The sequence below is a fragment of the Malaclemys terrapin genome, chromosome 23, assembly GCF_027887155.1.
Source record: "Malaclemys terrapin pileata isolate rMalTer1 chromosome 23, rMalTer1.hap1, whole genome shotgun sequence".
Classification (NCBI taxonomy): domain Eukaryota; kingdom Metazoa; phylum Chordata; order Testudines; family Emydidae; genus Malaclemys; species Malaclemys terrapin.
This window is the reverse complement of record NC_071527.1, coordinates 5,652,963-5,771,784: the sequence shown is the minus strand read 5'-3', so window position 1 is coordinate 5,771,784 and position 118,822 is coordinate 5,652,963. Positions and strand designations below refer to the sequence as shown.

Sequence of the window (118,822 nt, the reverse complement as noted above, 5' to 3'; positions counted from 1 at the left end):
GAGGGGAGGAACGTTTTGTTTGTGCTCATTGTTTTTGTTCCCTCGTGGGACAAAGAGAGAGACCAAGCAGCTAACCCAGCTCCTACTGAAATGATACATCTAAAATTACAGAAATTGTAAGTAATAGCAAGGAAATGCATTAGCTTATCTTTTGTTTTAGCTTGTGTATTTTCTCTATGCTAAGAGGGAGGTTTATTCCTGTTTTGTAATTTTGAAGTTGAGCCTAGAGGGGAATCCTCTGTGTTTTAAATCTTTTTATTGCCCTGTAAAATTACCTTCCATCCTGATTTTACAGAGGTGCTTCTTTACTTTTTTCTTTATAAAAAAGTTCTGCTTTTAAGAACCTGATTGGTTTTTAGTGCCCTAAAAACCCAAGGGTCTGGTCTGTGCTTACCTTGTTAACCTATTTGGTTGGTATATTATTCTCAAGCCTCCCCAGGAAAGGGGGTGAAGGGGTTTGGGGGGATATTTTTTTTGGGGGGGAGGGATAGGGCTCCAAGTGGCCCCTCTCTGAATGTTTGTTTAAATCACTTGGTGGTGGCAGCAACACCGTCCAAGGACAAGGGAAGGAATTTGTGCTTAGGGGAAGTTTTTAACCTAAGCTGGTGGAATATAAGCTTAGGGGGTCTTTCATGCAGGTCCCCACATCTGTACCCCAGAGTTCAGAGTGGGGAGGGAACCCTGACACCACCTGTTGTTTTTTTTTTTTTTAAATCTGGGATGGTAGGAATTCTCTCACATGCAACTGCGAGGGGTCCCCAAGATTTGGGCTCAGCATCTTCGGATCCCCAGAACAAACCCCATGGGCCAGACACACACCTTGCCAGTGGTTTACACAGCTCTCCACTAGGTAGCATTAGAATGTGAGGTCTCATCCCTGCCTCTAGGAGGGGAGTGTGGGTTAGTGGTTACAGACAAGTCCGCTGCAGAAATTTGGCCTGTCTCTTCGCAAAGGCAGCGTGGCTCTCTTGTATTAGAGACCAGAGTTCTATTTAAGTAAGCTTGGTTAACAGATCTGTAGCAAAGAGCATGTAGAATTGAATTATACTTGCTTTGGCCTGATGTTGGGGGGTCTGAGATCTTGCTTTGTGGGAAGGGCTTTGGGGCACACAGATATAGACAGCACTGAGTGGAAGCCGAGAGTTTAGACTTCATCAGCACCGGGTTCCCAGCTCAGTGCACATTCCCTACGCTACAGGGTAACGCAGGAGGTGGGGCTGGTCTCTGCTCAGTAAAAGTCCCCCCTGGCATTGCAATGCTGTGCACAGTTTGGGAAGGGGGACGGTCTGCTGAGTGGCTTCCTCCCCTCCTCCCGCTCAACCTGCTTTAATCCCTGCCTGTCCAGCGTTGCAGCAATGAGACAGTGATGCTGAGGGGTGTGAGCTCCTTGGGAAGGGGGGCAGGGTGTGGGGCTGAGTCAATTAGGGCTACATCCTGCTCTCAATGCTCAGGGGTGGGGAATTCTTCCCCCTAACGCTGCGTGGAACCAGCAGAGACACTGCGGGTACTGCCCTCCAAGCCACAGTAGCCCTGGGGGCTCCCCTTCTGCGGCAAAGAACAGCTGGCGATCTTGCAACTGATCCTCTCGCACTGTGCCACCCTGAACCCAGCCAGGGGACAGTGAGCCCCCACAGAGATGTGATCCTTGGCACATGAGGACAAAGTGGGGGTGTCCCCAAAATGCAGATCCTTCCCCCTACACTGTGGAACCCCCTGAATCCCATCACAGCACAGGGGCTAAGGGGGGTCCCCACAATCCAGATCTCTGTCCCCCTACATAGTGGAACCCCCTGAACCCTGGCCAGGGCACAGGAGGGAGGCAACTGGGGGATTCCCCAGCTCCAGAACTCTCCCAGGTCAGTCGAGAGAAATTTGGGGCACCAGTACGTCTTGTTCACTGGGGCCCCACCCATTTCGCCTCAGTCACAGACATTATGGGAGACCCCATGAGCTCAGGGCCCCCAGAGCCCCCTTCTCATCAGCCCTGTCCCTGCCCCCCCCACGCAGCAGAACCCCCCCAGCTGCCCGAGCCACAGATCCATCGAGTATTGTTAAAGATCAGTATCAAATATACATGACCCGGGCAACAGATGGGTGCCTGGTGCCCCCCCCCCCCTTCCCAGGGAGGTGAGGGGGTCACCCGGCAGGTGGTGATAGGATCCATCCTGGGAGATCCATCTCTAATCATCCTTGGCAGCCCACGCTGACCCAGATTCCAGCCCCGATCTGTTACACCGCAGGCTGCCTGCCTTCTCCCTGCAGGTGAGTGGGAGATGTGGGGGTAGCACACGGGGCCCTTCTCTCCAAGGTCAGGTCCATGCTCCCCCCTTTCCCACCCCACCCCGCATGGAGGCCCCAGCACAGGACTGAACTGCACTTTGGGGGCTCAGCATCGCACAGGGGGGCCCGGTTCACCCTCCGTCGCTGCCCGAATCGACCTCCCGCGCCCTTAGGAGTGTCACGTGAAGCGCGCCGGAGCCCCAGCTGCCTGGCCTCCTCGTGGGATCGCCCGGCCCAGCGACAGGAGCTGGGCGCCAGCTGTTCCGGCCCCTCGGGACAACCCCGGCCCCCGCTAATTCCTTGAGGCCCTGGCACGGTTCTGTGAGGCGAAGATTAATGCGATTAAGGCATGTGCGGAGGGGGAGGGGCACAGCGTGACTTGCTGGTAGCACATGGGCCGGGACAATGTGAGCATAGCTCACCCCAGATAAGGGGGGGCAGGGGTGTCGCTGGGGATAAGTGGGGTAGATGGGATGGGGGGGATCCCCCAACGATGCCCCCCCCCCCATGGAGTTCCTGAGTCACACACACACAGCCCAGCCTAGTGGGACGCATGAGGGGTGAAACACGCGGCCCAGCCATAAAGCACCCCCAAGACCAGATCTAGCAGAGCCTGCTGGGACATCCTGCAGTGCGGGGGAAGAGAGGGCCGGGGTGGGGGGGGGATGAGCTAATCCGGGGACCTCACCGCAGTTCAGCCGTCCATGTTCCCACACTCCCCCGAGCCATATCACTACTTCAGTGCAAAAGCTTAACGCTGACAGATGCTGGTCGTCAGGATCGAACCGGGGACCTCTGAGACTTAGTGCAAGAGCCTCTACTCCATGAGCTAAAAGCCACGTGGCTCTTAGCCAACGCTGTAGCAGACTCCTCAATCGCTGGCTGGTCGAAGTGCCACTACAGCCAGACAGAGCGCCACACCAAGCAGGCATGGGTTACATAAGCCCCTGTGCAAGTTGCCCCTCTTCTTGTGCGACTACCCCAGCCCCCATGTAACTACCCCTGGGCTCATGCAATTGACCTAGCCTTTGTGCAACTACCCCTGCGCTTGTGCAAATGCCCCAGCCCACATGCAGCTACCCCTGTGGTCATGCAAATACCCCTCCACTTGTGCAAATACCCCTGTGCATCTGCAGATACCCCTGTGCTCAAGAATGTGCCTATTCGTCCAGGCAAATACCCCATCCATGTGTGCAAATACCCCACCCCATGCAACCACCCCGGTGCTCAAGAATATGCCTCTGTCCCTGTGCAACTACCCATGCAACTACCCCTGTGCTTGTGCAAATACCCAGCACCCGTGCAAATATCCCTGTGCTCATGCAAATACCTCTGCCACTATGCTGGTCTGCCGCCTCAGGCAAGTGCCATGGCCTATTGGGATTATGTCTGTCTCTGCACAAACGGCATGCTCCCCTTACCTCCTGCAGGACTCTGTCTCAGGGGCTACTCCGCCGTCCTCTGAGTGCCCCTGGAGCGGTCGGGTTATCACCCCACCCCCAGAGAGCCAGGGGAGCCAATGCCCAGAGTCTCGCCTCGTCCCTGCTTCCTGGGAGTCAGCCCCAGCCACATACACGCTGCGCCCCCGGCCCTGATTCGGCTCCCTGCTCCCGGTCCTGCCTCCTTTGCTGTCGTGCCGGCATCCTCGGGGCAGCACAAAATTTCTGACCTTAAGTAACCTAAAGCTCCTGTTTGGGAGGCTTTAGCAGCAAGCCGGGGCCCTAGGTCCTTACTCCAGCACTTAGCGGCTCTGGGTGTCTGCGTGACGGGGGCTGGGACCCCTGGGCTCAGTTCCCACAATGTCCCCTGTACCATCGGAATACGGATGCTGGTCCAGCATACAAGGGCTGGGTGATGGGGCCAAGCTGGGAAAAGAGTCCAGAACTGGACACCCAGGTCTGTGCTCTGACCACTAGACTTTACCACTCTCCTCATTCAAGAGGCAGCTAGGGGATATAGCTGCTACTGAAGCCTTGGGAACCACCTGGAACTCCCCGGGTTGTGTCAGGCTGACAGCAATGCCCCAGTGCGGCACTGCTGCTGGGAAGCTCACAACATTGGCATATTGGCTGAACACTGCTGTGGGGAAGCTCACAGCACTGGCATCCTGGTCGGACACTGCTGCAGGGAAGCTCACTGCACTGGGGTCCATGGCTGGGCACTGCTGCAGGGAAGCTCACAGCACTGGGGTCCATGGCTGGGCACTGCTGCAGGGAAGCTCACAGCACTGGGGTCCATGGCTGGGCACTGCTTCAGGGAAGCTCACAGCGCTGGTGTCCTGGCTGGGCATTACTGTGGGGAAGCTCACAGCACTGGTGTCCTGGTTGGACACTGCTGTGGGGAAGCTCACAGCACTGGGGTTCATGACTGGCACTGCTTCGGGGAAGCTCACAGCCCAGGTGTCCTGGCTGGGCATTGCTGCGGGGAAGCTCACAGCATTGGCTACTAGTACGGCAAATGGACCCCATTGCAGAGCTCCGGGGATTTCTGGGGACACAGCTCCCTCGCTTGCCCTTGTCCCTGGTCTTGGCATGAGCCACTGTGGTCTCCGACCCTCCAGGGGAATGTTCCCCAGCTCCGTGGGCGCATCAGCTGGTGGGAGCAGGGCGAGAGGCCAGCCAGGCTGCAGGGACGTGTCCAAGGTGCTGGTGTCCTGGCCTGCACGGTCCCTTCGGCCCTGACCATGGCAGGTAAGTCACGGTGCGGGGGGGACCCCGGTAACTTACCGCAGCAGAGCCGCGGTTGCAGCAGAGATGGGGCGACCCCCCCGGGCCTGCGGATCCAGCAGCATCTGAGGAGACCCGAGCGCTGGTCACTTGGTGGTGAGCCGTGTTCCAGGCCTCCGACAAGCGGAGCAGGAAGGGGGGTGGCACCCGTGGCAGGGAGGGGGGCAACAGGCCAGGCACCCGCAGGGGGGGCGAGGGTGGCAGCAGGGGGGGTGGGGAGGGTGGCAACAGCCCACACAACAGGGGGCGTGGCAGCAGGCGGGGCAGGGAGAGGGGCAGCAGGGGCGGCAGCAGGCGGGGCAGCAAGGGGGTGGGTAACAGGTGGGGCAGCGGTAACAGGCGGGGCAATACATAGGGCAGGGAGGGGGGCAGCAGGCAGAGCTGCACATGGGGGCAGGGGGGGCACAGGAGGGCAGGGGGAATTGCAGGGGAGGAAGGCAGCAGAGAGCCTGGGGAAGACGCTCCCGGGCTGCCCAGCGGCTCTCTGCAGCCGGATAGCTGCACCCAGCAAGAAAGCCCCGTGGCTCGCGGGCCCTGCCCCCTCTCACCATATTCCAGGTCACGGGTCCCGCCGCAAAGTGGCCTTGGCTGTATTTATAGCTCCATAAGGCCAAGCACGCTTGGCTCCTAAAGCCGGCTGAGCCCTGCACGGGGCCTGTGCTCACCAGGCTGCTCTGTGCCCACACTCAGCCTCCCAGGGACGCAGCTGCCGGGCAGGGGAAAGCCCCCCGCCCCCTGCCAGGCAGACCACGGCCCGAGGGAGCGGCACGTAGACACCCGGCCCCCAGGGGAGCTTGGGACTTGATTTCCAGGAGCAGGACTGCAGCCTCCGGAGCTGGGCACTTTGAAAGGCCCTAGGTCAGCCTGGTGCCGGAAAGGGAGTTTGGGCCAGTGGTTAGAGCAGGGGGGTGGAGAAGACAGTATTCTTCTATTGCCAGCTCTGGGAAGAGGGTGGGGTAGTGGGTTACATTACAGGGACAAGGAGATAGACAGGACTCCTGGGTTCGATGACATTTCTGTTACAGACTTGCTGGGTGACCCTGAGCAAGTCAGGGCCCTGCTCCGTGCCTCAGTTTCCCCTTCCGTAAGATGAGGACGGTGGTACCCACTTCCATTTACAGTGTGCTTTGAGGTCCCTGGAGGCAGTGCAATTTCTGTGCTTGGAGCCCACTTGCGCCAGGCAATTTTCCAGTCACGGCTCTGAGCAGGGCGGGTGGAAACCTCTGGGATCCACAGAGCCCCCACAGCATGGGAAAGGTCCCAGCATGCACTGCTCTATCAAGTCCTAGTCAGGTCCCGGCACTCACTGCTCCATCGGCTCAGAATGCAGAGCTGTGAGGGCCCCAGGGGACTGGGAATTAAATGGGGGGGGGCCCTTAGTCCCATCGCTAGTGAGGCATGGTACCCCCAGGCAGCAGCTCAGGCATACCGATCCGGGGCTGGGGTGTTATTGGAGAGGGGATGGGGGGGGCTGAATGAGAGAGAGAGAGGCTATGGTGCTTGTGTGTGTGGCATATGGAATGGGGGGGGGGGTATTGGATGGGGTGTGTGTGTGTGTGCACATGTGCATACGTGCCATCGCTGCCCCCTATTTGATGGAATTGATAAGACCTGCTTTTCCGTGTCATAGCCCCCATGCTACTAATAGCCAGTGGCGATTCTCCTTTAGCTCAGCGGGAGGGGCTTGTGGACTGGGAGGAGCTGAGTTATAGTGCGAGATCCATTATAAAGACTAGGTCTACACTAGGAGGGGTTCTCCGGCATAGCGATCCCAGCAAGCCCTCCTAGTGTGGACACAGCTTATACCGGCTTCCCAAGTGGAATAAGTTACCCCAGCAAGAGTACTGCTTTGCCGGCGTAGCCGCGTCTACACTAGAGCTTTGGCCAGCATAGAGATGCCCCAGAAATAATCATCCCCTAACTGCTCCACAGGCAAACGGGACTAGGGCAGACCCGGCCTGAGATTCCTGCTGGCACCCTCCGTAGGTGAGCTGCAAAGGTTGGCACGCCCAGAGAGCTCTGCACAGAGTCCACCGGGCCAATCTGCCCCCACAATGCCCCGCTCAAGAGGGCCCCAGCGAGCAGACCCCACAAACCTAGAATCAAACGTCACAGGGGGTCACACACACACACACACACACACACACACACCCACCCACCCACCCCCCTTGGGCACGGCTCTGAAGCACCATAAAATCAATGCTGACGGGGATTTGTTCCGGTTCCTGGGGTGTCAGCATTTTCCAGCGTGTTATCATAGAAGGTTAGGATTGGAAGAGACCTCAGGAGGTATCTAGTACAACCCCCTGCTCAAAGCAGGACCAACCCCCACTAAATATGGCCAGGCTGGGGACTGCGGGGATGCCAAGAACTCTGGCCATGACTGTGGATTCGTTTTTTAAAAGTCATCACTGTTCCACATGTCTACCAACCCTGCCCCCTGTGAATGGCAGCTCAGCTGTGTGTCATGGCCCCTCTACTGCCGAAAGCTGTTGGAGGTTTAGCTCAAGTGGGTGGCGGTGCTGGGCTTTTGGAGCCGAAAGATCTGAAGTCCAGCCCTGCGGCTGCCCTCACTGTTAATCATGGGTGGCTGAGCCAGAGCCTAGGCGAACTCCTGCAGTGACTTTGCCTGTCTCTAGAACCTGCCATCCAAGGATCTCAAAGCACTTTACAAACTTGAATGAATTAAACCCTCACCCCTCCCAAGGAAACTGAGGCAAGGAGAAACCAATGTGCCCAAGGTCACAGGGCGAGTGTGCAACAGGGCTAGGAATAGAACCCAGACGTTCTAGCTCCCCAGCCTCCTGCTCTAACCACTAGACCCCACTCCCCTCTCAGAAATGAGAATAGAACCCAGGAGTCCTGACACCGCAGCCCCCTGCTCTAGCCCATTTTCTCACCCTCTCTAGCAGGAATTGCAGCCCGTGGGGTAAAAGCCTGCTGAGAGCAGCCCCTAGGACAAGCCTGACCTATGAGACGGTCTTCAAATGTAGCTTTCCGCTCTGGGTGAGATGCTAAGGGCCTTGTGCATGGGGAGGGGGGAGGACCAAGGACAGGTGATTCGCACCCACCAATCAAGGCTGCAGGACAGAGCAGCTCTCAGGCTCCGGTGATGGGGAGGGGAAGGGGGAGGATTCTCTGGGCTGGCGTGCAAACACATTGCACTAGTGCAAAACGGGGCTTGCACCATTGTGACTCACCCAGGCGGGCTGCCCCCGGCACCTCCCCGTATTATACCATCGCACGCCCTGCATTGCACCAGCTGGGTGCATCTCCACTTTGTGCCAGTAGGGCTTCATCCGCACCCTCCCCCCCCCCCGGGACTCAGCACAGAGCTGGTGGCGTGTGGGGGACTCCTGCCGAGGGCACCGTGGGAGCCTGGGCTTTGGCACGTGCATCACGTCGCCGCACTCCACTGGAGGAGTCTAAATATATCTGGGGCAGAGCATGAATCTGGGTCAGGCAGGAGCAGCAAAGGCGGCTGCAAAGCAGGCTGTGGTGGGAACCAACCCCTTCCTGCCTTGTCTGACATGAGCTGCGCCTCGAGGGACCCAGCCAGCCGCCAGCCAGCTCTGGAAGCAATGCCGCCCGGGCCCACCTGCCCCCTGCCAGCGTGTCCAGTCCTGCTCTGGCGGGGGCAGAGAGGAGCGCACAGCCTGTCTGCCGAGTGCTGACACGGGGTGGAAGCTTTGTAAACAACCCCAACCCCTAGGACATGGGTTGAGACCCAACAGGCTGCAGAGACCGGCCTGTCTGCTCCCCTGGGCCCGGTTCTGGGCAAAAGCAGGAGATGCTGTCCCCCTTCTCTCCCCGCCCCCGTGCCCCTTAACTTTGTGTGGCACAGGATTCCTCGTGGGGGCAGGCTCCTGGATCCCTCCCACACCGCACAGCACTCAGCCCCATCTTCATTAGTATCTGTGTCAGAGCAGCAGCTCCATCACTCCGGGCGCTCCCCAGACACACAGGGATAGCCAGCCTCTGCCCTGAAAAGCACACAAAGGGTAGGAGGGGAAACTGAGGCACATTGGGATCAGGGGACTGACTTGCCCAAGGTCGCACAGCTGGGCCAGGCACAGAACCCAGGAATCCTGATGCCCAGGCCAGCGCGCTAGCCGCTAGACCACACAGCCCTAGCTCCTGCTTTCCAGAGGCTCTCCTGCAGGGTGGGGGAGCATTCAGGGCCAGGCACTGGGAGTGGATGAGGTGGAATCTCCGGTGTCCGGAGAACGTGCCTTCCCCCAAACCCTGCCAGAGGAGCTGCCAGGCGAGGGGTTCCCGTCCAGGAGGAGAGAGCGCTGCTGGGGAGGGAGGGGGGCTGGGCACTGCAGGGGAGCAGGTGGGAGCCCATTGTTCATTGATGGGGTCTGAGCTAATCCCACCTTCTAGGGCACCCGTGGGCGCAGGGCTGGGTTAAGAAGATGCACTGGAGGGCCTGAGCCGGTGGCTTCCTGCTGCCACCTAGTGCTGAGAAGTGAGCTGGCATCTTCAGACCCATTCGGCGCCACGCTCACTGGGGGCTGCCCGCGAGCCGAGGCCCAGCCAACTCATTGCTCACCAGCGAGATGCCAACAGCTTCCAGCCAAGGCTCTATCGCCCAGGATCAAGTCCCGGCGCCAGCACATGCCCGGTCCCACCGTGTTCTCTTACCCAGCTCCGCTGTGAAAAGCTCATCCTTAAACAGGGCTGGGAGAGAAAGGAGCTGCCTTTCCCTGCTCCTTTCCCCCGGCTATGGGCTGGGATTGGCCACTTGGCAATGAGACACCCACCTCCCCTTGCTGCAGCCCCTTGGTCCCTTTGCAAAGCCAGCGGGCGTTTCTGGGGGGGTTTCTGGTCGGCTCTGGTGGGGGTTAAAACGATGCGCCCAGGTACAAAGTCCGCGCAGTAGTTGTATTGCTGTCACAGGCGTGGCCCAGGCCCCCACTGTGCCGGGCGCTGTACAAACACAGACCAAACAGGCAGCTCTGGCCCCCAGGAGCTCACAGAAACGTTCGGCGTTTGCTCTCCCGGCAGGACAAATACAGAATTTCACAGAGGGCTGGATGCGAGCGACGGATGCTGTGATGGGCACAGGGCCAGCGCACCCAACGCTCGGAGACAGCCACTGATTCTGGCTACCCCACCTGCCCGGTTGAGCGAGCCCTAAGGCCCTGCAGTTCCTGCTGACTCCAGCTGGGGGCACTCAGCGCCTCTGAAACTGGAGGCCTTGGGGGTTTTGCAAATACCAGGCCCTGGGGTGACAAACTGAGCACCTTAAATCCAGGGCTACTCTCACCTGTATCAACGGCCAATTCCCTTGGGATGCGGCATGAGGGGGAGCTGTGTATTCATGCCCTGTGGTTTAAATAGAAGGAACAGGGGGGGAATCCTCAGCACCAGGTGGGGTGGAGTGAAGGATAGATATGGCCCCCTCCTTTACTTGCCGTAATGTTAGGAGATCAGCAATCACCATGCCTGCTCCAGCCTGGGATTGCCAGCAGGGGGCACTCCTCCCCTTTCCAACCGGCTCTGGGCAGCCATGGGGATAGATATGGCATGATTTGCTCATTGTAGGAGCTGGTAGCCCATGAGCTGCCAGCTGTGGGGCAGGAGATCTGACCTGTCCCCCAGCATCAACCCCCCGGCAGTCGAGTCTCCAGGTCTGGCATGGCTTGTATCTCTGGCCCCCCGAGAGATGCCGTGGCTGGGCACTCGAGGTAGGGTGGATCCCAACATCGCTCACCCCCTCTGCTGTCACCTCCTCCTCCATCAAAGAGAGCCCATGCAGTTGGGGATGACCATTCGCCATCAGGGGTCAAAGGTGGGCCCCTATCAAGCCAAGAAGAGCCATCTGGATATTGGACCATTAACCGCTCATGGCTAAAGCACATGAACCATATTGCCATTAAAGGAAAGGGCCCTGGGACTGAGCCCTATAAGCTGGCACCAGGCGGGCTAGAACCCAGAACCACCTGCTTTGTAGCCCCCGGAGCCAAAAGAGAATCCCCGGTAGCATCATAGGTGAGAGGCGCTGTGGTCTAGTCTAGCAGAGCCGTTTGCTTGGCCAATACACTGTGGCGGCGAGTTCCGCAGGTTAACGCTACATTTGAGACACGTCGCCATTCGGCATGCCCCAGGCCTGGATCGGATTCATGCTGAGGCCCCTGTGCACCACTCTAACAGTGCAAAGGGGTCTTAAGGTGATATTCGCCCCCCACGTCGATGGCCCTAGGTACAGCTAGGTGATGCCGTATTGCCCTGAGAATCAGGCACCCCTGCCTTTTCGTGTCACGGGGTGCCCTTTGCCATTGTACTATAGGATGGCAGGGATTTGACCTAATGTCCTAACCCTTCATATGCTCATTGAAAGTGCTTGCCAGTGCCTGGCTGAGAAACTGAGTGATACAGGAAGTGTACAGCGGGTAAAGCTCCGGAGTGTGGGGAACACTGGGAAAGGGCCAGGGCTGGAGCAGCTGGTGGGGTGGGTGTCTTGGCAGTACGGGAGGTGGCTGCGAGAAATGGGCCATCATTTCTGGGAAAGGTTTATGTTGAGAGAGTGGGATCTAGTGGTTAGTGCAGGGAAAGGCTGGGAGTCAGGACTCCTGGGTCGTATTCCTGGCTCTGGGAGGGGAGTGAGTCCTAGGACTCCTGGGTTGTATTATGGACTCTGTGTCTATGCCCCTCTTCGTGCCTCAGTTTCCCTGCCTGTAAAATGGGGATCATGTCCGGGTGTGTGTGGCAGTCAGGGGAGGAAAGCTGACATGGCTTATGGGAGAAATGGGCCACACTGCACTGGGATCTGGGCCCACATTTGGCTCAGGCCCCTCTCTCCTCTAGAACCAGCAGCCCTGTCAGTGCCTCCCCGAGCCACACAGGCCCAGGCCAGGGGCTCTGCTCCCAGTGCCAGCCCCCAGCTGTCTCTGCCAGAAGAGTGGCAGGGGGAGGAGATGGAGCAGGGCAGAGCCCCCGAGGCCCCCTCCCCCACTCTGGCAATGGCTGCCCTGGCGTGGGCCATCCTCTCTGGGGGGCAGCGGGGGAGGGACAGCGCTGCGGGGCTTGTGTAGCTTTTTGGCGCCGCGGCCGCTGGCTGCATCATCCCTGGTGAATTACATCAGTGCAGGGTTCGTCACACGCCGGGGGTTGCTGTGGCAACTAGGGGCACATTGAAAATATAGACACACACAGAGACATGCAGAGACAGGCAGACATAGACACGCAGAGACATGCCGATGTAGACACAGAGACAGGCAGACATGGACATACAGACACACAGAGAGACAGGCAGACAGAGATACAAACACACAGACACACAGAGACAGGCAGACATGGACACACAGACACACACAGAGACAGGCAGACAGAGATACAAACACACAGACACACAGAGACAGGCAGACATGGACATACAGACACACAGAGAGACAGGCAGACAGAGATACAAACACACAGACACACAGAGACAGGCAGACATGAACACACAGACACACACAGAGACTGGCAGACATGGACTCACACACACAGACATGCAGAGATGCAGTGACACGCACAGACACAGATAGAGATAGGCAGTCATAGACAAATGTAGACATGCAGACACACAAAGACATACAGAGACAATCAGACACAGAGACAGGCAGACACATGCACACACACACAGATATGCATACGCACACAGACACACGCAGACACACATAGGCAGTGATACACACACACACACACACACACACACACACACACACACACACCCTGACACCTGCCCAGTGACAGAATGAGGCACAGCCACACAGGGGGACACAGCCCACATAGCAACAGACATATAGACACGCCCCTGATCACAAGGACCCAAACAGACTCGCAGAGACAGACACATGGACAGGCCAAGCGCTGCCCCGGGGCCAGGTGGGGAGATGGGCAGGGCTGGTTCTCACTCTAAAGGGTGCCAGCTCCCTAAGTGTCTCCCTGAGGTGGTGCCTAGAGCCCATGGGTCTTTGCCCCCTGTGGGGAGGGCGATGCGAACATGGGGTCACCTTCAGGTTGGTGCTTAGCGAGACCCCTCCTGGTGACAGCAGGCCGTGCAGGCTGGGAGCTGGCAAACCCCACAGTCCTGTCTGTGCCCAGCACCCTCAATAGAGTCCCCTGGCTACCCATCATGACCTGATTCTTCTCTGCCCCCGAGGGGGTGCTGTGGGCAGGAGGGGCGCCATGGCTCACTCCAAACCCAACCGCCCCTGAGTTCAGCTTCAAGCACAGAAGGGACACATGGGAAACACCTTCGGTGCTGCCACCATCCCCCGCCCCCCACCCCGTTAAGGCCATTCCCCTCCCCCGCATGCTGGCATCAGGCCTGGAGACACCCCCGGTGGGTTACCCAGGGGGCTGAAAAGCACCACAAGGGAGGGACCCAGCTCAGCTCAATGTACTCCCGACCCGAGAGCTGGGGCTCACCTGAGAGCCCTGGGGACTCACCGACCACGGGGTGGGGTGGGGGGCATGAGATGCCATCACTGCCCCCATTGTGGCCAGGGCTGAAAGTTGTGGGGCAGGTCAAGGGGAGACAGACTGAGCGAGGGTTCATGGGTGTGTGCCCTGTCCATCCGTCTGTCCATCCATCTGTCCGTCTATCCATCCATCCGTCTGTCCATCCATCCATCCGTCTATCCGTCCGTCCGTCCATCTGTCCATCCATCCATCCATCTCCCCTTTCCATCTAATCTTATCTCTCTATCCCCAGACATATCACATCTATCTATCTATCTATCTATCTATCTATCTATCTATCTATCCTCATACGCCCCTCCCCATCCCCATACACATCCCTCTTCTATCTGCTACACTTGCTTTCTCTCTTCGCCCCCCAGCCCATCTCTCTTTCCTCCACCCGTAGCCCGCACCCATCCAGCGTTTGGCAGGGAGGCCAGGGGGCTTTGCCCTGGAGCGGGGCTGAAGGGCCTTTGACCCCCAGAGGCTGAATGAAACAGAGGGTGTTGAGGTTGGCTCTGCCATGGCCTCTGCCCTGCTGTGTGTGTGTGGGTCTCTTGGTTCTGGAGGGGGGAGTTATCTACAGTCCCCAGCCCCATGCTTGGAGGTTCCTCTGCATCCCAGAAGGACCTAGGGCAATGCCCCCCCGCTCCGCCCTGCTGACTGGGAGGCGCCATCTTGTTGCTCCCTCCCTGATGGCCTAGTTGGGACCCATTTCAGTGCCTTGGCTGGAGGGGCTGCTGCTGAGCAAGGTGGGGGGCTTCCTTCTGTCCCCAGCGGGGGTGCTGCTGGATCCCCTTCCCCTGCCGCCGCCCAGCGCCCGGCCCCAGCTGCCGCTACCTCGAGAGGGCGAGAGGCAGCTGCTGGCAGGAAACGCTGTTGCTGGGGCGAGGGTATTTTAAGCCGTCGGAAGCTTGCTGGTCTGCGGCTGCCATCCCCGAGGCCTAGAGACAGGAAATCTCTGCTCCCCACACGTAAGGTGCTTGCAGCATCCCCGTGCACCGAGCCTGCAGAAACACTGGCCTCCCTCCTACCACACGGGGTGGCTGGACACGGGCTCTCAGCGCTCTGCCCACAGGAAAGCCGGAGCTCAAGGGGCCATCCATGCATCTCTGAGCATTTGCCAAATTTGGCCTTTGTCCTCTTTTTGCAAATGGGAAAACCGAGGCAGAGGCACAGGCTGTGACTTGCCGAACATCAAACAGGGTGTCAGCAGAACCCAGGAGCCCCGAGCCCCAGTCCCTGTGCTAACCCCCAAGCCGCACTCCTGACTAGATCAGGGAGTAGAACCTAGGAGTCCTGACTCCCAGACACTTGCTCAAGGCTAGAAGTCAGATCCCAATTGCTCCAAAAGCCCCAGGCTGCTGTGTCTCTCATAAAGAAATTGAGCTGGTTTCACCCAGCACTGAAGAGCAGCCACCTCTGGTGCGGAACACAGCAGTGCTTTAACAGCTGCACAGCTGGGAGACGACTTGAAGCATAAAGTCCCTTGGTTGGCAGAATGCAGCCACCGAAATGACTAGTTATGCTGCAACTGTGCCGAGAGGCACCGTTGGAGGTCAGGGCCCCATTGGGTCAGGAACTGCTAAGACACAGAGCAAGAAAGCCCAATTGGAATAGGCCAGGGGCAGGAGGGGAAACTGAGGCCCGGAGACGGGAAGTGACATGTCCAAGGTCACCCAGCCAGGATGGCAGTAGAACCCTGGTGTCCTGAGTATCGGCCATACCCAGTAGAGGACACTACCTCTCCAAGACACACACAGCTGAGAGCTCCGAGCGGTGGTAGCGCTGCTGTTTACCCTAAGCTCCATTAGAAACTGCCCCATGTCTCCATAAGAAACTGCGGTTTCACGCCAGTCCCTGGAGCTCTTCATTGGGGAAGGTGGGGCTGGATCCCATGGCCTCCTGCTTCTCTGGGGCTGGGGAGTTGCCGGGAGCAGCGCTGGCCACTCAGGCCCTCTCCGCTTGCCTGTGCGGGGGGTGCGCTGCCTTGCAGCTAGGTGCAGTCACTGGGGCTTGGGGCTCCAGGAGAACCTTGGGCCCTTCTCTAGCTCTGTCCTCCAGGGACCTCCAAGGGCAGTCAGGATGGAGCCTCCCCCCCTGCAGGCCCCTGTCATCCCTGTGGTACAGACGGGGGAAACTGAGGCACAAAGAGGGGAAGTGACTTGCCCAACGTCCTGGGGTGCAGAGTTCCTGAACCCAGGCGTCCTGATTCCCTGCTCTAACTGCTGGCCAGCATCCCCCTCTCAGAGTTAGGAACAGAACCCAAGAGTCTTGATTCCCAGCCCACCAGCTTTAACCCACCAGACCCCACTCCCGCCCCGAGCCAGGGACAGAACCCAGGTGTCCTGACTCCCACATCCTGCTCAAACCACTAGTAGTGCTGAATTACACTAGGCTACACATAGGTGGCAAGAGAACCCCGGGGTCCTGACTACTAATCTTCCTGCTCTAATGTCCGGATCACTGTCTTGGGGCTAGACAGAGAACCCAGGAGTCCTGATCCCCAGTCCTCTCTCCCTTTTCAGTGCTTCAGCCCAGATCCAAGCCACTGGCCTGGGGACTCCCCCCCCCACCCGGTTGGTAACACTTGGCTGAGAGTCTGCTGCAGAGATGTGAGTGGGGGAACAACAGAGCTGGGGCGGGAAGGGGAGAAGGGAGGCAGGAGCTGGTGATAAACAACCCCATGCTGGAGCTGAACAGTGAAGGGGGGCTGTTGGGACCCCTCAGGCAGAAGAAGCCTTTTGTATCCTCATGAGCCAGGGCAGGAGGGAGAGACACTCCCCAGCCTCACTCGCTTTATGCCGCACAAGAATGGAGGCACCGGTTCGCACAGGCAGACCAGCTGGCCCAGGGCGCCTGGCTCCAGTCAACCCCTGAGTAGCGCAGGTCAACCAGGGTGGGGGACTGATGGCCCATCTGGGCTTCTCAGGCTTACTTGCTAAAGGAGCCCGTGCCGAACGGGCGGCTAGTGAACATCCGCGGGGGCTGGCCCGGGGAGGATCCGCGGGGAAGGAAGGTCTTGTGGAGATGGAGATTTGCAGGCCTGGGCTACCCAGGAGGTCAGACGAGATGATCACAACGGTCCCTTGGCCTTGGAATCTACACAAGAAGATTCTGTGTTAACTCAGGGCCGGGAGCAGCCTAGAGGCTGGAGAGAAAGAACCTGCTGGTGAACACAGGGGTCGCTCTCTGTCTACAGCGCCACGACTCACCACAAGGGGCCGGTAGTGAGCGGGGGGTGTGTGTGTGTGCAAACTCCATTACGCCATCCCTTCGGCTGGAAGGTCGTGGGGAGGGGGAAACGCAGGGCTGCCCCCTCTCTGCACAGCGCCCCGGGTGGGGGCAGTGTGGGGGACAAGCCAGCATGAGGTCAGAGCACCCCTCGCAAATTTCCCAAGAGAGGGCGTCCTGGTGGGCACGGCAGACTAGCTCCGGTTCATTCCAGCCCCGGCCTCCTCTACCAGCTGCCATCGCACCCTGCAGGGCTCTGTGTCAGCCCCCCCTCCCCCCAAATCTCTATATTGGGAGAGCTTGCCGGGAAACAGCCTGGGGGAACCACCTCTCCCCTCAATGCCCCCCTTGTTCCCGCGCCGCCTGGAGTGGCGGCCGCGGCCCCTCAGACCTGTGTGCGCCTTTCCATCCCCTGCCACCAACGGCAACAAATCAGCCCTGGTGTTTGACTTGAGCCGTGGCCAAGAAAGCAGCACAAGGCCCGGATTGTAGTCGGCTCCGGAGTAGGTAGCCAAGCGCTGCTGTTTGGGGAGCAGTGATCTCCAGAGGGAGGGGCGCCGGGTGGAGGCAGGAGATGCTTTTCCCCTTGATGCTGGACTTGGGGCCCCCCCCAGCCACCTGACCCCATTCCCCAGCTGTCCCCTTGCTACTTGAAAGAGGGAGCTTGTGCTTAGAGAGGGCGGGGGCTGGGAATCAGGGGTGTGGCGTCTAGTGCTTAAAGCGGGGGGGGGGGGGGGGGGGGCTGGGAATCAGGGCTCCTGGGCTCTATTCCCAGCTCGGGGAGGGATGTGGGAGGCTAGTGGTTAGAGCAGGGAGGTAGGGTTGGGAGTCAGGACTCCTGGGTTCCGTGCCCAGCTCTGTGGGTTAGAGTGTGTGTGTGTGTGTGTGTATGTTGTGTGTCGCAACACATTGCAAAGCAGCGCTGCCCACTAGCTCTGTGCAAGAAACTCCCTCTGCATTGAACCAACTGGGAGGATCGGATCTTCCCCCCACGAACCAGCCCAGCGGGAACGAGGCTTTCCCCCGGTTCCTCTCTGAACCTGCCCTAAACAGACAAACCCACAGCCACGCACCGTGCGACATGCCGACTTTCGGTGGGCGTGAAGCTGCTGCAGTGGCTGGACCTATGGGGAAGTGGCAACAGCCCCATGGCTTCCAGACCCAGGCAGGGGCAGGCAGGGCCGCTGAGAGCAGGTTCGGGCCCCAGTGAAAACATTTTTTTCTGGTCCTCCAGCAAGGGCGGACTGGCTAAACAGGGCCGACGAGGGGGGGAAGCTGGGGAAGCCAGGCCTCCTTCCGGACCATTGGGCCCCGGTAATTTGTACTGGCTTCCCCGCACCTCTCGTTGGCCCTGGGGGCAGGTGTCTCTGGAGCTAGAGGATGCGGGTTCTAGTCCTGCTTCTCCACGTTGGCACATGCCTGCAGGATCTGGCACAGACAACTGGGGCGGCAGAATCCTGCGGGGTCAGTTTCACCCTGGCACGTGTCCCTGGGCATCTGGAGCATGGGGTTCTCTGCATCCTATTCCCATGGGATGGGGGGATCTCAAACAGCAATCAGGTAGGCCCTACGTCCATCACAGCTTCTCTAGAGGGTACCTGCTGCCAGGGAATGAAGGAGAGACTCCTGGGGAGCAGGGGGGATCTGGGGGAGACCCCCCCAAATTGGTTGGTAAATGTCCCCCTTATCCAAAACTCCCCTCTGTGCCTCACTGGGAGATAGGGTGACCAGACGTCCCGATAAAATTGGGACTGTCCCGATTTTGAGCAGTTTGTCCCGCGTCCCGACTGGAGTACGGTCGGGACGCCATTTGTCCCGATATTTTGTTTCCTGGTCTTCGGCAGCAATTCAGCAGAGAGTCCTTCAGTCGCGGACAGTCTTCGGCGGCATTTCGGCGGCGGGTGCTTCTGTCTTTGGCGGAAAGGTTTATTACCCGCCGCCGAAGACTGTCCACAACTGAAGGGCTCTCCGCCGAATTGCCGCTGAAGACCTGGATGGGTGAGTGTAAAAAAAAAAACCAAAACGCCCCCCCTGCAGTGGTCCCGATATTTTCCGCTTACCATCTGGTCACCCTACTGGGGGAGGATGGGGCAGGGGGGTGGCCCTGGGTCTCAGAGCTTTGGTCCCATGCCTGGACCTACTGGCTGTTTGCCCAGGTCATGAAACCTGAATAGTTGGTGGGGAGGGGGAGCCCAGGGCTAGGATAGCAGGTTGGAACTGAGGGGCACACTGGCAGAGCTGTGCTGGGGGGACGTAGCCACACGCACTAGGCCAGAATGCACAGAATCATGAACCCCTGGGGCTGCCGGCCCAGCCAGCATTTGGGGTGCATGGCCCAAGCGGGGTTTGCCCTGGGCACGTGGGAGCTCTTGCTCTAAAAAGAGCCCAGACAATTTTCTTGCAAGGTGCAGACTGGGCCCCCCCACTCCATTGCACCCCCCCAGGGCCTCCTGCTGGCATGGTCCTGTGTCAATAGAGCAACATCTCTGGGCTAGGGCTGCTTCAAACCAACTCGCTCCACGGGGAGCTGCGGAAAGTTGAGTTGGTTCCTCTGTGTGTGTGTGTGTGTGTGTGTGTGTGTGCACGCACGCACGCACATGCATCGGTGTGTGTATCTGCATGCAGGTATTTGTGTGTGCATACGGGTGGACATGTATGTGGTTTGTGTGTGTGTGAATGCGTGTGCATTTGTGCAGATTCATGTGCATTCCCGCGTCCGTGCGCATGCCCTCCTGTCCTTCCATGTGGGCATGTGCACCATTGCCCTCTCCAGGCCTGAATGAGAAGTGCTCATCTGTGTGTCCTAGTCTCCACACGGCTAACAGCTAATGGAGATTCCCTGGCTAATGCCGGTTCAATTCACAGGTCTGACTCCTCAGCCATCAGCTACCCCGGGCTCAGGGCTCTGTGCCAGACGCCCCCCCACACCTCCTTGTGGGGGGCACCAATCTGACTTTACTACCCTCCCCCCATCCTCCCAGAGCTGGGCTGGCAGTGGGGGAGGGGGTCCCTATGCTACCACAGGAGGAGGCGCTCACGCTTTAAAAGAGAAGTTAATTAAAATGGAAAGTCCCAGGGAATGCTGAGTTTTAACCCCTGCCTGCCCAGGGCCTGCTCTGCCCCGGACGGGGGTAAGGGTGGGGGGGTTGTGGAGGCGCCATTGGACCGCCCCCTCTCCCCCCGCCGGTGAGACTGCGATAGGGGAGCTGGGCTGGTGGGTGGGGCCTCACCTGTCCTGCCCTCATACGCGCCCCTTTACCACACCTAGTCTCGCACGGCTGTTCGTGCACACACACCTCACACTGTCATGTGCACCTCCCCCCTCTCCTTGCACTCTTCTGCACCTGGTCTGCACATACAGCCAACCCCAACCCCCTCGCTCACAACCGTGTCTGGGCACCCCCAACCGCCTCATAGCCATGCTGCCTCCCTCCAACACAGACATACACACATACATGATACAAACACAGACACACACAGATACTGACACATGCACAGACACACACACAGATATACACAGGTGCAGAGACGAACACACACATGCACAGACACACACATACACGTGCACAGACACACAGAGATACAAACAGACACAAACACATACAGACACACATGTGCACAGACACACACATGTGCACGGACACACACACATGCACAGACACACACATGTGCACAGACATTGGACAGGGGCTGGACTCTGCTCTCCCCAGTGTAAATCAGGACCCTCCCCCCAGCTCAGTGGAGTGAATCCAGATTGACACCAGTGTGAGTGCAGACTCCACTCCCCAAGCTCTGACCCCCACCCCCCAGCGCCATCCTGCTGACCGTCACAGGTCTGCCCTTCTGCACGCTCACCCCCCCACACACACACACTAGTGCACACATTCTCTCCCCCCCTCCCCCAACCCCACCCCCCACATGTGGCCCAAACATGCAGCGGCCCCCTCCCCCGCGTGGTTTGCTGTAATTAGCCCCCAGCCGTGGCTGGGCATGCCAGGCCCAGCCCTCAGAAAGGGCAGCTCAAAGCCTGGGTTTCATTCCATGGACCCCCCCACACCCCCCAGCCACCGCGCTCTGAAGTGGTTATTTCAGCCCAGAGGCAGCTGGGCTGGGCTCCAGGGCTGGGGGCGGGGGGAGGCAGAGAAAATATTGATTCACTCCTAGCAAAGGGGAGACATTAATGGGGCTGTTTGTTTCCTCCCCACTCATCCTAGAGAGACCCCAGCCCCCGTCTCCCCCGGGCTAGCAGGAGCTGGGATGGCAGTACCCCTCCTTCTATCCCTCCATCAGCTCCGCTTTCACCATCCCTCTCTCCGTCCCCTCCGTCGGCTCCCCCCTCCTTCTGCCCCTCCGTTGGCTCCGCTTTCACCATCCCTCTCTCCGTCCCCTCCGTCGGCTCCCCCCTCCTTCTGCCCCTCCATCGGCTCCGCTTTCACCATCCCTCTCTCCATCCCCTCCGCTTTCACCGTCCCTCTCTCTGTCCCCTCATCGGCTTCGCTTTCACCGTCCCTCTCTCCGTCCCCTCCATCGGCTCCCCCCTCCTTCTGCCCCTCCATCGGCTCCGTTTTCACCATCCCTCTCTCCATCCCCTCCGCTTTCACCGTCCCTCTCTCTGTCCCCTCATCGGCTTCGCTTTCACCGTCCCTCTCTCCGTCCCCTCCATCGGCTCCCCCCTCCTTCTGCCCCTCCATCGGCTCCACTTTCACCATCCCTCTCTCCGTCCCCTCTGTCGGCTCCCCCCTCCTTCTGCCCCTCCATCGGCTCCGCCTTCACCGTCCCTCTCTCCGTCCCCTCCGTCGGCTCCCCCCTCCTTCTGCCCCTCCATCGGCTCCGCTTTCACCAACCCTTTCTCCATCCCCTCCGCTTTCACCGTCCCTCTCTCTGTCCCCTCATCGGCTTCGCTTTCACTGTCCCTCTCTCCTGCCGTGCACCCAGCTGGGGGCGCTGTGCCAGGGAGGGATGAGCTGGGCTTTGGAGTCTGCGGCTCCCTAGGCCTCCTCCCAGCCCCGTGGTTCGCTGGCCTTTGGGACATTAGCCCCGGCGGTGGGGCGACCAGGAGCAGAGTAGGGAGCCCGTGAGCTCTAGGGGGCCCCCCAGTGGAGTGGCCCGAAGTTCCCTTCTCAGGGGCGTGGAAAGAGTTGGCAGGTCTCGGCCTGTTCCCTAGCAAGAAGGGATTTCCCCCTCCCCTGCAATTGAATGCCCCTCTCTCTGCCTCAGATGGCAGCTGCCCAGGGCAGGGCTGGGGCACGGGGAGCTTGTGGTGCTTGCCTCCCTGCCCTTGGGTGTGAGCTCCCCGAGAACTCCACTTCTGCACCCCATAAACCACATCCCCTGGGAAGAATGGGGCATGTCTCCCCATCCGGCCCCAAAGGGCATCTGGGACCTAGATGTCCAGATGGGGCAACTGAGGCAGGGAGTGGGGGAGGGGACTTATCCATGGTCAGCGTCAGAGCTGGGGTAAGAACCCAGGAGTCCTGACACCCTGGCTGCCTGCTCTAACCACCAGAGCCCACTCCCCTCCCCATGCTGGACATGGAACCCAGGCGTCCGGCCTGTGGCACACAGAGAGGATGGAAATCGAGACCTTGCTCTCTGCAGCCAGCAATCCCCAGGCTTTCCTTGGCTCCCGAAACACAGGCCTCCCTAAGGACGCTGAGTGGCGTAATTACCCAGGGCTACCACCAGGGGCGCCCAATGCCCCATGTCAGCGCCTGAGCCCATTGGCGCTCTAGCCCCAGTTGCTCTCCGTCCCCCTCTAGTGGCTGCACCGTGTCTGAGCCGGCTATAGCCTCTGAACTAACCAGTTAGGGGTTCGATCCCAGCTACCCCCACACCCTCCCCAGGGCTCTCCCCCCAGCCTGCCGACAGGAAACAGAAACCACCTGGAAGCGGAGCCGGGAGAGGGGACCTGGCCGGGCCGGAGGGAGGTGGGGATCTACTACAAAGCTCTGAGCGGGGTCCTCTCCCGGGCTGCTTCACCCCTCGCGTGGTGGGGCAGAGCCCAGGGGTCCCTGCCCGGGTGCAGCTAAGGACAACAACTAAAGAAGCCCAGCCCTCCCCCAGCATCTGGGCGCTCAGGGGAGAGACTCTGGCTGCCCTGGCAATGGGAGGAGCCGAGGTGTGGGAATCCCGGCGCCCTGGGGTGCAGATCCCGGTGAGCACGGGAGGGCTGGGCCCGTAGCTGGGGCCAGCGTCCTGGCGTCTGGTCCACACCAGGTTCCCGGGCTGGGGGTCTGGCCGAGGCCTGGGGGTATTTTCCAGAGGGGGTGTGTGACATCACTGCGCAGCTTGGCGCCCGGGCATGGTGTCTGTGCCACCTGTGTGCCATGGCTGTGCCACATGGGGCCTGGGCTAAGCGTGCCTGCCATGAATCAAAGCGCCGGGCGCTTGGCCAGCCAGGAGGAAGCCCCTGTGCGGGGAATGTGCCCGGGTCGCTCCCTCCCCCGCCCGGGCGCTGACAGGGAGAACCAGGCCGCGGGACACGGACCCAGCTTCCCCCGGAGAACTCTGTTTGCTTAACTTCTTGGAAGCCCCTGGCTGTGGATGGGAAGGGGGGGGCCCGGAGGGGAAGGGGGGAGCCTGCATGCCAGGGCCGCACAGATCCTCTTTTCACTCTAAACCGATTGCAGATGTGCCGGGGAGCTCAGCGTCTGCTGCGGCTGGATGGCGACGGGGCAGGGAGCCAACCGGAGCGGGGCCCCCCTTACGTTGAGCAGGAAACCGACCCCCCTTCTCCTCCTTCCCTGGCCTGTAGCCCCCTCCCACTATCGCAGCCTTGGGCTTCCTCCCCATCGTACACAGACACAGCTCTGTTGGTGCCCCTCACTCCCGACCACAGCCCCCTGCTCTCCCAGTAGTTCGCTCTTAGGGGTCTGTGCAGCCAGGGCTGGCGCAACCCATTAGGCGACCGGGGCGCTAACATTTGAGGGGCAGTGACCGGATCTTCGTCATCGGCCTTATTTCGGGGGCGGGACCTTCCGCCGCCTAAGGCGGCAAAAAAGCTGGCAGCACTCCTGCGTGCAGCGCCTGGCACAACGGGGCCCCGCTCTCAGTGCTACCACCATATAAAGAGTGAAGTGTGTACTCGACTGTTCCAGTTCCTCTTTGCGGGGGACCCCCTCCTCGGGGTGACAGCCAGGGAGATCGGCGTCAGACCCCTAATCCGCACAGCTGCAGTCCCTGGTGCAGAGAGCTTCTCTTGGCACTTGCCCCAATTCCAGGGTTCTGGTCTCTTGCCCAACCTGGGTCCTGGCCAGCTAAAATCCACTGAAAAGCATTACCCTGCATCTACACTGGGGAAAGGTGGCAGGACTCCTGGGTTCTCTCCCCAGCTCTGGGAGGGGAGTGGGGGCTGGTGGGTTAGAGCAGGGGGCACTGGGAGCCAGGACTCTGAGGTTCTATCCCTGCTCCTTCGCTGACAAGCAGGCGTGCTTCAGCTGAGACGCTTGCCTTCTCTGTGCCTCAGTTTCCCCAGAGGCCAATCAGGGATAAGGCTCCGCACGGCTCCCAGGGGGTCAATGGGCACATGCCAGCAAAGCGCTGAGAGGGGGAGCCTCCTCCTTGAGGGTGGGGCTGAGGAGGCCACATTCCTGGCGCTGGCTCATCTCATCTCCCCATCCCATGACACGGCAGCTGACTGTGCCAGACAGAGCCCTGTCACAGCTTGCGGGGCTGCCGCCGGGCAGCCAAGGCCAGAGAGAGATGGGCCCCCCCGGGGGGGGGGGTGCGAGGTGACAGGGGACGGGGCTTCCCAGGGGCATATCGCCTCTCCACGGCTAGGGAGGATGGGACAGACAGACAGACCTGGCTAGATCTAAGCCCCGGGATCCGGAGATCTGTAAGGAGAAAATTGGACCCAGCTTCTTCCCTTTCTTGGGGTGAGTCAACCCTGTGCCCCCAGGGCCTCCTTGATCATGGCACCGCTGAGCTGGGGATGGGACCCAGGAGTCCTGGCAGCCTGACCTCACTTTAGCTATAAGAATACATGACCCAGCCGACCCAGACATAGAACACAGGGGCCCTAGTGCCCCGGCCCACCTGCCCTAACCACTAGACCCTGCTTCTCCCCCTAAGCTGGGACGAGAAGCCAGGAGTCCTGACTCCCCGTCATAACCACTACACCCCAGGGCTGCAAATGGAACCCAGAAGTCCCTCCTTGACCACTAGACCACTCTCCCCCTGCCCAGTTTTTCCCACCTGCCAGCCCCTCTGCCCTGCCCACGCGTGCCTAGCCTGGCTGCCTAGTTATTGGGGTGCAGAGTTTTTGCCATGGACCAGATCTTTCCAGGCATGTTTCCCCCCGTCGTGCCAGCCCTTACCCGCAGGGATGCCACCTCCTTGGGGCAGATGCTGAGCGCAGCAATGCAGCCGCCTGAGGGACTTTAGGGCCCTGACAAGACATGGGCCATACCCAGATAAATGGGGACTAGGCAGAGGCAGCATTGTCTCACAGGTACAACATTGGGCTGGGCAGCAGGACACCTGGGTTCTATTCCTGCCTTGGCTGCTGGGTGACCTCAGGAGAGTCCCTTGGCCTCTTCCTGCCTCAGTTTCCCCTCCTACTTGCTGTCTAACTTGGGGGACACAATGGATGCAGCCAGCATGGTGCGGGCAGGGGGTTGCTCCTACACCCTTGAAGTGGGCATGGTGGCACTGCCAACTGGGGGTAGGATCAGGCCCTGGGTGACAAGATTCCAGCCACCCTGCTCTGCGGCCAGGCCCGGGCACTGCAGACAAAGATGCTCCGAGCTTCCTTCCCCACCCCAGAGAACCCCCCACCCCCCATTTAGCAGCCTGTCGGAGGATTTATACGCTAATCCGTCAGGCGCGCCGAGGCTGCGAGGCGATTGTCCCGTCCGTAATGTGTCTGCCGGGAACCAGCCTGGCTAGTTCTCGCGCCCAATATTGGCCTATAGATCTCCATCCAGCCGACAGCCCCAGCCGCCCCGCGGGCCATGGGGCCGGCTAATGAAATCAGGAGGCGGCCCAATGACTTCACACGCGCCTGAAATAAATTCAATTGGGAGAAATGAAGAAAGTCGGAAGGAAGCTCTTCCTGGCGGTGGAGAGGCTGGCTGGCTTCTGGGAAGGGGGGGGCAGCCAGTTACCGATGGGGTGGGGGTGTTAGCCTGAGCAGTGTCTCCAATTCCTCTCGCGCACCCTGGGGTAAAGCCACAGTAACGCCCTTAGAGTCACTGGGGGCCAAACCCCTCTCCAGACTTCAGCCAGATTAGGAGCTGGGCCAGCCCAGGAGAACCTCAGGCTCCTCTCACCCAACACCCCAGCTAAATACCTCCCCTTTAGCTGCACCATGCCCAGGTGCTGCTCCTACTCCACCAGGGGGGCGCTGTGCGGGGATGTGTTTGGGATCCCTTTGGCAAAGGGACCCTGCTGGTTATAAAAGGCCAAACCCCAGGCCATCCCCCATGACGCTGCTGCTCGTGTCCAGCTCAGGGGCATCAGCAGGGGGCGCTCAGGACCCTGGCAGGGATTCAGACTCATGCAGCCACTGCACCAAAAGCCCAGCTGCTCCTGCCTCCACAGCTAGAGGAGAATCCCCCTTAGTGCTCAGCGGTAGAGGGGATAGGACACATGCCACTCTGATTCTCAGACAGCAGCAGGCCAGTCCCCCACAATCCTCCCCACCTTGCCAGCACAGCTCACCCCTGATCCCCTTTGCCCTTCCATGACCCACCCCACTTCTGTCAGCTTGGGGGTGTGTGTCTGCCTTTGTGGGGGGACCAGGCCAAGAATTATAAAGCCCTAGACACAATTCCCTCCCACCTGAATCAGGCAGGGACTGTGATACCCCTTTCACCTACAGAGAGCGGCTGACTCCCCCCCAGCCCGCTCCCTGCCGGAGAGGCCTTCCCCGCTGAAGCGCTGCGTTGATTGGGTTAGGCTTGGGCCCGTGACCCCAGCACGACCCGAACGCTGACTGAATGGGGGAGCTAATGGAGATCAATAGGCAGGTGCCTCCCCCAGGAGCTGCCAGGTAATCCTATTACCCATTACCTGGGAGGGCTCGGGGCCTCACACAATGTGGGCAGCAGCCAGGCGATCAATCGCTTCCTGCCACAGACACCATACAGCAGCGGGGGGCAGGCAGCACCCCAACACAGGGCTGGCTGTGGGGGGCTTCCCCAGACATTAACCCAGTCGTGCTTTAAGGAGACATCACCAGGCATCGGGGTCCCCTCCCAGCACCCCAGGAAACCTCCCAGCAGCCCAGCCTCCCCCCCAGCCACAAGGGGTGCACAGGTGCTAATACAGCGCTTCAGGGGCAGCTCGGCCAGAGGTTCTGGGCCTATGACGGGATGGGCGCAGCGGCTCGGTGGCCTGCCACGCAGAACATCAGACTGGACGATCGTGATGGTCCCAACCAGCCTTCAAGTCTCCAAGCAGGTGTCCGGGTGCCAACCTGAGCAAAAACTGCCAGGAACACAACAGGTGGGGGTGGGGAGCACTTGTGACCCATGCAAAGCACCCCTCCCTTTTTCTAGTCACCCATCCCTGCCCCTCCTCAATTTCTTGCCCCACTGTGTCTCCTGAAAAACCCCTCACCGAGCCGGGCTCAAATCAGCCCTCTTCTCTCACTAAACCTGCCCAGCACAATCTGTCTCCTGAAAGCAGCTTCACAAAAAGCCTTTCCCCCCCCCCCCCCAGGAACACGCCCTGCACCCCCAGCCACAGCAACTAATCACCTCCTCCTCTCACCCTACCTGCAGGCAAAAAGGTGAGCCAATGCGGAGTGGGTCTTTTTATACCGTCTCTCCAGGAGTGGGCAGGATCTGAGGGGTGCCCAAGCTCCGCCTCCCTCCATATAAACCAGCGGTCACCTACTCCTAAGGAGAAAGGGGTTGTGCAGAATTTGGAAGCTGTAGCTTGGTACCCTAACAAGCGTCTCTTTGGTGAGGTAAGCATGGGGATTTGGGCGGGTCCTACTGTAATAGTATCAGCAACGCTGGCTGGTCAGAAGTTATGGGTCCCTCCAAAAATCTGTGAGGGTTAAAAAAAAAAACCCCACTGTTGGGTTCTGTTATCTTTCTCTTCTGGTTTGGGAGCTGGTAGGGTGCATCTGGCTCATGGTTTTTCCAGTTCTCTGCAGACACAATAGATGCTGAGTTTCTCGGAGAGTCCCATGGCCCCCGGGGCACTTTCTGGGCAAACACTGAGCATCCCCTGACTGATGTTGCTGCTTGATGCAATGGTTAGTGAGTTTGTGTCCTAGTTCTCAGCGATCGCCTGGCGTGGGTAAGAGTGACGCTGGATTGGCCCCAGAGCAGTGTGGGTGTGATGTCGGGGGACAGGGAGGTGGATTGATACAGGCTGGATTTTCCATATTGCTCAGCCCGTGGGGTCTGTGACTACTTTAGCCTCATATCTGGGGTCTTTCTCCTCCCTAACCTCCCTCTATAAACTAGCTTTGCTTTCCCTGCACATCCTGGTCCTGCTAATGCAATGACCCCCAGTCCCCTCTGCAGCAGGATTGGGACCGGGGGCATTCAGCCCCGCAGCACACATCTCTACCACTTCCAGCTAAAGGAGCAGCTCCACCAGCTGGTAGCTATAGTAGAGTGTTTTCCATTAGTGAACCAGTTGCTAGATTGGGGGGGGGGGGCGGAGGGAGCGGCATGTGTTTTATGGTTGGAGGACTCCGTGATAGTACACTAGACAGTGCAGCATTGGGACAGACCCCAGCGGGGGGCTAATTCTGGATGCCAGAGTAGTGGGAGAGGGGTTGTTAGATCGAAGCCTCCTGCTTAACCCCTTCTCCCCCTTGGGTGGCTGGGTCTCTCCCCCACCCCATGTCTAGGGTTAACTGGCCCATGGGGCCAGCTATTGTGGTAGTCATGGGGCTGAAGGGGACGCTCTGGGCTGCAAGTGAGGAGCATTAACGCACGTGTCAATGTCCCAGCACAGAGCTCTTGTGCAATGTGTGGGGTGGGGGTGTCCTGTCCCGGTGTGCAGACCCCACCCTAGCAGCAGGGAGCAGCTGCAGTGAATACCAAGGGGGTTCTGTGCTGGTGCACACAGGGGACCCCAGGGTGGTTCCCTCTGGCTCCCTAGCTCCCCCTGCTGGGCTGCCTGGTGTCATTGCATAGAGTCTCCCGAAGTCCACACACATGGAAGGGGGTGCCCTGCAGGGACTGGAGGACTGCCTCCGGGGTGGGGTTTCAGGGTCTCAAAGCTTTCCTAGGAGGCAGCTGCCTACCACTGTACAGACCCTGGGGGAAACTGAGGCATGCAGCAGGGCACGGAGTCAGCGGCAAAGCCCGGAGCTGCCAGCTCCGAGTCCCATGCTCTCACCGCCAGAGCCTCTGCCCTTCCTTGCATTGCCGCAGACCAGCGTGCTCAGGTCAGCTGCTGGGCCGTGGCTAATCAGGAATCGCGCCCGAGGCCAGGGAGCCCTGAGTCCCATGTCTGAGGCAGCGCGGGCTAGTGGGGCAAGCATGAGGGGCCCTCCAATCCCAGCCGGCCGCCTGGCCCTTGCAGATCACTCAGGTCTGGGGGTTAGCAGGGGCCCAGCCGCTCCATTGCTCTTAGGCACTGCAGCAGGTAGGATACCGGGCTAGATGGGCCCACTGGGCCAATCCAGACTGGCCGTTCGCTGTGTGTCACCCCCCTCTCAGCCCATCCAAGGCCCCCAGCACATCCAGCATCCCCCTTCCCACAGGCTCTGGGCTCCCCAGGGCTTTCCTGGTCGCCAGCCCCGCGCAGGGCGAGACAGCGGCCCTGCCGGTGAGATGGAGTGTCAAGGGTTAAAGGTGGCGGCAGTGTTTGTCTTTCCATGGGGGGCGGCCGTGTGCCTGTGACAGCCCTGCGATTTATGACGCCCCATTAAAGGCAGGGAGATCCTAGGCCTGATGGAGATGGATGGCTGGTTAAAAGGCCTGGCCTTTGGGGAAGGGTCTCGCTCCCCGGCCCCTCTCAGGAGCGCTCTGTTCCCCCCGCCCCTCTCCACGCCACCTTCAGTGGCCATTTGTGTTTCCATGGCAACCCCACTTCACAGACTCTCAGGCTCAGCAGAAGAGTCATCTCTCCGGGCTGAGATGCAGCCACCTCTGGGGTGGGGCAGGGGGATGGTTGTACAGGGATCCCTCGGTTGGTGCTGAGATGCAGCTACCTCTGGGGTGGGGTGCAGGAGTCATTTATACAGGGATCCTTCACATAGTAGCGAGATGCAGCTGTCTCTGGGGTGGGGGCTGTTTATACAGGGATTCTTCACCCAGCACAGCTGCGTTCTCAAATTCTGTATCAGACCTGCAGCCAGCTGGGAGCTTCGTCGCTATCACGGCAGCAGCTGGTCTAAAACTGTGATCCTCCTGCCCCTCCCAAGTGAGCTAACAGACTCCTCTTTTGCTCTTAGCAGTGCAGGGTCTAGTGCACACAGCTGAGCCATTCTGAGTGCCTCCAGCAGAGGGCAGTGACATACCCACCCTCACCCCAACAGCCTCATGCACCTGCTGCTAGCATCTTTCCTCCCAGCTTCGTTGACATTCAGCCTCGCCCCCTGCTCAGTGCTTTGATCTCTCATGGTACAGAGGAGGCAACTGAGGCACAGAGGTGGTGGGGGAGGAAGTGGCTGCCCGGAGGGCTCCTGGGCTCGCCCTTCTGTGCTGCAACCGAGGGACCGCGCCCGTCCCTCGTAACATCCGTGAGAGGAGGGGGTGGGGGGTGGTGGTTTGCGTGTTGCACAATCTCACCCTGCAGTCTTCCCATCTGCTTTTATTTGGTGCAGCTGGGCCTCCCCCTCCATCTTGACTACAAAGCACAGCCTGTGTGGGTGGGGGGAACCCACACCCCACTACTCCCCCCCCCCTCCCAGGTGTGCACTGAGCAACCACCCAGCTGTTTCCTGTTACTGTGGGGAGAGCCTGGCATGCAGGGCCCCTGCTTAGCATGGAGCACCCAAATGTGCTGCCTATTATGGGGGGAGGGGGGAATTTTACCATGCCTGGATCCCTCCCCCCCCACCCACCACCACACACACACACGCCAGCCATGTTGGAGGAATCTGTGCTGTGAGCTAAGTTGGGAGGGGGTGACAGAGGTCAGCTCCCGGGGGCCTAGGGGAGCAGGTCCTATCTGGGCTAAGAATCCGCTTCAATCACTGATCCAGCACTGGAGGGGGGTGAGGGAGGGGTAAATGAGAAACACCCCCTCCGCAGGAAATTAACCGATCGCACAGTGAAACTGACGTCAGTGGGTATCCTCCGACCTGTTTCAGGGACACCCCTTGGTGCTGGAGCACTTCCCGGGTTGAAGTGGTTTCCATCCTATCCAGGGTTTACAGTTTGGTTCAATGGCGCGCAGCCCCCCCACTCTACAAATTGTTCCAGCCCCCCTGGGGACACCCCCTCCCTGCAAAGGCCGTGCTGAGACCAAGGGCAGAACTGGGACTAGAACCCAGGCGTCCTGGTGCCCGGGCCCCATCTGCTAGGCCATGCTGCCCCTCAGGGGGCTGCTGACAGTCCCACATGCTCCCCATTCCTCTGAGGGACCAGCTCAAAGGTTTCATTTAGGAACCACAGGGACTCGGTCTCCTGTCCCTGCAAAGCAGATCAAGGGCCATCTCCTCTGCAGCTCCTGCCACCCGAGTAGCCTCCGCGCGTCTCTCGTGAGCTCTTGGCCAAACCTTGGTCTCCGTGTCTCCGTTCGAGTTGCGTGCTCTGTTATCTAACTCTGGGGTTTGGGGGGAGATTGAAACAGCAGGGACTAGAACCCAGGAGTCCTGACTTCATCCCCTAGCCTGCTACAGCTACCAGACAAGACAGGCCCAAGGTCACGCTGGGAATCTAGGACTAGACTCCAGGAGTCCTGACTCCCAGCCACCCCTGGAAATCCTCTAGCAGGTTGCTCTGAAGTGTGCCTGTCTGGTCTCCCCCTGGTGGAGGGGCAGGGGAAAAGGGGCGGTGTGCTTGTGGAAGAGAAGCGATCACACCTTTGCCCAAGTGTCGGTGGGGCCGGGAGGGCCGTGGTGAGGTGTGAACCTGGGACCTGAGCAACCTGGGTGCCATTTCCAGCGCAGGCTCCGCCTGTGACCTCAAGCCAGTCGGGGCTCGCCCCGTGCCTCGGTTTCTCCACGTCCCACCGAGCGGCAGCGGTTTGGGGCAGGGGCTGCGTGTTTGCGCAGGGGCTGGGCGAAGGCTGTGGTGACGGGCAGGGAGCCGCAGCGCTGATGCGACGGGGACGCTCCGGGCGGCGTTGGGCTGCAGAAAGGAGAACTTCTCCAGGCCGGGAGGGGAGAGATAGCGGAGGGCGTGGGAGAGACCCGCCCTGGCGTGGGCGAGGGGCTCTTCAGCTGCGCACCGGAGGAGAACCCTGCTAGACTGTGGTTTTGGTGGGCTGGGCGAGTGGTTGGGGAGATGCACAGAGATGCTCTGCAGGCACGTTTGAGCTTCTCTAGTAAGAAAAGCCCCCCCCTCCCCCATGCCACCCTTTGCTCACTATATGGGGTGGGGTAGCTTTTCACGGCTCCCCCTGCAGCCCCCCCATGCTGTGCAGTGCTAGCTAGCTGGGATCTTCAGCTGGCTCCTGGTACCATCGCATTGGGGAGCATCCCGCTTCACCCAGTGGCTCGTTCCCTGTTTCAATAGGATTCACCACCCCCAGACTGGAGCCTGGGGCGGGTGGGGGTCAAATCGGACTGAGAACTTTGCAGCTCAGCTCATCTGTAACTGGAGCTGGTCAGTCCCATCCCTCTAGGCTCAGATCCCGGTAGATTGGAGGGTCTCCCTTTCCCTCCTGTGGTTCCCATGGATTCCCTGTTGGCATAGGGTCCTTCCCAGGCAGAGATACCGGGGTACTGGGAGCCATGTGGACGGACAGCTGTCCTGCTCTCCTCCCATGTGGCACCGGGGAGATCTTGGCACGTGCCAGGGGATTGGCTCTGTCCAGCCGGACGCTCCACTTGTCCCCACGGCTGGGCTGCGCCAGGGCTGTGGCTTGTGCCCTGATGGGGGATGCCCAGTGCCCGCTGAGCAGTGGAAGCCCCTTCCCATCCCCCTTCACTGGACCAGCCCAGGCCATCTGCACAGCTGCTAAGCTTCAGAACCGAACCGGGAAGATGGCACCAGTTTCCCAAGAGCTTTTGTCACCCTCCTTTCCAGCCAATCCCAGAAGCTCCAGCATGGGTAGGAAGTCGGGATGGGGTGGGGGGGGGGGGAGATGGGGCTGAATGGGGCAGCCCTGATTTCCCCTCCCCCACTCTCCATGGGCCCGTGCTGGGATGACAGAGTCCCACGCATGCCACTTACACCAAGACAGTGCAATGTTTGCCCATGGGGCTGACGTGCGTGACACAGGGACCGTCACGTGGAAGAGAGCCAGGGAAGGGGCTTGGGGAAGAGAGGGGGACGCTGCGGAAGCCGACCCCAGTGGCGAGCCCATCCACCATGGCACCGAGCAGGGAGGGGCAGCCGATGCCCAGAATAGTGTACCGAGGTGGGGAGGAAACTCTCGCATGCAGCATTTCGCTTTCAGGGCAAACCACAACTGTGGCTTGTCTGAGTCACCAGGTCACGTGGCTGCCTGGTCCGCTGGGTAATTTTTTTTTTTAGCCTGACCTGGATGGAGAAATCAGTTCAGGGGGCCCATGGGTCTGAACTGAGCTGGATCAAAGAGCAGCAAGGTGTGAAAGCCGGTTCCCTCCCTGCCCCACCGCGTGCCCTGCTCAAGAGTGAAACGTTGCAGGGGGGTTGTGGTTTGTGACACCTAAACCTCCTGGACGTTTTTCAAGTGTAGTTTCATTCTGATGCCCTTGATCTTGTAAGGCGTCCACGTTCCCTGGTAACAGTTGGAATCAGAACCTCTTGTCCATGTGTCATGAGCCCTATATTGCTCTCAGCTCATGGAGATTCCCCTCTTTCGCTCAGGCTTGCCACATGGGGCAGGGGCCCCAACCTGATCCCGTTCCGGTGGGCCTGATTCTGCACCGCTTTCAGCAGCAGTGCAAAAGAGGCGTAGGGTGCGGCACAATGGGGAATTGGGTCAGAGGGAGCAGGAGCCAGCCCTGAGGAGGGGCGGGTGTGGGAAGCCCTGCTAGAGGCTGGCAGAGGGGCAAGTCTGTCCATGTGTGTGGGGGTTTCACAGCCACTTTGACAGTCCTGTGGTCCCCCTCTCTGGGGCCCCATGACTCCCCTGAGGGGGAAACAGGGCTCTGTGACCCCCTGGATCCTCACTGCCCTGCAGAGACAGCCTGCAAAAAGGGGGTGCAATGGGCAAGGCCCCCCAACCCCCCTTCTCCCCTACCCTGGCTAACGGGGCTGGATTCAGCCTGGCAGCAGAAGCTCCTTTAGCGAGTCCCGTAGGAGGAGGCCAGGCTGGGCCCCCGAATGGCACCTTCCATAAAGGATGGGGGGGGGCCCGAGCCACACTGCAACATAAACAAGCCATGGCGAGTTCCCACCCCCGGAACGAATTGCCTCCCGGCTGTGTCATTTCTTGCTCGCGGGCGTAACAGACTCGGTTCCCAGGCCCTCGGCCTCACCACTTCCTCCCACCTCATGCCAGCCTGCCACCCGCCCGGAGCCTGGCGTGCTACAGTAATGACGGGGCCTGGCCTACTGAGACAGATCAGCCAGGGGCTTGGTAATAGTGAGACTGGGCCTCTGGTTTTCTCTGTATGACACATTCCCCCCCGAAACCACTTGGCAGAGATGGGGTGGGAGGATGCACCAGAAGAGAGAGATGGAGGGGATGGGAAAGGGTCAAGCTGGAAAGACAGCCAGCAGCTGCACTACCCAGAGAAGAGAGGGAGAAAGGAACAGAGCCGGCAGGAGGGAAACTGAGTCAAGGAGCCGTCAGGCGGGAGGGGGGTGTCCCCCTCAGTTGTGTGATGAGCTGTGGTGGTCATGAGCAGGCGGGGGCAAGGCTGGAAAAAGGGGGTGTCTCCCACTCCCCTGCCCCACATCTGGCTGCTCCCGCAATACCCGGCCCAGCAGGGCTCTAGGGGAGGCTGTGAGGAGCAGCGTGTGGGGAGAGGCCCTCAGCCGTGGTGTTGCCATGCAAGTGAGGTGGAGTAGGGGTTGGCAGCTGGTACCAGACCAGGGGGGTGAGGTGGGGCAGCCTGAGGCAGTTGGCAGCAGGGCCTTGGCTCGCTCACTGTGGCGGATGGAGGCCGGTTATGTGCTGTGATGTGACCTGCCAGACCCTGCCCCCGGCATGGGCCACGCCAGCGACCCTCAGTCAGGCAGAGAGAGCGAGATGGGTACTGCCCTGGTCAGTGCCCCACCCTGGCCCCACAACACCACCTGCAGCTCCCCCGCCCACATAGCCCCACAGGGAGCACATGGTCCCACACAGAGCAGACAACCCCCCACGCAGCCCCCCTCAACACACAGCACAGGTTCCCCCCACACACACACAGACCATCCCATGTCTTCAGCCCACAGTGACACACCCCCAACCCCACCCAAGGACTGTGTCTCACACACCCACCTCACTCCCTTGTGCCCTTAGAGCCCTTGACAAATCACGCTATCTCTTTAAACTAACATTGTCCATCATCATTATGTCCCGCACCATCCCCCTGCGCAGCTTAAGGGTGATTTATCTGGTTGCTCCTGGCTTTGCTGCCCCCGAATCTCACTGTCCTGTTGCTGACCCACCCACCTCACTACCAGGGACTCAGCAACATTAACCCCATTGCACGGGGGGGGAGGGGGGGGACGGGAAACTGAGGCACAGAATGTGTGTGTGGGGGACGGGACCGTGGGGGACTTGCCTGGGATGACACAGCAAAGCACTAGCAGAGCTGGGTAGAGAACCGAGGTGTCCTGACTCCCAGCAAGCCCCCTGCTCCCTTAGCAGCTCAGAGGCCTAACTAAACTGGGCGTGTTAGGGCCTTCCCCAAGGTGTGCTGGGGGCTGGCCTTGCCAGCAGGGCCTCGCTGGTACTACGGGGCACCCACTAGCTGCTCCCCCGGGGGCGGTGGAGAGGACATATCTAGGACGACGGTTCCAGCTGCAATGGCTGCTCTGCCCACGGGGGCCGCTCGCCCCGGACTGCCCTTACGCTCTGACCCTGTCGCCGGGGGGGTGCAGAGCCAAACTCCCACGTGGGATGGGGGCCTCCGCGCTGCAGCCTGGCTCGCTCAAGGGAGTCTTCACGCCGCAGGGGCAGGTCCCAGCCTGCACCGGGGCGTGGCCCACTAGCCTGGTAAGGCGAGCCTGGCTCGGCCCCGCAGGAGGTGCCCCCTGGCCCAGCCCGGCACCACCAGGAGGCAGGCTCCTACCGCAGGCCAGGTTGCCTGAAATGCCCCACAGCGGCTGGTGGCTGGTGGCCAGCACATCAGCCCCTGCTATAATAAGCCACTGGCTGTGACTGACGTCCCACTACCACCTGTGGGCAGGCTGGGATCAGCGGCCGAAGGACCCTAGGCAGGTGAATGCTGCTGTTTCCGTGGTGGGGGGAGCAGCCAAGGGGAGACACCCCCCCCTTGTTAATCATGGATGCAGCGTTCAGGGGCTGGCAGCTGCTTGCTGGGAGGTCTGAGCCCGGCCTTTGAAATTGCATCTGGCCGTGACTGCACCAGCAGCTGCATGGGGCGTGGCTGGGAGGGGACACGTTTGTTCTCTGCACTGGGGGGAGTTTGGGCTTGTTTAAAACATTTTTTTTAACCCCCGCCGCCCCCATCTCCCCTTCCACGACGCCTCCAGGCAGGTGAGGCTGCAAACTCCCCCGTGACTACAGGGAGCGAACCCAGATCTTGTCCCTGGGCCCAGGGGGCTCCCCAGAGAGGGGATGGGCCAGCACAAGGGTGCTGAGGTCACCGTGAGTTGATAACCTGAAGGATCCTACTGGTATCTTGGGGCTGAAAGTGGATGTGTGTGTGGGGGAGACTGGGGGGCCATGTCCCGGACTGATCCAGGTGAACATGAGGGGGTCACCGTTACTGGCAGCCCTGGATTGTCCCCGGGGCTGACCCACTGGGCAATCTGACCATTTTGATGCCCTCCTCCCAAACCTGATCAAAATCTTTATTGTGTTGGGCATTCGTTCGTTTGTGCCTTGGCCCCTCCAGGTCTGACCGGCTGCCTTGGTCACGGTAGTTTGGAGCTTTCCCCAGCAAGGAGGGAAGAATGTACAGTATTTCTAGGTGTATTTGAAATTCACCGTTCTTTATCAGAAAAAGGACAAGTTTGGGGGATTTTTTGGGGGTGAGGGGCGGAAGAGAGTGAAAAACCCTGTGATTCCCACCAGTGTTTTGTTACCAGCTGTGCCGCTCTCAGTACAGCTCATCAGCCATGCTGGGCTAGGGGGGCCGGAGGATTATTCGTGAGTAGAGATCAACTCGTGCTGTGAGTTCTGATTCCCCCTCAACACCGATCTCTGCCGGTGCCCCTCACTCCCGACCCGCAGCCCCTGCTATCCCAGCCCTGGGCTCCCCCAGTTCTGCCAGTGCCCCTCGATCCTGACCCGCAGCCCCACCTCCTATCCCAGTCCTGGGCTCCTCCCACAGCTCTGCCAGTGCCCCTCAATCCTGACCCATAGCTCCTGTTATCCCAGCCCTGGGATCCCCCCAGCTCTCCCGATGCCCCTCGATCCCAACCCACAGTCCCACTCAAGCTCCCCAGGGCACTCGGTTCTGCCAGTCCCAGGCCGCAGCCCTCTGCCCTGTCCCACTTGCTCTTCCCCTCCCAGACTCCCACACAGCTGGGGTTGCCAGTCACCCAGGGAGGCGGTGGTTTCACAATGAATGAGGATGCAGCGAGCTCATGCAGTTATGATTCAGACGGGCTGGGGAGCCAGCAACCTCCCAGCCAGGCCTCGGCTTGCTCCTGCTGCAAGGCCCGTCCTTTCGACGGGGTGCCTAGCTCCGGGTTTTACCATGGCCCGAGCAATCCAACCCCGGGTTTTACACCCCCCCGTCCTTTTACATGTGCAAATCTCCCCCTTGGGAAATGCATCACCAGGTTTTTGCACCAGAAGGTGGATTGGTGCCAACACCCCTGAAGCAAATATCCCGGGGACCCCCAGCTCCCCCCCACTCCAGGAGATGTGGCACCCCCAGCTCTGGGTTCCTCTGCTCCCTCACCCCATGGTGTGTTTTTCTCAGCAGAGCTGTTCCTCGCGGCCACTCCCTGGGCCGGGCCCAGTTATTTCGTGCCAGTTAAACCTGTTTGCAATTAGGGCCTCTCCCAGCACTTACCAGTCCCCGCGCAAACGCCAGGGAGCGGGGAGAGGGAGAAACGGACCCGCTCCCCCCCGATTCTGGTCTGACCCCCGCGGCGTCAGACGGGAAGTCAAGGGAGCGTTCCAACTGGGTACAAACCCCTCTGATCTCCCTGCCAGCGGCCCTGGAGTTATTCCTGACTTACGCCGGAGTGAGGGGGAGCAGAATCCGGCCCCTTGGCTCTGCCCCCCTCCTGATTCCACGGCCTGCCCTGGAGTTACCCATGGTTTACACCGCTGGCGGGACGCATCCGGGCGGGGGCATGCTGCTAGTCACTGTGGGTCTCCCCAGTTGATTATTTTTCTAAATGACTTTTGACACCATCCTTTTGGTGAGGAGGCCAAGAACCGCCTGCGTGCCACCTCCCCACCGCCCCCTGGCGCTGCTCCCCCAGGCCGCCTCCCTGTGGCCCCGGGGGCTACCCCCACCTGGGGTTTAGCAACAAACAGCTGGCGAGGGAGGGGGAATTGCAGTGGGCAGGAGAGTGGTGAGTGGGCACCCGCGAGGATCCAGTCCTGGTTTTTATTGAGTGCTCTCTTGTTATCCAGTTGGGTGCCCGTGGGCACGGTAATGGGTGTGGCATCAGAGCCTAAATAGGATGGGATCAGACCTACTGAGGAGGGGTAGCAGTGGGGCAGGCTGATACACACACGCCCTGTCCTGGATTGGGGTGATCTGTAGATCTAGATTACATCCTGGGGGGGGGGAAGGAGGGGGCCGAAGGTCCCTGCGCCTCTCACCTTCTCTATCCACATGATCTGGGAACGGAGTCTCTCCTCGCCCTCCTGTTCTGAACCCCCTGGATTTTGGAAGCGGGGTGTGTGTGTGGGGGGGTTTCTGAACACAGAGCCCCAACTTGGCGGCTGGGGCCTGATCTCTCTAACAGCCCCCCACCCCCTTCCCCTCCAGCCTTTGGCTGTGTCTCTCCCGGTGCCCGCCCGCCCGCCAGCCCTGGGAGCTGTGGGAAATTTCGCCGCTTGCTGCCCGGCAATGAACTAATCTCGCCTCATTGGGAAACTATGTCATTTAAGAGAGCCTGGCCCGCCATGTCGTGGGGAGGGGGGGAGGGTGGTAAATTAGGGAGCGCGTTTCCCAGCCCAGAATCCCATCGCTTGGGTTAAATATCTTGGCTGAGTCCCGGCCTGCGGCTTCGCCTTGCTGATTTTAACTGAAAACATGTGTCTCTGCCGAGGATTTCCTCTGCCTCCTTGCTCAGCGCCTGCAACAGAACCAGCCCCACATGGGCCCCGCGCTGAGTGGGGCCGGGCCCGGCCAGGAGCCCCAGGAGGGGAAGATGCAAAGCGATGGAAGGGGACAGGAGGAGGCGCTCTCCCCTCTGAGTCTGCGCAGAAGCTAGTGTGGTGCTGGGAGCTGCTGTGGTGCTGGGAGCGGGATGGGAGGGCTCGGGAGGGAGCATTCTGTCCCAGCAGTCAGAGCTTGCCCCACCACTAGGGGGCGCTGTGCTGCACAGAGTGGGATGGGGGGGGGTCTGGAAGGGTCGCTTCCCCTCCCAGTCGGTGCTTGACCCAGCGCTAGGGGGTGCTGTGCTGCTGCTGCCCAGAGGAAAGCCAGGCGGGCGGGTGGAGTTCTGTGCTCTGACCCTGCTCCCCGACAGGAGCACCGGGGGAAGGCGGGGACTGCAGGCAGAAAGGGTGGGGAGGGGCCCCCTCTTGCTCTGACCCAGGGCCCCACAAAACCCTAATCCGCCCCTGGCACTAAGGGGTCACTCAGCTGCAGAGAATGGGGTGGGTGCTGCTCCCCCACGTTGTGTTATGGGGGCTGCCTTTCAGATGAGACCTAAACCCTGCAGTGCTTCTCCACGTCAAGCCCCGATCCTGGCCCAGCCCTCTCAGGGGAAGCGGCATATTGCCTACCTGAACTGCCCCAGGAGTTACTGCCGCATCTCCGCCACCCCTCACAGTAACGCCACTGCCACCCTCCACCCCAGAGCTGGCTGCAGCGCAGGGCCGGGTGGAGCTGAATAGGGCCCAGCGGTTGTGCCTGATCCATCGTCCTGAAAATGGGTCCAGAACCAGTGATTCCAGCTGGGACCTTTTCTGGCATTTCTGCTGCCCGCGGGACCTGAGAAACGTGGCGGAAGCAGAAATGTGATGGGTCCGAGCTGCTCCCAGGCCAGGCAGGAATAGAAGCCACGTGTCCTGGCTCCCCACTCCCTGCTCTCACCCACTGTCCTCCCAGAGCTGAGGATAGAACCCAGGAGTCCTGGCTTCCAGCCCCCACTAGATCCCATTGCCCTCCAAGGTGGGGGATAGAACCCAGGAGTCCTGGCTCTCTGCTCCTCCTGGTCTAGCCGTTAAGCCACAACTAGGCCTAGTGAGATGTTTTGGGGACTGACCCCCCAGCTCAGGCTCCCAGCTCACCTTCCCTGTGTCAGGAGGCCTGGAGCGGCGTGGCTTTGGGGGCGGGGGGGTGCTTGGCCGGGTACCAGGCTGGGCGCCCGGCTGCCAGGCGGCTGATTTGCTGCGTCAATGCCCCTTTTGTTGCAGTTGCGCTTGGCCTGGGGGGCCCGGCCGATCTCAGCATGGGCTCATGTGGGGTCCCATTGTCAGGCCCTCCTCTGACGCACAGGGGCTCCCGGAAGGCAGGATCAGCTTTAACCCTTTGCTGGGTCGGGGTGGGACACACGCTGCCTCCCCCCGTGGAGCTGTCCCCTCCATGCCAGTGCACCAAGGGCCCTGGCTCTTCCGACGGCCCCCAGCCCCGGATGCAAAGCCAGCCAGGGTCTAATAAACACGCTGGCTGAGCCAGCCGGGCCATCTAGCCCAGTGTCCCGGCCCAGCTGCTGCAGAGGAAGGTGTGACAGTCCTACAGGGGGCAGCGATGGGCCCCCGGGAAAGTTGCCCCCTCTGCACCCCCCCAAGTGTGAGGTTGGCTCATGCTGAAGCAGGAGGGTTCGATCCCTACCCAGACTCCTCGGTATCTGGCCCAAATCCCCCCCTCTGCCTTGTGCTGGCTCTCTCCTCCCTTCGTCCCCCTCCCTGCGCCTGTCGTCCTGTCCGCGGTCCCATGCCCATCTGTCTTAGATCCTAACCTCTGCAGGCTGGAAAATAAATCTGCTAGTCACTGGGGTCCTGCCAGCTCCAGACAGGGCGTGGCACCAATCGAGCTCAGGCAGTAGGAAGGGGCTCATGGAAACTGATGGGGGGGGGGGGTGGCACCAAGCAGATCCCAGCTCCCTCTCCCCTTGCACCCTGCGAGCCGTTTTCTTAGTGGTAGATGGTCCTTCGACCCAACCTGGCAGTTTCACGTGGGTCCAAATTTTTCAGTGTCCTTCTGTCCCATGCTCAAGGAGAAAGGCTAACGCCAATGGGACGTGTCCCATCCAAGCCCAGGTTCCATGTCTTCTCTCTGCTGGGGCACCCCCCATTGCTCCCCCCGGCGAGCCCTTGAGCTGCCGAGGGACCTCCATTCTGGAGAGGCCTAGCCCGTGGTTCGGTGAGCATCAAACCCCCTCCCTGTGGTGTTGTCTTGTAGCTCAAGGTGTCGTGGCTCCTGTTCTTAGCGCTGGATAGCTAGGGTTCGATCCCTGCCGAGGGTAGTTAGAGCCGCATGATAGAACTTTGGAGGAGAATGGCTGGGTGTGAGGGACTGAGTGGGGGCTAGGCACCCCCCTGGGGTACCTGCTCAGTGCTCCCAAGGAGAGGGGGGGTTAGCTCCCCAGCCCCAGAGGGGATGTGTCCAGTAGAAGCTGGGTGAAGAGCAGTGCCCCTGGTGGAGGGAGAGTGGGTTAGTCACAGCAGTGGTGGGGCCGCCCTGGCTGTGTGGCCATGTGGGTGAGGGCTCAAGAAAGGCAGGCATGGCACCAAGGGCTGTTGCCAGTCCGTGACATGTGGGTAGTGGTGCTGCCCTCCAAGGAGCACTGCAGCCCTGAAAGTAGCATGGAGTGCCCCCCAGAGGAGGGGCAGGGTTGCCCGAGCTGGCCTGCTTGGATCTGTGGGGGAGCAGGTCTCCTGGGTTCTATTCCCATCTCTCAGGCTGACTCGCCCTGTGAGCATGGGGGTGTCGCTGGGGAAGGGGGCTTGGCGCAAACTCGGTGTCATGATCAGCAACTGCAGCACCAGCTCCTCTCCACAGGAGCAAGGCACTGCTGTGGGCCCGGGGAGCTCCCAATGGCTGGGCACTTCCCTTGCCTCTTTCTTTCTCCCCTTGCGTTACGTTCGTTCTTCTTTGCCTCGTCCCTTCTCTCTCCTTCATTCCTTCCTTCTCCGTGTTCTTGCTCTCCCTCCTCCCTTGTGGTTCATTCAGTCTTTTCTTTTCCTGCTCTTGCTCCTTCCTTCTTTCTCGGGAAAGAAAAGGGGCCAAGGAAGGACATCCCCCCCCACCCCCGCCATCCCCGATCCAAACAAACCATTTCCAAATGGCTCCCTAGGAGAGACTGGCGCCCACAAAGCCAGCGAGTTCAAAGTGAAGCCGGCACGTTCCGGCACAGCTGGAGGTACAGCTGCAGGTCATTAGTCTGCAGCCGCGGGGACAGGCGCTCTCCCCAGGCACCCGCACCCTGGAAGGGCTCAGCATGGCCAGGGGCACCTCCCTTGTGGCCTCCAGCACGCACAGGGCACACAAGGAAGGGCTGTCTGCCCACGCTGCTCGAACGTGCTCCTTGTGCTCACCGCCAGCCCCGTTCCCAGCGGGGCCTTGCGGGAAGGGAGAGCACAGGCCTGCACTGTTGCCCATAGGCACCCTGCGGGCCCCATAGCCTTGGTTACCAGTAGGAGGTGCTCTCCCCTCTAACTTCAATGCAGCACCCAGGGGCCCTGTACTGCAGGGAGTGGGGCAGAGGGCGCTCTCCCCTCACAGTCAATGCTGGCCCCAATGCCCCAGTGCAGCGCTTGGGGGCGCTGTGCTGCAGGGAGCAGCTCAGTAGGGGGCGCTCTCCCATCCCAGTCAATGCTGGCCCCAATGCCCCGGTTGGGTGCTGTGGGAGGGAGTGTTGTCTGGGCGACAGGATTCCTGGGCCCATGGAGGGAGTGTGACCTGGAGGGTGGAGGAGGGGTGGGGACCAGGACTCCTGGGTTCGATGCCAGGATCTGGGAGGGGACGAGGCTGATGCAGGGGAGCTGCTACAATCCCGAAAAGCCCTCTGGAGGGGGAGTCATGGTTGTACTGGGTGAGTGAAAGTCAGACTCACTCCGTGCCTACGCCGGACGCCTCTGAGGCCAGGGGCAGCAGGGTCAGGCTCTGCGACTGGCTGCGTGCAGGTTAACCCGCTGGAAGTAGAGGCGGGCGTTTGAACTGCTTTCGTTAATCCAGAGCGAGGGACGTTCATGCGCGGACGCACCTGCTCCAGTTCAAATCAGGCTGGCGTGGGTTTCGTTCCAGTCGATCAGGAGCAGGGGGACGCGAAAGTGAAACCTGTCAGATTTAAGCTGGAATCAGAGGGTCCTGGCGAGGGGTTAAACGAATCCGGTTTAGCCACTCTGGTGCAGGGTCGTGTGTACGTGGGATCTGGGCTCAGCCAAGCCCCCTGAATAACCAGGAAAGGGACCGAGCAGGACTCAGCCCAGTGGCCTGTGAGGGCTGAGTTTTCAAGATGTCAGTTCAGTTCCAGGGCAAGGGGCGGCCTGGAGGTGCTGGCAGGCACTGCTAGCTCTGGGGTGGCCTAGATTTGACCAGGGAAGCGTGAAATTCACAGCCTGCGCCATGTGCCCTGCTTCCTGGTGGAAAGGCTCCCACTGGGGACCAAGGGCTTGGGAGGAAGGAGCTCTGCTGGCCGCCGGGGGCCTGCGGGTCCGGGCTCAGACCCAGGCATTCCTTCCCCCAGTCTCCAGAGGAGACAGCTCCTGGAGAGGGCTTGATCGGCCAGCTCAGTGCTTTGGCATCATTATCAGCTCTGGCTGGCGGTGTCTTGGGTTGTCCGTCTCAAAGCCTGGCATGATGCTCTGTGGCTGGGCATGCTTTGCATTGGCACAAATGGTGGTTGCATAAAGCCATAGCTGGCAGTTCTGTGGTTGGTGTATTCAGGGGCTCCATGGTTTTCAGGACCTGGCATTCTCTGCAGCTGGCACGACCGGTAGTTGCATAAGCAATAGCTGACAGCCGCATGGTTGGCACAGTCTGTGGTTGGCACAACCCTCATTTTCATGTTCAGGGGCTGGCATGTTCTGGAGACATTTTGCTCTGCGCTGGGCATGAACTTTAGCGTGGTACTTGGTACGACCCAGTGCCTGGCGTGATCACTGGCTCTGGAGTTACCACGGTCAGTGGCTGGCATGCGCCGCGGTTGGCAGACCTGCATTTTTCAGTGGCCAGCAGGAGTCCCGGCTCTGGGGTGTGTCAGGATCTCACATGCTCCTGCAACTGACGCAATCAGTCCTTGGCCTGAACAGCGGCTGTCGCTGGCCCGGGGGAGGCTTAGTGCGAGCGATAGCTCTGCAGTCACCACGATCCGCGGGTAGCGTGCCCACCATTTGCACAATCAACGCTGGGCACAAGTGGCAGTGGTGCGGTTCGCACTAGCCATGACTGTCAGATGCGCCCCCCCCCCCGGCTTGCCGTTCTTCTGCATCCGGCTCATGGACAGCGGCTGGGTCTGAGAAGCCAGACGTCCCAGCCAATAACCCGCGGGCAGGGAGGATGGTGGCGCCTCCCTTTGAGGGGGGGTGTGTGCTGTGGCTGCCCCCACTCAGGGACCCAGCGCCAGGAGGAGCGGGAATAACTCCCCGGTTCCCAATCCGAATCCTCCCGGGGCCCTGAACAATGATAGTAAAACCTCAGTGAGTGTGAGATATTAGCTCTGGGATGTGTGTCAGTCATATTAGACCTGTGTGTGTGTGTGTGTGTGTGTGTGCAATATTAGATCTGTGTGTGTGTGATATTAGATCTGGGGTGTGTCTGTGTCAGTCATATTAGATCTGTATGTGTGTGTGCGCGTGATATTAGATTGGGGTGTGTGTCAGTCATTAGATTGGGGGGTGCAATATTAGCTTTGGGGGGTGTCTGTCAGTCATATTAGATCTCTGTGTGTGCGATATTAGATCAGGGAGGTGTCAGTTATATTAGATTGTGTGTGTGCACGATATTAGATTTGGGGTGTGTGGGTGTTTGTGATATTAGATCTGGGGGTGTGTGTCAGTCAGATTGGGGTGTGCGTGTGATATTAGATTGAGGTGTGGCGGGTGTCAATATTAGGAGTGTGTGTGTTAGAGTCATGCGATCGTGTGTGTGTGTGTGTGTGTATCAGTCAGAATAGCTCTGGGCCATGAGCGTGTGCAATGTTAGATTGGGGGGATGTCGGATCTGGGACATGTGTGAAAGAGAGATTAGGTCTGGGGAGTGTGTGTGTGTGTCGTTGGAACTGGGGTGTGAGTGTGTGTGTGAGAGATTGGATTGGGGGAGGTTCATGCATCCATCAGTCATTAGATCTGCTGTGTGTGAGATTAAATCTGGTGTGTGGGTGTGTCAGTCATTAGATCTGGGATGTGTACGATATTGGATTGGGGGGTGTGTGATTGTGTGTGGATCAGTCATTAGATCCGGGGTGTGTGTGATTGTGATTGTGTGTGTGTGTGTGTGTGTCACACTGAACACAGTGTGTGCCTGTCCGAGTGTGAGCGCGTGTGCACAGCCCAGGGAGCGGTGCCGCTGGCAGGGCAGTGCAGCGGCAGCAGGAGAAGGAGGGGGAACGCAGTGAAAATATTTTCCGTGTCTTTGCCTGAAGTCATTCTGTGGTTTCTGAAAAAATGTGCTGTATATTTTCAGGGCTGCGTCACATGACCGGCCGGGGTTATGAATAGCCGAGGATAATGATTTCTTAGTGAATGTTAGAAAACACACACACACACACACACACACACATACACACACGCACGCACAACCGAGGCGAAGGGAGAGACGGAGCCACATGCGCCCGGGGACGGACGGACGGACGCAGCCAGTTTGGAAAGTTTCCTCCGCTCCAGGTGTGACGCCCCCCACCCGTGGCTCCCAGGTGCGACTGACTCAGGCGTTGGGGCTTGGGGCTCGCAGCCGGGCGGGGGGAAGGCTGGGAGCTGTGATTTGTGGCTGGTGGGTGGCGTCCCCGTCCCTGCCGGAGTGCGTGGGCTCTTTGGGGCGTCTGTGCCCGGCTCGGGGAAGGACTTTGGTGGGGTGGGCGGGAGGGGGAGGCAGAGTGGGGCCAAGTGACGGAGTGTCCGCAGGCGTGTTTGGAGTGTGGGGCTGGGGATGGGAGTGGGGGAGGGTGTCTGGGGGGGGGGGCAGTGTGGATGTGTGTGGGATCAGGACACACGTGTCTCACCCCAGACGGGCTCAGGCAGAATCTCACAGCTGCTCTCCGCCATCACAGCCAGTCCCCCAGCCCCAATCCTCACCCAGACCCCATTGCGACTCCAGGTCCCCACCCAGCTTCCTTTCCCTGTCAATGACCATGTTTTGGGGGGTGCTGCCTCCTCGCCATGAAAGCTGCAGCCCCCCGGCCCTGGGGAGGTGCCAGCTCTTTGTGCCAGCCCTGCCCCCCCAACCCCACTGCCTGCTGCTCAGGGGGCTCCTTGCAGAGCTGATGGGGAGAGCGGGGGAGTCTGAACTGGTTTTGTGCCCCCTGAAGGTCTGTGCTACTGGATGGAACAGGGGGCTGCTGGACAAGTGTGTGTGTGTGGGGGGGGGGTTGTTCCTTGACCCCGCTCTGCTAGATCAGAGCTGGGGGGGCCGGGTGGAGGGGTTGGGGGTGGGGAGGTGCTATGGGAGGGGAAGAAGGGGATTTTCCATCCATCCTATGTTGGGAGGGAGGGGGAGATTTGCTGGGTGCTTTTGAGGAGGGTCCCTCTTTATGGACCCGCCCCCTGGCCTATTCCCGCAGGGCCCTCACAGGGGGTGCGCCATGGGGCTCGGTTGCAGCGCCTCAGAGCAGAGGGGTTTGGGTCGGGGCGCGTGGGTGGCACATGGCTCCCGCGGGGGAGGGGGAACAGGGCCGCGGGGGTAGGGCCGATTCGGGGAAGGCCTCCTTTCTTCCCCAGTCCCACTCCAACCTCCGGGGCTCTAGGCGACTCCGTCTGGTGCAGGGGGCTGGGAGCGTTGGGCCTTCTGTGAGGGAGACGGGTGGGGGCTCTCACTCCACTGGCCTAGAAGCAGCAGGGAGGGGGCGCTGTGGAGCAGGGCCTGCCCCCCTTACTGTGCCCTTGGCGCTGCTCATCTCACCCTTAGCCCCCCAGGGAATGGGGGTGCTGAGGGTGGGCTGTGCCCCATTAACCCCCAATATCCAGGGTAAGAAGGGGGTCTGTCTATCTGTCCATCCATCCCCCTACACACCTCTCTCTTGGTGCATTTCTTTCTATCTACTCTCCCGTGTATTACGGTAGCAGGCTGAGGCCCTAGTCTGGACGGGCTCCCGGCTGTGCAAGGCGCTGTACGTGCGTCTCTGCTCTCTGCCTCGCCTGTCCCTCCGCTCTCCCACGCCCGCCTGGCCTTTGGGCCCTAGGAACCTCTCGCAATCTCGGGCCGATTTCCAGCGAATACCAATGGGCGTCGCCCTGCTGAACCCAGCCAGGGATCAGCGGGGGCAAGGCTGAGTTACAGCGGCTGTGGGGCTGGCCCGGGGAGGGGGCCCGGCGGAGGTGTGGTGCACGTAAAGGCACAGACTGGAGCTCATCTGCCTTGGCTCACCCTCCGGTGATGCTGTGCCGGAGATACAGGCCAAGACCCTGCAGGTGGGTCCCGCTCGGCAAGCTGCCTTAGGGGCGTAGCTGTGGGAGCAGAGCCAGCCGCCTTGGGGAGCCAGCTGAGCTTGCCAGGCTGACTAGGGGATTTAGACACTCTGCTCCAGTTAGCTTTCGGTCCCTCCCGTTGGCCTGGAAACTCTCAGCCCCAGATGCCTCCGCTTCTCTAGAGCGCAGGGCAAGCCCATGGCCACGCCACCCCCCCATCCTATGTGCGTTGGGGGGCACCCTCTGGAGGAGGAGGGGCGCCCGACTCTGTGGCCAACCTACTCCTTTGTCTATTGGCATAGCCACAGTGAGAGCCTTTTGCAAAGCGGGCACCTCGCAGCTGAGACGAATGGGCTGGAGAGCGACTTGTGCTCTCTTCATGGCCTTGGGCTAGAATCGAGTTGGTGGCTCGGAGGAGCGGGCAGAGTCCGGAGCCCCTGGTCTCTGCTGGGCGGTCCAATGTTCAAGGGGCTGGCATCGTCCAGCAGAACCCGGCGTTGCCCTAGGGGGTAGAGCACGTGGGGCCTGGCACCAGGGCGCCTGGGTTCTCTCCCCAGCTATGGCAGCATGTGTGGTCAGAGCACAGATATGGGCATCCGGACGCCTGGGTTCCATTCTCAGTGAGGGGAGGGTGCGTGGGCAGAGCAGAGGTGTGGGTGTCAGGATGCCTGGGTTCTATCCCCAGCTCTGGGAGGGAGCGTAATCCTAGAGGTTGGACTGGGAGGCAGGACATCTGGCTCTGCCTCCGACCGTGGGCCAAGGCCCTGCATGCCTCAGTTTCCCCATTTGTACTGTAGCTCCCAAGGGAGGGCATGAGGCTCAATCCAGCCATTTGCAAAGTTGCTTTGGTGTTTGTGGATGATGTTTTGGGTGGGGGAGAGAAGAAATTCCTAGTTCCAGGCTGCCCCCCAATGGCCCCAACGGTGGCTGCTACCAAGTCCAGGCAGTAGCTCCCCACTTTCCATCCACTCCCCTGAACTCTGGCCTCTAACCTGGGCTCCCAAGGGCTGGTTCTGCTCCGGAAGGGGTTGTGTCTCCATGGGCTCTGGGTTGCTCCGGGACCCTATCCCCAGCATACCTGCTTCCTTGCTGGCTAGGATCCATTTGGAGAAATCTTTCCTCCAGCTAGCTCTGAGCTGGAGTCCAGCCTGGATCCTGCGTCGGCAGCAGATCCTGGAGCCTAGTCCCCTTGCAGCATCTTCCTTGCTGGGGCTGGGGCACAAGCAGGAAATACCCAGCTTGACTCTCAGATCCCAAGGCAGAGTCTGAGGCGCTGGTAGTCACAGGCCGAGCTGAGCAGCGTCCCAGAGAACACTGAACACCATGGGGCTGTTTCTGCAGAGTCCCCTTCTGCGAAAGGATCTGTACCCCACTTCCCCACTCCCCCCTGAAACAAACAGCAGGTGTTTTCTCTTCGGTTTGCTCGCATCAGGGCAACATTTGGTATCACTGGGACATTCGGCAGAGGGGCTGGAACATAGATAGCTCAAACCCCGCTGCATTTCTCGGGTTGTGGGTATTTATTAAAGGCAAAGTGTTTTAGGAAGAGGGTGTGGAATTGTGGTTAGAACAAGGGGAAACTGGACTCCTGGGTTCTATCCCCGGCTCGGGGGGGGGGGTTGCCTAGTGGTTAGAGCAGGGGAGCCTAGCTATGGGAGGGGAGTGGGGTCTGGTGGATTGGAACTGGGAGGCAGGTTCTGTTCCCAGCTCTGGGAGTAGTTAGAGCTGGAGGATCAGGACTCAGGACACCTGGCTTCTGTCCCCAGCTCCACCACTGACCTGCTGGATGATCTTATCCCTCTGTGCCTCAGTTTCCCCCCTCTGTAAAATGGGGGTGATAGCGTGTACCCAGCTGGGAGGCAAAGGGGCTGCTTGGGAAGCTCCCTGCCAGGCTGTAGAAGCAACAAACTGTTATTACTGGGGACAGCATGGGATCCAGTGCCAATTATCTAAAACATGCCCCCCCTCCCCCTGGCTCACTGCATAAGATCCCTGCAGTCAGGGTGAGCCCCATCCCCCGGCTGGAGCAGCTGTTCAGTGATAGAGCGCTTGATCTAACCCAAGCCTGCTAGACTCTGCGTGGGCCCTGCTCCTTCTGCGCCCCGATGCCCTTCCTGGTTTTTTTCACCATTCAGTGAGCCTAGCTCATTGATGTGGAATGCCCCAGGGGATCCCAACTGGCTTGCAGGAGCTGGAATAGCACCAGGCATGGAGATGCAGCCACCTCTGGGGTGGGGCATGGCAGCAGGAGGATTTAGGAGAGGGAGTGAAGGAGACTCCTGAATCTGACTGAAATGACAAGGGAAATTTAGGGAGGCAGAACGGACTCACTCAAGGGGAATTTGGCCAGGGGGCTGGAATGGGCCAAAGGACCAGCTTTATTTCTTAGCCGAGAGACCCAGGTATACCAGTGAAAGTACACAGAAAGGAGGGTGTGGCCATGAGTTGTATGTGTGAGCATGAGCACACTCACCATTGCCCTCTACTGGCTGAAATCACAGTGGACCGACTATGTGTCAGAGTCCCTATACTATTAAGAGCTGAGGGGGATTCCTCCTTAACTCAGGTGGCCGTGGGAGCAGAAGGCTGTGCGTTCGAGCCCGGCTGTCGCTAGCAGGGTCAGAGCAGCCCCTGGGAAGGGAGGTCCCTATGAACAGATCACAGCACGGTTAGGCACACGTGCTAGCATCCAGCGTTGTGGGTCTTATCGGTTCCGTGGTGCCCAAATCAAGACGCTGCTGGGGTGCCAGCGGTTTGGAGCAGGACATTGGGGAAAGGCAGCTTGTGGGCGGGGGACCGTGGCCTGAGGTCCCGTCTCCCCCAACATCCAGAGCCCAGAACAGTTGGCTAACACACCGTTCCAGCTGCAGGATCTCTCATGCTGGTGATGGCGTTTGAGCAGGCAGACCCAGCCCAGCTCTCAGCCCCCAGGGCAGAGTCTGAGGTGCTGGCACTAAAGACCGTGCCAGGGCTACATGGGCATCGTTCAGTTTACCAGTGGGTGAACTCCTGACTCACATCCTCAATACACATATTGTCCTCTCACTAGACTGCCCCCTGAAGGGCCTGAGTAGCATTCAGAGGCAGTGTGCTCTAGTGGGTAGAACACTGCCCAAGCACTCAGGAGACACTGTCTCAGCTCTGCTCCTGAGGGACTTCCCCTTCCCCTCGTCTGTCTGGATTGTGAGGGATGGGGGCTGTCTCTGACTCTGTGTCTGGGCAGCACCCGGCACAATGGGACCCTGCTCTCAGGTAGGGCCTCGAAGCGATCGGCACTGTAGCTCCTCGCCATGGCTCAGGGCCTGGCGGGTTTCAAGCTGCGCCCGAGGATTTGGAGCATCGTCTGAGCTGAAGGGGAGCAAGTTGCCTCTTTTGGAGGCCTTCACTGCTCCTTTCTGCTCTATCCCAGCTATCACCAGGGCACCTGCATGCCCTGCAATGCCCCCCCGGCAGGCAGGACTATCCCCATTCTATAGTGAGGCACAGAGCGGCTAAGTGACATGACCAAGGGCATGCAGGAGTCCACGGGAAAGCAAGACTTGAACCTGACTCTCTTAAGAGCCAGGTTAGTGGTGTCAGCACTGGGCCATCCCTGCCAGCCGGGGCTTGGGCCCTGGGCTGTGGTAGGCCTGGTCTACAGGGGAAAGGTTTTGTTTGGTGTACGCCAAGGTGTGAATGGAAACTGACCTAGATCTCCTGGTCCCACTTCCCCCTGTGGGGACATTCTCCTCCCAGCATAACTCCACCTGCATAGTTCCCCCCTTCCCCCCCCCCCGGGGCACCAAGGCCAATAGCCCTGCATCATCTCCCGCGCTGTTATGACCCACCCCAGGGCAGATCCGCCTCCCTTGCTCCCCACCCTTTATCCTCCAGCCCTGTTCACATCGGCTTCGCTTTCCCAGAGATGCCAGGCGCTGCACGGGCGCCCCGCGAGAGCCGCTTCCTGCCCCAGGGAACCCACAGTCCAAACAGACGCGGAAGGGATGGGACGCAGCAGCAAAGCGAGGGGAAGGGGCTCGCCCCAGGCCACCAGCAGAGCTGGGAATAGACCCCAGGAGTCCTGGGCACCAGTGCCCTCGTTGCTAGCCCATACGGCTGCTCAACCCACTCACCGGGTGCTCTAACAGGGAGGGGCACTGGCCTAGCAGCCAGGACACCTGGGTTCTATTCCTGACTCTGCTGCTGACTCACTGACCTTGGGCGAGCCGCCCACTTCCCCTTCTTCATGCCTCAGTTTCCCTGTCTGTAACCCTGGGATAATGACACCTTGAGGGAAGAGCCTGTTCTTCCCAATGCCAGGTGTTCTTGTTGTAGAGGGCGGTTGCGACCCCACCTCTCTCTGGCTGCCCACGCCCAGGGAGCTGCTGCCCCATTCCCACGCCAACTCACAGTTCCCGCCCTGCCCGGCTAATCTCTCGCCATACCGGGCCCTCTGGCTGGCTACAGGCGAGAGGTGTGGGCATGCCCAGTGAGGGTGTTAAACCCCAGCCCGATGGTGGCTCTGCAGGGACCTGGAGACCAAGATCAGAGAGGCTGTGACCCCGGCAGGGGCAGAGAGAGCCCCCCTCCCCTGCCCGTTTACGTTCCATTTCTAGCTCAGAAAGGGGAGTGGTGGTGGGGGAGCTGGGAGCCAGGACTCCTGGGTTCTTTTCCCAGCTCTGCTCTGATTCGCTGTGGGAATGGCTTCCCTTCTGTGTGCCTCAGTTTCCCACTGACCCCTTCTGAGGAGGGCTTTGAGCCTCTATAAGTGTCGAGCAGGTGCTTTGAGATCTCAGGGCCGGCACTGCAACAGGAGCCCAGCACTGTGGCGTCACTGTCCCAGAGAGCCCAGGGCAAGGAGGTGCTGGGAGCTCTGGGGTTCCCTGGTGCTTGGAGGCCTGTGGCTGGGTCCTTCCCTGGGGCGTGGTGCGGCCCGGCCCTGCTCGCAGCACCTTGGGAAGTGCCCTGGGCACCAGCACTGCTGGGGGGGCCGGGAGGCAGGGGATGCGTCTCTCCCGTCCGCCACTGCAGCGCCCTCCTGACTCAGCCACCTCTGGTCTTGGCCGAGCTCCCTGGGCAGTGGCTGAGTCACACCCGAAACTGCGGCACTGCGGGCAACAGGCTGGGAGCTGCCAAGGCCGGGCAGTAGCCTCCCCTCAGAGCCTGGTATCGGCCCAGGATCCATTCCCCAAGCAGAACCGCCAGAGCCAGGGTTCACGCTTCCAGCCCCTGATAGCAGCTGGATCTGCCCGCTGGGCCACCAGCACCAGCCCCTCACCTGCCCCCGCATGCCAGGAACAAGCCCAGTCGAGCCCCCCTTGCCCGCCCACCGGGGCTGCCGAAGCCAGATGGCGGTGCTAAAATTACTCCCGGCCCGGGCGGGGAGCTGGGGGTGGGGAGCTGCGCTTAGCCGTCCCTGCCCGGCTGGCTGGGAGACAGGCCCCGGCTTGCTGGCTGGGTTATATTTTTTTTTTATTATTATTTTTTTTTTAAAGGAGCTAATTCGGTCATGGAAAAAGGTTTGGGTGGAAATACCTTCCCCAGACGTGTGAGCGGAGGCAGTAAATGGGAGCTTTGTTCGGCGGCTGGGCTGGGAGGCCCAGCCCAGCGCGGCAGGGAGAGGAGCTCGGAGGCCAATCCCAGCCCCCCTCGTTCTTAAAGCCCCTCCAGTCAGAACCCCCACCATGGAGCCAGAGCCCTTGGGGAGCTGAATCTCCCCCCCCGCTCCCCCCCGCTGGCAGGCGCAGAAGTCCGGCTGGCTCCACAGAGCCGGGCGGCAGTGGGTACTTGTGTGGCGTCAGGCTCCGGGCGGCTTGGCGCTCAGGGCTGGCCTAGCTTGAGGCAGCGAGGTCTAGTGGCTAGAGCACCGGGTTGGGACTCAGCAGACCTGGGCTTGGCTCTGCCGCTGGCCTTGGGCCCGTCCTTTCTCCTCTCTCTCTAGTTAGGTACTGAGCTGTCTGGGGCAGGGACCGGGTCTCACTCTGTGGCCGTGCAGCATCTGACACCAAGGGCCCTGAGCTCGGGTGGGGGTCTCTGCTACCTGATAATCATCTGGGTTTGGGGTCAGCCCCTCTACCGCCTTGGCTGGGGTCAGTTACCCTGGGCAGCGTCTGCTGGTCCTGGATCACCTAGGGTATGTCTACACTACGAAATTAGTTCGAATTTATAGAAGCCGGTTTTATTGAAATCGGTTGTATACAGCCGATTGTGTATGTCCACACAATAAAATGCTCTAGGTGCTCTAGTCGGCAGACCGCGTCCACAGTACGAGGCTAGCGTCGACTTCCGGAGCATTGCACTATGGGTAGCTATCCCACAGCTATCCCACAGTTCCCGCAGTCTCCGCCGCCCCTTGGAATTCTGGGTTGAGATCCCAATGCCCGGATGATGCAAAACAGTGTCGCGGGCGGTTCTGGGTACATGTCGTCAGGCCCCTCCCTCCCCCGTCACAGCAACGGCAGACAATAGATTCGCGCCCTTTTATCTGGGTTAGTTACCTGGGTTACCTGTGCAGACAACATGGAGCCCGCTCAGCACAGCTGAGCTCACCGTCACCATATATCCTCTTGGTGCCGGCAGACGTGGGACTGCATTGCTACACAGCAGCAGCTGCTAACTGCCTTTTGGCGGTAGACGGTGCAGTAGACTGGTAGCCTTCATCGGCGATCTGGGTGCTGGCAGCCGTGGGGCTTGCCTTTTGGCAGTAAATGGTGTATTATGACTGTTAGCCGGCCTATTACAAGTCGGGTCATCGCACATTAGCAGAGTCTTCCCTGAGCAGCAGCTCGTGCAATAGGCCTGAAGACCATCGTCATACACCGCCCCGTATTTGCTGCCAAGCACCCAGAAAGATGCCGAGGGCTATCAGTCACGCTGCACCGTCGTCTTAAGATGTAAAAAATAGATTTTCTCTGTATTCATTTGCTTCCCCCTCCCTCCGTCAAATCAACGGCCTGCTAAACCCAGGGTTTTCAGTTTAATCTTTGGGGGGGACCAGTCTGTGACAGTTGTTTGTGTCTCTCCCTGATGCACAGCCACCGTTCTTTATTTTAATTCCCTGTGCCTGTACGCCATGTCGTCACTCGGCCCCCCTCCCTCCTTCCCCTAGGCCGTCAGATACTACGTTTGCGCCACAGCTCGAGCCGCGAAGCGGTTCACGCCTTTTCTTTGAATTCTGGGTTGAGATCCCAATGCCCGGATGATGCAAAACAGTGTCGCGGGCGGTTCTGGGTACATGTCGTCAGGCCCCTCCCTCCCCCGTCACAGCAACGGCAGACAATAGATTCGCGCCTTTTTACCTGGGTTACCTGGGTTACCTGTGCAGACAACATGGAGCCCGCTCAGCACAGCTGAGCTCACCGTCACCATATGTCCTCTGGGTGCCGGCAGACGTGGGACTGCATTGCTACACAGCAGCAGCTGCTAACTGCCTTTTGGCAGTAGACGGTGTAGCATGAGTGATAGCCGTGGGGCTGGCAGCCGTAGGGCTGCATTGCACCAGCCCCTTCCAGGCGATGGTATATTATGACTGGTACCCGTCGTCGTCGTACTGGAGTGGCTGTCAATCATGGCCACCTGGGCAGACATGCTACTGTCTCGATGATGACGGTTACCAGTCATAATGTACTATTTTCTGCCAATTGCCCAATATTGTCTGCTAAGCACCCAGAAGAGGCCGAGGGCGATGCTGGGTGCTGGCGGACGTGGGGCTGGCAGACATGGGGCTGCATTGCTACACAGCAGCAGCCCCTTGCCTTTTGGCAGATGATGGTATATTATGATTGGTACCCATCATCATCATACTGGTATGGCTGTCACTCATGCTGCAGCGTCGGCTGCCACCTTAAGATGTAAAAAATAGATTTATTCTGTGTTCATTTGCTTCCCCTTCCTCCGTGAAATCAACGGCCTGCTAAGCCCAGGGTTTCCAGTTTAATCTTTGGGGGGACCATTCTGTGTGACAGTTGTTTGTGTTTCTCCCTGTTCCTGTACCTGTACGCCATGTCGTCACTTGGCCCTCCCTCCCTCCCTCCCTCCCTCCCGCCCTCCTTCTCCTGGTCCATCAGATACTACTTTCGCGCCTTTTTTCTGACCAGGCGCCATAGCTAGCACTGGGATCATGGAGCCCGCTCAGATCACCGCGGCAATTATGAGCACTATGAACACCACGCGCATTGTCCTGGAGTATATGCAGAGCCAGAACATGCCAAGGCGAAACCCGGACCAGGCGAGGAGGCGATTGCAGCACGGCGACGAGAGTGATGAGGAAATTGACATGGCCATAGACCTCTCACAAGGCACAGGCCCCAGCAATGTGGAAATCATGGTGTCACTGGGGCAGGTTGATACCGTGGAACGCCGATTCTGGGCCCGGGAAACAAGCACAGACTGGTGGGATCGCATCGTGCTGCAGGTATGGGACGATTCCCAGTGGCTGCGAAACTTTCGCATGCGTAAGGCCACTTTCATGGAACTTTGTGACTTGCTTTCCCCTGCCCTGAAGCGCCAGAATACCAAGATGAGAGCAGCCCTCACAGTTGAGAAGCGAGTGGCGATAGCCCTGTGGAAGCTTGCAACGCCAGACAGCTACCGGTCAGTCGGGAATCAATTTGGAGTGGGCAAATCTACGGTGGGGGCTGCTGTGATCCAATTTGCCAGGGCAATGAAAGACCTGGTGATAGCAAGGGTAGTGACTCTGGGCAACGTGCAGTCAATAGTGGATGGTTTTGCTGAAATGGGATTCCCAAACTGTGGCGGGGCCATAGACGGAACCCATATCCCTATCTTGTCACCGGAGCACCAAGCCACCGACTACGTAAACCGCAAGGGGTACTTTTCAATGCTGCTGCAAGCCCTGGTGGATCACAAGGGACGTTTCACCAACATCAACGTGGGATGGCCGGGAAAGGTACATGATGCTCGCGTCTTCAGGAACTCTGCTCTGTTTCGAAAGCTGGAGGAAGGGACTTTCTTCCCGGACCAGAAAGTGACCATTGGGGATGTTGAAATGCCTATCGTGATCCTTGGGGACCCAGCCTACCCCTTAATGCCATGGCTCATGAAGCCGTACACAGGCAGCCTGGACAGGAGTCAGGACCTGTTCAACTACAGGCTGAGCAAGTGCCGAATGGTGGTGGAATGTGCATTTGGACGTTTAAAAGCGCGCTGGCGCAGCTTACTGACTCGCTCAGACCTCAGCGAAAAGAATATCCCTATTGTTATTGCTGCTTGCTGTGCGCTCCACAATATCTGTGAGAGTAAGGGGGAGACCTTTATGGCGGGGTGGGAGGTTGAGGCAACTCGCCTGGCCGCTGATTACGCGCAGCCAGACACCAGGGCGGTTAGAGGAGCACAGCAGGGCGCGGTGCGCATCAGAGAAGCTTTGAAAACGAGTTTTGTGACTGGCCAGGCTACTGTGTGAAACTTCTGTTTGTTTCTCCTTGATGAACCCTCCAACCCCCCCCCCCGACCCGGTTCACTCTACTTCCCTGTAAACCAACCACCCCACCCCACCCTCCCCTCCCCCTTGCAGAGGCAATAAAGTCATTGTTTTTTCACATTCATGCATTCTTTATTAGTTCCTTACAGAGGTAGGGGGATAATTGCCAAGGTAGCCTGGGATGGGTGGGGGAGGAGGGATGGAAAAGGACACACTGCATTTTAAAACTTTAACTCTTATTGAAGGCCAGCCTTCTGATGCTTTGGCGATCATCTGGGGTGGAGTGACTGGGTGGACGGAGGCCCCCCCACCGTGTTCTTGGGCGTCTGGGTGAGGAGGCTATGGAACTTGGGGAGGAGGGCTGTTGGTTACACAGGGGCTGTAGCGGCGGTCTCTGCTCCTGCTGCCTTTCCTGCAACTCAACCATACGCTCGAGCATATCACTTTGATGCTCCAGCAGACGGAGCATTGCCTCTTGCCGTCTGTCTGCAAGCTGACGCCACCTATCGTCTTCAGCCCGCCACTTGCTCTGTTCTTCCCGCGATTCAGCCCGCCACCTCTCCTCTCGTTCATATTGGGCTTTTCTCATCTCCGTCATTGACTGCCTCCACGCATTCTGCTGTGCTCTATCAGCCTGGGCGGACATCTGCAGCTCCGTGAACATCTCGTCCCTCGTCTTACGTTTTCTCTTTCTAATGTTCACGAGCCTCTGCGAAGGAGAAACATTTGCAGCTGGTGGAGGAGAAGGGAGAGGTGGTTAAAAAGGACACATTTTAGGGAACAATGGGTACACTCTTTCATTACAAGGTCGCATATTTCGGCTTGCAGGCAGCCATCGTAGGCCACAGTGTTTTGGCTTTTTTAACCTTCTTAACATGCGGGAAAGGTTGCAAACAGCAGCGCATTTCCCATATCAAGGATGAATTGGGTTGTCCATTTAAAATGGGGTTTCAATGTAAAAGGAGGGGGCTGCGGTTTCCCGGTTAACATGCGGCACAAACACAAGTAAACCACCCCCCCCCACACACACACACACGATTCTCTGGGATGATCACTTCACCCCTCCCCCCCACCGCGTGGTTAACAGCGGGGAACATTTCTGGTCAGAAGAGCAGGAACGGGCGCCTCTGAATGTCCCCCTTAATAAAATCACCCCATTTCAACCAGGAGAGCTTTCTGGAGATGTCCCTGGAGGATTTCCGCCCCATCCCCATACACGTTAACAGACTTGCTTGCTTTTTTTTTGTAATGTTTACAAATATTTACAAAGTTACACTCACCAGAGGTCTCCTGTGTGCCCTGAGGGTCTTGGGTGAGTTCGGGGGTTACTGGTTCCAGGTCCAGGGTCACAAACATATCCTGGCTGTTGGGGAAACCGGTTTCTCCGCTTCCTTGCTGCTGTGAGCTACCTACAGTACCTCCATCGTCATCTTCCTCGTTCCCCGAACCGTCTTCCCTGTGTGTTTCTCCAGTGAGAGAGTCATAGCACACGGTTGGGGTAGTGGTGGCTGCACCCCCTAGGATCGCATGCAGCTCCGCGTAGTAGCGGCAAGTTTGCGGCTCTGCCCCGGACCTTCCGTTTGCTTCTCTGGCTTTGTGGTAGGCTTGCCTTAGCTCCTTAATTTTCACGCGGCACTGCTGTGTGTCCCTGTTATGGCCTCGGTCCTTCATGGCCTTGGAGATCTTTTCTAATACTTTTCCATTTCTTTTACTGCTACGGAGTTCAGCTATCACTGCTTCATCTCCCCATATGGCGAGCAGATCTCGTACCTCCCGTTCGGTCCATGCTGGAGCTCTTTTGCGATCCTGGGAGGACTCCATGACGGTTACCTGTGCTGATGAGCTCTGCGTGGTCACCTGTGCTCTCCACGCTGGGCAAACAGGAAATGAAATTCAAACCTTCGCGGGTCTTTTCCTGTCTACCTGGTCAGTGCATCTGAGTTGAGAGCGCTGTCCAGAGCGGTCACAATGAAGCACTGTGGGATAGCTCCCGGAGGCCAATAACATCGAATTCCGTCCACACTACCCCAATTCCGACCCGCAAAGGCCGGTTTTATCGCTAATCCCCTCGTCGGAGGTGGTGTAAAGAAACCGGTTTAAAGGGCCCTTTAATTCGAAAGAAAGGGCCTCGTTGTGTGGACGTGTCCAGGCTTAATTCGGTTTAACGCTGCTAAAGTCGACCTAAACCCGTAGTGTAGACCAGGCCCTAGTGAGTTTGGGGAGGGGTGTTCAGCCCGGGGGGCTCTGCAAATGCGAACAACATGTTTAGCCGAGTCTAGCACCTTCCGTCTGGGGGCATCTCTGACCCTCTCTCATTTCCCCAAATGTCCCTCCAGGGTGAACATTATCCTTGTTTTCCAGACAGGGAGAAAGAGGCAACGGGAGTGGGGTCTAGTGGTGAGAGCAGAGGAGTTCTGTGCTCCTGGGGTTCTGTGCTCAGTGTGGGGAGGGGAGTGTTCTCTAGTGGTTAGAGCACGGGGGGCAGGGGAGACTGAGACTCCTGGGTTCTATGCTTGGGGAGGGGACTGTGGTCTAGTGGTTAGAGTGGTGCCATCCGGAAGCCAGGACTCCTGGGCTCTGTTGGCTCTATTTCCAGCTTCCTACTGACTCACTCTGTGACCTTGGATAAATCACTTCCTTTCTCTCTCTCTGACTCAGTTTCCCCACCCATAGCCCAGGAATGACTCTCACTCATCACCCACAGCTGTGGGATTTAGGCCGCATACTGCTTTAACGACCGCATTTTAGAAATCAGTGCAGTGAAAGTGGGCCCATCCCTTTGTGTGGATGCAGGTCTAAGCACCTTTATACTGGTATAACTGGGTCCCACCCCTTCACCTGTCCTGGTATGGCTAAGTTGGTCCCCAAACTGTAGCGCAGGCCTTAATAAACGCCTGCAAAGAGCTTGAGATCCTCCAGGTTTCAGAGGCAGGGGGAAGGGCAAATGACTTACTAACAACCATTTGTGGTACGTCCACACTGCATTGTAAACTTGGGTCTGGGGGATCTGGGCTTGCGCACTCGCTGTTTCCAACCTCCCACTTGAGCGTCCGCACTGTGCACCAAACCTGTGTTCACAATCGTGGGACCCAGCTCTCTCAGCCGTGTTAACCATAGAATCTCAGGGTTGGAAGGGACCTCAGGAGGTCATCTAGTCCAACCCCCTGCTCAAAGCAGGACCAATCCCCAGACAGATTTTTGCCCCAATCCCTAAATGGCCTCCTCAAAGACTGAACTCATAACCCTGGGTTTAGCAGGCCAATGCTCAAACCACTGAATTATCCCTCCCCATGCCATGCAGACCCTCCGCCTTGGGGCTGCAGCTTGACCTCCATCCGCACCGCCGAATGACTTGTCTCCTGGCTTCTGGTTCGAGCCCTTGGAGCTTGGCTTGGGCCTGTGTGGACGGTGGGGGATCGGTCTTCTGTGGGGATGGGCAGGAAAAGGAACAGCCCCTGCTTCCCTCCCCAGCTTGGTCAGTGCCACAGCTCTGCCCCAGGGCGTTATCGCTGCCCCATGGTGGCTGATCACGCCCAGTGCCCCTGCAGCCCCGGGAAAGGGCATTAAAGATGGCCAAGGAGCTCCAGCCCAGGCCCAGAAATGCTGGCAGTTGCCAGGGGCTGGCTGCTACCTTCTCTGGCTGGGTTTCCCATCAGCCCGGCCAGCTGAGGGTTCAAGCCCTGGGTCCTTCCAGAGGCGGCAGTTCAGGCCCCACTGTCCCAGACCCCCACTGGATTTCGGGCTGGGCTGACTGGCTCTAACTCGGTGTGAGGGCCGGGCCGGGCCTGTTCCCGGTGTAGCCGGGATCCCTGGTGGGGTGGAAGGGGTTAGTACTGTGGCTGCACTCAGGAATGCGGTGCTGCGAGTCGGGGAAGAACCTGCATGCGCCCAGGTGCTCGGCCCAGGAAACTCCACGGGGCTGGGTTTGTTTTTGTTGCCTAAGCCTGTGGGTTTGGTTCCCACTGGGCCCGGGAGAGCAGGTTCTGGCTCTTGCCCCCCCCGTGTGTTCGGGACCAGCCACACCCACTGGAATAAGGGCCTGGCATGGCAGATGCGGGCATGGAGAAAAGCGATATAGCCCCCCTCCCCCCAGCTCCACACACACAGCTCCACACAGACACACTCCAACACCCCCAGCAAACACACACACACAGCTCAACACAGACCCACTCCAACTCCCCCAGCAAACACACACACACACACACACACACACAGCTCAACACAGACCCACTCCAACTCCCCCAGCAAACACACATGCATGTAACTGTGTGGGTTACACGTTTGCATACACACACACACAGCTCAACACAGACCCACTCCAACTCCCCCAGCAAACACACACACACACACACACACACGCAGTTCAACACAGACACACTCCAACATCCCAGCAAACAGAAACGTGTGCACACGCGCACACACACCCAGCTCAACATAGACACACGCCAACACCCCCCAATCAACACAACACTCCAGCACACATACCAGTCCAACAGACACACACCAATATTTACACTGACATATCCCAACACACACACACATCACACACACACACACCAACCTCAGCACAGACTCATCAACAAACACACCAACCCCAACAAAACCACACAGATCGACACACACGCACACACCAGCCCCACAGACATACACAGTGATTCATCTACACCCCCCCCAACCCCAACACACCCTCACCGACATACACACTCCCGACAACCCTGCCCCTTGCAGAATCAGGCACCGAACCCAGGAGTCCAGGCTCCCAGCCCCCCACCCCCTCTCTAAGGGCCCCAATGGTGCTAAGAGCTCCCCGCCACTTTTCTGAAAATCCAGCTTCTCACCGGTGCCTAACCGGGAGCTGAGCCTCTCTGGAAATCCAGCTTCTACAGTGCCAGAGCTAAGAGAGCAGACTTCCCTGGGTGGCAATTCCCATCTCTCCCTTACAAATACCTTTCCCCGCAGCCCTAACCTGCTGCCTCCCCCACCGCCACCCACCGCCCCCATTACAGTCTAATTATTGTCTCCCTTGCCAGGAACAGTTTGTTGGGAAAGCGGAAAATCTGTATTTATTTTCCCACCTTCAAGTAGTTTTTAAAAAAACAAAACAAAAAACACAAACCCACAAACCCAAAGTAGGCCCAGCTCGGTGGATTCCACCCGGCCTCCCCTCCCTACCTCCCGAAAATCCCCCACCCCACCCCGCCCTGCAAGCTGGAACGGCTTGCAAACCCCAGAGGGGAAATATTTCTGGAGGACGCCGTGGCAAGGGGGTTAGGCAGGAATGTGCCGCACTCCACCTCTGCTAGCGGCGCTGCCAGCGTCCTGACGGGAAGGGTGTGGAGCGGGCGGCGGTGGGTCACAGGGGCAAATTGAAATCGCTGTCAGCGATTGTGTTGTGTGGGGTTCAACAGGGTCAGGAGCTGGCCTAGAGCAGAGAGGAAAGACGGATGCTACTAGCCTGAGGCCTGGCTTCAAGGTATTTAGGCACCACTGCATCATAGCTGCTCTGAGCCTCAGTTTTCCCATCTGCACAATGGGAGCCCTGCCCTGCCTCACAGGGGGGGTTGGGAGGAGAAATCCTTTAAAGACTGAGAGGTATTCGGACACCACAGTATTGGGGGGGGGGGTTTGTCCTAGACAGACTGGAGACCCAAAATCAGCTGCATGGCCTAGCGGCTGGGGCCTTAGATTAGGATGCAGAGACATGGGTTCTGTTCCTGGCCTGTGTGTGTGTGTGGCACCCTGAGCTCCATTAGGGTCTGGAGGGAGGCCAGTGGAATGGCACCTTCCAATGCCAGGCCCTGGCCCCGGTGGAGAGTGGCTGTGTCCGGCGCTCAGTGGGAAATACACCTGCCTCCACGCACGGCTCGGCCCCAGTCTTTGTGTCTGTCAGCCGCTCCCCAGCTGCATTAGCCCCATGGCTTAAGTAGCAGCACAGTCAATGTGTGGAACTCCTTGCCTGAGGAGGTTGTGAAGGCTAGGACTATAACAGCGTTTAAAAGAGAACTGGATAAATTCATGGAGGTTAAGTCCATTAATGGCTATTAGCCAAGATGGGTAAGGAATGGTGTCTCTAGCCTCTGTTTGTCAGAGGGTGGAGATGGATGGCAGGAGAGAGATCACTTGATCAGTGCCTGTTAGATTCATACCCTCTGGGGCACCTGGTATTGGTCACTATTGGCAGACAGGATACTGGGCTAGATGGACCTTTGGTCTGATCCAGTACGGCCGTTCTTATGTTCTTAGCATGGAGTGACAGTCCGTGCTGAGCCCGGCTGTTCCAGGGTGCACTGGGACCTCGCCGGACTCCGCTGCCCAGAGCCCCCCGTTCACATGCATGGGGCTCAGAGCGAGCAGCTTGTCTGCTCCAGAGAAACGTCCCTTCCAAGGGCTCTGGGTTCCCAGGTGTGCTTTCTGCTGGGTTCAGAGCTGTTCCCCTGGGCCAGCACGGAGCCCCCTGGAAACGTCTGACTGTTTTCCTGCCCCCCAGCCCAAAGTCCCGCCAGATCTCCCGGCCTCCCCGGCGTCAGGTACCCAGAGGGCATTGCCAGTCAAACGGGTCAGAAAGGGGGCAAAAGGGCACTGGCTCTTAAGCCCCATTGCAGTGGAGGATCTGAGCACTTGGGCCCAGTTCCTCGGCGGCGCGGAGGTGCCTAACTCCCAGAGTTCGGTGCACGAATACCTCTGAGGAGCTGGCCTGGGGTGCTCACACTGGTTCGTTTCGCTAGCGCAGAAGCAGCGCGGAAAGCGCTGGCACTGTTATCCCAGGCACCACGCGCAGCAGCAGCCCCATGGCGGGTGGGGCTGGAGGGGGGACGTTTGCGTCCAATCCCTTGGGAGTGAGACGGGCGGAAAATCCACATCTCTCTTTTTCCGTTACCAAAAAAATGCATCCCTGGGTTTGAGCAGGACTCTGGCCGCAGGCTGCTCGGCCTCCCCAGATGAACATCACAGCCCAGGCTGCTCTGACGGACCAGACCCCGAAGGCCGAACTGGGCAGATCGGGCCAGGGCAGACCTGGGTTTTACCTGCTCTGGAGAGCCACTTCCCCATCCGCCCGCGCTTGGTTCCTCAGATCGTCTCCTCTCCGCTCTCTGGATGGGAAGCACCTGGCATAGTTTTGATCTGGTCTGGGTGAGGGCCTCTGGGCACTCCCGCAATACAGAAAGGGGTCATAGCAGATATGAGGCTCCCTCCAGTCTGGGCTGAGCATGGGCGATGGCCACGTCAAGGAGGTTAGCGTCAAAGGCCGGGTCGGCCCTACAACGTGAAGAGGTGGGATCCCTGGCTGGCGTCGCTGCGTTGGCAGAAGCCCCTGGTGCAGCGGATGCTGGAGGCTAGAATAAGCGACACCAGTGCACGGTGCGGCTTTGCCAGTCAACACTACGTCCACCCTTGGGGTCCTTTGCTGGGACAGCTGTACTGGCAAGCACGTGTTGTGAGGCCTACCCGAACAGCCTGGGTTTGCTGCAAGCATCCACTCCACTCAGACACACGGAGCGAAACCTCCTCTGGGCTTTTCCAAGGCTGGGGCAAGGACCTTGTCTGCACCATACCGAGGGTGGGAGAAGCCAGCGCCGTTGACTGTGACCTCGCTGTGTTCCGGCTGAGAACGGCAAACTCGTGACGCTTTGGAGGCCGCCTCTGCCTGGATGTAACCTGTCATCTCCAAAGTGGTTGGAAAGCAGCACCACAGCTGACCCCCCACCCCCTCCACCCCGGCAGCTCAGCTTAGGGTCTGGAGAGAAAGCAGGGGGCCCTCTCTCTGCAGAGGGGTATCTGTGAGCTGGTTCTCTCGCTGGTTTCCATGGGCTGGACACCTCGGCCTGACAGCACGTTTATTTTTGGAACACGGGCTCCGAGAGGCCCTCACATATGGAAAAGCTTACGGAAACGAAGCCCTTACGTGAGCGGCTCACTTGAAATCTCATGGCTTTCACTGCACAGGCCGCTTGGCAGGGTCCTCTGAGCTGTGGGCCAGCGAGTTCTGGGATTTTTAAAGGCACCCAACACCATCCTCCCGCCCCAGTAGGATGTGTGCACAGGCCAATTCGGAGAGACGACTGGCTCTAGGGACGTGTGTGCAGCTGGGCTGTTCCCTGGAGCTGCTGTGCTGCGTGCCTGCCAGAGTCATGTCAGGGCACTGCTGCGGGGAAGCTTGCAGCGCTGGCGTCCCGGCTGGGCACTGCTGCGGGGAAGCTCGCAGCGCTGGCGCCCTGGCTGGGCACTGCTGTGGGGAAGCTCACACATGAAGCTCGTAGGTAGCGGGTGCTTTCCGCATGTCAGTGCCCCCAGAGGGGGGAATCCCAGCCGGTGTGCAACCATCGTCCCCGCCGTATTGCGCCAGCATGACGCACATTAGCATCCTTCTCAGGGGACGCTAGTTTCCTCCTCTTTATATCCTCCAGTCTCCTGACTGGCTCAACACTCCAGCTTCCCACGCTCACCAGTCGGGGGCACCACATGGCAGGTCATCCCTAGGGACAGCTTGGATCTCCGTGCCCTGGGCCTGTAGGACAGAGGTGCGGGGTGCAGCTCCCTGCCTGCTCCGTGGGGATCCGCAGGGGGATGGGGCCACATTTACTCCCTGGCTGCCCTGTGGGCCTGGGTCTGACCCGGGGGGCTCAAAGCAAGGAAGCCCCCGGCAAACTGTGACCCCAGATCAGAAGGGGAAGAAGCAGCTTTCCCTACTGGGTGACTACCGTCCCCCACCACTGGGATGAGCATCAGGGCCTCTCTTCTCTGCAGCGAGATGAGGTAGACCCCCCCACAATTCAAGCACAGCCTCTCCCCCCACCCCCCCCGAGACCGAGCACCTGGGCCTCTCCCTCGTCTGTGGCCTTTTCTCCTCTGCCAGTCATTCCTCTGCCATTCGCTATCTCTTTCTGCTATTCCCCATCCTTGTGCCAGTTGCTGTTACGGGGCTGGGCAGCACTATCTCCATGGCACTCCCCACCAGCATGCCAACCCCTCTGCCACGTCCCTTCCTTGTGCCAGCCCGGCTCTATTGTTCACCGTGATTGTGCCAGCCACTGCCCCTCCGCTCCCCCCCAGGCAAGATGCCAGCAATCCCCTTTCACCCATTTCCCACGGCTGCCACGCTATCCGCCACCTCCCTGCCCTCGCCTCCCGGCCGAGGAGCTGTACAAAAGGGCTTCAAACTAGGGTGAGGCAAGATCACCCCGGGGAGCGAGTGCGGGAGCCCGAACAAAGGGGTGGGGTGGGGTGGGGGGACAGAAAACAAGCAGCAGAGGCGGGGGGGGGGGGGAAGCGGGAGCCGCAGAGGCGGCTGTTGTGAATTAGGGCTGTGGTGTAGTGTTCCATGTGGAAGATGTGACGAGCTTGCATTCTGCCCCCGGGGTGGTACAGGCCGCGCCGATGCAGGGCGAGCCAAGCCCAGACGAGCGCTGGCATCGAGAACATAAGCTCCATTTATCTGGGAACCTGAAATGACTCTTGATTTAAATCATATGGTAAAAGCACAAAAAATCGCCTGCCTTTGGCCCTGGTTCAAAAGGAAAAACACACAGACACACGCGCACCCTTGTGCGGAGCCGCTTAAAGGGCCAGCACGGTGCGGGGACAAATCAGGGCCTTGTCCAGAGGCGGCGGGAGGGGGCCTGGGTTGGGGTCCTATGGCGCCGTTTGGTAGCCTGGGGCTGGACCCGAGGTTTCTCCACTGGGATGTGGGGGCTGCCATCAAATTATAGATCTGGATGGGAATTTTAAATGCACACCCTGGGTCAGGGGTGTGTGTGTGTGAGTGAGAGAGTTGGTGTTCGTGTGTATGAGTCAGGGTGTGTGTGTGGTATGTTTGTGCATGTGAGTTGCTGTTCATGTGCATGTGAGTTGGTACGTGTGTGTGTTTTTGTGTGTTTGTGAGTGGGGGCGGGGGGTGTCTTTTGGACCCTGTGTTTAGGTCTGATCTGCTTGCCAGTCTAGGTCTCTCTTGTTCATGCATTTCTGAGCCAGGGGGTATTCAAACCCACTTGGCTGCAATAAACCTCCTCGGCTCCCAGAGCAGCAGTGTAGGGTTGCCAATGTTGCTTGGATGTATTCCTGGAGGTTTCATCACATGACATAATCTTTAATGCCTGGAGACTCCAGGACAATCCTGGAGGGCTGGCAACCCTACTTGAGCCGTGAGTTAGGGCACAGGATTGTCAGGGCAGGAGGCAGGACTCCTGGGTCCTTTTCTCAGCTCTGCTGGGTGACCTCAGGTGAGTCCCTCCCCCTTGCTGGGCCTCAATCTCCCCATCTGTTGCAAAGCGCTTGAGACCTATGGACTGAGGTGGGGGGCCAGGCACATACTAATGAACCTATCAAAGCCAGTTTGAACCTTCACCAACCCAATCCCAGTCCTCTGGGGTGCATGCCCCTCCCCTCAGGTGGGGCTGGATATTTGGGGCTATGGCCTCTGCACCGTGGGTCACAGGCTACTGGTTGAGCTGGCCTCCAGATCACCCTTCCCATGGGCCTGCAGAGCCATCCAGCCCTCCGTAATCGGGGCGGGACTGGCTTCCATGGGTACCTGAAGCCCTGCGCGCCACACACCCCGGCAGAGAGCATGCTGGGACAGCTGTGTTCCCAGCATGCTCTCTGCTCTGCACATTTGGAAGTGCCCCCTCCAGCTGAACCCCTCTGCTCTCCCATGATGCACTAGGGGCTCACAGGGAGGCCCATGGGGGTAGTGCTGTCTCTGCTCTCCCATGATGCACTAGGGGCTCACAGGGAGGCCCATGGGGGTAGTGCTGTCTCTGGTCTCCCATGATGCACTGGGGACTCACAGGCTGGCCCATGGAGGCGGGGGAGGGGGCTGGACAGCTTTTGCCAAGGGAGTGGGTTTGCTGGGTCTCTGCTCCATCCCCAGCCAGCTGTCAGCCCCCACTGGCTTAGGCGATGCCCTTTTACCCTGGGGAGCCTGGCCGTCCAGGGGCATGAGGCTTGGCCCAGGCCTATTGTGGGGGGGCGACACTCGGCGGCAGTGCCAAGCCAGATCCCTGGTGTATTAACGGCGCTTCCCGTCCTCACTGCACCCTGGAAACTCCAGGACAATCCTGGAGGGTTGGCAACTCTACCCCCCTCCCCCACCCTCCAGCAGGGGCCGGGCTGGGATCAGGGCTGCTACACATGGGGTGGGGTTGGGAGCTGAGAGACACAGAGCCTGTGTGGGAGGGAGGGGGAAGGCTGCTTTCCCTGTGCCCGTGCTGCGTGCACAGGCCTGTGTGAGTGTGTACATGCCTGTACTGGGTGTGTGCGTGTTTATGTGTGTGCTCTGAGCTCCTGGGCTATCCCCACCTCCCTCGCAGGGTCAGGAGTGCCCTGACCAAGCTGGCGCTGTCCCAGAGCCCTGGGCTTCCTAGGGCCAGCGTCCTGGGTGCAAATCTAGCTTGCAAGGCCCAGCGGGAGCTGCTGGGTGCAGGGCCCTGTGGAAAACTCGGCCCTGGAGCCCTGCCGTGCCTGGACCTGGAGCGGCTCGGAGGGTTGCAGCTGCTCTTCTTCCGTCAGGGCAGCCTGGCAGGATGCCACCGATCCTCCAGGCCAGGCCCTGCCCCCTGCCCCCAGTTTCCTGCCCACCCTCTCCCCCATTGCAGGGTTTTGGGAGTCTGGGCTCTGGCAGTGCCCGTGCAGTGCAGCCAGGCTCCAGGGGGCCGAGGCCCCTGGCTGGCCCATCGGCTCTCGCTCGCCCTGCCCTGGCATCTGTGCCAAGCGGCAGCATGGGGCTGAGCTCTGCCACCGGGCAGGGAGGGGCTGGCTGGCAGTTTCACCGGCACCGTCTCATTCTGTCCTTCTTCTCCCGCAGTCAGGAAGGCCCAGCGGATGCCCCAGATTCTCCGAAGGCAGGAGGAAGGAACGCCGGTGGCGTGGGGGGATAAATCCTGGTGGAGGACACCCCAACCCCACTACCTCCTGCGTCTTTCAAGGGAGATGCCCGGGGGCCATGGCGGGCTCACCGTGGGGGGCGACTGATGCCACCAGGATCTTCGGACGGTGCTGAAAACGGGTCGGTGCCAGGTGTCGCTCCATAGCAGACTGACGACCCCCCCACTGGCCCTCCCCGGCCATGGCAGCGAACAAGGAGAGGGTCTGCCCCAGCGGGACCCCGCTGGGCCACATGAATGGTTTCCCCCCCACCGTTTACCCCTTCGCCTTCTCCAGCAGCATCCGGGGCTCACCCCCTTTCGAGGTGCTCACCAGTGCAGGCTACTTCCGGGGCTTCCACACTGACCTGCCCAAGGAGATGGCGTCGCTGTGTAAGTACCCGGGGCTCGGCGGGGCTGGGGGGGGCTGTGCTGAGGGAGGGGGGTTCATCATTGTTTAGGGGCACCACGAGAAGCTGTGAGGCTGTGATGTTGCATGGTGGCAGGGCTGGCAATAGCCCACAGAGAGCTGATGGTGGGTTGGCATGGGATGGAGCCTGAGATGGGATTGATGCTGGGACTTGTGGTGCCAGGTTGCAGTGAGTGGGGCTCGCTCCAGATGCGAAGGGGCTAATGGCGGGGCGCCGTGGGGCTGGCCCCGGATGCGAAGGGGCTAATGGCGGGGTGCAGGGGGCAGGCTCCGGATGCGAAGGGGCTAATGGCGGGGTGCAGGGGGGCTGGCCCCGGATGCGAAGGGGCTAATGGCGGGGTGCCGTGGGGCTGGCCCCGGATGTGAAGGGGCTAATGGCGGGGTGCCGTGGGGCTGGCCCCGGATGCGAAGGGGTTAAGGTGGGCTGCAGTGGGGCTGGCCCCGGATGTGAAGGGGCTAATGGCGGGGTGCAGTGGGGCTGGCTCCGGATGCGAAGGGGCTAATGGCGGGGTGCAGTGGGGCTGGCTCCGGATGCGAAGGGGCTAATGGCGGGGTGCAGTGGGGCAGGCTCCGGATGCGAAGGGGCTAATGGCGGGGTGCAGTGGGCTGGCCCCGGATGCGAAGGGGTTAAGGTGGGCTGCAGGGGGCTGGCCCCGGATACGAAGGGGCTAATGGTGGGGTGCAGTGGGGCTGGCTCCGGATGCGAAGGAGCTAATGGTGGGGTGCAGTGGGGCTGGCTCCGGATGCGAAGGGGCTAATGGTGGGGTGCAGTGGGGCTGGCTCCGGATGTGAAGGGGTTAATGGTGGGGTGCAGGGGGCTGGCTCCGGATGTGAAGGGGTTAATGGTGGGGTGCAGTGGGGCTGGCCCCGGATGCGAAGGGGCTAATTGCGGGGTGCAGTGGGGCTGGCTCCGGATGTGAAGGGGTTAATGGTGGGGTGCAGGGGGCTGGCTCCGGATGCGAAGGGGCTAATTGCGGGGTGCAGTGGGGCTGGCTCCGGATGTGAAGGGGTTAATGGTGGGGTGCAGGGGGCTGGCTCCGGATGCGAAGGGGCTAATGGTGGGCTCCAGTCTCTTTATTCCGGGAGCAGATGGAGTTCCCATCCCCGATCAGGGCCCCATTGTGCTGGCTGCTGCAGGAGGGGGTTGCTGCGGGCCGTAGCGGTGTGGGCGCCAGGATGTGGTAGGACAATTTTGGGTTTGTCATCGGGGCATGGCAGGATTGGTGCCTGTAGATGGCCGGGCTGCTGCCAGGATGGGGCCGCGTCAGTGCCAGGGCGTGGCAGGGTCCATGCTGGGAAGTGGCGGGATTGGTGCCTTCACATGGCGTGGCTGGCATCAGGGTGTGGCGGGCGTGGCGCTGGGATATTTTTAGGTTTGGCCCTGGGATGTGGCGGGGTCATTGCCCGGACGTGGTGGAGTTGGCGCTAGGCCACGTTTGGGTTTGCCATCGGGCCGTGGCAGGGTCAGCGCTGGGCCGTGGGGAGTTGGTGCTGGGACTTTTCGGGGATGCCATGACGACCCGTCACGATGACCTGATGTGATGGGCGATGCTTTGATGGGACCTCCCAATGGTCCAAGGGGAACAGGGGGGCGCTGTCTCTGGTCTCCCATGGTGCCCTGGGAGCTCACAGTCCTGCCCCTGACGGGGATGGTTCTCTAGGGGGATGAGTCTCCCAGCAGCCCCTGCTGCCCTTAGTGCCAGGGGTGGGTCAGCCCCCCCCCACCCTGTCCCCGGTGAACGTTTTGGCTGGGTTGGTGGCTCAGTGCCAGGGCTTCAGGGCTCTGTGGGGCTCAGCCCCCTCCTGCCTGCTGGGACAGGCCTGGAACCCGGCCTTGTCTCCCATGTGCGGTTCCCAACATGCCGGAGCCGCGTCCCCACGCCACCCCAGCTGTCAGTCACGGGCTGCACGTGTCTGCACCGCACGTGGGGCTGGGCTTATCCCTGTGGGCGTCAGGGTCCTCCCCTGTATAGGGGGCTCCTGACGGGGGATCAGGCCCCCTCTCCTTGGGTCCCCACCCCCAGCTCTGCCCGTACTATCCCAGCCCTGGGCTACCCCCCCGAGCTCTGCTGACGCCACTCAATCCTGACCCACAGCCCCCTGTGACCTGATGCCTCGTAATCCCAACCTGCAGTCCCTCCTCCCCACACCGCCTCCCTGCCCGCTAGAAGGGCTGCCACGTCATTCCTTTCACCCGGGCTGGATCTGAAGGTAGCGTGGGGCGGGTAGCATGATCCATCCTGCCCTGGCCACTAGACCTTCGGGTTGCTCCCTGGAGCGCTGCCCGGCCCTGTGCCACACCTGGTGAGCGCCCTGCTTGGCGTGACCTGGCCAGCAGCCTGTGCAACGTGGGCCCTGGTATTGGGAGCCCAGGGGCGTGCCTGCGTGGGCGTGGGAGCCTGGCTGGGTTTTTGACAGTGGAATCCCAGGCAGCTGCAGGTGGTGCTTGCCCTGGGGCCCGGCGGAGTGGCAAGTACATTGCGTGGGAGGGGCAGGAACGTTGGCGTCTCGGGGGACGGAGCAGCTGGGCAAGACGGTGCCTGCTGCGATCCCCCACCGCGTGGGGAGGGCGTATGTGGGCAAACCCTCGCTCCGCCTATGCCAGGGTGTTAGCTGACGGGCACAGTGCCCCCCGCTGCTCAGTGCAGGGGTCCGAGAGCCCCCAAGGTCTGGAGTGATGCTGTGAGGTGGAGCTGCCGTTTGTGATGGCGGGACGAGAGTCTGGGGCTAAGTGGGGGGCCCATGAGGCAGAGCAGGGGAGGGGCTCAGCAGGTCTGGCTGCAGCTTGGGGGAGTTTTCAGGCCAGGTGGTGTGTGTGACCACGGAACTGCCTCCTCCTGTTTTGGGAAACAGGAAAGGGGTACGATTTTGTCAGAGGTGTGGGCAGGAATCTGCCCCCCGGACTGCCCCCGGCCCAGCCCCCTGGTTCCCCCCCCCGCAGCCCAGCCCCCTTGTCTCCCCCAGCCCCCTTTGCCAAACTCCACGGGAGCAGCAAGGTGGCCTCCGTTCTGCTCACACTGGCTTTTCCGCGGGCCCGGCTCTCGCTCGGCCGACGGAGGGTGACGGCTTTAATCAGTGCCTGATGGACGGGCGCTGGCAGCGCCGCTGGAAAGAATTATTTCATCTGGCTCCAGATGAGAGCTGCCGAGCGGGGCCCGGATGGCGCTGGAGTGAAAAGGGCTCTGTGCGCTCCCCTCACCAGCCCCTCGCAGGCAGCGGGCGGGCAGCTTTTCCCACCCAGCCCTTCAGCTCTCCATCGCGGGAGCAAAGCAGGCTGGGGTCAGGGCACCTCACTGGCTTGCTTTCTCCCTTCCGCAGGGGCTCTCAGACTTCACCAGCCCAGCCCAGCACTCGCTGGGCCCCGGGGCCGTTGCACTGGGCCGCACCTGGGGTTTAGCTGCTGGAGAGTGGCAGGGCAAACCCTGGTGCAGCAACCCCCTCGCTGCTCCCTGCCAGGGGCGTCGCCTGCCCTGCAGAGCAGATCTGGCAGGCACCTGGGATTACGAGCTGAGTGACTAACTTGGGGGGGGGAGGCAGAGCTGGATGTGCAAATCTGGATGAGTGGCTTACAGCAGGGGCGGGTGGGGCTGGGAGTCAGGACTCCTGGGTTCTCTTCTTGGCTCTGGGAGTGGTGTGGGGTCTAGCGGTTAGAGCCGGGGGGAGCCAGGTCTCCTGGGTTCTATCCCAGAGTCTGGTGGGGGAGCAGGGTCTAGGGTGTTGGAGCGGGGTGGGAACGGGCGTCAGGACTCCTGGGTTGCTTTCTCACCTCTGATTCTACCGTGGTGAGACGGGCAGCGCTCTGATGTGGGCAGGGGGCTGTGAGGGCATTGCCCTCCAGCTGCTGGGGTTGCTAATGGGACCCAGATCCGTCCCCCTCCCAGGGCCCAGCCCTGCGCCAGCCTGGTGAGAGCTCAGAGGCCCCACCCAGGTGAGCTCACAGAGGCAGGTGTCTAGCACACGAAGCTGGGACGTTCTCCTGCTGCCCCTGGAGGACAGTGCAGGAGGTGCCTTGCCCTGTCCGGCCTGTGCGTCTTGTAGCTACCAGCCTCCAGGGCTATCGACCCAGCACCAGATTCACCTTGAGCTTCCCTGGCCTCCACACCCCTCTGCACCCCCCAGAGCCCTGGGGCTCCTTTGGCATGCCCCCCCCGCCCAAGCCCAGTCACCTACGTCCTGGCCCCAGCTCCTGTGCCCTGTTCAGTTAGATCCCGGACTGTAAATGGGCCTCCCCCAACCCTGGCACTGTGAGCTTCCCCACAGCAGTGCCCAGCTGGGACTCCAGCGCTGTGAGCTTCCTGGAGTATAAATGGGCATATTCCCTGCCCCTGGATAGATGTCGCTGCATGGCTCCAGGCCGGACGGTCTCAGCTCAGTGCCCCGGCCTCCTTTGATCAGCTAGGCAGGTGGACTTAGTGCATTGCATGGTGCGGGAGCAGGTGTGACTACGTCTTTGCTTTGGCACTTCGCCCTCAGGGGTGGCTCTCCACACCCCAGAAGCAGCTGCCTTCCGCCGCTCTGTGGCGCCGGGAGCCCCAGGCAGCCCAGAGAAGTGGAACTTCCAAAACGTGGCGTCTGTGTGAGCCACAACAAGTCCTCCTCCTGCCCCCATGCAGAGTTGGTAAAACTCCTCTCCCTGCCCCCGTTATGCAAATGGAGAAACTGAGGCATGTTATGAGGGGGATGCAGTGAGGCAGAAATAGAACCCAGGCGACCCGGCTTCCAGTCCCATGGTCAGCCAGCCCAGCTGTGCCATAACCTGCCAGCGGGGCTCCCCATCTCCTGGGTTTGGGATCATCCTTCCAGGGGTGGGGAGCGGGATATCCAGGGAAGAGGAACTCCCGCCACCTCAGATCCCTTGGCCTGGAGTGAGCGGAAAGCGCCTCCCGCAGGTTCTGTAGCAAAGTGGACACCCAGACTGGGGTACTGGGGAGGGCTGGGACTTGGCTGCTCTGGGGGGCAGGGGCGGGGTTCAGGTGGATTACCCAGTTTGATGTGACATGGGGTTCCCTGATCTGCAGCATCCCTGGCAGCTGGGCAGAGGGAGCAGGGGGGTGAGCCCCAAATGTGGGGCTGTCCTGTCCCGAGCGCAGTGAGCCCATGGGTCTCCAGGGGAGCCAGCAGCATCCCAGCTCCAAGCATACTGGCCTCTCAGTGAACCCCGCCGGGGGTACGAGGGGGGGGTGTAGCTGGCGGCCGCCTATACCCTGTGGTTTGTTTTCTTTAGTGTTAACTTTCAGCGTCTTTCAGGCCCGTTTATGCCGTAGTGGCTGGAGTAGAGGTGCCCCCAGAAACGCCAGTCCCAGGCCCCCTGGCAGCACGTGGGCTCCCCTGCCCTCATCTCTGATCGCTTTTAGGGGAGCCAGAGAGCCCCAGTGCCACCAGCCGAGGCTCTCCAAGCACCATATGGACATGAACTAATTCATCCCTGCAGCCCGCCGCGGGAGGGGGTGAGGGATATCCCAGCTTTGCAGATGGGGGACAGGGACGCACTCTGCCAGTGATAAGGCTGGCAGAAGAACCCAGGTGTCCTGGGTCCCAGACCCCGCCCTGCTGTAACCATTAGACCCCCACTCCCTTCCCAGAGTAGGGATAGAACCTAGGAGTCCGGACAGCCAATCCTGGTTTCTCTAGCCACTAGACCCCGCTCCCCTTCTAGAGCTGGAGATAGAACCCAGGTGTCCTGGGCGCTGGGTCTCCTGTTCTAACCCCCTTGCCCTCTCCTCCAGGCTGTCGCAGCTCTGCCCAGGGGCACAGACATTGCTGCTGGGCACAGCGAACCTGCTCTCTCAGCACTGGCAGGAGGGGCTGGGCGATACAGCTCCCCAAGGGCCAGCTGGGGCCGCCAACGGCAGCTCCTGCTCCTCAGGGCGGCTGAGAGCTCCTGCAGGGATGGTGCCCGGGGAAGCACCCTTAGGTGCAACACCCTGAGGTCCCGGCTGAGATCAGGACCCCGTCGCAGCGGGGTGAGAGACAGCCCCTGCCTCCAAGAGCCCACAGTCGAAACGGACCAAGAGTGGGAGGGGAAACTGAGGCACACGGCAGGGCCGTGATTTACCCACGCTCAGTGGCAGGAGTCAGGGATAGGACCCAGGTATCCTGACTCCCAGCCCAGTGCTCTTGCCAGTAGACAGTTCAGCCTCAGGCTTCCCACTTGCTGCCCCCTTGCGCTGGTCTGTGCCCTCCCCCGTCCGCCCAGAACCAGCATTCGTCTCTCCTCCCCACCCGAGTGAACCCGAATGCCCCCGGGAGAGGGGCCAGGTGCTGGCGGCTGGGAGGGAGTGAGAGACTCCCCCAGCTCTGGGAGTGTTGAGTGCCCCTTATCTCCATCTCCTCCTGGCTTAATGCTGCTGTTCTTCCTCCTCTGCCCACAGGCTCCTCCACTCGCGCTGGCTACTGGTGCTAAAGAGACAAGGGGTGGGGGCTGCCAACGCAGAGCTCCCTCCAGCTGCATGGCAGCCGTGCCTTGCCAGTTCTCAGCCAGGACTCCAGCGCTGTGTGCTTCCCTGTAGCAGTGCCCAGTCGGGACTCCAGCGCTGTGAGCTCCCCTGTAGCAGTGCCCAGCTGGGACGTCAGTGCTGTGAGCTTCCCCGTAGCAGTGCCCAGCTGGGATGTCAGTGCTGTGAGCTTCCCCGCAGCAGTGCCCAGCCGGGACTCCAGCGCTGTGAGCTTCCCCGCAGCAGTGCCCAGCCGGGACGTCAGTGCTGTGAGCTTCCCCGCAGCAGTGCCCAGCTGGGACGTCAGTGCTGTGAGCTTCCCCGCAGCAGTGCCCAGCTGGGACGTCAGCGCTGTGAGCTTCCCCGTAGCAGTGCCCAGCCGGGACGTCAGTGCTGTGAGCTTCCCCGCAGCAGTGCCCAGCTGGGACGTCAGTGCTGTGAGCTTCCCCGCAGCAGTGCCTAGCCGGGACATCAATGCTGTGAGCTTCCCCTCAGCAGTGCTCTGCCTCTCATGATATTGCTTTACAAACTTGCAGGGGATAAAATAGACCCCAGAAGACTTAGCTCCCAGTGCCCTGCTCTAACCACTAGACCCGTTTTGCTCAACTTTTCAGGGAGAATAAATCTCTGCCTGTTAGGGTGCCCAGCATGGCTGAGTGGCTCTGCGGGAATTCCCTACCCCACAGGTGGTTCTAGGAAGGGGAATGCACCCAGGGAGCAAACGGAGGGTGAATCTGTGAATCCAAAATGGGGGGGGGGCTGCCCCCATCCCCATCCTGGATACACAGCAGGAGTTGGATCCCCCCTGCCAAATTCCCCTTCCCCCAATGTCCTGCCCCTGCTGTTCAGCATGTGTATCTCCCACCCCGTCAGCCGGGTCTGTTCCCCCTTTCTGGACTAAACCAGGGGGCCCAGCATCCGTCAGACACATTTATGGCCCCTATCGAAGGGCTGCGCTCCCAGCTGTCTGGGAGGGGTCCAGGGGAGCTGACTGCCCTCCCCACCCGCTGATGTGCAGGTGTCCAGGCATTTATGGGCGCCCTCGCCTTTAACGAGATGGAGGACGGCTGGAGGCCGGGATGCTAATTGATCTCTGCAGCCCCAGCACAAGGCCCAGGGGGGTGGTTGTGTCTCGAGTGTTACCGAACCCCACCCCTAGGGGCGCTGCGACCATTTCAAGCAGCCTCTGGTCTTGGACCATCTGTCAGCTGTGAAGCTAAGCAGCGGTGGGTGTGTTCAGGAGTGGGAAGGGAGACCTTCTCTTGGAACTAGTGGGGTGGGTGACTCAGTGGGGAGCGCTCTCCACTCACAGTCAGGCCTGATCCCAATGCCTCAGTGTGGTTCTAGGGGGCGCTCTGCTGCGCTCTAGGGAGTGCTCTTCCTTCAGTCAGTGCTGACTCCCTGGCTGAGCTTAGGGGTGGAGGGACAGTAGGGGGCGCTGTGCTGCAGGGAGCGGGGTGGGGGCCTCAGGAATGTGAGAGATGATTATTACTAGCTTCCCCCCACCCCCCGCCTTGGGGCTGCCCAGCCCCACCCATGGTGATGGTGCTGGTGCTGCCCCCTCCCCCTCTGTTCTCACCATATGGATCATGAATGTTGCAGTGGGGCTGGAATGTGGGAAGGAGCCTTGGGGCTGTTGCTGGCTCCAGAGAGGGCCTGGCCCCTCGCCTCCCCCCTGGGCGAGCCTTTCCTTCACTGCCACAATGAGATCCCCTTACTGGGGCACGCCCGAGAGAGAGCCAAACAGCCCCCAGATCAGACCCATGGCCCCATCCAGCCAGGTGTCCCTCCACCCCACCCCCGAACAGAAGCAATGGCCCGTGTGCCCAGTACCCCATCTGCTCCGCCCTCACACTATAGCAGGGGTGATGTTTTCCTGACCCCTAGTCAGGGACCCTTTCACGCCCTGAAGGAGGGGGCAGGGGTGGATCTACAGCAAGGGTAGGCAACCTGTGGCATGCGTGCCGAGCTGATTTTCAGTGGTCACCGGTCCGGGGGGCTTTGCATTTTAATTTAATTTTAAATGAAGCTTCTTAAACATTTTAAAAACCTTATTTACTTTACATACAACAATAGTTTAGTTCTATATTATAGACGTATAGAAAGAGACCTTCTAAAAATGTTAAAATGTATGGCTGGCACGCGAAACAAATTAGGTGAATAAATGAAGACTTGGCCCACCACTTCCGAAAGGTTGCCGACCCCTGATCTACAGCCTGTGTCTTTTTGTGAACCCAGATGTTGAGCACCACCGAAATGCAGCCACCTCTGAGGTAGAGCTTGGCAGCTGTTTAACAGTGGGGATGGGGTATCTTAGCCAAAGATAGGCAGCCCCTGCACTTGGGTAGTGTGGTCTAGCAGACTGAGCAGTGGATAGGGAACTGGGAAGCCCCAGGTTCTAATCTCGGGTGCTGACTCACTCTGTGGCCTGCAACCAGTCCCATCCCGTGCTTCAGTTTCCCCCATGTGAGCTGAGAGGGTCAGTCGGTCTCAGGGCGCTGGGGTTATAGTGCCCCTATGGGGTTTGCATGGCCTGTGCAGAATTGCTTGGGCCTGGTGTGAAAGACCCCTACGTGGGCTGCACGCGGCTCTGCCGGGATTCTGAGCTGGGAAAGAGGCTGGCTAGAGCATGGTGCTGAGATGTCTGTGTGTGTGCGTGTGTGTGTGTGTGTGTGTGTGTGTGTGAGAGAGAGAGAGAGAGAGGATCTGCTGAAGATGCCTGGGGGTGGCTGATGGAGAGGGAAATTCTTCGCTGTGGATTTGAGGGTCAATGAGGAACCCCCTGGAAGGTCTCTGACACTAGTGATGGTGCAACTGTGAATGAGTCAGGGCACGAATGCGAGAGACTGATGTGTGACTGTCTGCCTGTTGGTATGCGGCTGTGATGGTGAGCGTTTGTGATAGCGATCGAGTGACCGATGAGCCAGTGTGTGGGAAAGGCGCGGTAGTGCTGAGTGTGAGTTGCATCTGAGAGTGTGCAGGAGTGACACCAGCGCCGTGCACGTGCCGCTGTGAATAAACGTGAACGTGACTGTGCATCGTTCGTCTGTCCATCCTGGTGGGGAAGGGGAGGAGATGGAGGGAGGCCAGGGGCGACCCAGCTGTGTTCCCAGTTTGCTGACAGTGTCGGGTTCCTCTTCCCAGACAGTGAGTGCGTCACTCCCAGCAGCTGGTGCCCTGGTGGGGCATGGCATGCAGGGCTGGATGGTGGAAGGGCCTGGCACCGGGCCATGTGGCCAGTGCAGGAAGTAGTCAGAGCGCCACAACAGGAAGTGGAAATGCCAGCCTCACCCTCTGCTAGGAATCCAGACGGTTGCAGCATATGCTGCTTCCTGGAACCACAGTGGCCGGCCAAGGGTGGGTGTCACCTGGAGCTGTCCAGCGGGGCTGGGTGGCAGATGGTAGGATGCACCGAGCCCCAGGAACAGGCCCCTGGCAGGTCTGGCCTGGCCCCTGATTGGGCTCTGGGCAGAGATGATGTCATTTCAGTCACACTGTTGCACAAGGTGGCCAGAGTGACTCTGCTTCTCAGAAACACGCATCAATGCAGTGGAAGAGGGCAGGAAGGCTGCCCATGTGGGGAGCTCCCGGCTACTGCAGCCCAGCCTCTCCCAGCAGGGGGCGCTGTGGGGAGCAGGGCAGGAGGGCTGGCTGTGGGGGGAGCTCCCAGCTACTCCAGCCCAGCCCCTCCCAGCAGGGGGCGCTGTGGGGAGCGGGGCAGGAGGGCTGGCTGTGGGGGGAGCTCCTGGCTACTGCAGCCCAGCCTCTCCCAGCAGGGGGCGCTGTGGGGAGCAGGGCAGGTGTGCTGGCTGTAGGGGGAGCTCCCAGCTACTCCAGCCCAGCCTCTCCCAGCAGGGGGCGCTGTGGGGAGCGGGGCAGGAGGGCTGGCTGCGGGGGAGCTCCCAGCAGAAGTGCTATTGCTAATGGAACAAAGATTCATGTCCATGCTTTGCAAGTACGAGGTGGGCGCGGTGTCTATAATATCATCAAACACAGGTCATTTTCGGGGGGTCCTTGCCCACCCTCCCCATCTCAGTGGCGCGGGGGTTTGCTTCTCCCCCTCCCCCTGGGGATCAATCTCTCCTGGAGCTGGCAGGCTGTGGAGGTTTCAGACATAATAAGAGAAAAGTTTCCCCGGAGGCAGAGGGAGGGATATGGGAGGCGGGGGGGGGGGAGGGCGGGAGGGCAGCAGAGGTTTAGCCCCGGGGCAGCTAGGCACATGGGAGCCAGCCACCGGCAAGATGAGGGATTCATTTCTGGCATGGGTCAGCTTAACTGGGAGGGGAGGGGGCAGGGGGGGTAAAGGCAGGGGAGACGTGGGGAGGCCTCAAGGAAAGAAGAAGGAAAGTGTGAGCGTCTCTGTGCAAAACAAACAGGGCTTTATTCAGACAGGAAGCCACAGTGGCTGGGCGGGCAGGCGAGGGGCCAGGGCCTGTACCCTCCCAGCGGCATCCCGTCCCCTCCCTGTGCCCTCTCAGCCAGCTCATGGGGGTTGAGGTGTAAGGTGACACTGTACCCCCAGGTACATGGTAAAGCCAGGCTGCCACCCCACCCCACTGGCTGACTGGGGGTAAGTGACATTGTGAGTGACGCAGGTGACATTGTGACCCAGAAAATGTTGCCCCCTCAGTGCGGGTGATGGGGAAGTGAGTGACAGTGGCTCCCTCAGGTGCGGGTGACAGGGGGAGCAGGTGACACCATAACTCTGAGGGTGCTGCCTGCTGATGCAATCAGCCCCATTTAACCCACTGGGGCGGCCCTACAGGAGTCCTACACCATAGTCCACAGCTGCCCTCTTTGATGGGGGCGGCTCAGGGAGACTACAGCTCCCAGCATGCACCGGTCCCAATGGCCTGCCTAGGATGAGGGCATTGTAAGTTGGGACTTGTAGTCAGTCTCTCTGGGACACCAGGCGACAGGCCGGACTGCATCCCTTTGTGCCGCTGAGTGGCGGCTCTCAGGGGGGCTCCTGGCCTGTTGGCAGAAGGCTGCAGGGGTCCCTGGTGTTGGCATCTCGCTAGCCTGCCGCGTGCCCCACCCCCACAAAGGCTAGCCCAGGCACATCTGGTTCTCGTGAAACATTAGAAGGCTAATAGTTTTAATTGCCACAGTTGGGGGGAGGGGGTTCTGGTCCCTGTGCAGCTGGGGTGGGGGGAGGGGGGAAGGCTTCTTGCAGGCCTCTGCCCTCCCCCCAGCTCAGCTCGCCTCCATCTTTCAGAGTCATTAGGGCAGCCCTGGCCCTTCCTGTCGGGGGCTCTGCATGGAGCAGGCAAGAAGCACCCGGGTTGGGGGTCCCAGTTGATTGGCAGCGGTTGGGTGGGGAGCGACTAGCAGAGGGGGATGAGGCGGAGCAGGCTGGGGGGGGAGGGTGAGTCGAGGGATGTCACCTGAACTTATGCAGGGGCTGTCGGGGTGGGGTGTGGCGGGCCTGGGGGCTCCGGAATTGAACCATGAAACTGTAGGGGCCTGAATGGGAGCAAGAACTAGAGTCTTTGCTGCCCCAGAAACACAAGCTCGACCCCTCCCCCCAAAAACAGACATCACACACGGCTGCACACGCCACACACACGCACCACAAGGGTGTGCACAGATATTGCACGCAAGCACATGCCACAGACATCACATGCACTTGCACATGCCACACAGGCGCTGGCGTGACACGCACGCATATGGGCCTGCACGTGGACATGGTGCCTACCCCCGCACACACGCACTAGGCTGAGAGGAACATACGTGTTTCTGCAGCCCAAACACATGCACAGCACATGGACCCACACGTCACACATGCCTATGCATGCCAGCCCAAGGCAAGCACGTACCATGGTGATGTAAGCATGAAGGCAATGACACACGTGTTGAACAGATGGGAGCACACAGGAGAGCCATGGCGACATCAGCACACCCATGTGGACACTGACAGAAGTACACAGCAGTAGGACACGCGTGCCACACTGTACCGAACATGCACACACAGACACGATCCTATCACACCCACACAAGCATAGACAGATGGACACAAAGGCATGCAGACATCGCACAGTCTGCATACGTCATACACATGTACAGACATGTGTCTCCATGTGCCTCACTGACATGACATACACACATGCATTGCACTGACAGAAGCCCGTACTTGATGAAGCCAGATGCAAACATGTGCAGTGATACAAGCGTGCACACCTGGGCATCACATTGACTCAGGAACACATGCGCCAACACGAACATGCAGACACACGCACTGCACCAACAAGCATGCACCAACATGCATGTGCTGCACCGGCACATGCTCCATGTGACACCACACTGACACGAGTGTGAATATAGTGAATAATGGAGCAAAAAATCTCCCTGAGCACATGGTAGGATGATTAAACCAAAATGCTTCCAGCTCACTCGCTTCCTGCTGATGCTGGAGCCTCTGGAATAACAGTGACTCGTGCAATCGCATGCCCCAGTGTGCCTCATGACACTCACAAGTAAGCAATGTGAACGATGGAAACCCACCGGACCACACAGCCATGGGGCAAAATTCGCTAGATTCCATGCAAATTATTGGCTCCGTTCCGTTCCCATCAGCCCCCACTGGGGTGAGCTGGGAGGGGCCCATCCCAGTCCAGGGGCTCCTTCCAACCCCCCCCCCCATGTTAGCTAGCATAGGACCCCTTGATGTGGGGCTGCTTCGAGAGTTTGAGCGGGTGAGTTCTGCGCCCAGGGAGTGAGGGAATGTCTGCAAGGCTTAATCGAGTCTGTGTGAGTCTGGGAGAGGAGCGGGAGCCCGCGCCTCCACGCTCAGGCCTTCTACAGAGCCAGGGTTTGTGCCGAGCGGCTTCTGGTTTTAATTACCGGGCAGGCGGGTCAGGATAATTGGGACCTTTTGGATTTCAGCAAACGCATGCGAAAGGGAAGGAGGAAAGAAAAACCCTTTCGGGCCCTGCAGCACGTCAGCCCCGACGTGGCATGCCCCACCCAGGGGTCCGCCGTGGCACGGGTCAGTGTATGTGTACCTATAGCCCCCCCCACACACATACCACCTCTCTCCAGCCGCAATGTGTGCGTCACTTTATATATCTTTTGCAAGTTCAGGGTGAATTGAGGATTTAAAGCTGGGGGTGGGGGGGTAGAGGGGAATACTGCCCCTCCATTCAGACTTGCCCTGCTGCCACCAGGAGTTGTGGGTGCTCTGCCATGGGTGATCTGATGTGGGGAGTACAGGAGGTTCCCCCCAGGAGATCTGGGGGGAGGGGAGTTGATGCTCTGATGGGGGGCAGTTTTGGAGGGGCGGAGAGCACTAATGCCCCTTGGAGCGGGGACGCCTGATCCGAAATCTCCCAGCAGTTTCTGCTCTAGGAGATCCACAGGGTGTGTAGAGCAGATCTGCCCCCCTTGGCCCCCTGCACACACACACATGCTCACCCCCTGGCAGGAGGCACTGGGCTCTGGCCCCTGCTTCTGGCTCAGTGGCCAGCTCCCAGGGCGGGTCCGTCTCTCGCTCTCGCTGATGGTTTATTTTTTCCAGGCAACTATACATTGCTAAAGCTGCCTGTGGAGCCACGTGGCTGCCCTCCAGAGGCTCGGGGCCGTGGCTCCCCACAACCCCTGTGAATCCCCCTTTTCCCTCTTTGCAGGGGGCAGCAGGGGCATTGGGGCCCAGCCATTTCATGGTGAAACCCCCAGCGCCCTGACTAGGTCTTGGCTGAAAACTGTGTTTCAAACCAGTTCTGCCAACATAGCCTCCCCCCCACTCCCCCAGGGACCCGGGGCCTCAAGCTATGAAACTGGAGCTAAACCCCAGCTCCAGACACCCCTGAGTCCCGCATCCTGAACTGGCCCCTCCAGACGGGAGATGTGGCTGGGGCAGGGGCGTGCAGGATGGGAAGGTCGCCCCTGTCCTGGGTCGGGGGGCAACAGTGGCAGAGGCCTGGGTGGTGGAGTGGGGGGGCTCGGTAGGAACAGGCCGGTGCCTGCTGTGTCCTGGCGGCTCCTCATCGGATCTGTGCCGCGCGCTGCAGGCAGGGAAGGGAAGGGTTGACATGGAGCTGGGTCAGTTGAAGGTTACTGTACCCAAAGGGGGTTCTCGGAGAGTTCAAGCCGAGCTCGCAGCTCTGCCTCTGCGCTGGAAGGAAAGGGAGGGGAGCTGGGGGGGGGGGGGGGAGGCTGGCCCAGCCAGCAAGGGAGCGGGGAGCCAGGCTGGCCCAGCCAGCGAAGGGGGAAGCTGGAGGGGGGGGAAGCCAGCCCAGCCAGGGAGGGGGAAGACTGGGAGAGGGGCCAGCCCAGCCAGTGGGGCCAGTGTGAGCCAGTGTGAGGGGAGATGGGGGGAGGGCAGGCCAGCCAGTGGGAGGAGGGGAGGTGGGGGGGGGCTTCAGCCCAGCCAATGGGGAGGAGGCTGGGGGGGAAGCCAGCCTAGCCAGTGGTGTTGGGGGGTTGGTGGGGAAGTCGGCCTAGCGGGGGGGGGGGGGGGGGGAGCCCAGGCAGTGGGGAGGAGGCTGGGGGGGAAGCCAGCCCAGGCAGTGGGGAGGAGGCCTGGAGGGGGGCAGACCAGCCAGTGGAGAGCGGGCTGGGGAGCAGGCCAGCTCAGTCAGCATGAGGGGAGATGCGGGGAGAGCAGCCCAGCCAGTGGGGGGACACTGAGGGGGGAAACCAGCCCAGGCAGCGTGTGGGGAGGCCAGGGGAGGAGACCGGCCCAGGTAGTGGAGGGAGAAGCCTGGAGGGACCTGGGGTGGTCCAGGTAGTAGAGTAGGGAAGGCTGGTGAGAGCCAGGTTAGAGCTGAATGGTGGGTGTGGGGCGGGGGAGGCCAGGCCAGCCCAGGTAAGGGGGGGGGGGAGAGGCTGGCTCTAGGGAGAGGCTGGGTCTGCCCAGGCAGCAGAGATGGGAGATTGGGGGGAGGCAGTGGAGGTAGGAGGCCGGGGGGCGTGGGTGGAGGCTGGGCCCAGCCAGCCTGCACAGCATATAGCAAAGTGGGGGGGTGGGGGTGGAGAGGCTGGGCCAGCCCAGGAAGCAGAGGGAGGGGCTGGAAGGGGAGGATGGCTCGGCTTGGCCTTGCTTAGGCTGTGGAAAGGGTAGACTAGGCCTGCCCAGGCAGCAGGGGAGGGGGAAGGCCAGGGAGGGGGAAGGCCAGGCCAGCCCAGGCAGCAGAGGGGGGGAGGAGAGAGGCCGGGCCAGCCCAGGCAGGGTGTGGGGGGGGCCGGGTGAGGGCGGATCTTATTTTTACTGAGAGGCATCTGAGATTGAAAGGAAATGAAGCTTTTCAAGCCACAGGAATGTATCACTGCGCCCTACCCAAGGGTGGGGGTGGGGGTGAGATGGGGTCGTGCGGGCAGCTTGTGGGGGCGGGCAGGTTGGCACAAGGAGATGTGTAGATGCATCCCTGGTGTCAAGGCTTTGCCACCCACAGCCCCTGTTGCCCACGAGCAGTGGAGAGGGTGTGTGGAAACAAAAACACTGCATGTGGATGGGTGTATGTGAGACTGTGTGCATGTGAGACAGTGTGAGCAAGCCTGTGAGACATTGTGTGAGACTGTGAGTGTGAGAGCGACGGTGTGCACATGTGAGACTGTGCGTGCATGACAGTGAGACTGTGTGAGAGAGACTGTGAGACAGCGTGACACTGAGACTGCACATCTGAGACTGCATGACACTGAGACAGTGAGACTGTTTGCGTGTGACACTGTGTGAGAGCATGAAACTGTGCGTGACACTGAGACTGTACATGGGAGACTGCGAGACCGTGTGTGCGTATGACACAGACTGTGTGCATGTGTGACACTGAAACGGCGTATGACAAACTGAGGCTGTGTGTGACACTGACACTATGTATGAGACTGCTTGTGTGCATGTGACACTGCAAAACACTTTGTGTGTCAGACTGAGTGTGTAATTGTGTGTGTGACATTGTGTGTGACTGACTGTTGTGTGTGTTTAAGACCTTGTGTGAGGATGGAAGGTGAGAGACTGTGTGTGTCCCTATGATGTGCATGTGTGACATTTTGTGTGTGAGACCTTCTATGGTGGAACAGTAAGAATGTGTGACTGTGTGTGTGTGTGTGTGTGTGTGAGAGAGAGAGAGAGAGAGAGACTTGTGTGTGTGTGTGTGGGGGGGGGTGCAGCTTGTGCACGTGTGTTTGTCCGAAAGCCCGTGTGTGTGTGTGTAGGTGTGCCCTCCTCTTTATAGCCACGCCCACTTTGTCCCAAGCCCCACCCCCAGCTCTGAAGCGTTTGCTTTTCCAATAGGTACCCAGCACTAGCCGCTGGGACTCACCCAAGCCGCGTCCAGCGCAGCGCCACAAGCCGGTGCCGGGCTTTTTGGGGGAGGTCTCAGTGGACCCGGCGCCCCCCAAACCCGCCCTCCCGCCGAAGTGTGGCTGTCTCCCCCTGTGGGTTTGTGGGGGAGGGGGCGCAGCAGGGATTCCCTCCCCCCACCCCCGCTCAACCCCCAAATCACCCCCCTCCCCGCCGCGATGTACGACTGCATGGAGGCGTTCGCCGTGGCTCCTCGGCAGCTCTTCGATGTCACCAACCAAGGCTCCTGTATGCTGCGCAAGGCGAGCATCAGCCCCTGTTTCGGGGCGCTGGATGCCTTCGGCTGGCCCCAGCCGGCCAGCCTGCAATGTAGGTGGACCCCGGTTCCTCCTTGGGCAAGGGAGGGGTGGGCGGGGTGGGCCGCGGCTTGACTGATGTGCTGCCGGGGATGGATGGATGGATGGGTTGCCACGCGTGGGGCTGGGCCATGGGTGGGTGTTTCCGTGGGGAGGGGCGCACGCCCGGTGGCTGAGCGCCAGTGTGGCGGGGGGCGTGTGCCACCCCTGCCCGGGGGAAGGGGGTATACATGTGCGTGGGTTGTTACCCGAGTGGGGGGAAGCAGAGAACCCACTTCGCGCCCGCGGTCTGGCCCCGGCTCTTCGCTTCGCTCGTTTCCTGCTTTAGAACTTTACGCGGGGGGTGGGGGGGAAAGTTTGGTGAGAAGTGTTTTTGGAGAAGGGCGGGGGGGGCGGGCGTGGGTCCTCCTCCCCACTGTCATCCTCCATCCATGGCCTCTCTCCCCTTTACCCTGCTCCTGGGGTGGGGTACAGTTGGGGGGACACCGTGGCTCAGTTTCAGGGGCCCTGGGGTCCCCTGTCTTGTTTGGCTGGGGTTGGGGGTCGCGTGTCCCTTTCCAGTCCCCCTTTGTCTTTAGCGCGTTAATGAAAAGCCCCGGAGGGCAGGAAAATGAGGACCAGATGAGGGTGCGCTTTGAAGCCGATCCCAGGGGACCTCGAGCAGGGGGTGGGGGGGGGGGGGGCGAGCAAGGCAGGAGGGGTCATTTCTTCCAGCCTCACTAGCCAGAGCCAGGGAATTTTTTTGTTTCTTTCTTTTAAATATGGAAATTTGGCGGCGATCCACCGAGCCGTGCAAACAGGATGAGGGATTGGAGATGTGCTGGGAGAGGAGCCTGTGGTCGGAGGTGTGTAGGGGGCACAGTATTGTGTCTAACACCCCACCTGTAACCCTCCACCCCGGCAGAGCCAGGAGCAGGGAAGGGGTGTGGAACTAGTAAATGGGGGGAGGAGGAATCTTCCATCCCCAGGACCCCCTGGCTGCGCTGAGCCTACAGGCTGCCTTTGAGTGGCAGCCAAATCTCTCTCTGCCTTTGGCAGCCACCACTTCTGTTTACAAGTTGAGGAACAGGCTGTTTTCAGCAGCCGGTTGTAGGGCAGGGAGAACGCCCCGTTGCAGCCCCGGGCACCTAGCGGGGCAGAGATGGGCATAGGGATGGGGTGGGGCGCCCCCCCCAAGTAAATCTGACCTTTTCTCTCCTCCATCTCAGCCCCCCACCCCCTTTCCAACGGTTTCATTTCAGCGCTGGCCCCACCCCACTCTGCCAAGCTTTTCCCTGCCAAGGCTGCTCCGGTCTCGCTAACTTCCCGCTCCAAAATGGGGCACATAACCGTTCCTTAGCACCCTGGGCCTGGGGAGCAGGTCGAGGCCTGGACAGATCCCTAACGTGCCACCCCCCCCAAAGTTCCCATCCAGGTGTTTTTTTTTTAGACTAGGAATCCATTGCAAACCCAGGACCTGTCTGGCATTCAGAGCCAGGTGGTAAAGACACCTCAAAACACTTGTGGGGGATTGGGCCCCCCCATGTGTGTGCGTGGGGGGGAGGAGGGTGACTGCTTTTCCTTTCTCTCCTTCATTTGCTCCTGGCTCCTAGCCTCACTTGCTCCTCTCTTCAGCCTCAGTTTCCCACAGGGTACCAATCCCCCAGGAATTTTTAGCTTGGGCAGGACCCCACCTCTCCCAGGTGTAGTGTAGGCTTGGGCTATGCCGATTGGCTACAGAGCCTGAGCCTGGGGTCTTCAGTTGTAACTGGAATCTTTAGCTGCAGGTGAATGGGAAACCACACCTGCTGCCAGCTTGGGGTCTCCTCCCCACTCTGTGGCAGGAGGGTGGGAAATGACCCAGCAGTCCCTGCTCCCAGGAGCCGTGCTGGGCGACAGCAAGACAGCTGCATGCAGATGTGCCCAAATGGTTCTGTCCAGACCTGGTGCAGGGTGCCCCAGAGAACAACCAAGGCGGAGTGCTTGTCCAGTCCCCACCCAGCCTGGAGAGTTACCTCTGCCATCTGCTTTCACCACGGTGGGAATCAGGGATCAGGGTCGGGTGGACCCGGAACATGCATGTTCCTGTGGTTGTTTAGAATAGTAGCAGCTAGACGCCTCGGCTGAAATTAGGGCCCCCTTCTGCCGGGTGCTGCAACAGAGCCAGTCCCTGCCCCAAAGAGCTCCCAGTCTGCAGAGGCGAAGGGAAACTGAGGCAAAGGGACTTGCCCCGGGTCACACAGCAGGTCACTGGCAGAGCTGGGAACAGAACCCAGGTCTCCCCCATCCTTGGTGTAATGAGTCGCTCCTTGGCACTGGCTGCATGGGACATGTAAAACATTCACCTCATTTGCCTGGAATGAGCGCTTCCCCCCCCTTGCGTTAACACCCCTCCCTCTACCCCAGCGACCTCTCTGCCCATGGACTCCGGCTGGCAACCCCCCTCTCCTTGCCCCAGGTTTCACGTGAGGCCAACCCAGCCTCAGCCGACCCCCAGGTAGTTGGGAGAAGCAGCACCTGGACTGGCCCTCCGAACCGAACCTCTCTTTGCTCGCCCCTCCCCTTCCTGAGCCAGGACACACCTCTGTCTGTCCTCATCTCTGGGCTGGCAACTCCTCTGGCTCAGGGCCTAGCTGCTAATCTTCCCCAATGGAGCCAGGCCAGCCGGGTTGTCCCCACCCTGGAGCTGGCATCCCCACCTGGGAAGGAGGGGCTGCCAGACAAGAATTCCCACTCTCCTTGGCTGCACTCACCCCGCAAGGGGCATAGCAGGGGCAATCAGGGCGGGTAGAGGGGTGGCCCCAGCTCTGTGCACACTGGGGGAGCAGGGGCCACCCCCACTCCTCAGGCAGCAGGGTACACAAGGCTCATGGGTGTAGGTCTTACACCAGCATGGCCCCATTGAGATCAGCGACCGGGCCACAGGGCCCCATCCAGACCCTAGGTAGAAGAGTCCTATTTTGATTTTCTGCCATCTAGCCCCCATGCCCCCCTGCCTTGGCAGCAATCTTCCTGAGGGCACCTTTTGGGGTAGTTCTCCACAACCCTCCCTGTTCCGCTGACCCATATGTCGTGGAAACCACAGTGAGCGAGGTCACCAGGGTGGCCCCGGAGCGGCTGTTGTCAAAGGGAGCAGGAGGCAATTTGGGGCTGGGCTGGCAAAAGCAGTGGCTACTTATCTTCCCAGCCTGGTAGCCTGTGGCACCTCCTGGGCAAGGAAGAGCTGCTGTAGTGATTGATCAGGGATGTGGGTGTGGGTGAGTGTGTTGTCTCCTAGACAGCAGAGGAGCATGCATTTGTTTGTGTGTGTTTGTGTCGGTTTGCATGGGTGTGCCCAGGCCTGGGGTGGGGATGCGGTTCTGGGTGAGCCCTGCTCCGGGCTGGGCTGTGTGTCTTTGCTTGAGGCTGCGGGCATGTGTGGGTGTTTGGCTGTGGTGTGTGTCTGAGTGTGCGGGGGGGGGGGGGGGAGGAGGGAAGAGGGGGGCAGTGTGTGGATTACTCTCTTTGTAAAGTGTCAGGAATGCAGTTACTGAGACAAATGGCTTATATAGCGACCCAGCTGCAAACATTTTACGGCCGGTTATAAATGGCCTGTTTGAAGCTGTGCAAGGCTAGGGCAGGAATTTCCTCAATTTCAGCAATTTAGGCTTTAAAAAAAAAAAAAATCTCAACCACCACCAAACTTCCTGCCCCAGGTCAGGCAGCGGGAGAACTGGGAACAGGACCCGTAGCTGGGCCCAGCAAGAACAAGTGGGCTGGGCCATCAGAACCAGGCTTGTGGGAGAGCTGGCCCCGTGACAGTTCCGTCAGGAGCCTGCCCAGGGACCTTGTATTAAAGGATTCAGTAGGGCCGTGGGTTGCTGCTGATGCTGGCGTGGTTGTGCCAGGACATCAGGGCACCGGGCTGCAGATGCCAGTCAAGAGCTTTGCAGCCTCCTGTGAGCATGGGGTGTACTGGGTGAAAGGTAGAGCTGTGGGGCCACAAATGAGCCCAGATAAGAGAACTGGTCGCCAGTGGTGTGCGCCCCTAAATGTTTCCTTGCTGGAGGGCAAGACCACCCCTGCCCTTCTGCCCGCCACGCCCCCAGCTAGTCCAGGAGCGGGATAGGCAGCCCCCCTGTGCTGGCATCGCTGGTGGCAATCCAGAAGCGAGCAAAAGGCACAAGCCACAAGGTGGGTTGGTGTCCTGTGGAAGACGAGCTTTGCAGCGGGAATCCCAGCCCAGATCTGCACACACAGGCCCCGGGCTACCAACACCACCATAGCGACTGGCATTAAGCAGCCCCGCTGGCGGGCAGAGAGGCCAAGGACTGAACAGGTCGGGCAGCCCAAATTCCGCTGGCTGCTCCTCCTAGAGGGTTCAGAGCTGTGCAGGGATGGGAAAGCCGCGCAGGGCTGAAGGAAGAGGGGATGCCATGCAGCTGAGCTGGGTTGCAGCATGGGGGGAGGGGTTGCTGCAAGGCTGAGCTGGGGTGCAGCGAAGGGGGAGCAGAGACATGGCAGGGCCGAGCTGGGCACAGCACCTGCCGTCCTGCCCGCTCCAGCCCAGCGCGCACAGCCCCGGTTAGCTCGGCAGCTGCCCCTTCTGCGCTGAGCGTTTCCTGCCCGCGGCTTGGCTCTCCTGCCCACACCCCTCCTGCTGGTGCCCGCTCTGACGCGGGCATGCGGCAGCGGGCAGGATGCAATTGACTAGCGAGGGACCCTGCCCTGGTGTGACGCTACCCCCGGCCCCTCTCTGATTGGCTGCTTGGTGGGTGGTGGAGGGGCACCTGCTGCGCTGAGAGGAAATGACCCAGCATTATGGGAACAGGCTGGCAGCGGGGCCATGGCAGTGGGGCGTGGGGGGGGAAGGGGAGCGCCGTGCGTCAGGTGCCCACGTGGCTTTGGCAGAGAGACGATTGCAAGCCCAAGCTGGTGGCGGGGGGTGGGGGGGGGAAGGAGATTGAGTCACGGGAGCCTGTCGGCGCCTCCCCAGGCAGCCCCGTGTAAAACAGCCTGGGGCCGCAGCAGCTCTGGCTGCCTCTGAGTGCTACGCCCCAGGATTTGCGGGGCCCGGGCCCTTCCTGGCTCCCGGCGCTGGGTCTGCAGGTGGGGCTGGCAGATCGCTGGGGAATGGGGTGACAGGCTCCGTCCGTCTGCATGTCCCTCCACCCCACACACATCTCCAGGGGAGCGGAGCGCCCAGCGTTCTCCCTCTGGGGTTGAGGATTTAGGGGAGCAGGTGGGGTGGTTCAAGCCACCCCTTCCCCAAAGTAACCCCCCCCCCAAGCCCCCTCCCCAGGGCTCCTGGGAGGGTTGGCGTGTTGTGTACAGAAGCTATTAGGAAGGGATTAAGTTAGGGTTGTAATGTGATTCTCTCCAGGAAATGACAGGCCCGATAGCTGGTGGCCTCAGAGGGCCAGGAGCCTGTCCCAGCCTCTTGTAAAGTTACCAGCAGGCTCCAGATCTGATAAGAAGCCAGGAGCTGGGCCCCTTTTTCTCTCTCACCCAATGGATGGGGAGGAAGGGCTGGGCTGGGCGTGGGGGAGGGGCGGGAGGGCAGGAAAGCTGATGGGGGTGGGGGGAGAAATGTTGCACTCTGCCCTGGATCCTGGGGCCAAAGGGATGGACATGCAATGAGGGGAGAGAGAGGGGGCTGGATGTGTGGGGTAGGCGGCGGGACGGGGGTGAACGCCAAGGGGCAGAGGGATGCGTTACAGGGGATGGAATAGGAAAAGTGGAGAAACATTGTGGCAGGGGGATTGATCCAGCCAGAGAATGACTCTCCCCCAGGGGAAAGGCTGCGAGCCCCATTGCGCTGCGGCCTGGAGCTGGATCTGACAGGCACGTCGTCCCCCAGGGGGAAGGGCGGGGAGCCCAGGTGCTTTAGGTCAAACTGATGTAGCAGGGACCCACCCTGCCCTGGCTGGGAGGGCTGCACTAGACAGGACCAAGGGGCTCTTCTTCACTCCCAGATCAAAGTCCTGACTCCCCGGTAAGGGGAAACGAAGCCCCTGGCAGTGCTAGGTCAGTTACAGACCTTGGGACTTGGCCACCTGGTCTCTAGGAGGAGGGTAGGGCAGGGCAGTATAAGTGGCTGGGGAGTCCCGACACTAGGATTCTATTCCCAGCTCTGCCACTCACCTTGGGCAAGTCTCTGTGCCTCAGTTTCCCCCGCCACCCTCCATCTAGACTGTGAACTCTTTGGGGTCAGGGGCTGGCTCTCACTCTGTGTCTGTGCAGCGCCTGGCACAACGGGGCCCCGATCTCAGTAATATCAACGATAAGGTTGGGGAGGGGCCAGCTAAGGAGGTGCAATTGGGAGAGTGGTGTCTCGGTGCCCGTGCCATTGCTGAAGCTCTTGCAGTGCCAGGGGGAGGGACCAAAAAGGGCCCCAGAGCTGAGCTTGTGTGTGGGGAGAGGGGTTGAAATATTAATGGGGTGTAGGGGACAGGATTGCCCCTCTCCCCTTTGCTATCCATGTATTGGGAGCTGGTGGGGTGCAGGGGGCACCTCTTGGCCACCCACACTGTTGGGTGGGCCAAATCCAGGGCTGGCGCTTTGATCATCCAGAGTAGAACAAACAGATTTTAAATTGTTTCACAAAGGAGATCAGTATATTATCCCCATTGTATAGCTGTGGAAACCGAGGCACAGGGAAGCAACTTACTCAAGGTCACACAGCAGAGCTGGGACTAGAACCCAGGTCTATCCTGACTCCCAGTCTAGTGCTATAGCCATAAGGCCATACTGCCCCATGGCTTTACCCCATGGCTTTGCCCAGCCTAAGCTTTTGCCTGGATCTGGTTTTTGCATCTGAACATGAGGCTGGTCGGTGGAGCCCTGAGCTCCACTAGAACCACCATGAACCTCCCTTTGGCAGAGGAATTGGCCTTTCCCCTCCTGGCCCAGTGAGCGCAGGCATTGGGGAGACAGGGCTCCTGGGTTCCCTCCCCAGCTCTGGGAGGATTGATATCAGTGGATAGAGCAGGGGAAGGGAGTCAGGCCTCCTGGATTCTATTCTCAGCTTTGGGTGCTGTGTGAGCTTTGGGATTACAGCTGGGAATCAGGACTCCTGGATTCTCTTCCCGGCTGCTCCATGTATTAGCTGTGTGATCTTAAGCCAGTCACTTCCCTGCGCTGCGCCTCAGTTTCCACGTCTAGGAAACCCCCGCTCTGCCTCCCTGAGGCTTAATTAACAAGTGTCCGCGGAGCGCTTTCAGATCAAAGGGCAAAGGATCAGTGTTATTAATCACTCTGGCAGGTTGCTGCTCGCTGCACCTGCTGGCATGCGGCAGCCACCTGACGGGAATGCAAAGCCCTATTCCACGCTTTGACTCCCTGACATTGCCTGGCCCTGCTTTAACCACCGCCCCGGTGTTTGAACAGCAACCAGTCCTTTTATCCAGCCGCTGCAGAGACACAGGAGTGATCCTGGGCGGGGAGATGAGAGCATCTTCCATCTTCCATCATGTACCAGAGCGGTTCGGATTGAAAACACTGGGGCATCTGCTCCGTGGGCCACATGCGGTTACACCCCACCGGGCGAAGACCACGTCTCAGGGAGACCATGCGGTGCCACGGAGCAGCCCAGGGCCAGCTGTGACCAAAAACCTTTGCTGGTGCAGCAGTGTTGGAGAGGGGGGTGATTTTTAATGACATTTCTTAAGCCCCAGTGTAGACACGGTTCTACTGGTGTCAGAGCGCTTAGGTAGGTGTAGCTTAGGCCAGAATGCACTACAGACTTCTGGCAGTGCAACTGTAGGCTGCCTCCACATATAAGTACATAGGGATTCCTGTACCGGGAAAGCACCACATGGCTTTATTTTGCCTTATTATTCCTATACCGGCAAAAGCATGTTTTGGCCAGCAGAAGCTGTGTGCTAGGAGAGTTTGCTGGGGTAGCTGATCTGGTGAAGACCTAGCCCAGGCTGGGAGCTAGCGAGCCAGAGGCCTGGTCGACCTAGCTAGCTACATTGCTCGGGACTGTGAAGAATTTCATGGCCTAAGTTCTGTAGTTCAATCAGCCTAACAACGTAGGAAGTGTCTACATCATGGTGCTTAAGTGGCACATTTGCAGCGGCGTAGCTGTGCGGCTGTAGCAGCTGCCATGTAGACAGACCCAGCGAGAACCCCAGGGTCCTGTCTGTGTCCAGCCGCCTCAGTACAAACTCCCCTTTATACTCCTCACAGCAGGGCCCCATCTAGGACTGATGCCCTAAAAGGTATCCAGGATCCAGGCAGATGCCCCAGAACGGAGCACGAGTCACATTGTGGTCCCCATTACACATCACTGGGCTGGGTCATTCATAAGCACATAAGAACGGCCATAGTGGGTCAGACCAATGGTCCATCTAGCCCAGTATTCACAATGGCCAGAGCCAGATGCTTCAGAGGGACTGAACAGCACAGGACATGATCAAGTGATCCATCCTCTGTTGTCCAGTCCCAGCATCCGGCCAACAGAAGTTTAGGGACACCCAGATCATGGGATTATGAGCCTGACCATCTTGGCTAATAGCCATTGATGGACCTGTCCTCCATCCACTTAGCTAATTCTTTTTTGATCTCAGTTATACTTTTGGCCTTCACAATATCCCCTGGCAAGGAGTTCCACAGGTTAACTGTGCATTGTGTGAAGAAGTGCTTCTTTATGTTTGTCTGCAACCTGCTGCCTATTAATTTTATCGGCTGATCCCTGTTTTCTGTGTTATGTGAAGGGGTAAATACCACTTCCTTATTCACTTTCTCCACACCGTTCATGATTTTATAGCCCTTTATCACATCCCCCCCTTAGTCGTCTCTTTTCCAAGTTGAACAATCCAAGTTTTTGTAATCTCTCCTCATATAGAAGTTGTTCCATCCCCCTAATCATTTTTGCTGGCCTTCTCTGTACTTTTCCCAATTCTAATATACCTTTTTGAGATGGGATAACCAGCACTGCACACAGTATTCAAGATGTGGGTGCACCAGGGATTTATATAGTGGCATTATGATATTTGCTCGATCCCTTTCCTAATGGTTCTTGACTACTGCTGCACATTGAGCCGAAGCTAATTTAATTCAGATCAGGATCCCTCTCCCCTCCAATAGCCGATTGTCTAGGATACTGCTTCTGGGGGCTGAGGAGGGGATAAAGAACTGAGGAGCTGCTGAGAGTCTCCATAGAAATGCAAAGCACTGTTGTCTGTCAGGGAAGCAGGAGCTAGCATCTTACGTTGGGCCTGGAAGCCCTAGAGAAGGAGAGACACTGCTACTAGATTTTTGTTTATTCCCCATCAAGGAACCAACTGTTTGGGCAATTTCCTTCTCTGGGCTTGCCCACCTGGGAAGTTCTACTAAATCATCATCCTGGGATAAAGGGCTCTGGCTACCCCAGTTTAACTCCCTGTGTGGACACTCTTAGGCATGGTCTACCTTTGAAATATAGATCAACCTAGCTACATCGCTCGGTGTGAAAAGCTTCACCCCCCCCTCCCCCCGAAGCCTGTAGTTAAGTCAGCCTAGTCCCCAGTGTAGATGCAGCGTGGGTGACGGGAGAATTCTCCTGACCTTGCCATTGCAGTGCAGGGAGCTTAGGGTTGCCAATCTTGGTTGGACGAATTCCTAGAGGTTTCATCACATGACAATCTTTAAATGAAAGATTCACCTTTAATTCCTGGAGATTCTGGGACAATCCTGGAGGGTTGGCAGCCCTCCATCGCTCAGGGAAGTGGCTTGCCTCCATCAACGGATGCATCCCTTCTGTCGATGTAGGAAGCATCTATGCTGTGGGGCTACAGGGCCGCCGGGGGAGGGGGGGGGCAAGTTGGGCAATTTGCCCCGGGCCCCCACGAGAATATAGTATTCTATAGTATTGCAACTTTTTTTTAATGGAAGGGGCCCCCAAAATTGTTTTGCCCAAGGCCCCCTGAATCCTCTGGAAAAAGAAGAACAGGAGTACTTGTGGCACCTTAGAGACTAACAAATTTATTAGAGCATAAGCTTTCGTGGACTACAGCCCACTTCTTCGGATGCATCCACGAAAGCTTATGCTCTAATAAATTTGTTAGTCTCTAAGTGCCACAAGTACTCCTGTTCTTCTTTTTGCGGATACAGACTAACACGGCTGTTACTCTGAAACCTGAATCCTCTGGGCAGCCCTGTGGGGTTACAGCAGCATCACTGCAGCTGGGTCACTGGACTGCCCGTCGTGTAGACGTAGCCTTAGTCCAGACTAAGAGTGGCTTTTCTGTGACTCAGTTTAAATCACTTCCAAAGCAACATAAGTTATATCGGGTGTTAGACTGGGATAACTATAGTGGTTTCAATCCCCCCCCCACCCCCATCCCTTAGCTTATCTCATAACTTCCCATGGTTTTGGTTTTGAACCTACTTAAGCTAAACCACAGTAAACTGCTCTTAATCTGAGACCTTGTCTACACAGGAAAGATACACCAGCTATGTAAAATCAGTGTGACCGGCTGGGTGGATGCCTGCGCGGTGCACCGTGTTTGTACCCGTATAACTGTGTTGGTTGGAGGGCTGATTTTTTACTGAAAGTGACACCAATACAACCCCTTGGACGGATGCAGTTATGCTGGTATATTCCCCTTCCCATCTGGGAATGAGCCACGCCAGCACTGATCCTGTGTGTATGTGTGTAACTAGACCGGTAGGATTCAACCACTACAACTTCCTAGTGTGGACCAAGGCTAGGAGTTCCTCGGGGGTGGAGTTTGGGGTGCTAGACCAGGGTAGCGTTACCGGTGCCTTCAGTCATACTGAGAAAATCTCTTGTGTAGACAAAGCCTAAATCGATTTCAATTTTAATCTGGTGCTGTTTTGCCCTGTAGACAAGGCTTTGGATTTGAAATTAACACAACGGCAACTGTATGGGCTCAGACCACTGCTCGCAAGTCATCTATCTATCTATCTATCTATCTATCTATCTATCTATCTATCTATCTATCTATCCCCATATACCCCCTCTATCTATCTATCTATCTATCTATCTATCTATCCCCATATACCCCCTCTATCTATCTATCTATCTATCTATCTATCTATCTATCTATCTATCTATCTATCCCCATATACCCCCTCTATCTATCTATCTATCTATCTATCTATCTATCTATCTATCCCCATATACCCCCTCTATCTATCTATCTATCTATCTATCTATCTATCTATCTATCTATCTATCTATCTATCTATCCCCATATACCCCCTCTATCTATCTATCTATCTATCTATCTATCTATCTATCTATCTATCTATCTATCCCCATATACCCCCTCTATCTATCTATCTATCTATCTATCTATCTATCTATCCCCATATACCCCCTCTATCTATCTATCTATCTATCTATCTATCCCCATATACCCCCTCTATCTATCTATCTATCTATCTATCTATTATACACACCCACTCTTTCTCCCCCCTCCACATACATACCTCTCTGGGATTGTTTAGTCTCCAGAAGAGAAGAATGAGGGGGGATTTGATAGCAGCCTTCAACTACCTGAAGGGGGGTTCCAAAGAGGATGGAGCTCGGCTGTTCTCAGTGGTGGCAGATGACAGAACAAGGAGCAATGGTCTCAAGCTGCAGTGGGGGAGGTCCAGGTTGGATATCAGGAAAAACTATTTCACTAGGAGGGTGGTGAAACACTGGAATGCGTTACCTAGGGAGGTGGTGGAGTCTCCTTCCTTGGAGGTTTTTAAGGCCCGGCTTGACAAAGCCCTGGCTGGGATGATTTAGCTGGGAATTGGTCCTGCTTTGAGCAGGGGGTTGGACTAGATGACCTCTTGAGGTCCCTTCCAACTCTGATATTCTATGATTCTATGGAGGGAATGGTTTAATGGTAAAGCATAGTAGTCAAGGAAAACCAAGCAATGGTAGGTAAATAGTATAATGGCTGACAGGGGTCAGGCTGGAGACTCTTGCCTATATGCTCGGGGTCTTACTGATCGCCATATTTGGGGTCGGGAAGGAATTTTCCTCCAGGGCAGATTGGCTGAGCCTCTGGAGGTTTTTCGCCTTCCTCCGCAGCATGGGGCAGGGATCTCTAGCAGGAGGGTCTCTGCTGATTGAAGTCACTTAAAACAGGATTGGGGACTTCAACAGCAGAGTCTAGGGAAGGGGTAGGGACGGTTTTATGGCCTGCAGCATGCAGGGGGTCAGACCAGATGATCATAATGGTCCCTTCTGACCTTAAAGTCTATGAGTCTATGAGTCTCTCTTCTCCTGGACTTTTCCCCATTTATGTCAGTGGCAGCAGGATCCCTGGGGCTTTCTTTATAGACCAAAGTTGCCTTTGGTAAATAGCTGAAGGACACCCCCGCCCCCAACCACCACCACGCCACTGCCAGCCAGCGTGTCAGGATCGGTGGTGCCGGCTGCAGGAAGAGCTGCTCCTTTTCTAGCACCGCGAGGTATAACATACACACGGGTCAGAGTGAGTCTCCCAGCCTACGTCTGGGCATTGTTCGTTAAAAGCTCCCCTGTGCCCTGCCCCTGAGACGAAGGGTCTTAATCCAAGGGCTTGGTGACCAGATCCCCACTTGGGCAGTCTCTCCAATGAGAGATTCTCCTGCACGGTCCCTCCCTAAAATCATCACGCAGCACTTCTGGTTAACGGCTACTGTGTTCCTCCCCAGAGGCAGCTGCATCTAAGGATTGCTTGTGGTTGTAACAGGTCGTCTGGGAGGAATGTCCTATGGAATCAGAGATGGTCCCCGCTCCCAGCAGTTGTGGGGGCGCAGGGGAATCAGTGGATGTAGTTTTGACTCTGTCTAATAACAGACACTGGCAGAGAACTTCACGTTAATCGTATTAGACTTCGGGGATGTAGTGGTTTGCCTAGGATCACACAAGAGAATCAGTGACAGCTGGAAATAGAGTGAGTCGGGACTCCTGGGTTCTTTAACCACCCTACTCCCTCTAGAGCCTGGACGTCCTTATTCCCTGGCCCCTGCTTTACCTAGCAGACACTCTTGCCTAGATTCACAAGTCCCAACTGGGTTCTCCCATTGCCACACGGCTCACTCAAATCCGGGATCAGAACCCAGGAGTCCTGGAGCCCAGCCTTGGGCTCCACACACTAGGCCGTGCTCTCTGCCGAGATCTTTGGTTAGAATCCAGGAATCCACTAGGCCATACTCCCCACCCAAGTCCAGGATTAGAACCCAGCAGCCAGAACTCCACCTGCTGCTTCTCCATGCCGTGAGTCTGGTGAGCTGGGAGTCCCACAAGCAGTGGGGATCCTGCTCCCCGTCTCTAGCCCCGGGCCTGAGATGTAGCCTTGTGAGTGGCAGCCCTATTCCACCTGCTTGGAGGCAGAATGCCCCCCAGCAAGGGCCAGGAACGTGTGGGGGTTTGTTCGACCTGTGATGAAAGGCGCGGAGCATCAGACGGCTGGCGGTGCAGAGGGGATTTATGGCCCGCCCGGCTCTTCCCCTCTCCACGGAGGTGGGAGGCCCTGGGCACAGCGCGAACTGTCCTGATGCTGGATTTATTTCCTCCCCTCTGCTCCCACCTGTTGCAGGGCTCCGGGTTTATCTCTGCCAATGATGCTGTAGCCTTGTCAGCCTGGCTTCGGGGCTGCAGCCACAGGGTGGCTGGGGGGCCCTGGCCGTGGCTGAGGGTTTGAGCATCACCATGGTTTAGGAGGGCTCATCCGAGCAACCAGTTGGAAAGCTATCTCCCTCTCTCTCTCTCTGCCACACTTTCTTTCTTTCTTTCTTCCTCACGCACCCTCTCCCACCACTCCGCTGCTCCAGGCAGGAAGGAAGGAGGCTGTAAAATGCAATCAGGAGGCCAGGAATTTTGTGGTTCAGTTTGTTGTTGATGAAATGGGTGAGCCGGTTCTGCCATGCCTGCTGGGGGAGGGGTTTATTTTGAGAGCGGGGGGGGGGGGAATATCTGGGAGGAGCAGAGCTGGGTTGGGGGACAGTCTTTTGGGGGGACTGGTATGCAGGGGGTGGCACTGAGGGGTGCTATCTGGGAGGAGCAGTAGCTAGGGGAGCTGTGTCGGGGGATGGTATTTGGGGAGACTGGTATGCAGGGGCGAGGTACTGGGGGGAGCAGAGCTATGTCAGGGGGATGGTATTTTGGGGAGGACCAGTATACAGGGGGTGGCACTGAGGGGTGCTATCTGGGAGGAGCAGTAGCTAGGGGAGCTGTGTCGGGGGATGGTATTTGGGGAGACTGGTATGCGGGGGCGAGGTACTGGGGGGAGCAGAGCTATGTCAGGGGGATGGTATTTTGGGGAGGACCAGTATACAGGGGGTGGCACTGAGGGGTGCTATCTGAGAGGAGCAGTAGCTAGGGGAGCTGTGTCGGGGGACGGTATTTGGGGGGGACAGGTATTCGGGGGGGCAGTGATATATGGGAGGAGCAGTATCCAGGGGAGCTGTGTCAGGGGACGGTATTTTGGGGGGACTGGTATGCAGGGGAGCGGTACTGGGGAAAGGGATTAGGGAGCTCCAAGACTGGATTTCCAAAGGGGTGCCCCTCCCCGGGGACCAGCCCTCCCTGTTGCCCACGGCCAGGCCTGGGTATCTCTGATGGCTCATGGGATTGGGCAGACTAGGCTGAGCCGGGTTGGTTTGTGGGAATGGATTCGGGGGCAAGGGCAGGATGGATTCATTGCCTCAGGGGGCCCCCTCAGAATCCAGCGGTGTCCCTGGGGAATGGGGCCCTCCCCCTGCTTCCCAGAGACCTGCTTCCTGGTGCTGGTGTCTCAGCCAGAGGACTCAGAGACTCATAGACTTTAAGGTCAGAAGGGACCATTATGATCGTCTAGTCTGACCTCCTGCATAACACAGGCCACAGAATCTCACCCACCCACTCCTGTAACAAACCCCTGACCTATGTCTGAGCTATTGAAGTCCTCAAATCGTGGTTTAAAGACCTCAAGGTGCAGAGAATCCTCCAGCAAGCGACCCCTGCCCCACGCTGCAGAGGAAGGTGAAAAACCTCCAGGGCTTCTGCCAATCTGCCCTGGAGGAAAATTCCTTCCCAACCCCTCACGAAAGCTTATGCCCAAATAAATCTGTTAGTCTTTAAGGTGCCACCAGACTCCTTGTTGTTTTAGCTAAACCCTGAGCATGTGGGCAAGACTCACCAGCCAGACACCCAGGACAGAATTCTCTGTAGTAACTCAGATCCCACCTTATCTAACATCCCATCACAGACCATTGGGCATATTTACCTGCTAATAATCAAAGACCAATTAATTGCCAGGGCAACACTAGGATGGCTTTGAACCCACCCCTGGGGTGGGGGACCAGGCCTCGTCCACGCACATGCCCCTTCAAGGGCTGGGGCGGGGGGCTGTAATGATCACTAGGAGCCCAGCCCCATACCCCGCTCTTGCCTGCTTAGCAAGAGATGGCAGCGGGGGGCAGGAGAGCTCTGATCTGTGGGTTGGTGACCCCTGTCTGCAGCTTAGCCATGGACCCCCTGGAAGCCAGGTGGCCAGGGCCGGCTCTAGCTTTTTTGCCACCCCAGGCAAAAAAAAAAAAGGCAGCCGGACTGCCAAAGCAAGAAAAAAAACCAAAAACGGCAGCCGCAGGGAGCGCGTGGAGGGCGGTCAAGGCGGCTTGCAGGGGGGTGAAGGGCGGCACCCGCCCTCTTCCTCCGCCCGTGGGCAGCCAGGTGCTGCAGTCCGCTTGCCGCCGGGCGAGAGGGGCTCCCCCCTCCGGCCTTGGGGTGCCTCTCCCGGCCGGGCAGGCTCCAAGGGGGCCAACACAGGCAGCACTGGCTGGGGTCTGCAACCTCTCCGTGGGGCAGGCATTGCAGCGGGGCTCTGCACAGTGCAAACGGCACCGGGATCAGTGGGGCCCGCCCCTCCGCTGCCTGCCAGGCCGCCGCAGAACTGCCCCTGCCACCGCTGCGCGCCGGGCCGCCGCAGAACCCTCCCTCCCTGCCTCCGCTGCCCGCCGGGCCGCCGCAGAACCCTCCTTCCTTCCAGTGCCCGGGGGCCGCAGGAGGTGCTGGCTCAGTCGCTCCTTTAAAGGCGGCTCGGCTGGGCCAGGCTCAGAGCGGCGCGGGAGGCAGAGGCCGGTGGCACGATGAGCAGCGGGGATCACTAGTTCCTGCCCCCCGGGTCGGGGTCCGTGCCCCTTCAGGGGTGGGCTGGCCGCCCCAAGATTGGCCGGAATGCCGCCCCTTACAATGTGCCGCCCCAGGCACGTGCTTTCTCCGGCCCTGCAGGTGGCCAGTGCAGTCTGAGCTCTCAGTTCCCAGTCTTCACAGCAAGACAGGGGGAGGGGCGCGCTCACCCAGGCCTGCATGGGACGAGATCCCATTCACATGGAATTTCCCCACTCCCTTTGCCCCCCATGTAGCCTGGGAACTGCTGTCTAACCCCACCCGGACCCCAAGGCATCTGCCCTCTAGCACTCTAATTCCTGGGGTCAGCTGAGCATTGTCCCTGCCCCGGGGCCTGCGGGTGGCTTCTGGAATATTGCATGGGTTGGGTTTCTAGGCAGGAGTTGGGTCCCATGGGTCAGATGCTGGTGTGCGAGGGGCCTTCCCTGTCCCATAGAGACAGATCTCTGGGAGCTGGGGCTGCTGGTGGGGAAGAGGGCCCAGAATCAAATCGAGACACGCTAACCGGGGACGATGCACACCCAGAATCAAATCGAGACGCTCTCACCGGGGATGGTGCACCCAGAATTAAAGCCAAACATTCTCACCCAGGGCTGTGCACACGCACTCAGTCAAGCACACACATGCTCTCCCGTCTCTGCACCCACACAAACAACGATCCACACAGACACACTCTCTTGCAGACTCACAATCAACTCCACTGATGTAGAGATACACACACACATTCCCATGCCTCTCAAAGGCGCCTCCCTGTGTGTTTATGGGTTACTTTCAGGTAAATAAAAGCCTGCAATTGAGATATAATCACCTTACCCTCCCCTCCTTTGTCTCTCTGCTGATCTCCCAGGCGGGAGGGGAGTCACAGGGCGAGGTCTCACATCCCCTATTGTCTTATTGTAAAGAAGGGAAAAAATGCAGAGGGTTAAAATTCATGAGCCTCTAATCGTCCACTTGGCCTGTCTGTCATGGAGATGAGATTGTCTCCCTTGGGGGGAAGGGACAGGGATGCTGGAGTCAGGAGCTCCCCCATGCATCAGCCAGGGCAAAAGGCTGCTCCCCGGGGTGAGATCAAGGGGTGCGGGAGAGGGGCATGGAGTGTGGGACCCCGAGTGTTTTCAGGCAATTAAATGCAGGGGCATTGGTTCGGTCCATGGGGCCAGCCGCCAGCTTTGCCCCTAGTTCTGAACCCCCGTGGAACTTGGGGGCTCAGAGCTGAGGTTTTGGTGGGAGGCCCTAGTTCTGTTTGGCAGAAGCTGGGGCAGAAAGAAACAGGCCTGTTCCTTTTTGCTGTTACGGTGGGAGTCACCAGGTGGTGCTGTCGCATAGTTGTGCTAGTTCTTAGCCTGCGGGCAGTGCTCCGCCTTGGAAGAGACACCCTATTGTTTAGTGTTTGGGGAGGATGCACATGCACCCACCAGGGAGCTGTTGCAAGCAGCAAGAGATAGTTTGCGCCCAGGGTGCAAAGAGGCTGCCCCCTGGCCACAGATGGCAGAGGCAGCACCCCACACCCTGCAGCTGGGTCTGTTTTCTGTGCTATGCCAGGCTCAGTCATGCCCAGGGACGGCAGAACTGGGTGGTTTTGAGGGCTAGTACTCCCCACAATGGAAATATTGTGTGTGTGTGTGGGGGGGGGGGCTGATGTTTCTGCCTCCATGTGTCATTCCCTGTGAACTGCGCACATGCATGGGGGCAGGAGAGCGAGTGGGACCTGGAGGGGCTGGGGTGGCTACCATGGCATCTGGGAGCCCATGAAAACCCTCGATCTAGGCCCCCTCCTTAGTAAACTTTGGCTGCGGCCCGGTTTGCTCCCTGCCCTAATCTCTCTAACCAGGGTTAATTATTCTTGAGGCAGACTTGCTCGCTGGGAACTGGGCTTTGGGATTGGGGCTGAGATTTATTACAGAGGGGATTGCCTGTGTGCCGTTTGTGACCGCCTCTGTTCCAGGCCTGACGAAGGAAGCATATGCAAGTTGCACTAAGTAAAGTACCCAGTTCTCTGTGTTACTGCTTTCTCCCACAATGGGAAGCTGATCAGCAAGGACCTGAGATCCACACCCCAGTATTATAACCACTGCTACAGTATGCTGAGGGGCCCCAGCTGTGATCGGGGCCCTGGTGTGCAAGGTGCTGCGCACGCTGCACAGGGTCACCAATGCTAGTGGTGTTGTTGGAGTGTCACTTTGCCATCTCTGGTTCCTGGCCGCTGAGGATTTCTGCCTGAGCTTGCAAAGGTTTCTGGGCAGCAAGTGCCAGCGGAGGGTGCTGCTCCCCTGCCCATGCAATCTGTGCCCTGCATGGGACCAGCACAGTCCAGGGCAGCAGGGCCCAGCTCGGGGGCAGCTCTGCCTTCCTGGCAGCACTATGTGGGGCTGGGAGGAGTGAGGCAAGCGAGGGTGTGCCTCTTGTGGCGCACCCTGCTGAGGGTGGTGGTGATAGAAGAGGGGATCCCAGGAGTGTATGTGCCACCTACGCCATCTCTAGCCTGGCTGTACGCTCCAAGCACTGGGCAAGGGCAGTGTCTGGGGTGTTGGGTGGGGACAGGAGCGGCACCAGGGTTTTTGGCGCCCTAGGCGGGAGTCCTTCCACACTCCCGATCGTTGTCGTCAATGTCTGCGGCGGGGGGGGGGGGGTGTCCTTCCGTGCTCCCGGTCTTTGGGGCACTTTGGCGGTGGGGCCCAGAGCGAGTGAAGGACCCGCCACAGAATTGCTGCCGAAGACCCGGAGCGCGGAAAGACCCCCCCGCTGCCGAATTGCCGCCAAGGGCAGCAAAATGTCGCCCCCCCAAATCCTGGCGCCTTAGGTCACCTAAATGGAAGCGCCGGCCCTAGGTGGGGAGCTGGGGACTAGCCAGAGCCCGCATCCTGGGAGCAGGAGGAATTAGACAGGTGGTAGATGGGGAGCTGATATCCAGGGGAGGGGGAAAGGATCTGAACAGGGGGCTGGAGCCAAGGAAGGCAGCCAGAGAGGGTGCAGAGCAGAAGTAGGGTCGTGCCCATTGGCGGGGCAGGGCACCGAGGAGGGAGCCTGGGGAAGGGGGTGAGGGTGGGGAAGGGGTCCCATCTATCAGCCAGAAGCAAAGGGCTGGGGTGTGTATCTCTGTGCGTTTCAGGATGAGACTGGAAAGATGCGTGGACACCAGGTCAGCAGCAGAACCTAGGTGTCTTGGGGCCCACTCTGTTGCTTGGCCACCAGCTCATGTGGCTGCTTCCCCGAGTCTCATCCTTTTGCTGGATGGGCTGAACAGTGCCCAGTGGAAAACCCTTCTCTCCAGAGGGCTCACTGTCTAGCCTGATTTATCACTAAAGACCTCATGGAGACGGTACAGCAGCCGGGAAAGAACCTAATCCTGTTCTAGTATAACGCTGCCTTCTACGGCTTGAGCTATCGGCACATCCCCCTCAGCCAATAACAGTACAGGGCCTTTGGCACACAGCTGGGCAGTTCTGACTGCGTCCAGTAGAGGGCAGCATTGCACACACCGACAGCTCTGCTCCTCACCTGTAATATATAGGGGCTTGTTGCCACTCACACCACAATTTGCACAAGAGAAACAAAGCAGTGAATGAAATATGCTATCAGTTTAAAATGTCTCCCCTAGAAAGTTCCTGGTTTTCATGTATCCTGGGGGATGCTGCTGAACTCTGGGAGTTGCCTGGAAACTCTGCAGCTGTGATATTTCTCGGGCTATTTCATCATTAAGTTCCAGAGTTAACATCACATCAAAAGGGAGCAGTTTGAGTTACTGCTTTTGGCTGGCTGGCTGCAGACTCAGGCAGTGGCTTGTGGTCATGCTTGGAAGGTTATTGATATAACTTGAAGGGCTGGCAATTTAAACTTAAATCCTGTAGAAACACTTCCCCCGCCCCTTGTCCCCCAAAACCCAGAGGGAAGAAAGATTGCTTGGAAGTTGCATACTCTGCCGTGCTGGTTTGTTATTGTTGGGTCTCTTGTGAGTGCTGGAGCTGGGTGTACTAGTATGTTGCTGTAGGGTTGCTTCTTAGCACCAATCTGTACATACAAATTTGTTATTTTAGAGCTGCTCAGGGCTAGAGGGCTCCACACGCTGGTTTGTTATTGTAGGGTTGCTCAGAGGCCCAACGTTGTAGGGTTGCTATTGTTTTCCTTTTTTAAGAAAAATGAATGTGAGATGCACACCCTGCTGGCCCCCCGCCCCCTGTCCAAACCTAGGCAGCGCCCGCCCCCTCCCCGTTCCATCGCGGGGGTCCACCTGGACTGACGGGGGTTTTGGGACTCCGCTGCTCTGAGTGCAGGCTCTCCGGGGCTAGGGTGGGGATAAAGCAGCCAAAAGGCAGGACACACAATGCTGGGCCCTCTGTGGAGGGATAAGCCCGCAGTCCCCGTGGGGTATGGGTGTGCCCCCTCCATCCCCTTCCCCCCCCCCCCCCCCCCGCCGCCATGGGCCTGGGGGAAGGGGGATTAGGTTACACGGCTCTGGTAACAATTCCAACCTGTTTGGACTGGAATGTGGCATTTAGAGCCCGGCTACAGGAAATTCGCTCTGTGCTGAAAGATAGAATTGAAAACAGTTTGCAGCCCGGCCTGGGGGCGCCTGGCTGGCTGGGGGAGCAGGGGGTGGGGGTCTGCCTCTGGCCTGAGGTGGAGGGCAGGGGGATGGGGGGCTCGCTCTGGCCTGCAGGGAGCAGAGAGATTGTGGGGGCTGGTTCTGGCAAGGGGGAAAGTAGGGGGATGGCGGGCTGGCTCTGGCCTTGGGGGAGAGCAGGGGGATGGGGGGGCTGGCTCTGGCCTGGCAGGGCAGAGGATTGGGGGGCTGGCTCTGGCATTGGGACAGGTAGTGGAGGGATTTGAATTCCCCCGCTGTTCCCCTCTGGTTATTTTGGCCAGTGCTAAATTCCTAGCAAGTGACCCTGGCAGCCCCAGGCCGGAGGTCTCCCACAGCAGCATGTTCCTTGGGGCCCATCCTGACCCCCCAGGAACCCCCAGGATGGGAAGCCCCAACACCAGGATTCAGAGAAGGCTCTTGACAGAAGTTGGGGGGATTTTACCAGCCCCCCCCCCACGCTGGCAGGGCCGTCCCCGATCGCCTGGGTCCTGCGGCCCTTGGGGTTTATCCTGCCATTCCCTCTCTCTTCAGCCGTGGAGACCCAGAGCACGAGTTCGGAGGAGATGGTGCCCAGCTCGCCCTCGCCGCCCCCGCCCCCCCGTGTCTACAAGCCCTGCTTCGTCTGCAACGATAAGTCCTCTGGCTACCACTATGGCGTCAGCTCCTGCGAAGGCTGCAAGGTAACGGGGACCCCCACCCTTGGGGCCAGCAGCACGGCTTGGGGCTCCTCCAATTCCTTGCTTTGCCCCTCTGGAGCCTGGCTCTCCGTTGGGCACCCCTCTGGGCAGCCAGAATCGCCTGCTGCCCAGGGTCTTTGCTGGTCACACGGGGGCTTCTTCCCCAGCTGCCGGGCGGGTGGGTCTTGCTCAGGGTCCCACCGACGGCCAGATTCGGGGTTGGGCAGGAATTTCCCCCCAGGTCAGACTGGCAGGGACCATGGGGGTTTCCACCTTCCTCTGCAGCATGGGGGGCGGCTCGCCGGCTGGAATCATCCAGGCACATGACCCCTAATCAGCTCCCTGCCGTTGCCGGGGCCTCGGGCACCTCGGTCTCCTGCTCTCTGCCGGTGGCACACACCAATTCAGTCTCCTGGGGAAATGCTTCAGTCTAGCCCAAGAGACTCGGTGTCCAGGGGTTTCGGCGTGAAATGGAATGGCCTGTGCTGTCCAGGTCAGACTAGAGGAGTCGAGGGTCCCTTCTGACCTGCACTGAGAGGTCTTAAACTAACCAACAAAAGACCTGGGTACCAGAGAGCAGACGATGGGGAGAGCTTGTGGTATGATTGCTATGACAAGATGGGGTCCTATTGTGCCAGGCGCTGCACAGACCTCAGCTGAGATCAGGGCCCCGTTGTGCCAGGGACAGTCCCTCCCCCGAAGGGCTCACAATGCAAACAGAGGGGAACAGAGTTTTGGAAGTGCAGTCCTTATTTTGCAGGAATAGTGGCTTTGAGTCCAAAATAGAGTGTCCAGGGCGTCTCTGTTCTGGAACAGCAGCATAGTCTGAGCACCTGAGTGCTGGGTTAGGGCTTGGGACCCCTGGGTTCTAGTCCTGGCTCTGTTGGGTGACCAGTCACTGCCTCTCTTTGTGCCTCAGTTTCCCCACCTGTAAAATGGGGCTAGCGATAGGTACCCCCTTTTTAAAGTGCTTTGAGATTTGCTGATGAAACGAGCTAGGTGTCATTATTATTCCAGTCAATTTCCCCGTGAAGACAAGCCCTAAGAGAATGACCAGGATAGAGACAATTTGTGGAGCGTGAAGGCCAAGGGGGACACCTGGCCCATTTAAAACTGATCCCAGGGCGTCTTCAAAATGATGGCCCTGTGGAACTCACCACCACTGGATGTTCTTATGCAATAGGATCTGTCAGGGATGGCTTAGATATACGTGCTGCCTCAGTGCAGGGAGAGGGACTGGGTGACCTCTCGAGGTCCCTTCCAGCCCTACACCTCTACAATTCAGTAGAATTTAGAGAAAGGCAAGGCAATTACATGAATAGTGAATTGCATTGGAGGCCAGGATGTGCAAAGGGACCCAAGGTGGTTGGGCGCATTGCATTTGGCCACCCCCCTCCCTTTGCAGATCCCACCCAGAAGGCCTATACATTCTCCTGCTGATGGCACAAGCCAGCTCCTAAATGCCAGGGGTCAGTCCATGATTGCCCGTGAAGAGGGGGTTGACTCTCCAGCGTCCCCAGTGTCAGAGCCGGCGCACTGGGCTGGATGGACCATTGCTCTGATCTGCTGCAGCGACTGGTGCTCCAGCATGCCAGGTGGGGGGCGGGGTGTGCTGGTGGGGGGGGGGTTCTGTTTGCGTTTGGGGGTGCAGCTTTGCCAAGGCACCTGATCGGAGCTGTAGGGAGCATGGGGTAACCCCTTCCCCGCCTCTTCTCCCCCCCCCCCGCACATCCCTACCTCTGACCCACCCCCCCATCACCTGCATGTCCCTGTCTCTCCCGCCCACCCCCAGGGATTCTTTCGCCGAAGCATCCAGAAAAACATGGTGTACACGTGCCACCGCGACAAGAACTGCCAGATCAACAAGGTGACCCGCAACCGCTGCCAATACTGTCGGCTCCAGAAGTGCTTCGAGGTCGGCATGTCTAAAGAAGGTGAGTCTACCTGCAGCGGGATCGCATGGAAGATTGGATCCAGCTGGGGCAATGCCCCGTGCGTGCTCCCGTGCAGAGAGACGGGCCCAAATGCACCTGTTCCCCCCCACAAGTCCTCTACGCCTGCAGGGCCCTGCCCCACTGCACTGCTGTGCCACAAGGCTGGAAAGTCACTGGTGCAGAGGTGTGGGAGCGGGAAGCTCCCAGCCCCACATGTGTTTGGGGAAGGGAGCGCGCTGCGCAGAGACCCATAGTGTTTGGTGAGATCTTTGCCCGAGTCTGGCGCCCTCAGGGGCTAGTTTGACCAGCTGTGCTGGGGCTAGGACCTGACATCCAGGCCTGGCTTCGGATCGTTTGGATCCAGGGTTCGAGTTTGGCCCAGTTCAGATCTGTGGCGGGGGAGGTTGGATCCAGGCTCTGGTTTGAGGCCTGTCTTGTGCTTCCAACATGGGTAGTTCTTGGGCCAGAGTAGCCGGAACCAGGTGAGAACAGGACACAGGGGCCAGAATTGGATCCGAATCTCACGGGGATCCAAATCCCTTTGGTTCTGGCCCCTTGGCAAAGAGGGCTTCGAGGCCCAGCGGCTAGAGCCACTGTAACCATGCCCCCGTGGTGATGATCTCTCGCACTCACCCCTGCCGCCCGTCACACGGGAGCTGGAGGAAGGCTTGGAAGAGGGTGGCTGCCCCTTTAAGAGTGCTGTCAGCCGGATGGTCCATCTGGAGACAGAGTGCCTCTCGGCGGCTGTTGCTTTTACTCCCGACTGCTAAGGCATGTCCTCACGAGCCGGCCAGGGTGGGGCCCCCATTAATCACTGTCTCTTTAAGAGCCCGTAATTAGGAATGTCTGTCTCAGCCCTAGCCATTGATTTCCAGGCCCCTGTCGCTTTAAGGGCGGAGGGATTTTGGGGGGTGAGGGAGAGATGTCTCGAAGGAGACAGGAAGTGGGTGGTCTGTGGGAATTGGGCCAGGATTGGGCAGGGCTGGGTATCCTTGGCATCCCTCCCACCCCCAGCGCTGGCCCAGCTAGAACTGAATGGGCTCCAGGATCCCCCGAAGAGAGATCAAGGGATCCCCCCCCTCTCCCCCCCCACTCCAACAGCTGGTGGGCATGTGAACAGCACTGCATGGGAAGACTGGCACAGGTCCCAGATGTGGGGGACCTGCCACCTCTCTGAACTGCCCTTCCCTGCTACCCCCCGCCTGCACCCCCCACTGTCTTCGGCTGTCTCACCTGATTCTTCAACCCCCCCCCCACCCCACCCCACCGCCACACCTCCCCCTGGCTTTCGATGGGCGAAGGTGCCAGTAGATGGGGTGGGAGGGCCGAGCAGATCTCCCCTCCCCCAAGCCATGGCAGCCCGGGCTGTTGTGCATCGGGGGGGATAGGGCTGGATCCCCAAGGCAGTGGGGTGTTTGGTGAGGGGGGGCGGCTCTGCTGGCAGCCCCTCCCTGCCGGCATTGTGCTGGCCGAGGCTATAAGTGGATATCCTGCCGGCTCGCGTATCCTGTTGCCAGATTCCCCCTGGCGCTCCGTGCTGGGGTGAGCAGGAAGTGCAGCCTGGAAACGTGCGGCCACAGGGCGGGCCGGGAGAATGCACACGCAACGGGAACGCTGGGCCCCGGGCGGGAGCAGGGGGGGGCCCTGCTGGACTCGCTGGGCCTCAGGACTGCTGGTGCCCTGGTTTGGGGATGGCAGGGATGAACCAACCCCCCCAGGCATGGGGCTGTCTCTGTCCCCCTGGCTGCAGCCTAGTTCGTCTCCCTCCTTCCCCCTGCCACCTGGAGGCCAAGCCGGGCGGTCAAGTGAGAGGTCAGGGCTCAAAGTACTTTGCAATGGGCCTGCCTGGACAAGTGCAGCAAGAGACCGGGCAAGCCCGGGGCTCCCCGGGGAGCGCGGCTGGAGTGGCCGCAGTGGGGCAGAGGGAGAACCGGGAAGCCCCATCCTTCACAGGAGACACTGGGCAGCCAATCCGGTGCAGCCACGTCAGGCACTGACCCGTGTGGTAAGCAAGGTGGCCAATCAGAATCCATTGGTGCTGGGCACCAACACATGGTCGAAGTCGGACAACCAACCAGAATCCATTTCCATTGGGCAATAGAAGCCAAGTGGCTAACCGGGATCCATTTCCATTGGTTATTAACCCACATTAGGATCCGGGTAGCCAATCAGACTGGGCTCCCAGCTGCCCGTTGCCAATGTTAGAAGCTGGACGGCCAATCGGGTTCCAGCCTCCCCAGGACACATGCCACAGGGGTCTAGCCAGCTGGGGCACTGTGAAGGCAGGGGCTATTGGGGTACCAGGCAGGCCCAAGGGGGGGCAGCTGGCACGAGCCAGGAGCCATCAGGCTTTGGCATGATGGGCTCGTGGGCTCCCTGGGCATATGCTGTGGGCGAAGGGGGAGAGTGGGGGGGGACAGCCAATGCCATGTCACCCCCCCCTCCCATTTATCCGAGTACCCCCCCCCACACACACACACGCTTTATCTGGCCTCCCTGTCTGCCGCTTCCTGTTTTCCTTGGGCTGAGCACAGGCCTCGGTGTTTCCCAAGTGAAGGCTGGGAAGTGCGGCGGGCAGGGCCCAGCTGGGCTGGCAGAGCCGCCTCCGGGGGGCAGGATGGGCGAGGGATGTAGAACCTGCAGGGGGGGACATGGGGACACCGGCCCAGTGCAGCCTGGCTCGGAGGAGGCGACACCCTGACCAGACCAGCTCCAACCCCTGTGGGCCCAGCGTGAGTGGCCAGGCGGTGGGCCTAGGTCCCCTGCCGGCTCTGCTTTTCACCCCGGCTGAATAACCCCGCTCCGGGCCACTGGCTGTGCTGCTGGAAGCAGCTTTCAGGAGCTAACCTGGCAAAAATACCCCCCTGGGTGGGGCTCGAACCCAGAACCACTGGATGTAAAAGGCCAGGGCTCTGCTGTCTGAACTGAGGACTGTGCCGATTGCGTGCATTAACTGCTGGGAGGGGGATAGAGCGCCACAGTGCATAAACCTAGGTTACCAGCATTGGGCCCCGGGGCAGAGGGAATGTTTCCCCTCTGCAGAAACAGGATTCGCTCCCCCCGCCCAGGGGCTGGGGCATGCACCAAATGCTCCCTCACCATGACAATGCAAGAAATACCCCCGCCTCACAGAGTGCACTGTCTAAATAGAGCACTTGGGGAAAACGAGTCACACAGACAGCAGTGAGTTGCCCACGGTCAACCAGCAGAGCCAAGGATAGAACCCAGGTCTCCTGCGGCCCCCACTGCTGCCCCTGCCACTAGCCCCCACTGCCTCGACCCAGCTGAGAGGGAATGCCCAAAGCATGTGATCCGAAAAGGGACCGTCAACAGTAGCAGCTTCCTAGTCATGCGGCCCTTCCATCCCCATCCCCAGTGTCGCTGGGTTGGAGTCAGGGGGACCAGATCCCCATATGGTGTAGGTGGGCGTATTTCCACTGGAGTCAGGCCAGAGCCCCACCTGGTACAGATCAGCCTAGCCCCACTGAAGTCAGTGGCACCGTGCCAGTTTACACCAGCCAGGGATCTGGCCAATTGGGTTGATTGGTGATCTCTGTTTTAAAGAAGAATGTCCCAACGGTGGGGGGTGTTTGAGCGGGGTCAGATCCCCACGGCCAAATGCCCCCCATGACCGTGCGGCGTCCCACCCACGCTCCCAGCCCCGGACTCTGAGCCGGGGTCAGGGCCGGTCACACGGTGCCATGTCCTGACCAACACCCCCCTCTTCGGCAGCCGTGCGGAACGACAGGAACAAGAAGAAGAAGGACGTGAAGGAGGAGCTGGTGGTGGACAGCTACGAAATGACTCCCGAGCTGGAGGAGTTGATCCAGAAAGTCAGTAAGGCCCACCAGGAGACTTTCCCCTCGCTGTGCCAGCTGGGCAAATACACCACGGTGAGCCCCCTGCACGTGGCACTGCCCCTCTCCCCCAGCCCACCCGGGAACCCCCTTCTGCCTCCCCTGCTTCCGTCACTGGCCTCCGGGTCCCAGGGCTCAGCCTGTGGGAATAACAGAACCGCCTTTTACTACCCCGGGCTGCCCGCTGCTGTCACTAGGGGGAGCTGTTCTCAGCCAGGCTGCCTGGCACCCCTAGTGCCCAATCCCCAAGGAGTGCAGAGCTGGGATTCTGCACATTGGCCACCAGGTGGCACCAGTGCCCCCTTAAACATCCAGGTTCCATGCCCGGCCCCGGCGGGGAGAGGGGGTCAGGGCACCCAGGTTCCGTGGCTTGGAGAGGGGGTCGGGGCACCCAGGTTCTGTGGCTGACTCCAGCGGGGAGAGGGGGTTGGGGCACCCAGGTTCCATGCCTGGCCCTGGCAGGGAGAGGGGGTCGGGGCACCCAGTTCCGTGCCCAGCCCCAGCTGGGTAATCTCCCCGTGGCTGTAGTTGCAGACAGTAGGGGACGATCCTCACCTAGGCCCCGTGGTGCAGCACTAACCACCACTACCCCTGTTCCCTCCCCCAGAACTCCAGTGCCGATCACCGGGTGCAGCTGGACCTGGGCCTATGGGACAAGTTCAGCGAACTGGCCACCAAGTGCATCATCAAGATTGTGGAGTTTGCCAAGCGCCTGCCGGGTTTCACCACCCTCAGCATCGCCGACCAGATCACCCTGCTCAAGGCGGCCTGCCTGGACATCCTGGTGAGGAGCAGCCTGGGGGTTTAGTGGGGGACTCAGCTGCCTAGAGCCTCTTCTCTCTTCCTCCCCCCTTCCTCGGGCTGTGGATCGGTGAGACCCCTGGGCCCCTGCCCAGCCTGTGTGGGGAGGGGCTGGCCCAGCGGGTCTCGGCACTCACCCCACATCCCATCCCTGGCAGATGCTACGGATCTGCACGCGCTACACGCCGGAGCAGGACACCATGACCTTCTCGGATGGGCTGACCCTGAACCGCACCCAGATGCACAACGCCGGCTTCGGGCCCCTCACCGACCTGGTGTTCGCCTTCGCCGGGCAGCTGCTGCCCCTGGAGATGGACGATACCGAGACCGGGCTGCTCAGCGCCATCTGCCTCATCTGCGGAGGTACCGGCCGGCCCCGGGCCACCACTGCCTTCCCCGGGACCCAGGAAGGGGGGCTGGGCACACCGACGCCATCACAGCTGCTGCAGTCCTGGCCTCTCCCAGCAGGGGGCGCTGTATGGGGTGGGGCAGGAGCACTGGCCATGGGAGGAGCTCCCAGCTACGCCAGCCTGGCCTCTCCCAGCAAGGGGCGCTGTGGGGAGCGATGGCCGTGGGGGGTCGAGGGGGCTGGGTATGGGGCTATGACAACCAACATGTGTGTGCCCCCCCCGCCCCCCAGATCGGATGGACCTGGAGGAGCCGGAGAAGGTGGACAAGCTGCAGGAGCCCTTGCTGGAAGCTTTGAAAATCTACGCCCGCCGCCGCAGACCCAACAAGCCGTACATGTTCCCCCGCATGCTGATGAAAATCACCGATCTGCGAGGCATCAGCACCAAAGGTGTGGGCTGTCAGCTGGGCACTGCTGGGGGGAAGCTCACAGCGCTGGTGCCTCCTGGCACTGCTGGGGTGGAGACTCACGGTACCAGTGTTCCTTGGGGTACTGATAGGGCTCTACTGGGGGGAAGCTCCTAGCACCCCTCTTCCATCTGGTACGGACAGGGCACTGCTGCAGGGAAGCTAACCACATCCTGTCTCCCATCTGGTACTGACAGGGCACTACTGGGGGGAAACTCACAGCACCTGTCTCCCATCTGGTACTGACAGGGCACTACTGGGGGGAAGCTCGCAGCACCTGTCTCCCATCTGGTACTGACAGGGCACTACTGGGGGGAAGCTCACAGCCTCCTGCAGTGCCAGCTCACTGCTCCTTTCTCCCCACCCCCATCGCAGGCGCGGAGCGAGCCATCACCCTGAAGATGGAGATCCCTGGCCCCATGCCCCCCCTCATCCGGGAGATGCTGGAAAACCCCGAAATGTTTGAGGACGACTCGTCGCAGCCGCCCCCGTCGGCAGAGCCTCCCAGCTCCGAGGAGAGCCCGGCCGAGAGCAAGAGCCCCGAGGAGACCCCCTAGCACCCTGGGGAGTGGGGGGTGGGGACTGGGAGAAGCCCCATCCTCAGGCACCCCACCCCCCTGTCCAACACCGAGCTGGTTCGAACAAGCCACAGCTGCCTTCACTCTGCCCCCCCATTGCTGGGGGGCGGACATGGGCTGGGGGGCAGCTAATGGAGATTGTCTGTGTGCTGCCTCAGAGGTGTAGCTCTTGCCTTAACCTTCTCTCGGGGGGGGGGCAGTCTGGAGCCCCCCACCCCCAAGCTTTTTTGTTTGCCAAAGTCTGACTCCAAGCCAAAAATCCAGGGGCGGGCAAGGCCCGGCCAGAGAGCTCCCTGCCTGGGGTGGGGGGCAGATTCCTGGAAATGGACCTGGAGGGGTTCAGCAGAGCCCCCCACTCTGCCCCAGCAGTGCAATTGCCCGTCCAGCTGGGGGCACCCTGGAGCCAGAGAGAGACTTGGAAGTGAGACTGGGCTGGGATGTTGGGGTGCCCCCCCCCCCCCCCCGCATCCCCAATGATGCTGCCTCCAGATTCCCGACTCAAGATCAATCAAGACCCTGCCTTCTAAACTGATGTTCCCCGCTGGAACCCAGGCAGCCCGGACCACTGCTGCAGATCTCTGAAGCTGGGGATTGCTGGGCGAGAGGCGGGGGGACGGAGCAGCCCCTCCAGCCCGTGGAAAGCCCAGGAACCCCTGGGCGTGTTGGGAAAGGAGGCTGAGTGGGAGGGAGGGGGGGACGCTGCTCCCCACCCAGCGTCCTGCAGGTTTCGGGGGACGCGGATCTCAGGGTGCGGGGATGAGGTCCAAGTTTGGGAGGTTTATTTTATTTTATGTTTTTGTTGTATAACGTGCTAATGGTTTGGGATCACTCCTCGGCGGTGGGGGACGAGGGGTCCCTGTCGCGTCTCCTGGGGGCTCTGCTGGGATGGGGGGGCCCCCAGAGGCAGGGGGCCGGGCTGCAGGGCTGTATCTGGTTTTGCTTTTAATGCTGTTCAGGTTTGGTGTAGTTGGGGCGTCTTTCGCTCTTGACCCCCCCTTTCCCATAACTTCCAGTTCCAACCCTGCCCCCATGACCCCCCCCTCCTCATTCCCTACCCATAACCCCCGCTGCTGCTCCCCATAATCTCCTGGCCCTGCCCCTAACCCTGACTAACCCATCTCCCCATAACCCTCCCCCTCAATCCTGACCCCGCCCCCACAATCCCCCTCCCCAACCTCACCCCTTGGTGCTGATGATTTTGGGAACACACAACACTAGAGACCAAAGATGGGGGGTGGGGATCGGAGGGCAGGAGCTGGTGGGGTCACAGGGGGACAGAGGGAGCTGCCACCCTCCCAGGGGCTCAGCCCCCCCGCAACAAGGCTGCTCCATGATGTATCCATGGGGAACATCCCCCACCCCCTGTGCCCCTAGGAAATGGGCACTGCCAGCTGGGACCCGGCTCCCTGCCAGGGGTGAGGGGAGCAGCCTAGCCCCTTTGCACAGCAGCCTGGAACACTGCCCCCAGGGGGTGGCACTGGGGGGGGCCCCTTTGCACATCGCCCAGCCCCTTTGGGTCCCAGCGGCTCTACAGCACCCCCTATGGACCAAAGCAGACAGCACCTCAGCTCGGGACCCCCCTTTGATCTCCCCCAGATGTCCCCTAGGGTCAGTCTTGTCCCCCAAAACCTCCACTCCAATCCTTGCCTGGGAGACAATATTGTCACCTGATCCCTCCCTCCCCACATGCAGTGTCACGTCCACCAGCCGGGGGGGGGGGGGGGGGGAGTGGTGGAGTTTGAATCCGCACACAGCCCCTGTAGGTTCCCCCTCCCCTCAGCACCCCCCAGATGTGGGGGAAGGAGCCCTGCAGGGACCCTGATCTGTTACACTACAAGATGGGGGGGGGGGATCTCCCTCTCCTAAGGCCCCCATTGGTGCTGGGGCTGCAGTTCCAAACTCCTGCAGCAGGGGGCACTGCCACCCTCACGAGAAAGCAAGATCTGCATCGTGGGGGGGCAGGGGGAGGTGCCCAGACTTGGTCACCTCTGCCAGGCGTCTCATGCCTATGACCCTGGCCGGGGCGGGGGGGGGGGGGGGGGGGCAGGGCGAGCCTTGCAGCACTTTCCCTGTTATTTATTGCCGGTTTTCACCTTGGGACGTGGACCCAATTGCCCCCTCCCCCAACAGAGAGTGGGGCAGGGGGAGACCCAGGGGACCCGCCCTGGCATGAGACACCCCGAAATCTCTGCTGCTCCCTGATCCTGTTGAACTGCCAAAAAGAAATACCCCAGACCTTAAAACGAAGCCAAGGACCCTGTTACGGGGGGGAACTGGGAGGGGGGATCTGCACCCCCCCACCCCTCGGTCATGTTTACAGCCAAGCTTTACCTGGTATTTTAAAAGAAAAGCCCCTTTCCCATTGCCCACCCCCTTGGCGCCCAGCTCTATCGCAAAGGGGACTTTTCTATTTTTGCAAAATAAAGTGACGGAAACTCAGCCCAGCCGGCTCCAGCTTTGGTGTGTGGGGCGCCCCCACCTGGCCATCCCAGCCTGTCAGCACCCACCCCTCCGCGGCCTGACGGGGTGGGTGGGGCTGGCCTGGCGCCCCGTGCCCCAGCTGGAAATGGGGCACTAGGAGGCACCAGACTGTCTCCTGGAGGAATGGTGGGGATGATGCAGCTGCCTCTGGGGTGGGGCGTGGGGGCTGTTTATACGGGGTTCCCTTGCCCGGTGCTGAGCTGCAGCTGCCTCTGGGGTGGGGGCCGTTTATACGGGGTTCCCTTGCCCGGTGCTGAGATGCAGCTGCCTCTGGGGTGAGTTGTGGAAGCTCTTTTAACAGCCTACAAGTAACGCTGCACAAATCCTGCCTCATAACACAACCGTGTGGACGCTGCAGGCGGAGGGAAGTCTCCATGGCTGGGCCTCCCGGGAACACAGCGAGGCTGGACTTGAGCCCCAGCCCCGCCAGGGTTCGGCGTTGACACAAGCAAGGAGCGCCCCCTCCTGGGACCTAGCGCTGCCTGCAGCCCCCGTGACAGGCGCTGGCTGAGCCTGGCCATTAGCATTGTGGTAAGACCCGGAGGCGCCAGCGCAGGACCCCGGTGTGCCAGGCGCTGCCCAGAGCAAGAGACGCTCCCTGTCCGGTGGAGCCCAGGATCTAACTAGACAAAGGGAGCAAGGGGAAACTGAGGCACGGAGCAGGAAAGTGACACGGCAGAGGCAGGAATAGAACCCAGGTGTCCTGCCAGTGCCCTGCCTTCCTGAATGCTGATAGTTCTGCAGTAATGACCCCCCCGCGGAAATACCCCTCGCT

The 118,822-nt window shown here is 59.6% G+C and overlaps 1 protein-coding gene across 4 annotated transcripts; it reads left to right on the top strand.

Moving 5' to 3' along the window:
• Positions 1-27,591: 27,591 nt before the first annotated feature.
• Positions 27,592-117,595, top strand: RARG (retinoic acid receptor gamma). 4 transcript variants are annotated; one of them, XM_054013130.1, is made up of 9 exons: positions 27,592-27,609; positions 68,747-69,197; positions 107,435-107,583; positions 109,373-109,514; positions 113,247-113,407; positions 113,979-114,155; positions 114,331-114,535; positions 114,813-114,971; positions 115,364-117,595. In XM_054013130.1, exons 2-9 carry the CDS (start codon positions 69,008-69,010, stop codon positions 115,543-115,545), a joined length of 1,365 nt encoding a protein of 454 aa, XP_053869105.1. In that variant the 5' UTR covers positions 27,592-27,609; positions 68,747-69,007; the 3' UTR covers positions 115,546-117,595. The 4 variants fall into 4 exon arrangements, with proteins under 4 accessions (XP_053869105.1, XP_053869104.1, XP_053869103.1 ...); XM_054013129.1 differs by lacking the exon at positions 27,592-27,609 and adding an exon at positions 45,510-45,791; XM_054013128.1 differs by lacking the exon at positions 27,592-27,609 and adding an exon at positions 45,510-45,820.
• The last annotated feature ends 1,227 nt before the right edge of the window (positions 117,596-118,822 follow it).

Excerpts from the sequence above, each read along its gene's own strand:
- RARG (XM_054013130.1), top strand. The coding sequence starts at position 69,008 with ATGGCAGCGAACAAGGAGAGGGTCTGCCCCAGCGGGACCCCGCTGGGC. Across the intron at positions 109,515-113,246 it reads GGTCGGCATGTCTAAAGAAG|CCGTGCGGAACGACAGGAAC; the intron begins GTGAGTCTACCT and ends CCTCTTCGGCAG. Across the intron at positions 114,536-114,812 it reads CATCTGCCTCATCTGCGGAG|ATCGGATGGACCTGGAGGAG; the intron begins GTACCGGCCGGC and ends CCCGCCCCCCAG.